Here is a 144,179-nt window from a genome sequence, read left to right on the forward strand (position 1 = left end):
CCATTCTTACCTCCCCAGTTTGTTCCCACTTGCCCACCTTTAGTTGTTTCAGTGCATGGTATATTTATACATGAACAGAGAATCCTTTGTTGAATTATAGCTATTGAAATAGTTGAAACTCCAAGGGGATCACTCATACTTCTGTTCCTCTGATGTCACTTAGTAGTCAGCACAAGTTGAGAGTCTGAAGATTTTTGAAGAATAAGTTGTCTTTGGGAATTTACCTCTACTGCCAAGGTAAATTTGCCTCTGGACAAAAAACATGCTCCTTCCTGTGATAATCCTGCATCCTGGGCCTGAGTTCTGCCTGGGTTCGGAGCCTGGGGGAGGCAAGTTTCAGACATGGGGAGTGAAGCCTGGGTGGACAAATGACTTTTAAACATATAATAAAAATTCCCTTTTTCACTTAAGATAGGAAAAGTAAAACTAAAATGTATTTACCTTTCAGATTGGCAATGAGAAAAGATTTGATAAATCATCACGTTAGTAATGTAACACATTTTTCTGGTATGTAAATTGATTTAAATATTTTATAGTACAGTTTGGCAATGTGTAGCAAAATAAACATGCATAAAACTTTCATCCAGTAATTCTGGTTCCAAGAACTTAATATACAGGTACCCAAAAAAGTATATATTGGTTTATTTTAGCATTGTTTGTAATAGCATATATTCAGAAACAATTTAAATTTTCATCCTTATGCAGACAGTTATATAAATTGTGGTGTAGCCATTAAAGAGAATAAAGTTATATGAACTGAAATGTAATCAACATCAAGACATTTAAACAAAGATCAGCCTAAAATGACACACTAGATCAAATGGATTTAATTGGTATCTTCAGAGCATTTTACTCCAAAACAGCAGAATATACATTATTTTCAAGTGCACATGGAAACATTTTCTCTAAGATAGACAAGATGTTAGGACACAAAATAAGTCTCAATAAATTTCAAAAGATTGAATTCATATCAAGCATCTTCACTGACCATAATCGTATAAAACAAGAAATCAATCACAGGAAAAAAAAACTGAAAAACACACAAGGACATGGAGGCTAAATAACTTGTTACTAAACAATGAATGGGTTAACAGTGAGATAAAGGAAGTAATCAAAAGATACCTTAAAATGAATGAAAATGAGAATACAACAACTCCAAATCTATGGGACACAGCAAAAGCAGACTTAGGAGGGAAAATCATGGTGTTATATTCCTACCTCAAACAAGAAAAATTTCAAATAAACTAACTTTACACTGAAAGGAACTAGAAAAAGAAGAACAAGCAAAGCTCAAAGTAAGGAGAAGGAAGGAAATAATATCAAAGCACAAATAAATGAAATAACATCTAAAAGAAAAAAGAAAAAATCAAAACAAAGGGTCAGTGAAACCAAGAGCTGGTTCTTTGAAAAGATAAACAAGAATGACAAACCTTTAACCAGACTTATCAAGGAAAATAGAGAGATGGCCTAAATAAGTAAAACCAGAAATGAAAGAGAAGTAACAACTGACTCTACAGAAATACAAGGGATTGTAAGAAAATATTATGAAAAACTATATACCAACAAATTGGACAGTCTGGGAGAAATAAATTTCTAGAAACATCCAATCTTCTGAAACTAAATTAGGAAGAATAATGAAATTGAAGCAGTAATTCAAAAAACACCCAACAAACAAAAGTCCTGAACTGGATGCCTACACAGGTGAATTTTGCCAAATAATGAAAGAACTAACACCTGTTCTTCTCACAGTATTCAAAGTAATTCAAGAGGAAGGAAGACTCCCAAGGTCATATTATGGGGTGTGCATTATCCTAATTCCAAAACCAAATAATGACACTACAGAGAAAAAAATTATAGGCCAATATCGCTGACAAACATAGATACTAAAATTCTCAACAAAATATTAGTAAACCAGATCCAGCAGTACATTGAAAAGATCATATACCAATCTAGTGGGCTTTTTTCTGGGGAAGCAAAGTTGGCACAATATATGCAAATCAATAAACATGATACACCACATAAACAAAATGAAGGATAAAAATAACATGATCATATCAATAGGTACAGAAAAAGCATTTGATAAAATCTCTCACCCATTTATGATGTAAACTCTTACCACAGTGGGAATATAGGGAACATATCTCAACATAATAAAGGTCGTGTATGACAAGCCTACAGCCAATGTCTTACTCAATGGGCAATAGCTACAAGTGTTTCTCTTAAGATTAGGCACAAGAAAGAGGTATCCACTTTCACCACTCTTACTCAACATAGTGCTGGAAATTTTAACTACAGAAGAATTAAAACTGTCTTTATTTGCTGATGACATGATACTGTATACAGAGAACTCTAAAAATTCCACCAAAAACCTAAAATTTAAATGAATTCAGTAAAGTAGCAGAATATAAAATAAATATCCAGAAATCAATTACATTTTTATACACCAATAATGAACTGTCAGAAAGAGAAACAAATAAAAATCTCTCTCACAATTGCTTAAAAAAATAAAATACCTGGGAATAAATTTAATCAAGGATGTAAAAGACCTGTACTCAGAAAATTATGAGACACTGAAGAAAGAAATTGAGGAAGATAGAAATAAGTAGAAGCATATATCTTGTTCATGGATAGGAAGAATTAACATCATTAAGTTATACATACTAACCAAAAGCAATCTACAGATTGAATTCAATTCCTAAGAAAATACCAATGGAATATTTCTACAGACTTAGAACAGGTGTTTCAAAAATTTGTATGGAACTACAAAAGACCATGAATAGCAACAGCAATCTTGAGAAAGAAGAACAAGGTTGTAGGAATCACCCTACCTGATATCAAATTATACTCATCAAAACAGCATGGTACTAGCTTAAAAACATACATATAGATCAATAGAATGTAACAGAAAGAAAGCCATACCTTTATAGTCCATTAATATTTGACAAAGAAGGTAGAAACATACAATGGACTGAAAATAATCTATTCAATACATGGTGTTGGAAAATTGGATATATATGTGTAAAAAATGAAACTAGACCACCTTACACCACACACAATAATAAACTCAAAATGGATTAAAGACTTAAATTTTAGACTAGAAACCATAAAAATCCTTTAAGAAAGCATAGGCAGTAAAATCTTGGGCATTTCTCCTAACAATATTTTTTCTGATATATTGCCTCAGGCAAGGGAAACAAAAAAAAAATCAGATTGGACTACATCAAATTAAAGAGTTCTTGCACAGCACAGGAAACCATCAACAAAATGTAAAGACAAACCACTGAATAGAACATATTTGCCAGTGATACATCTGATAAGGGGTTAATATCCAAAATTTATAAAGAACTTATAAAACTCAACACCAAAAAAACATTCAAACCAATTTTAAAAAATGACAAAAGACCTGAATAGACATTTCTCCAAAGAGGACGTACAGATGGTCAATAGATATATTAAAGTTGCTCATCGTCAGTAATCATCAGAGAAATGAAAATTAAAACCATAATGAGATACCACCTCACACCTGTCAGAATGTCTATCATCAATAAATCAACAAACAACAAATGTTGGTGAGATTGTGGAGAAAAGAGAACACTAGTTCACTGCTGGTGGGAATGCAGGTTGGTGCAGCCACTATGGAAAACAGTATGGAGTTAATTAACAAAAAAATTAAAAATTTAACTGCATTTTGACCCAGTGAATACTCTTCTGGGATTTAGCCAAAGAAACCTGAAATACTAAATCAAAAGAAAATATGTACCCCTATGTTCATTGCAGCGTTATTTACAATAGGCAAGACTTGGAAGCAGCCCATGTGTCCATCAGTAGATGAGTGGATAAAAAAGCAGTGGGACCAGCTGAACTAACCTATGAACCAAGAGGCCACGGTTCAATTCCAGGTAAGAGCATATGCCCAGGTGGTGGGCTTGATCCCCAGTGTGGGGTGTTTAGGAGACAGCCGATCAATGATTCTCTCTCATTATTGATGTTTATCTATCTCTCCTCCCTTCCTCTCTGAAATCATTAAAAATATATTTTAAAAACAACCATTATTTAAAAAATAAAAAAGCAATAGTACATTTACACAATGAAATACTACTCTGGTAAAAAAGAAAAATTTAACTTTTGGGGCAGCATGGATGGACCTGGAGAACATTATGCTAAGTGAAATAAGCCAATTAGAGAAAGACAAGTACCATATGATTTCACTCATATGTGGAATATAATGAGCAAACTGAACTACCAAGCAAAATAGAGACAGACTAATAGATAGAGAACAGGCAGACCACTCTGGTCAGGGGAGGTATGCTGGGGATTGGAGGGATTGAGCAAAAAGAAAGATAACGCATGAACAACAGTGTGGTTTTTGTGGGGGTGTAGAAGGATGGGTGGAGGTGGAAGAGGGTATGAGGGTGATAAAAGGTGATGGAAAAAAATAAAAGAAAGGTAAAATATGTGTCAGATCTGATCATTCCACTGCAATTAAACAAATTCCAAACATTTTGCTATGGTCTTTAGGTCTGATCAGACCTCTGCCTTCATTCGTTGTTTTGTTTTTTGTTGTTTATTTCATTCACTATGTTCCAAACATGACTTCTTTCTCTCCCTTGAGTATTCTAAGGTCAGTGGCACACAAGGGCCTTTGTCCTTACTTTTCTGTCTTTCTGGATCTCATCTCCCATATTTTTGGTGTAGTGTCTCCATTCATAGTTCAAATAGTTCAAAGGTCATATTCTGAGAGCGGGTTACCCTGACTCTCATGTTTTTCTTAAACTTTTTACTTCATAACTGAACTATCTAAATTTAATCTTAAATATTTATTGACATACTAGAGGCCTGGTGCACAAAAATTTGTGCACTTTGGGGGGGGGGGTCCCTCAGCCCGGCCTGTGCCCTTTCGCAGTCTGGGACCCCTCAGGGGATGACCACCTGAAGACTTAGGCCTGCTCCCTGGGGGATTGGGCCTAAGATGGCAATCAGACATCCCTCTGGCAGCCCTCAGGGGATGTCCACTTGCCAGCGGGGAGCAGGCCTAAACTGCAGTCGGACATCCTTAGTGCTGCTGAGGAGGCAGGAAATGCTCCCAAACAACCGCTGTACTGGCAGCCATCAGCCTGGCTTGTGGCTGAGCAGAGCTCCCATGTGAAAGCGCCCTGACTACCAGAGGGCAGCTCCTGCATTGAGTGTCTGCCCCCTGGTGGTCAGTGTGTGTCATAGTGACCAGTCATTCCCAGTCCTTCTGCTGTTAGGGTCAGTTTGCATATTATCCTTTTACTATATAGGATAGAGGCCTGGTGCATGGGGGGGGGGTGTGGCTGGTTTGCCCAGAAGGGTGTCCCGGATCAGGGTGGGGGTCCCGCTTGGGTACCAGGCCAGCCTGGGTGAGTGGATGATGGCTGTTTGCAGCTGGTCACACCCCCTTCAGGGTGGGGGTCCCCACTGGGCGCCTGGCCAACCTGGGTGAGGGGCTGAGGGCTGTTTTCAGGTGGCGGGTGACTGAAGCTCCCAACCTCTTTTTTTTTTCTTTTTTTTTTTTTAATTCTGGGATTTATTTACCTTCTATGGCTGTCACTGGAGCTGAGAGCCAGCTTTAGCTCTGAGGCTCAGCTCCAGCTCTGAGACCTCGGCTGCTGAAAGCAGGTATCTGGACTTTGTTTAGCTTCTATAATTGCAACATAGTTGCTTAGAGTGCAGCTCTGAGCTGGGCAGCGGTGGCTGGCGGGGAATCTTGGCTTCCTCCATCACAGGAGCAAGCAAGCCTCCTGTTTGCTTCAGCTGCCTGGCTGCCGGACACCATGTTGGTTGGCAGTTAATTTGCATATCGCCCTGATTAGCCAATGGGAAGCGTGTCGGAGGTACAGTTAATTACCATGTTTGTCTATTATTAGAGAGGATTTTTAAATCTCATTACACTAGAATATAATGTCCAGCAGTGTGTCCATCTGGTTTACTGCTATATTTTCAACATCTATATAATAGTACCTGTTACATAATAGGTGCTCAGTAAACATTTTTGAACTAATGAAGGTATGAGTGAAAGGTAACTGGCGGCTAAAAGAATCACTGAACTTGTTACATGTATTACTAAGTAGTAATAATAAGTATGTTTTTAAAGTATGAAATGTTTTATTTTTCAGGATTAATTGGAATACCTCAAAATGTCAGGTAAGTTTTTGTGAATAAGTTTTAATATGCTTTATTTTCAAATGTGAATTTTGTGATTGCTTTCCTTAAAAATTATAGATTTTGCCCTGGCTATATGGCTCAATGGACAGAGTGTTGGACCTTGGATTGAAGGGCTTCAGGTTTGATTCCGGTCAAAGGCACATACCTTGGTTGCAGGCTTTATTATCCTGACTCCCAGTTGGGGACCACACAGGAGGCAACCAATTGATGTGTCTCTTTCTCCCCTTTTTCCTTCCATTTGCTCTAAAAAAATCAATGGAAAAATATCCTCAAGTGAGAATTAGAAAATATAATAATTTAAAAAATAAAAATGTATCCTCAGTGAAGATTTTTTAAAAATTGTTTGAAGTTTATTTCATTTTGAATTTTTTTATTAAGTATTTGGAGAGTATATATTCATGTACGTATACTTATTTATACATATGAGCATTCCTTTCTATCTTTAACAAAAAAGGGTTAAAAGGGATTTACATTGGCATATATGTGTGGAAAGATCTCTAAAGTATGTGGGGAAATTTGGATAAAGAAAAATACAGGTAGAAAAGTAAGTCTGCAAAGAGAGGTAGTAATAAAAAGCCTGTGACAGCAGCCTGTCTTCATAGAGGAGGGCTCAAAAGTAGCCCCTGCATTTTCAAGCAATGCAAGACATGATATAAGGAGAGAAACACACTGTTTATGGGATTTATGTGTGTGTGTATATGTGTGTGTGTGTGTGATTGTTTTTAGATAAAAGTCAGTTAGTTAAGAGATTCAGAACTTTTCCTTATAGTGAGTGCAATGAAAAGGTTCTCTGATTTCAGCAAGTGGAAAAGTGACTTCAGTACTCCCTTGAAGCAATCAGGGTGACTTAGGTCTTTCAGGATGAATAGGGCAGAGTGTGAATCCCTGGAGATGTTGACTAAACCATCTCTAATTGAACTGCATATGTCACCACTGGCTTTTAAATCATTTAGTATTCATCATGCTCTGTTTTGAATTTACTAAGTATTTATCGTGTTATGTTTTGAATTTATTTAAACAGCCATTTTCCAAAATGGATTTATGAAAAATCCAATTCACTCTATATTTGATTTTACATACTATGAGAAAGAATTTTCGACACTGTGAAAGGAAGTTATGTAGGTAGGAATCACATCAGAACAGCTGAAGCTAGTAGCCTGAAAGTTCCTTGCTTTGATCATAGCACAATGCTTTAATATTTTCATTTTTAATCCATATTCAGCCTGAAAATTTATCGAATACTATAATAGGTTGATGTCTAATATACTTATGAATTATGATTATTGTATGAAATATGAGTGTATTACTTATTGATTATATGCAATGGTGCATGCCAACAAGAAAAAGTGAATGTATTCTGTTATATTATCATTTCCATTGTAAATCATGCGCCCTATCTTTCCCCAAAGGTGTAGTCCCCACAGCCCCTAAGCAACCTACAGATGAAATGGGAAATCAATTAAAGTCACCTGATCCAAGACCTGATGCCCCTCCAGACTATAATTCCCATTTTGTACCAGGTACGTTAAATATTCAGAAAGGATTTTCCTCTCTCCAGACAATTATACTAATATTTAAGATAGCTTTTAAAAATAATTAGGGCAGTGGGTGGAGGTGGAAGCAGCCAAAGAGGGGATAAAGGGTGGTGGAACAAATAAAATAAAAGCACAAATAATGTCTATGAGGCTCTGTGGGTGAGTTTTGACCAGGAGGTCACAGTTCAATTCCGGTTAGGACATATGCTCAGGTTACAGGCTGGGCGAGCATGAGGCAGCTGAACAATGGTTCTCTCTCAGCACTGATGTTTCTCTCTCTCTCTCTCTCTCTCTCTCTCTCTCTCTCTCTCTCTCTCTCTTCCTATCTGAAATCAATGATTCTCTCTCAGCACTGATGTCTCTCTCTCTCTCTCTCTCTCTCTCTCTCTCTCTCTCTCTCTCTCTCTCTTCCTATCTGAAATCAATAAAAATTCATACAAAGAATATCCAAACATTCAAAGAATAACTAAAACCTATCCTCCTCAGGCTATTCCAAAACATGCAAGAGGAAGGCACACTTCCAATGTTTTTCTATAAAGCCAACATTACCCTAATCCCAAAACCAGATAAAAACATTACAAAGAAAGAGAATTATAGGCCAATATCCCTGATGAACATAGATGCTAAAATCTTCAACAAAATTCTAGCAAACTTGATCCAGCATTACATTAGAAAGATCATACACCATGACCAAGTGAGATTTATTCCAGGGATGCAAGGCTGGTACAATATCCGTAAATCAATAAATGTGGTACCTCACATAAACAAATTGAGAGATAAAAGTCAAATAATCATATCAATTAATGCAGAAAAGGCATTTGACAAAATTCAACACCCTTTCCTGATAAAAACTCTCAGCAAAGGGGAATAGAGGGATAATAACTCAACATAATAAAAGCCTTATATGGCAAACCTACAGCCAACATAATACTCAATGGGCAAAAACTAAAACCATTTCCCCTAAGAACAGGAACAAGACAGGGATGCCCACTTTCACCACTCCTTTTTGACAGAGTACTGGCAGTGCTAGCCATAGTGATCAGACAAGAAGAAGAAATAAAAGGCATCCAAATTGGAAAAGAAATAAAACTGTCATTATTCTTGACAAGATATTGTACATAGAAAACCCTAAAGACTCAGTCAAAAAACTACTAGACTTAATAAATGGATTCAGCAATGTAGCAGGATACAAAATTAACACCCAGCATTCTGTGGCTTTTTTATACACCAATAATGAACTGAAAGAAAGAGAAACTAAAAAAAATCCCACTTAACCATTGCAACAAAAAAAATTAAGATACCTATGAATAAGTTTAACCAAAGAGGTAAAGGACCTGTCCTCAGAAAATTACAGGACACTGAAAAAAGATATAGAGGAAGACAAACAAATAGAGGAATATACCACGTTCATGGATTGGTAAAATCAACTTTATTAAAATGTCCTTACTTCCCAAAGCAATCTGTAGATTCAGTGCAATCCCCATTAAAATACCAATGGCATATTTCAAAAACCTAGAACAAACTCTCCAAAAATTCATCTGGAATAAAATAAGACTCCAAATAGCTGTAGCAGTCTTGAGAAAGAAGAACAAAGTTGGACGATCACAAGACCAGATACCCTACAAAGCCACCGTTCTCAAAACTGCCTGGTACTGGTACAAGAACAGACATATAGACCAGTGGAACAGAACAGAGAACCTAGAAATTGACCCAAGCCATTATGCTCATTTAATATTTGACAAAGGAGGCAAGAGCATACAATAGAGTCAAGACAAGTCTTGTTGAGTAACACTCCCTCCACGTTCTGCGTGGAGTAGGGTTCGGTATCTGAAAGAGGAGCCGCACAACAAATGAGAGAAAAAGACACGAGATAATTTTGCAATATTGGGGGACCAGGCGGGCAAGTCCAGAAGGACTTCCACTGATGCTCAGGCCACTCCAATCTTTTATTGATCTGGAGTAGCCCTTAGGGTAAGGATGTTTCAATGACACACAGATCAGCAGACAATTTCCAGGAATAGACAAAGTATCTGATTAGCTCATCAATAGATGATTTTCAGGAATAGGCAGAGTATCTGATCAACAAGAATCAACGAGGATCTACATAAGTATCTAAGGAATTAAGTGAACTAAGGTGGGGATGCTTCAACTATTATTACCTAAATTAACTGGGTGGTTCGTAGTCCTGACCTTTGCTAGGACTTCAAAGGTTACTAGCTTTTGGGGGTCTCTGTCTAAACTCAGCTAGTGAAGACAATGAATGGACTCCGGCAAAGTCTCTTCAATAAAAGATGTTGGACAAATTGGACAGATACATGCAAAAAAATGAAACTTAGACCACCAACTTCCACCATACACAAAAATAAACTCAAAATGGATAAACATAAGATGGGAAACCATGAAAGTTTTAGAAGAATCCGTAGGCAGCAAAATATCAGACATATGTTTTTTCAATATTTTTACCGATTCAGCTCCTAGAGCAATGGAATCTAAGGAGACTACCTCAAAGTAAATAGCTTCTGCACAGTGAAAGAAACCATCAACAAAACAACAAGAAAAGCTCACTTTATGGGAGAACATATTTGCCAATGTTATATCTGATAAGGATTTAATCTCCAAAATTTATAGGGAACTCATACAACTTAACAAAAGGAAGATAAACAATCCAATCAAAAAATGGGCAAAGGACCTATCTAGACACTCTCCAAAAGAGGACATACAGAAGGCCAAGGGCCATATGAAAACATGCTCAAAGTCTAATCATTCAAGAGATGCAAATCAAAACAACAATGAGGTACCATCTCACACCTGTCAGAAGGACTATCATCAACAAATCAACAAACGACAAATGCTGGCCAGGATGTGAAGAAAAAGGAACCCTTGTGCACTGCTGTTGGCAATGCAGACTGATGCAGCCACTGTGGAAAACAGTAAGGCATTTCCTCAAAAAATTAAAAATGGAACTTCCATTTGATCCAATATTCTCACTTCTGGGAATATATCCCAAGAAAATAGAAACACAAATCAGAAAGGATATATGCACCCCTATATTCATAGCAGCACAATTTACAATAGCTAAGATTTGGAAACAGCCTAAGTGCCCATCAGCATATGAGTGTATTAGAAGTGGTACATCTACACAATGGAATACTATGCTGCTGAAAAAAGAAGGAACTCTTACCATTTGCAACAGCATGGATGGAACTAGAGAGCATTGTGCTAGGGAAATAAGCCAGTCAGAGAAAGATAAATATCACATGATCTCACTCATTTGTGGAATATAATGAACAACATAAACTGATGAACAAAAATATAACCAGAGTCATAGAAGCATGGAACAGACTGTCCAACCTATGAGGGAAGGCGGGGTGTGCGGGGGTAAGAGATCAACCTAAGGACTTATATGCATGTATATAAGCATAACCAATGGACAATAGGGGGGTTAGGGCAGGTGCTGGGAGAGGGAGTGGCTGTGGAGAGGTCAATGGGGGAAAAAGGAGACTTATGTGATACTTTAAACAATAAAGAATTAAATATATATATATATATATATATTTACAAACTAAAATCAAAATTAATTAATTGAATGTTTCAATAAATATTGACTGACTACAGGGTGCCAAGTAGTTTACTAGGTGTCAATTAAGAACATATTCTTTTCGTTATTGTTGTTACTTCTCACCTGAGGATATTTTGTCCATATATTTTTATTTTTGTATTTTTTCCATTTTTTTAAAAAATTATTTTTCAGATTATTACAGATGTCCCTCTTTTTCCCCCCCATAGCTTCCCTTTACCTGGTTCCTACCCCACCCCAGGCCCTCGCCACCCTACTGTCTTTGTCTATAGGTACTGCATACATGCATATAAGATCTTTGTCCCATCTCTTCCTGCACCCCTCACATCCCCTTCCCTCGGAGAATTGTCAGTCCACTCCATTTCCATGCCCCTGATTCTATTACATTCACTAGTTTATTCTGTTCATCAGACTTTTTATTCATTTGATTTTTAGATTCACTTGTTGATAGATATGTATTCGTTGTCACTTCGTTGTTCATAATTTTTATCTTTACCTTCTTCTTCTTCTTCCTCTTCTTAAAGAATACCCTTCAGCATTTCATATCATACTGGTTTGGTGGTGATGAACTCCCCTAGGTTTTCTTGTTTGTGAAGCTCTTTATCTGACCTTCAATTCTAAATGATAGCATTGCTCGATAGAGCAATCTTGGTTGCAGGTTCTTGCTATTCATCACTTTGAATATTTCTTGCCACTCCCTTCTGGACTGCATAGTTTCTGTTGAGAAATCAGCTGACAGCTGTATGGGTGCTCCCTTGTAGGTAACTAACTGTTTTTTTCTTGCTGCTTTTAAGATTCTCTCTTTGTCTTTTGCCCTTGGCATTTTAATTATGATGTGTCTTGGTGTGGTCCTCTTTGGATTCCTCTTGTTTGGGGTTCTCTGCACTTCCTGGACTTTAAGTCTATTTTTTTCATCAGGTAGGGGAAGTTTTCTGTCATCATTTCTTCAAATAGGTGTTCAATATCTTGCTCTCTCTCTTCTTCTGGCACTCCCATAATTCGGATGTTGGTACATTGAAGTTGTCCCAGAGGCTCCTTACAGTATCTTCATATTTTTGGATTCTTTTTTCTTTTTGTTCTTCCAGTCAGGTGTTTTCTGCTCCCTTGTATTTCAAATCTTTGACTTGGTTCTTGGGATCCTCTACTCTACTGTTGAATCTCTGTGATTATTCTTTATTTCAGTCAGTGTATGCTTAATTTCTGACTGGTCCTTTTCCATTTTTTTGGCATTCTCATTAAGTTCCTTGAAGGTCTCACTAAGTTTCTCAGAGGTTTTAGAAGATTTTTTAGTAAGTTTATTACTGTGGTTTTGAACTCTATATCCAGTAGTTTGCTTTCTTCATTTCTTTCATTTGTGACACATTTCTTTGTCTCCGCGTTTTGGCTGCTTCCCTGTGTTTGTTTACCTCCAGGCCAATTGGCTGTGAGGACCAGCTGTGTCTACAGTGGAAGAGCTGCTATGCAGGAGATACCCTTATGGGGCAGGACTTGCTTCAGTGGGCTTTGGGGCTCACTGAGTCTGCACCTTGAGTGTGTCACTTATGGATGTGAAGAGTTGTAATCTGGTATGGTCTCACACTGACTAGTGGTTACACTGGTTCTTGGATCTCCAAGGAGGTGCAAAGTCAGCCACTGCCTGAGGCCACCCAGCAGGAGCTACAGAGAGATCTGCAGATTCCTCCTCTTTGTATGGGTTTTGGAAGTGCCCAGATGAGGTCCAGCTGTGAAGCAAGGCAGGCTGCTGCTGTGCTGGCCTTTGTCTTCTTTAGATAGCTTTGGGGATCCCTGACCCAGCTGCAGTTTGACAGGTTTTAGACTGAAAAAGGACAGGCCATTCATATGCAAAAGCCGCTGCGCACAGCTTGGTTAGTGTTGTAAATTGAGTGGTGTGTGGTCTCAGGGAGTGTTCAGGGTGGAGCAAATAGCAATGGCTTCCAGTCAGGCCTGCACTAGAGAAATCTGACCTCTGCTGCACGCACCTCTGTCTGGAAGAAAGCTGCCCCTGTGTTCCTACCCTGATGCCAGACAGTCCAGTTTCTCCCTGTATGTGTCTAGGTCCCCCAAAGTCTTGCCGGCACTGGAACTCAGAGCACGTGGGAGTTTGTATCTCCCTCCATTTAAAAAGCAGCATACCTGGGTGCCAGCCCCTTCCGCACCTCCACGCCTCCGCATCTTCTACCAGTCTCAATGCTCTTTCTTATTTATTTTTCTACTTGTAGTTCTTCCACTCAGCCAGGTTTCTCGTGGTTCTGGATGATAGTTGTTATGTATTTTAGTTGTAATTTTGATATGGTTGTGGGAGGCAGCAAGTACAGGTATTTACCTTTGCCGCCATCTTGGTTCTCCTCTGCCCATATATTTTTAGAGAGAATGGAAGGGACAGGGAGAAGCTGAGAAAGAGGGAGCAAGAGAAACATCCTCCATTGATTGGGGATCGAGCCTGCAACCGATGTACATGACCTTGATCTAAATCCGACACAGGGCTCTTCAGTACTAGGGACAAAGGTTTAACCACTGAGCAAAACCTGCTATGCCAAGAACACAATGTTATCTTTGTAGGCTACTGAGGAATGAAGATGTACAAACATTAATGTCATTCTTTTTTCTTGATCATGGAAATGTCAAGTGAATATTGTAGGGGCATAAACAGATGATAGTAGCTGACTACGAAAGACCTGAGAAAATTCCTAACTGAGGAAGTCTTGCTTTGCTGGCACAATAAAGAGTTTCTAGGCCAAACAAAAAGGAGAAAGGACCGTGGCTGGCCAAAACAACAATATGCACAAAATCACAGGCCATGAAGGTCTGGTATGAAGAATGCATCGGACAAATGGCAAGAGAAATGGAGGTGAAAGGCCATGACTACTACTTAGAAGCTTGTAGTGTTACTAATATGCTAATACGTCTGAATACACACTTGTTGTGACACAGGAAAATGGAGACACATACTGCCAGTGAAAATCTGAGTTATAGTCTTTTTAGAAATTGATTTTGGGACATTAAAAATGGCAGCGGAATAAATGGATGCTGCACTTACACTCTCCCAGGACAGAACTGGAAATACAACCTAAATACAGCCAAATTCCTGAATAATCAAATGAAGACTTACTGGAGAGTCCTGATTACTGAAGATGGAAAGTGGGGACCGCATAAAGACTGGTAGGAGGGGCAGAGTCATGAAAGGGCTGGCTGCACTCCCACAGATAACTGAAGTCCTGAAGAGATATCTCAGCTGTGGGAGGTTGCCACTGTACTCTGGGGTCTAATCCCCAAGTTGCTCTCCCCCACCCCCAGCAAAGAGCACCAGAACTGAGAAGGGTATCTACACATCTGATTGAAAAACAGCAGGGTTGTTATCTGCCAGGAAGAGATAGCTGGAAATGCAGGTGCCCTCTTAAAGGGCCAATGCACAAAATTCCCTGTGGAGCAACTCACCTTGTACTCTGGCTGAGGGAGGGTAGAATTAACTGGAACTGTGTGAGCAGAAACCAGGATCAGCTGCTCTGAAGTTAGAATTCAAAAGGAAGACACCCGTTTCCTGTCATTTCCTTATGTAGTGGAGGTCATCTTCCTCACACAGAAATTTGCTATACACAGGCAGTTTTGCCTGAGGGAAGGACAGTTGACACACTCTATCGGAAAGCATCTTGCCCCACTGTGCAGTTTCTCAAGCCCATTAAGAAACTGAGAATAATAATTAACCTCCAGGGAGAAGCAATTACCCCACACTGTTGAAAAAAAGCCATACCCGTGGGCAATTGCCTTTGGGCTATTCAAGAAGGAATCCTATTAGTTTGTAGGCAGAGGTGGTCTCTAGATACCTTGAATCTTTGCCTGATCTAATTAATCAAAAACAGCATTTGACACTATCATGCACTAGAGATTGAGAGGTATAGCAGATCTACCTAGTACAGTCACAAACCCACATGGACAGTCAAAATGAGGAGACAAAATGACAACCCCCAAGTGAAATAACAAGAGTATTCTCCAGAAGAAGAGATAAATGGAATGGAGATAAGAAATTTATCAGATATAGAGTTCAGATTAATGATGGTAAAGATGCTCAATAGCATAAGAAAAGATAGAGTAAATATGAAAATAGAAATAAAGAATGACATAAAACAAGTAAAGAACACATCGAAAGGAATACATAGCAGATTAGGGGAGGATTGGATTCATGAATTAGAAGACCAGGTTGAAAAAGTCACTCAATCAGAGAACCAAAAAGAAAAATACAACTAAAAAACAGGAGGACAGCTTAAGGGGGCTGTGGGACACCATGAAACATAATAATATTCAAATAGTAGATGTGCCAGAACAGGCAGAAAGTGATAGAGAACCTGACTGAAGAAATATTGGCAGAAAATTTCCCTAACCTGGTAAAGGAAAAAGTCACACAACTTCAGGAGGCACAGAGAACCCCAAGCCAGAAGAACCCAAACAGGCCCACAGCCAGACACATCATAATTAAAATACAAAAAATTAGAGATAAAGAGAGAATCTGAAAGGCAGCAAGAGAAAAGCAAACTTACTTACATAGTAGTTCCCATAAGGCTGCCACCTGATTTCTCATCAGAATCTCTACAGGCCGGAAGGGAATGGCATGAATGGTACTCAAGGTAATGGAACACAAGAATCTGAAACCAAGATTACAATATCGAGCAAGGTTATCTTTTGAAATAATGAAATAAAGAGCTTCCAGACAAAAATAGACTCAAGAAGTTCATCACTGCCAAGCCAGCATTACAAGAAATGCTAAAGGGACTGCTCTAATGAGAAGAAATAGTGAGAGTAACCTAGATATACAGAATTAAATTGGCAATAAACAAGTACCTATCAATAATAACAATGTAAATGGATTAAATGATCCAATCAAAAGATATAGGGAGGAACAAGACAGGGATGTCCACATTCACCACTCTTATTCACCATACTACTGGAAGTCCTAGCAACAGCAATTAGATAAGAAGAAATAAAAGGCATTCAAATTGGGTAGGAGGAAGTAAAACTCATTATTTGCAGATGACATTATATTGTACATAAAAACCCCTAAAGACACCATCAAAACACTACTAGATTTATAAATGAATTTTGCAATGGAATAGAATATAAAATCAACACCCCAAAATCAATGTTTTTTGAATACACCAATAATGAATTCTCAGAAAGAGAAACTAAAAAAACAATCACCCATTTTTCATTGCAACAAAAAAATTAAGATTCTTAGGAATAAACTTAACTTGGGAGTTAAAAGACTTGTACTGAGATAACTAAAGGACATTGGGAAAAGAGATAGAAGATATAAACAAATGTTCATGGATTGGTGGAATCAACATCATTAAAATGTCCATACTACCCAAGGCAATCTACAAGTTCAATGCAATCCCTATTAATATCATTGACCTAGAACAATCATTCCAAAAAAAAAAAAAATAGATGCAGCAATCTTGAGAAAGAAGAACAAAGTTGGAGAAATCACAATACCAGATCAAATTATACTACAAACCCACCATAATCAAAACAGCCTGGTAGTGGCACAAGAACAGGCATAGAGATCAATGGAATAGAACAGAAACCCAAAAAATCTATTCAAAGTGTTACATTCAATGAATATTTGACAAAGGAGGCAAGAACATACAATGCAGTCAAGACAGTTTCTTCAGTAAATGGTGTTGGGAAAATTGGACAGATACATGAAAAAAAATGAAACTAGACTACCAATTTACTCCATTCACAAGAATAAACTCAAAATGAATGAAATACTTAATTGTAAGTAGGGAACCATAAAAATCCTAGAAGAAACCATAGGCAGAAAAATCTCAGACATTTCTTGTACCAATATGTTTATGGAAGATCTCCTAGGCGCAGTGGTTCTCAACCTTCTGGCCCTTTAAATACAGTTCCTCATGTTGTGACCCAACCATAAAATTATTTTCGTTGCTACTTCATAACTGTAATGTTGCTATTATTATGAATTGTAATGTAAATATCTGATATGCAGGATGGTCTTAGGCGACCTCTGTGAAAGGGTCGTTGGACCGCCAAAGGGGTCGCGACCCACAGGTTGAGAACCGCTGTCTAGAACAAAGGAAACTAGGAGAAAAATAAAGAAATGGGACTACATTAAAATAAAAGCTTCTGCACAGCAAAAGAAACCATCAACCAAACGAAGAAGGAGCTGAGTATATAGAAGAACATATTTGTCAATGATACATCTGATAAAGAGTTAATATCCAAAATATATAAGGAACTCATGCAACTTAAAAGAAGAAAAACAATCCAACAAAAATAATGGGCAAAGGACGTAAATAGTCCCTTTTCACAGTGGTCATATAGTTGGCCTAGAGGCATATCAAAAAGTGTTCAAAGTCACTGATCATCACAGAGATGCAAATTAAAATGACAATGAGGTATCTCCTCACATCTGTCAAAATGGCTACCATGACTAAATCAACAAATGACAAGTTCTGGAGAGGCTGTGGAGAAAAGGGAACCCTAGTACACTGCTGGTAGGAAAGCAGACCGGTGTAGTCATTATGGAAAACAGTATGGCGTTTCCTCAAAAAAATTAAAAGTGGAACTTCCATTTCACCCAGTAATCCCACTTCTAGGAATATATCCTAAGAAGCCCAACACACCAGTCAGGAAGAATGTATGCACCTTATGTTCATGCCAGCAGAATTTACAATAGCTAAGATCTGGAAACAGCCCAAGTGCCCATCAGTAGACAAAGTGGGTAAAAAAGCTGTGGTACCTTTACACCATTCATTACTATGTAGAAGAAAAAGAAGAATCTCTTACCCTTTGAGACAGCATGGAGGAACCTGGAGACTGTCATGCTAAGTGACATAAGTCAGTCAGGGAAAGACAAGTATCACATGATCTCACTCATATATGGAATCTAATTAACAAAATTAATTGATGAACAGAGTGGATCCAGAGACATGGAAGCATGGAATAGAGTGTGAAATCTTGGAGGAAAGGAGGAGGAGGGTGGATGTGGGCGAGGTAATCAACCAAAGACCTTTATGCATATATTTATAACTCATGGACGCAGACAGTAGGGTGGAAATGGCCTGCGGGTGGGGTGGAGGTGAGATGTAGGGGGTCAATGGGTGGAAAAGGGGGACATATAATTCTTTCAACAATAATTTTTTTTTCTTTTTTATTGCTTAAAGTATTACAGAGTATTACATAAGTCTCCTTTTTTTCCCCTCGCCCTTGACAGTCCCCTGGCCTCCCCTACCCCCCAGTGTCTTATGTCCATTGGTTATGCTTATATGCATGCATACAAGTCCTTTGGTTGATCTCTTACCCGCCCCCCTCCTGCCCTGCCACCCTCCCCGGCCTTCCTGCTGTTCTTTGACAGTCTGTTCGAGGCAGCTCTGCCTCTGTATCTATTTTTGTTCATAAGTTTATAATGGTCTTTATTATCCAGAAATGAGTGACATCATGTGGTATTTTTCCTTCATTGACTGGCTTATTTCACTTAGCATAATGCTCTCCTGTTCCATCCATGCTGTTGCAAATGGTAAGAGTTCCTTCTTTTTTTATAGCAGCATAGTATTCCATCGTGTAGATGTACCACAGTTTTCTAATCCATTCATCTACTGATGGGCACTTAGGCTGTTTCCAGATCTTAGCTATGATGAATTGTGCTGCTATGAACATAGGGGTGCATATATCCTTTCTGATTGGTGTTTCTGGTTTCCTGGGATATATTCCTAGAAGTGGGATCACAGGGTCAAATGGGAGTTCCATTTTTAGTTTTTTGAGGAAACTCCATACTGTCTTCCATAGTGGCTGCACCAGTCTGCATTCCCACCAGCAGTGCAGAAGGGTTCCTTTTTCTCCACATCCTCTCCAGCACTTGTCGTTTGTTGATTTGTTGATGATAGCCAGTCTGACAGGTGTGAGATGGTACCTCATTGTTGTTTTGATTTGCATCTCTTGGATGATTAGTGACTTTGAGCATGTTTTCATATGTCTCTTGGCTTTCTGAATGTCCTCTTTTGAAAGGTGTCTATTTAGATCCTTTGCCCATTTTTTGATTGGATTGTTAATCTTCCTTTTGTTAAGTTGTATGAGTTCCCTATAAATTTTGGAGATTAGGCCCTTATGAGATATGGCATTGGCAAATATTTTTTCCCACACCGTGGGCTTTCTTGTTGTTTTGTTGATGGTTTCTTTTGCTGTGCAGAAGCTTTTTATTTTGATGTAGTCCCATTTGTTTATTTTCTCTTTAGTTTCCAATGCCCTAGGAGCTGTATCAGTGAAGAAATTGCTTCGGCATATGTCTGAGATTTTGTTGCCTTTGGATTCTTCTAGTATTTGTATGGTTTCCCATCGTATATTTAAGTCCTTTATCCATTTTGAGTTTATTTTTGTGTATGGTGTAAGTTGGTGATCTAGTTTCATTTTCTTGCATGTATCTGTCCAATTTTCCCAACACCATTTATTGAATAAATATTTTTTATAAAAATAAAAGGAAGTGATTTTGCAATGAGTAAAATTTTTTATATTAAAAATATACTTTTAAGGAAACTTTTTCACCAGGATTATTTTCAAACTACAGGCCCGATGCACAAAATTCATGCATGGGGTTTTGTGTCACTCAGCTCTGCCTGTGCCTTTCGCAGTCTAGGAACCCTTGCTCTTAACCAATTGCCTGCTCGCTCCTAATAGCCTGCCTGCTTGCTCCTTACCATCTGCCTGCTTGCTCCTTACTGCCCACCTACTAGAGACCCGGTGCATGAAATTCATGCACGGGGGCGGGGGAGGGTGGTCCCTCAGCCTAATTTCAAACTGATTCATTTTCTAACTCAAAAACCATGGCTATAATCTCAACTGCTATCTGATTTTAATCCTCCTGAGTATTTATATATTTTTTTCTCTTGTCCCTCCCAAAACTAATCCTAGAGTTTTGAGAATCTGGGAACTTGGGCAAAAGAGGAAACAACCAAGAAATCTGAAATCACAGTTCATTACCTCAACCAAAACCAACAGTGCCTTTTTGTTTGTATTGGCCCAACTCAAATGATCAGATCATGTGAATCATAAAGCACAAAGTACAGGTGTTCTTACTGACTGAAATGTCCAAAGTGTAATTAAGTGTGCTTTCTTGGTAGCAGTGTCATTTACTCTACGCTTAAAACTTTGCATTTCCTTAAGCCTCTCTCTTTGTCGTACAGGCACACGCGGTTGCATCATACTCAGATTCGCCAACTGGGACTGGGGAGTGTGTGTTTTTCCTACCGGTTCTCAGTGTTAGCTGTCAGGTGCACTAATCATTGTTTCCTTGTTGCATCTACTGCAGTGGAACACAAGCTCCTGGCAAGAACAGCACCCAGAGAGCATTCCTGACAGATGCGTGGTTTGCTTTAGCCAGGCACTCGGCTGGAAAGTTTCCTCTAACCACGAACACCCACTTTCAATCCTTGAAGCTTGCAGGGCACAGGCTGACTGGGTCCCCGCTAGAAGGGGAAAGGGTTTTAACACTCACTCTGCTAGGCTGCCGGACCTGAGCAACAATCTCTCAGCCAAACTCCTCCAACCCTTGTGGACAGGCTGTCCATAGCTCTCAGGTGCTTAGAGAACGCTGAGGTTCCCTCTCTGCGAAAGGGAGCGTGGGCTCACCCAGCTTTAAATCTGGGCACTGGAGGGAGACTGGAAGTTAGGGGTGCGGGGGTGCAGGAGGGAGCTAAACTCAGGAGGCAAAAGAAGTGCAGAAAGGAACGGAGTGCAGGAGAGAGTGGGGATCTCGGGAGCCGTTAGGGACGTGGGTGAGAGCCAAGACGCCTTAGGGAGCTTGGGGAAATGGGACGCTGGAACCAGCGGGTTCAGAAAGGAGTGTGCTTACATGCACCAGGAGGCACTGGCTTGGAGATCTGCAGAAGACTCCCCAGAGCCTCCAAACTGTGGGTGCGGAGGATGTGAGGAGTTGGGCCAGAGGGTAGGAGGAGACAGCTAGGGACGTGCCTTTGCACGGGTTGGCTGTAGGAGTCTCACGTGAGGCTCCGGAGGTTGGCTTGGAGGAGTGGGAGCGGGGTGGGGTGGGTGTAGGGTGCCTGGGCTGCAGGCTCAGCATGCTGAGAAACATGCTGAGGTGCTGGCGACTGTTCCAGCGGCGGCAGTGGCTCCAGCAGCGGCGGCAGAACAGACAGCGCACAGCTCCATCAGGGAAGGCGCCCAGCACCCATGCCTCTGACTCCATGCTGCAGCTGCCCTGACCTGGCCTTGACCTTCCTCCGTGGACCCAGCTGCCCCGACCTCTGAGGTGTTCCCCAAAAGTGGCCCAACCCTGCCACACCCCTTGCCCCCAGCCTGCACAGCTTGGCATGGGCATGGGGACGCTCACCTTGGGTGCCTCTGAGCCCTGCAACCTGTCTTCGCCCGTGCCTCTCCCCAATGGTGTGGCCACCGTGGCGAGAGTGCTGGTGCCCCCATTGCCACCAGTCTCACTGCTGCCCCTGGCCAGCGAGGGCCCTGCGCCACTGTCGCAGTAGTGGATGGCTGGCATGGGCCTGCTGATGGCACTTATTGTGCTGCTCATCTGCTTGCCTCGTTGCAAGCTTCCTGGCCTGGACGCCACCATCTTTGTCGGATTAATTTGCATATTTCCTCCTTATTGGCTGTGGGCTCTGCCATCTTTATAGTGGAGTTACAGTTAATTTGCATATCACTCTTTTATTAGGTAGGACTAGAAGGCCCGTGCACAAAAATTTGTGCACTGGCAGGGAAGGGGGGGTCCCTCAGTCCAACCTGTTCCCTCTAACGGATCACGCTGCAGCTCGCCCTGCCCGCCCTGCCCGCCTCGCCCACCCTGTCCAAGAAACCACAGGCCCAGATCCCGCCCTGGGGTGAGCGGCCACTCAGATCTGCTGCCCACCCTGCCCAAGACACAGCAGGCCCGGATCCTGTGCTGGGCGGACAGCAGTTCTGATCACTCTACTGCTTGCCCCACCCACCCCTCCCATCCCGCCCAAGACATGGCAGGCCTGGATCCTGGGCTTGGGTGTCCAGCAGCACGGATCATGCTGCCACTCGCTTCGCCTGCCCTGCCCGCAACACGGCAGGCTCGGATCCGCGCTGGGGTGGACAGCAGCTGGGACATGCTGCCGCTCACCCCGCCTGTCCCACCCAAGACACTGCAGGCCTGGATCCTGCGCTGGGGCGAGCGGCCGCTCAGATTCTGCTGCCGTCCGCCCCGCCCACCCTGCCCAAGACACGGCAGGCCCAGATCCGCGCTGAGGCGCACAGCAGCTCGGACATGCTGCTGCTTGCCCCGCCCACCCTGCCCAAGACACTGCAGGCCAGGATCTCGCCTTGGGCAGCACAGCGGGATCTGCCTGCAGTATGCAAATTAGCCGCCATATTTGTTGGTGGTTAACCGCCATCTTAGTTGGCAGTTAATTTGCATATCGCCCTGATTAGCCAATGGGAAGGGTAGTGAAGTTATGGTTAATTACCATGTATATCTATTATTAGATGGGATAGTTACCATGCTCCGAACTTATTCATCTTTCTTTTTACTTTAAGTAATTTTTTATTTTTCCATTACAGCTGACATACAATATTATATTAGTTTCAGGTAAACAACCCAGTGATTACACATTATATAATTTACTAAGTGGTCATCCCAATAAATGTAGTACCCATCTGACACTATACTTAGTTATCACAATATTACTGACTATTAGAGGCCCGGTGCACTTCATGCACTCGGGGTGGGGGTGGTCCCTGAGCCTGGCCTGCGCCCTCTCACAGTCTAGGGGCCCTCAGGGGATGTCCGACTCCCTCGGGGAGCAGGCCTAATTCGTCAGTCAGACATTCTTAACACTGCCCCAGAGGTGGGAGAGGCTTCTGCCACTGCCACTGCGCTTGCCAGCTGTGAGCCCAGCTCCTGGCTGAGCAGCACTCCCCCTCTGGGAGCACATTGACCACCAGAGGGCAGTTCCTGCATTGAGCATCTGCCCCCTGGTGGTCAGTGTGCATCATAGTGACCAGTCATTCTGCTGTTGGGCTGAAACCAGCTCTCTGACTTCCCCCGAGGGGTCCCAGGTTGTGAGAGGGCACAGGCCAGGCTGAGGGACCCCATCAGTGCACAATCGGGGCCAGGAAGGGATGTGGGAAGTTGGCCAGTTGGGGAAGGACTGCAGGAGGGCTCCATGGAGTGTCCAGCCTGTCTTGCTCAGTCATGATCAGCTGGACACCAGCAGCAAGCTAACCTACCGGTTGGAGCGTCTGTCCCCTGGTGGTCAGTGTACGTCATAGCGACTGGTCGACCGGTAGACTTTCTGCCCCCTGGTGGTCAGTGCACATTATACTGGGCGGTTGAGTGGCCTTAGTACATCATTAACATATTACACTTTGGTTGAATGGACGACCGGACACTTAGCATATTAGGCTTTTATTATATAGGCTATTCCTGATGCTGTACTTTACATCTCCATGTAAAGTACACCCCCTATTCTTTAACTACCAATTTTTCCTTTTAATTCTTTCACCTTCTTCATCCATCCCCCCAAGCTTCCTACCTTCCGGCAACTGTCAAAATGTTCTCTGTATCTATGAGACTGTTTCTGTCCTTCTTGTTTATTTTGTTTTTTAGATTTCACATGTAAGTGAAACCGCATGGCATTTGTCTTTATCTGTCTCACTCAGCACAATACTCTACTTCATCCATGCTGTGCAGATAGCAAAATTTCATTCTTTTTTTTTATGACTGTCATGGTCCATTGTATATATGCACCACTTCTTTATCTGTTCATCTATTGACAGACACTTAGGTTGCTTCCATATCTTTGCTACTGTAAATAATGCCATAATGAACATGTGGGTGCATGTGTCATTTTGATTTATGTTGGGCATTTCTTTGAGTAAATACCCACAAGTAGAATTGTTGGGTCCTTCTTTTTCTGTTATTATATACCCTTTGTTTTAAAGTCTGTTTTGTCTGGTATAAGTATCGCGACTTCAGCTTTTATTTTTTGTTTTTGTTTTTCATTTTCATGAAATCTCTTTTTTCATCCCTTTACTTTCAATCTGTGTCTTTCAATCTGAAGTGAATCACTTGTAGACATCATATATAAGGTTATCTACTCAGCTACCTTGTGTCTTTTTATTAGAGCATTTAATGCATTTTCATTTGGTATTGCCATTTTATTATTCATTTTTTTTCTTATTCTTAAAGAAGACCCTTTGACATGTCTTGTAACACTGATTTGGTGGTGATGAACTCCTTTAATTTTTTCTTGTCTGAAAAGCTCTTTTTCTGTCCTTCAATTCTAAATTATAGCTTCTTTCTTTAAATAAGTGTGGGATACTCTACTTATACAAAGTTAAACATGTTTTACTTTGTTTCCCTGCAGAATGAAACAGAACCTTTAATGGCAATTTCAGAGCTCAAAAGGGAGTATAAAATGCCAGTTTTCCACATATAATTTGTCATATTTTTTCTTTATTTCTCATAACCTCTCTGGATAATATATACTTATAACTAAATAATTTGATTATGCAAATTTGTATATAATATTTTTAGACATATAATCTTTATACTGACTAGCCCGTAATCTAAATTGTAATTTTCTTTCTGATGTACTGATCATCAAATTTTATTATATGAGATACTCTATATTAGAATCATTAAGTTAATATCACAATAATTAATCATCAACTCATTAAAATGATATAATAATTAGTATTCTTAAGATAGTTCACATGATTTTTGGTTATTTTTTTGTTTGTTTTTAAGTATATTTTTATTGGTTTCAGAGAGGGAGAGAGATGGGGAGAGAGAAAACATTAAAGATGAGAGAGAATCATCGATTGCAAGCCTCACACTGGGGACCACTTGCAACTGGTATGTTCCCTGCCTGGAAATTAAACCGTGACCTCCTGGTTCATAGGTCCATGCTCAAACACTGAGCCATGCCGGCCAGGCTAGTTATATTGTTTTTAATAACAGTTCTATAAAAGCAAGGAAGGATATTGGATTTCCAATCCAATTTGAGTCCCTTTAAACACAATTCTCAAAGGAATTAAAGACAATTTGTGACCAACTACAACATGTAATTTCTTCATTTTTTTTAAGACTTTAGATCTTTCTTGTTCTTTTTCTCATTTAGTTTCATTTTATATTATTTCTAGTCACTATTATATTTGCCTTTAGTCTCTCCTGAGTCTTAGTCTCTGTCATGAGCTCTGTGTCCTCTACCCTTAAACACTGGTATTCCCTAGAGTTCATTGGTCCCCTCCCTGCCCTTCCCTGCCCTACCCTTTCTCCTTGTTCTGTTCACCCATCTTTTTACACACTCTCCCAAATCATCTTGGAAATACCATAGTTTCATTTGCCTTTAACCACTTATGAGTCCCTTAGCCCCATATCATCTCCTGTGTTCTAAACTCTCATTTCCAGTTGCCTATAGACCATCTCCGCACATGACCCTGGATATCAGACTTAGTGATTCTCAATCCAACTTTGGCATCTTGCTCCCAAACACATCTCCTCTGTTCTTTCTCTGCTCTGGAGGCCTACAGGGACCCAAATCAGAACCTTGAGAATCTGTCCTTGCATCCAGTCTGTTACTAAGACAATACTGTTTTTAAATGTTTATTACTATTTCTTCACTTTTGCTCCCTTCATCACAATCAAACTTCATTGCCTTCCATCTGGACTCCTGCAAGCACCTCCTGCCTAAGCTAACCTTCTCATCTTTAAAGATTCTAAATGTAAAACTATTCACTCCACTTTCCATCATATTGGCATAAAGTTCAAGTTCTTTGCGCAGAGTATAGGTCTTTCATAAATTTCACTCCTTCCCCACCTTCCTTTCTACCTCACTTGCTAAATCTCCATTCATGGCCATTACCCCTGCAGGACCGAGCCTCCTCTGTGCCACTGCTCATCTGCATCTTTTCTCCTTGTAAAACCTTTGCCCACCATGGAGTCGCTGGTGAGGTCTACCAGTAAGTGTCAACACTTACCTCTAAGGTACCTCCTATGCCTAGGTCAGCTCCCCCTCCTCTTTAATCTCAGCACATACTATGCATCTATCTCTGATTATACCAGTCTCTCATGTCATGATGACTATTTGCTTTTCTTACAGATTTATGAATTCTCCACAGCACTGGATGTCCTTAAAGAAAGGTGTGTCTTTGTACACCTTTCTGTTCCTAGCAGCAAGCACAGCAGCTGCTTCTGGAAATGGGCTTGAGGAATGTTTCCAACATAAAGTAATACTGATTTATTTATGGCTTGTTCTCAGATAGTATTAAGAGAAATAGTTTTACAATTCATGACTTTCATGAGTGGGATTTTTATGAGTAACCAAAATCACTCAGACTTCATCAGCTTCAAAAGCTACACTTCCCTTTAATGCCCAATCACTGGAACCTAAGCCTCTGTCCAATTTGCCTTACAGAAATTACCATCTTTGATTTATTTCTTATCCCAAAGTACTTTCATTCCTGGTGATGGCTGGCTTTCTCAGCATTAGCTGACTCCTCACTACTGCTTTGTTTCTATACTGGTCACCCTTTACTGGCTTGAGACCAGCTTTCTGCCATCTAAGCTGTGTTTGTTTGTTTTTTTCTTGCACTGTGGTATTCCATGGGTAGTGGGATGATATGCAGAACCTAAGGATTTAAGGACCTGCTAGCTAGAGTTGCTCTTTCAGTCTGTAGTTCCAGGCCATCCACAGAATCCCATTTTTGGTGTTTGTCTACCTGGCCTCTGATCTAGGGGGAAGCATTGTCATTGTCATGATTTAGTTAATGGTGCCTCTGCAGTCAGAATGCTTGAGTTTTAATTCTAACTCTGCTACATATTAGTTGTTAACAAGTTATTTAACTTTCTTATGCCTCAGTTTCCTTCTTTGTAAATTAAGGATAATAATAGTACCTCCAATATAGTGTTGATATAATGATGAAAAGATTTGATAATTGTAAAGTAGTTATAACAGTACTTGGAACATAATAAGATCTCAGCATGGATGGACCTGGAGAGTATTATGCTAAGCAAAATAAGCCAGTCAGAGAAAGATAAGTATCACATGATCTCATTCATATGTGGAATCTAATCAACAAAAGAAACTGATGCATAAAATAGAACCAGAGACATAGAAGCATGGAATAGACTGACAAATTTCAGAGGGAAGGTGGGGTGAGGGGATAGGGAGAGAGTTATCACCAGGAATTTATATGCATATATGAATTACTCATGGACACAGAAACTAGAGTGGTGAAGGCCTGGGAGGAGTGGTATGGGGTGGAGAGGGTCAATGGGGGAAAAAAAAAAAAAACTATACAAACAAAGGGGACATAAAAAAATAGGAGCTCAGTAAGTGTTACTATTTTATATTTTTTCATAGTTAACATAGCTTCCTTCCAGGTCTACATGGAGTCTAGGACTCATTCCTTTGGGTTCTATGAAAGAGCATAGTCTCCACCTTAGCCTTATCTCTCAAGTCTTCTTCATTCCACAGTAATGACTTTTTAAAAGAACAGCTGCCAATGGAACTGTATATATTTTTCAGGAGATAACAGTCCCTGCCCTACACAGCTGTGTGGCATTGCTTTTTTATTACTAAAAAGATAGAAGATTTGCCCTAGCCAGTTTGCACAGTGGTTAGTGTCAGCCCGCAGACTGAAGGTTCCCAGGTTTGATTCCTGTCAAAGGCACGTACCTCAGTTGCAGGTTTGATTCCTCGGCCCTGGTCAGGCCATGCACGGGAGGCAACCGATTGATGTTTCTCGCAGGGTCAATGTTCTTCTCTCTCTAAAATCAATAAACGTATCCTTGGGTGAGGTTTAAAAAAAAAATTGTTACTAAAGATAAATGACATTTTCTAATAGTGAAAGTATCAATCCATCAAGAATACATAGCACTTATGTACACTTGAAGACAGAACTCCAAAATACATGAAGCAAATATTGAAAGAACTAGAGGGTGGAATAGACAATTCAATAAATAATAGTTGGGAACTGTGATTCCTCACTTACAATAATGGGTAGAACAAGTAATACACAATTAGAAAGGAAATAAAAGCCACAAATAACCTTATAAAACTAGCCAAAACAGACACATATGTATACAACGCTCTACCAAACAATAGCAGATACACATTTTTCTCAAGTGCACATATGACTTTCTGCAGGCTACACCTCCTGGTTAGGCCATAAACAAACCTCAATAAGTTAAAAACAATTGAAATCATGCAAACTATATTCTACCACATGAAATAAAATTAGAAATCAGTAACAATAGAAGGAAATTTGGGAAATCACAAATATTAGGAAATTAAATAGCACAATCCTAATAATCAAAGGAGCCAAAAGAAAATCGCAAGAGAAATTAGAAAACACTTTGAGATGAAAAAACAAAAACACAATATACCAAAGTTTATGGGATGCAGCTACTAGTAAAACAGTACCTAGAGGGAAATTTATAGCTATAAACATCTACAAAAAATAATAAATCTCAGGTAATCCAACTTTCCACCTTAGAAATAAACCAAATCCAAAGCAAGCAGGAGGAAATCTTAAACATTAGAGCAGAAGTAAATGAAATAAAGAAAAAAAAAAAAACAGTACACAAACTCAACAAAACCAAAAATTGGTTCTTTGAAGAGATCAACAACATTGAAAAAACTTAAGCCAAACTGACCAAGAAAATAATACACAAATATTAAAATCAGGAATGAAAATAAGAACATTGCTAACAACTTGACAGAAATTAAAGAAGTAGTACTGTAAGGGAATACTATGAATAATTGTATGCCAACAAATTAGAAAACCTAGAGGAAATAAATTCTTAGGAAGATGCAAACAACTGAAACTGACTCAAGAGGAAATGGAAAACAAGTAAAGAGACTGAATTAATAACTCAAAATTTCTGACAAAGTACAGCTAAGGCCCAGATGGCCTCCTTAGGGAATTCTACCAAATGCTCAATGAAGGTTTTTTTTAAATGTATTTGCTCTTCTTCTTTTTTTTTTTTTTTAAAGTTTTTATTTGATTTTAGAGAGAGAGAGGAAAGGAGAGGGAAAAAGAGATAGAAACATCAATGAGAGAGAAACATCAACTTCTGCCTCCTGCACACCCCCTGCTGGGGATCATGCCCACAACCCAGGCATGTGTCCTGACCAGGAATTGAACTGGTGACCTGTTGGTGCAATGAAGGTTTGAATACTAAACTTTTGCAAACTCTTAAAAAGAAGTAAGAATAGTGACTTCTTTCCCACTCATTCTATGAGGCAAGTATTACCCTATTAGCAAAATCAAACAAAGACATCACAAGAAATGAAAACTACAAACCAATATCCAAAAATGTTTAACAAAATACTAGCCAACCAAATGCAGCAACATATAATAAGGGCTGTACACCATGACCAAGTGGGGTTTATGCCAAGAATGAAAGATTGGTTTGTCATATGAAATTTAATTGATATAAAGCAAAATAAGAACAAGAACCATATGATATCACTCATGTGGCATCTAAAACAAAAAGCAACAAATAAACAAAATAAGTAAACTCATGGACACAGACCAAATTTTGGTGGTTATAAGAGGGGAAAGGGTTGGGGAAGGACGAAGAGGGTAAAGGGGGTCACATATGTGGTGACTAAAGGAGACTAGACTTCGGGCAATGAGCATACAATGGAATACAGAGCTGATGTGTTATATAGTTGTTCACCTAAAACTTATGTTATTGACCTTTGTTACTCCAATAAATTTAATCTTTTTTTAAATTAGAAATCAGTAACAATAGAAGGAAATTTGGGAAATTACAAATATCAGGAAATTAAATAGCACAATCCTAAATAATCAAAGGAGCAAAAAGAAATCGCAAAATGAATTTGAACCCCTATATCACACTACATACAAAAAAAGGAAAATATAGGTATGTATGTGTGTGTGTGTGTGTGTGTATATATATATATATATATATATATATATATATATATATATATTATATAGGACAAAAACCACATGATCACATCAATAGATATAGAAAAGGCATTTGACCAAATGAAACATCCTTCATAATAAAAACATGCAACAAACTAGAATGAGAAGAAACCTTCTGAACCTGAGAAAAGGCATCTATGAAAATCCCACATTATACTTAATAAAAATAGAATATGTTCCCCCTACAATCAAGAACAGAGGATTTCTTCTCATGCCACTTCTATTCAGCATTGTACTAGAGGCTCTAGCCAGGGTAATTAAACAAGAAAAAGAAATAAAAGTCATCTGGATTGGAAATACAGAAGCAAACTATCTATTTGTGGATGATATGATCTTGTATACAGAAAATCCTAAGAAATGCACACAAACATGCATAGATAGCACTAATAAATGAGTTCATTAATGTAGTAGGATACAAGATCAATATACAAAAATCCCCTGCTATTTCTATGCACGAACAATTTGAACAAGCCCAAAGAAAGTAATAGTATAATTCTACATATAATAACATTTTAAAAAGAATAAAATATTTAGGAAATTTGTACACTGAAAATAAACTATTGGTCCTAGCCAGTTTGGCTCATTGGATAGAGCCTCAGCCTGCAGACTGAAGGGTCCTGGGTTCAATTCTGGTTAAGGGTATATGCCCAGGTTGCAGGCTCGATCCCCAGTAGGGGGCATGCAGGAAGCAGCCAATCAGGGATTCTCTCATCATTGATTCTATTTCTCCCTTCCCCTCCCTCTCTGGAATCAATAAAAATATATATATTTTTTAAAAAACTACTGTTGAAAGAAATTAAAGAAGACAAATGGAAAGATATCCCATATAGATTTGAGAAGTAAATATTATTAAATGGCAGTGCTCCCCAAATTGATCTGCAGTTTCAACACAATTCTTAGACAATTTCCCAGCAGGCTTTTTTAAAGAAATTGGCGAGCTAATCTTCAAGTATATATGGAAATAAAAAGCACTCGGAATAACCCGAGCAATCTTGAGGGGGAAAAACAAATTTGGAAGACTGACCTCCCAATTTCCAAACTTACTACAAAGCTACCAAAGTCAAGACCATATAGTACTGGCATAATGATTGGCATGTAGACCAATAGGATAGAATTGAAAGTCCAGAAACAAATCCAATTGATTTTTGACAAAGATACCACAGCAATTCCTTGCAGAAAGAATACTCTTTTCAACAAATAGTACTAAGATAACTGAATATCAATACACAAAAGAATGAATTTGAACCATTATATCACACTATATACAAAAAAGGAAACTAAAATGGATAAAAGACATACATGCAATAGTGATAAGTATAAAACTTTTAGGATAAAATATAGGTATAAGTATTCATAATCTATGACAAAGCAGCAATTTTTTTATTTTTTATTTTTAAATCTTTATTGATCAGATTATTACAGATGTCCCTCTTCCCCCCTCCCCCCGCCATAGCTCCCTTCCACCTGGTTCCCACCCCACCCCATGTCCTTACCCCCCGCCACTGACCTCATCCATAGGTGTAAAATTTTTGTCCAATCTCTTCCCACACCCCTTACACCCCCTTCCCCCCAAGAATTGTCAGTCCACTCCCATTCTATGCCCCTGCTTCTATTATATTCACCAGTTTATTCTGTTCATCAGATTTTTTTTATTGCCTTAATTTTTAGATTCACTTGTTGATAGATATGTATTTGTTGTCACTTTGTTGTTCATAATTTTATCTTTACCTTCTTCTTCTTCTTCCTCTTCTTAAAGAATACCCTTTAGTATTTCATAAAATACTAGTTTGGTGGTGATGAACTCCTTTAGCTTTTTCTTGTCTGTGAAGCTCTTTATCTGACCTTCAATTCTAAATGATAGCTTTGCTCGATAGAGCAATCTTGGTTGTACGTTCTTGCTATTCATCACTTTGAATATTTCTTGCCACTCCCTTCTGGACTGCATGGGTTCTGTTGAGAAATCAGCTGACAGTCATATGGATACTCCCTTGTAGGTAACTAACTGTTTTTTTCTTGCTGCTTTTAAGATTCTCTCTTTGTCTTTTGCCCTTGGCATTTTAATTATGATGTGTCTTGGTGTGGTCCTCTTTGGATTCCTCTTATTTGGGGTTCTCTTTGCTTCCTGGACTTATAAGTCTATTTCTTTCATCAGGTAGGGGAAGTTTTTTGTCATTATTCCTCAGATAGGCTTTCAGTATCTTGCTGTCTCTCTTCTTCTGGCACCCCCATAATTCGGATGTTTGTACATTTGAAGTTGTCCCAGAGGCTCCTTACAGTATCTTCATATTTTTGGATTCTTTTTTCTTTTCAGGATGGGTGTTTTCTGCTTCCTTGTATTTCAAATCTTTGACTTGATTCTTGGGATCCTCTAGTCTGCTGTTGGATCTCTATATATTATTCTTTATTTCAGTCAGTGTCTGCTTAATTTCTGATTGGTCCTTTTCCATTTTTTTATTTTATTTTTTTTAATTATTATTAGTTAAGGTATTACAAATGTGTCCTCATCCCCCCCATTTACCCCCAAGCTCCCCCACACACACACACTCATGCTCCCATCCCCCTGTTGTCCATGTCCATTGGTTTGGCTTATATACATGTATACAAGTCCTTCGGTTGATCTCTTCCCCTTACCCCCGCCCTCCCCTACTTTCCTTCTGGGGATTGATAGCCTGATCACTGTTTCTCAGTCTTTGGGTCTGTCCCTTTTCATCAGTCTATGTTGTTCTCTATAATCCACAAATGAGTGAGATCATGTGGTATTTATCTTTCTCTGACTGGCTTATTTTGCTTAGCATAATGCTCTCCAGTTCCATCCATGCTGTTGCAAAAGGCAAGAGTTCCCTTTTTTTTACTGCAGCATAGTATTCCATTGTGTATATGTACCACAGTTTTCTAATCCACTCATCTGCTGATGGGCACTTAGGCTATTTCCAAATCTTAGCTATGGTGAATTGTGCTGCTATGAACATAGGGGTGCATATATCCTTTCTGATTGGCGTTTCTGGTTTCTTGGGATATATTCCTAGTAGTGGGATCACTGGGTCAAATGGGAGTTCCATATTTAGTCTTCTGAGGTAGCTCCATACTGTTCTCCACATTGGCTGCACCAGTCTGCATTCCCACCAGCAGTGCAGAAGGGTTCCTTTTTCTCCACATCCTCTCCAACACTTGTTATTTGTTGATTTGTTGATGATAGCCATTCTGACAGGTGTGAGATGATAACGCATTGTCGTTTTGATTTGCATCTCTCGTATCATTAGTGACTTTGAGCAGATTTTCATATGTCTTTCGGCCTTCTGTATGTCCTCGTTCAAAAAGTGTCTATCTAGGTCCGTTGCCCATTTTTTTTTATTGGATCGTTTATCTTCCTTTTGTTAAGTTTCATGAGATCCCTGTAAATGTTGGAAATTAAACCCTTATCAGTGGTATCATTGGCAAATATGTTCTCCCATGTAGTGGGTCTTCTTGTTGTTTTGTTGATGGCTTCCTTTGCTGTGCAAAAGCTTTTTATTTTGATGTAGTCCCATTTGTTTATTTTCTCTTTAGTTTCCATTGCCCTAGGAGCATTATCAGAGAAGAAATTTCTTCGGCATATGTTTGCGATTTCGCTGCCTGTGGATTCCTCTAGTATTTTTATGGTTTCCCGTTTTACATTTAAGTCTTTTATCCATTTTGAGTTTATTTTTGTGTATGGTGTGAGTTGGTGGTCTAGTTTCATCCTTTTGCATGTATCTGTCCAATTTTCCCAACACCATTTATTGAAAAGACTGTCTTGACTCCATTGTATGCTCTTGCCTCCTTTGTCGAATATTAATTGGGCATAGTGGTTTGGGTCAATTTCTGGGGTCTCTATTCTATTCCATTGATCTATATGTCTGTTCTTGTGCCAGTACCAAGCTGTTTTAAGAACAGTGGCTTTGTAATACAGCTTGATATCTGGTATTGAGATCCCACCTACTTTGTTCTTTCTCAGGATTGCTGCAGCTATTCGGGGTCTTTTTTTATTCCAGATGAATTTTTGGAAAGTTCGTTCTAGATTTTTGAAATATGCCGTTGGTAATTTAATGGGGATTGCATTGAATCTATAAATTGCTTTGGATAGTATGGACATTTTGATGATGTTGATTCTACCAATCCATGAACACGGTATATTCTTCCATCTGTTTACGTCTTCCTCTATCCCTTTTTAGTGTCTTGTAGTTTTCAGCATATAGGTCTTTTATCTCCTTAGTTAAGTTTATTTCTAGGTATTTTAATTTTTTTGGTGCAATGGTAAATGGGATTGCTTCTGTAGTTTCACTTTCTGTAAGTTCACTATTAGTGTAAAGAAATGCCATGGATTTCTTAGCATTAATTTTGTATCCTGCTACATTGCCGAATTCATTTATTAAGTCTAATAATTTTTTGATGGAGTCTTTAGGGTTCTGTATGTACAGTGTCATGTCATCTGCAAATAAGGACAGTTTTACTTCTTCTTTTCCAATCCGGATGCCTTTTATTTCTTCTTCGTGTCTGATCGCAACGGCTAGTACTTCCAGTACTATGTTGAACAGGAGTGGTGAGAGGGGGCATCCCTGTCTTGTTCCTATTTTTAGGGGGAATGGTTTTAGTTTTTGCCCATTGATTATGATGTTGGCTGTGGGTTTGTCATATATAACTTTTATTATGTTGAGGTATGATTCCTCAATTCCTATCTTGCTGAGAGTTTTTATCAAGAAAGGGTGTTGGATTTTGTCAAATGCTTTTTCCGCATCACTTGATATGACTATGTGTTTTTTTTCTCTCAATTTGTTTATGTGATGTATCACGTTTATTGATTTGCGGATATTGTACCATCCTTGCATCCCTGGGATAAATCCTACTTGGTCATGGTGTATGATCTTTTTGATGTACTGCTGGATCCGATTTGCTAGGATTTTGTTCAGGATTTTGGCATCTATGTTCATGAGGGATATTAGCCTATAATTCTCTTTGATTGTATTGTCTTTATCTGGTTTTGGGATTAGGGTGATGTTGGCTTCATAGAATGAGCTGGGAAGTGTTCCTTCCTCTTGGATCTTTTGACATAGTCTGAGGAGGATAGGTTTTAGGTCTTCCTTGAATGTTTGGTAAAACTCCCCTGTGAAGCCATCTGGCCCTGGGCTTTTGTTTGCTGGAAGCTTTTTGATTACTGCTTCAATTTCCTCCATAGTTATTGGCCTATTGAGATTTTTAGATTCTTCCTGGTTAAGTTTTGGAAGGTTGTATTTTTCTAGGAATATGTCCATTTCGTCCAGGTTGTCTAGTGTGTTGGAGTAGAGTTGTTCATAGTATTTTCTAACAATCCTTTGTATTTCTATGGGGTCTGTTGTTATTTCTCTTCTTTCATTTCTGATTTTGTTTATTTGGGTCCTCTCTCTTTGTTTCTTGGTTAGCCTGGCTAGAGGTTTATCAATCTTGTTTATCCTTTCAAAGAACCAGCTCTTGGATTTGTTGATCTTTTGTATTGTTTTTTTGGTCTCTATGTCGTTTATCTCCGCTCTGATCTTTGTTATTTCCTTCCTTCTGTTTACAGTGGGCTTTTTTGTTGCTCTCTTTCTAAGTTTTCGAGTTGTAGAGTTAGGTCATTTATTCTCATTGTTTCTTGTTTCTTGCAGTAGGCTTGTAGAGCTATGAACTTCCCTCTCAAGACTGCTTTTGCTGTGTCCCATAGGTTTTGGATTGTTGTGTTTTCATTGTCATTTGTTGCCATGATGTTTTTTATTTCTTCTTTGATCTCACTGGTAGCCCAGTCATTGTTTAATAGCATGCTATTTAGTCTCCATGTGTTTGATTTTTTTGGATTGTTTTTGTTGTAGTTGATTTCCAGTTTTATGCCTTTGTGGTCTGAGAAGATGCTTGATATGATTTCAATTTTCTTGAATTTGAAGAGACTTTGTCTGTGACCCAATATATGGTCTATCTTTGAAGATGACAAATGTGCACCTGAGGAGAATGTATATTCTGTGGCTTTAGGGTGAAATGTTCTGAAGATGTCAATTAATTCCATCTGATCTAGTGAGTCATTTAGGATTGATGTTTCTTTGCTGAGTTTCTGTTTAGAGGATTTGTCCAGTGGAGATAATGGGGTGTTAAGGTTCCCTACTATGATTGTATTGCTGTCAATCTCTCCCTTGATCTCCTCCAGAAGATTTCTTACATATTTGGGTGCTCCTATATTGGGTGCATATATATTTACCAGAGCTATTTCTTCTTGTTGGACTGCTCCCTTTAGTATTATGAAGTGGCCTTCTTGATCTCTTTTTATGTCCTTCACTTTGAGATCTAATTTGTCAGATATAAGTATTGCTACCCTGGCTTTTTTTTCACTTCCATTGGCCTGAAAAACCTTTTTCCATCCCTTCACCATCAGTCTGTGTTCGTCTTTTTTCTGAGGTGTGTTTCCTGTAGAAAGCAGATATATGGTTCATGTTTTCTTATCCACTCATTTACCCTATGCCTTTTGACTGGGGAATTTAATCCACTTACATTTAAAGTTATTATTGATAGAAACTTGTTAGTCGCCATTTTTGTTCTTTACCGCTGCGTTCCTTCTTTGTTTCCTGTTTTTTCTATTTACAGCAGACCGTTTAGCATTTCTTGCATTGCTGGTTTGGTTGTAATAAACTCCCGTAGACCGTTTTTGTCTGTGAAGCTCCTGATTTGACCCTCAATTTTGATTGATAGCCTCACTGGGTACAGTATTCTTGGATTCAGACCCTTCCTTTGCATGACTTTGTATATTTCATTCCATTCCCTTCTTGCCTGATGTGTTTCTGTTGAGAAATCAGTCGCTAGTCTGATGGGGGATTCTTTGTAGGTAACTTTCTGTCTCTCTCTGGCTGCTTTTAAGATTCTTGCTTTGTCGTTGGTGTTTGCCAATTTAATTATTATGTGCCTTGGTGTCGGTCTTTTTGGGTTCATTTTGTTTGGGACTCTGTGAGCTTCTTGGATTTGTGTGAGTTTTTTACTCCCTATATCAGGGAAATTTTCTGTTACTATTTTTTCAAACAGGTTTTCTATTCCTTGCTCAGTTTCCTCTTCTTCTGGTACCCCTATTATTCGGATGTTGTTTCGTTTAGCATTGTCCCAGAGTTCTCGTAGGCTCTCCTCCTGCTTTTTAATTTTTTTTTTCTAGAAGATGTTCTGTTTGGGTATTTTTTTCTACCTTGTCTTCTAGCTCGCTGAAGCGGTCCTCTGCTTCTTCTAGTCTACTGTTGATGCTTTCTATTGAGTTCTTTATGGCAGTGATGTCATTTTTCATTTCTTCTTGGTTTCTCTTCATTCCTCTTGGTTCTTCTTCATTTCCTCTTGGTTCCTACACATATTGTTGAATTGGTTTTCCATTCTTTTCATCCACCTTATGGCCATTTCTCTGAATTCTTTCTCTGACAGGTTGCTTGCCTCCATTGCCTCCATTTCGTTTACTTCTTTTTCTGATGATGCCTGTTTTTCTTTCATATTTGGGTTGTTTCTTTGTTTCACCATGATTTCTCTTCTCAAGGTGTTTGGTTATATAGTTCTCTATCTGCTGCGCTGATTCAAAGGCAGAAAATACAACACAGCAAGGCACAACGTACAAGGCACCGAACTAAATGCTTTCACGATATTAATAACCCCAAATAAAGGTGACCCCCCGCGCGAAGAGAATTAGGGGATAAAGAAGAAAAAAGAGAAAAAGATTAAAGAGAAAAATAAAAAACAAAAAAGAGTGCCGAAATTAGATTGGGAAAAGGGAGAGAAGAGAAAAACAAAGAGACAAAAAAAAAAGTACGAGAATGAAATAGAGGTGGGGAAGAGGCTATTTGTATGGGGAGAAAACTCCAAGAGAACCGCAACCAATCTCAATGAACTCCAGCAGCAGATCTCTGGAGACTAATGCAAACTACAAACAACCACCAATATCAAGCGAGGCAAGGGAAAACAGAAGCACAAAAATAACCAGATAAAGAAACAGTAAGCAAAACAGAAAAATGAAAATGAAAAACAAAACAATTTCCCACACAAGCATAAAAAACCCCAATATACTCAAAATCAAGCAAACACTAGCAAAATGACAGAGAGAGAGAGAAAAAAATTGGATAGTGAAGAAAGATAAGAGAAAGGTGTATATGGATTTAGAGCGTGGGATTGGAAATTAGATATATAAGTAGGGTGAAATTTAGACAGTGGGTAGAAAGAAGGAATAGGGAAAATCCAAAGCAGGAATAGGGTATGAGAAACAGGACAACAAAAGTGGAAAAGTGAGGAAGAGAGTTTTGGCTTAAGGGTAAATGTGAGATAGAGAGAAATGATGCTAAAGGAATGATGAAAATAGAGTGTAGAACACTAATCCCAAAATAAAATAAAGAAAAATAAAAAAAATGACACTTGAAAAAATGGTAAAATGATAGCAATAATACTGGTTAAAAAATGTAGTAATTAAAAAGGTAAAATCAAGTGATGAAAAAAATAAAAAATAAAAAAAATAAAATAGGTTTTTAATGAAATGGTGAAAAAAGAATTAAAACACACACACACACACACACACATATATATATATATATATATATATATATATATATATATATATATATATATATATAAATATTCAGAAGTGAAGGTGCTTCAGATCTTCCACTCTTCTGTTTGGCATGCCTTAGTCCTGCCAGGCATTCAGGGGAGTGTTGAACTTCCCTGCGATACACTGTCCCTCCGTGCAGTAAACCACAGCCCTGATTTTAAGGCAGGTTGTATTTGTTTACCAGACTGCCTTTATTTGTGATCACAGAAGAGACAGTTCGTGGCTCTGCCTCTGGGTGGCAGTGTGTCTGGATTGACCTCCGAGGCTATAAGTCCTCTCTATCAGTAGGGTTTTTTTTTTTTTCCTCTATGGTATTTGGAACTGATTTGGGAAAGACCACTGCCCAGAGCTGGTTCTTTGTTACTGCCCGCTGTTTCCCAGGCTCCCCAACAAGAACTTTCCCCTACAGGCTCTGCGAATGACCCCAACTGGGGAATCCCATGCACTGGGTTTAATAATCAAATGCACGGATCTAAGGGGAACTGTAACAAGAGCCTGATACGTTGTGCGAATCCGCAAGCCTCCACCTTCCAGGTCTGCGCACAGTCTCCGCGCGCAGTCTCTGCAAACACACTCGCCCCTGGCACCAAGCAGCCAGCAGATTGGCAAAGTCCAAGGCTGCTTTTTTACATCCAGTCCAGCTATGGGCTTATTTTTAGCGTTCCCTTCTGCCAGCAGCCCTGTGGGGCCCCTTCCCCACTCGGCGGGTCATGCTGGTCCCAACAGCTGTGGACTCTGTGGGGCGCAGATTTTGCCCCGCGCGCACAAGCTTGGTTCTCTCTCCAACCCGAAATGCAAACCGCACCTTTAAGGGATGTCTAACGTTTCCGTGAGAAGAAGCAATGCTCGTCTGAGTTCACGCAGTCATGCTGCTTGCGATCCCTTGTTTCCAGGTTAGTAGCTGGTCTCTGGATGCCGGCAACAACCACCCAAGATGGCGCAGTCTCCTCTGCTTAGCTGGAGCACCATGAGAGGTTTCAGCCGCAGTCTCCAACCGTCCTTTTTTTCCTGGGGGTTCTCGGTCTTTCCTAGCTGCAGACAGTCTCTCAGCTGAAAATCCTCTGCCTATTTGGGCTGTATGTTACCCGTTTCAGCTGCTCACCCTTATCTGCTCCAGGACAAGGCACAGGACACGTCCGTTTATACCGCCGCCATTTTCCCTCCCCTTCCATTTTTTTTTTTTTTTTGGCATTCTCATTAAGATCCTTGAAGGTTTCACTAATTCCTCAGAGGTTTGAAGAAGATTCTTGAGTAACCTTATACCTGTGGTTTTGAACTCTATATCCAGTAGTTTGCTTTCCTCCATTTCTTTCATTTGTGACATGTTTCTTTGTCTCTGCATTTTAGCTGCTTCCCTGTGTTGATAGAGTGTCTTTGTGTGGTAGGTATTCTATTGGGCCCAGTGGCTCAGCCTCCCCAATTACCTGAAGTGGACACTCTTGGTGCACCCCTTTGTGGGCTGGGTGCACAGTCTTGTTGTAGTTAAGCCTTGATTGCTGTTGGTATCCCTGGGAGGAAATGACCTCCAGGCCAATTGACTGCGAGGAGCTGCTGTGTCTAAAGGGGAAGAACTGCTGTGCTGGAGACACCCTTATGGGGCAGGACTTGCTCCAGTGGGGCTTTGGTGCTCACTGAGTCTGCCTCTTGAGTGTGTCACTTATGGATGTGAGGAGTTGAAATCTGGTATCTGACTACTGGGAACACTGACTCCTGGATCTCTAAGGAGGTGCAAAGTCAGCCACTGCATGAGTCCACCCAGTAGGAGCTACAGCGAGACCTGCAGATTTCTCCTCTTTGTTTGGAGTTTGGAAGTTTTGGAGCTCTCTAACCTAGCTGCAGTTTGTTAGGTTAGGCAGTGAAAGGACATGCGATTCATTTGCGCCACTGCACACAGCTTGGGTGGGGTTGTAAATTGGGTTGGGCGGGATCTCAGAGAATCACCAGGGTGGAGCAAACAGTGATGACTGCCCATCAGCCCTCTCTGCATCTCCATTTCTCCTCATCTCGGCGTCCCCAAGTCCCCAAGTCTTCCGCCCCCACAGTAACAATGATCCCTGCGAGCAGCTCTGTGAGAAAGCCACCCTCACTTTTCAACGCGATGCAAGACAGTCCAGTTTCTCCCCGTAGGAGTCTGGGTCCCCAGAGTCTTGCTGGAAACAAGTTTAGTATAGTCGGGAGCTTGTATCTCCCTTCCGATTTTAAAAAACCGTGCACCCAGTTGCAGCCCATTTTGTGCGCCTCCATACCTCTGCTCTTGGCACCTCCACAGCTCCTACCTAGTCTCAATGTGCTTTTTTCTTTCCTTCTAGTTGTAGAACTTCCACTCAGCCAGCTTTCCCATGATTCTGGATGATAGCCGTTTTGTCTTTTAGTTGTTTTAATGTGGTTTTGGGGGGTGGCACGTACAGGTATATACCTTATGCCGCCATCTTGGTTCTCTGCCTAAGCAGCAATTTCTTATATATGAGATCTAAAACACAGTCAACCAAAGAAAAATAGATAAATTGAATTTCATAAAAATTAAAAACTTGTGTGTGTCAAAGAATACTATTAAAGAGAAAAGGCAGTCAACAGAATGAAAAAATATTTATAAATCATTTATCTGGCAAGAGATTTTTAGCCTAAATATGTAAACAATACTTACAATGGAACAACAAAAAGATTAAGAAATTCATTTTTAAAGTGGTTTAAGGAAGGATTTGAATAGACATTTTTCCAAAGAAGATATACAGATGTCCAGTAAGTACATGAAATGGTGCTCATCATCATTAGTCATCAGGAAAATGCAAATCAAAAGCACAATAGGAGCCTGGCTGGTGTGCCTCAATGTTTGAGCATCAACCCATGCACCAAAAGGTCACCTATTCAATTCCCAGTCAGGGCACATGACCAGGTTGCAGGCTCAATCCCCAATAGGGGGCATGCAGGAGGCAACCAATCAATGTTCCTCTCTCATCAATGTTTCTCTCTATATATCTATCTTCCTCTCTCTCTAAAATCAATAAAAATAGATTTTTAAAGAAAACACAATAGATACCACTTTACACTCAGTAAAATAACTAAAATAAAAGATAATAAGTATTGGTGAGGATGTGGACAAATTAGAGCCCTCATACACTTCTAATGGGAGTGTGAAGCCCTTTAGAAAATAGTTTGACAGTTCCTCAAAAAGTTGAACATGGAGTTACCATTTGCCAACTCTAATATATATATATATATATATATATATATATATATATATATATATATATATATATGTGTGTGTGTGTGTGTACACACACGCACACACACGCACACACACACACAGTGGGGCCTTGACTTACGAGTTTAATTCATTCTGAGACTGAGCTCGTTAAGGAGCTCATTAAGGAGCTTGTTAACTCAAATTACTCTATCAACTCAATGCAAAAAAATAGGCCGAGAGACAGCTGGTATCTCAAAAAAACTCCTTAGTCGGGACACTCGTAAGTCAAGGCCCCACTGTGTATATATGTATATATCCTATCTAATAATAGACAACATAGTAATTGACCATACCTCCGCTACACTTCCCATTGGCTAATCAGCAGGATATGCAAATTAACTGCCAACAGAGATGGTGGCTGGCAGCCACGCAGCTGAAGCGAGCAGGAGGCTTGCTCGCTCCAGTGATGGAGGAAGCCAAGGTTCCCCGCTTGCCATGGCCCAGCTCTGAGCTCCTGAAGCAATAATGTTTCAATTATAGAAGCTAAACAAACCCCAGATACCTGCTTTCAGACAGCCATGGCCTCATAGCTGGAGCCAGACCTCAGAGCTGTAGCCAGCTCTCAGCTCAGATGACAGCTATAGAAGGTAAATAAATCCCAGAATAAAAAAAAAAGTGAAAAAGCAGTGGCTGGAGGCTTCAGTTGCCCACCAGCCCGAAAATGGACCTCAGCCCCTCACCCAGGCTGACCAGGCACCCAAGCGGGACCCCCACCATGATCCGGGACACCGTTCAGGGCAAACTAGCTGGCCCCCACCCGTGCACCAGGCCTCTATCTTATATAGTAAAAGGGTAATATGCAAACTGACCCTAACAGCAGAAAGACTGGGAATGACTTGTCACTATGACACACACTGACCACCAGGGGGCAGACACTCAATGCAGGAGCTGCCCTCTGGTGGTCAGTGCGCTCTCACAGGGGGGAGCTCTGCTCAGCGACAAGTCAGGCTGATGGCTGCCAGGACAGCAGTGGTGGTGGGAGCCTTTCCTGCCTCCTCAGCAGCGTTAAGGATGTCTGACTGCAAGCTTAGGTCTGCTCCGCGCTGGCAAATGGACATCCCCTGAGGGCTGCCGGGCTGCCAGATGGATATCTGATTACTATCTTAGGCCCAATCCCCCGGGGAGCAGGCCTAAGCCAGCAAGTGGTCACCCCTGAGGGTTCCCAGACTGTGAGAGGGCACAGGCAGGGCTGAGGGACCTCCTACCCCTGAGTGCACAAATTTTTATGCACCAGGCCTCTAATATATATATACAGATATATATATATATATATATATATATATATATATATATATATATATATAACAGATATATATACAGATATATATATATAGATATATATACATATATCTATATATATATCTGTATTTGTACACCAATGTGCACTGCAGTGTTACTTATAATAATAGCCAGAAAGTAGAAACAATCCAAATGTCCATCAAATGATTACATGATATATAAAATGTGATATATCCATGCAGTGAAATATTAGTTGCCCATAAAAAGTAAAACAAAAAGAATTTTTAAAAAAGGAATGATCTACAAAGGGGTTTGAAGGAAACTTTTGGGGTCCTGGAAATGTTCTGTATCTTGCCTGACTGTGTAAGTTTGAGAAAATTCATTGACTGTACACCAAAAAGGGTGACTTTTACTATATGTAAATTATTTCTCAATAAACATAAAAGAGCATTACAGTAAATTCAAAATTCATGGAATATAAAAAAAGAGTAAGGTAAAAAGAATGCTACAACATAGGTACTAAGTGAAAGAAACCAGACACAAAGGCTGCATATATGATTTCATTTATATGAAATATCTACATTAGGCAAGTCTGTAGAGACAGTTGTTTCCAGGAACTGAGGAGGGGGCCAGGGGATGGAAAAGACTGTTAATAGGGATGGGTTGTGAAGCCTTTCTGGAATTAGATAGCAGTCATTAAAAGTACTCCTTTAAAGTAGACCTTATTATCTTTGTGAGGTTTAACAGAAATTTACTGTACTAATTATGTGCTAGTCTTGTGGTAATCCACTACAGCCTAATGAAGTAGATATATTATTTCTTCAGAGGAGGAACAAACCTAATGCATAGAGAGTTTAACATGTTACTTCATGTTTCAGCCTTATTTCTACACCTTTGAAATAAGAATAATTATCTCATAAAATTTAAGAGGACTAAATAAATTGATATGCAATACCATTAGAACAGTGTTGATACAATAGTGCATAGTCGGAAGTTAGAACATCTTGTTATTTCTAAGTGGATGTTATGGGATTCATAACATCTTAATGTAAAAAGTCATGCTAACTTCCAATATATTGCAGTATTAATGATATCTAATACTTTCATTTATTTTTTAACACAGGACCTCCTGGAGCATCTGTTCTTCTACCTGCAGGCTACCCAAGGGGCGTGCCTATGGGATATTATAATCCACAGCAGCCCAGTGCCTTCCCATACTGCCAGCCAACTGGTGGTACCCATCCTATCCAGTACCAGCCTGGCAACTATCCAGTGCCAAGTCAGTCTGCTCCAATAACATGGATGCCAGGGCCAACTCTTATGCCAGACTGCCCTCCTGGTCTGGAATACTTAACCCAGGTACTTTATACAAGTCCAATTTATATTTTCTAATGAAGTATGACTGGGGATTCAATAAGAGACAAAAGACTAAATTTGAGTGGGTAAAGTAACAAACTAGTAATAACAGATATCTAATTTGTGAGATTAAGAGTGATGGTACTAATTTTAGAAATGTGAAAGGAGGTCAGAGAGAATAGGTGTGGTTTTGGTGGGATGAGTATGGTTTTTCTAAAGGTTATATGTTGAATTTTAAGACATTTATGATGCCCTGTCAAAGGCAGTTTAAAATATAGGAATACGAATATAAGAAAAACTAACAAAGATCCTAATCGGGGTGCCATTTGCAAAGAAGTAGAGTTAACATGAAGAAAAGCAACATAAAAAAAGAACAAAAGAGTATATAGTGAATGAGTTACTGAGTGCCTTAGCCCATTACCTTTTCTCACCACCCGTAGCTTTCATCATCCATGCCTCTTCCCCCAAAAAATACATACAATGTAAATAAAAATAGGGGACCTACCAAAGACATGGCTTCAAGCCAAATTCCAAAGAACCACTTCTCATAGTACAGTGACTCTATAATTTCCACCTATGTGGACATTCTGGAGCTATGGATGTCCAGATCAGAAATGGCAATTTGCCAGGTTGCTGTACTAAATGGTATGTTTCAAAACCCATGTCAAAAACTAAAAAGGATTACTTAATGAAAATAAGATGAAACTAGTTTTGGAAGTCCCTTAGAAACAACTGAGCCATGTTTTACTTTTAGAAAAAGGAAGTGTTGAAAGGAATCACAAGTAAGGAAATTGCCTATTCAATACTTGTCTTCCCACATAGTCATCCAAATACTCCTTTAAGTTGATATCTTTTCTTTTCAGTTTTATATAATGAGAAAGACTTTGATAATCCTTTACATTGAAACCATGGCTACAATGTATTGCAAGTCAGTACTGTTGGATCAGGAAAATTTGGATTTTAACCCTTTGAGTACCAACCAATATCCTAGGAACTATGCTAAAATTGCCAAGGCATTTTTGCTGATTTTACAGCAGTTTAGGAAAAAAATTATGAATCACAAGTAAATGAAGTTACATATTCAAAAACTTAAGGAAACCTTTACTACATTGACATATTTAGCAATATCATCATCAGTAATAAAAGCATACTTAGAACTGGACGCCATTTCGAACCTTTGATAGCGCTCCCGGCACTTTTGGCGAAAGACAGGAGGAGCGCGATCATGCTCCCCAGCACTCGAGGGGTTAAATGAGCCAAAATTCTTATTAAGTTGTTGTTTTGACAAAATAATGACAAAATGCAAAGCCAGTCATTCAGGTAAAGTGCTAGAGTAAACTACCACTGTATTATTTTAGAACCTTATAAAATATGTATAAGTTACTCAATTTTGGAAAGTCTTTTATTATACCAGATAAATAACTCAAATTGTCCTTGGAAACCATAGATCTGGAGTCATTTCTCTTTTGAAAATGTATAGCTTCAATATTGTTCACTTAAATATTAAAAAAAAACAGCCCTGACCGGTTTGGCTCAGTGGATAGAGCGTCGGCCTGCAGACTGAAGGCTCCCGGGTTCGATTCCGGTCAAGGGAATGTACCTTGGTTGCGGGCACATCCCCAATAGGAGGTGTGCAAGAGGCAGCTGATCGATGTTTCTCTCTCATCAATGTTTTTAACTCTCTATCCCTCTCCCTTCCTCTCTGTAAAAAATCAATAAAATATATTTTTTTAAAAAATTAAAAAAACAGTTTCTCCAGCCTAAGTGCCCATCAACAGATGAGTGGATTAGAAAACTGGTACATCTACACAATGGAATACTACGCTGCTGTAAAAAAGGAATTCTTACCATTTGCAACATTATGGATGGAACTGGAGAGCATTATGCTAAGCGAAATAAGTCAGAGAAAGATAAATATCACATGATGTCACTCATATATGGAATATAATGAACAACATAAACTGATGAACAAAAATAGAACCAGAGACATAGAAGCATCGAACAGACTGTCCAACCTATAAGGGAAGGCAGGGTATGAGGGTGTAAGAGATCAACCAAAGGACTTGTATGCATGCATATTAGCATAACCAATGGACAGACACTGGGGGACGGGGGTGAGGGCATGTGCTGGGGGATGGGAGAGGTCAATGGTGGGGGGAAGGAGACTCATGTAATACTTTAAACAAAAAAGAATTTAAATTTTAAAAATACAAAAAACTTTCTCATTTTCTTCTATTACTCTGACTAATGTTACATTATCATATTTCATGAATTCTGTTTTTCCTTTCAGGAATATTTTGAGTTAAAAGAAAAAGAAACAAAACAGGTTTGGAGCCAGACAAACCTGGATTTTAATTCTAGCTCTGCTCCCCCTTTACTCTACAACCTTGAATAGGTTTGTAATGTGCCTAATATTTTTGGCACACAGGGCCCACCCAATGGATGATAGCTGTGTGGATTTATTAGATAAAACACCTTGTATGTGAGCAGAAGACATAGAGCCCTTCATCTTCTTGTTTGTTTGTTTGGTTGGTTTTTGTTTATTTGTTTTGTATTTGTGTTTGTCCCATCATCTTCTTTATCATTTTCTTTATCCTACCCTTTCTGCCATCTCATATGCAGATCACATGAATCTTTATCAGAACTATCAAGATTATAGCATTCACAGTAGCAGGATTATGTTATTTCTAGAATATTGGCTTAGCCCATGACTCCACCAGTTTGTTAGAGAGCTGTTTTTTAACAGCCATACTATCTTATTGGTCAAACTTCTTTCACATTAATGGATGTCCTGTCCTTAGAAAATTTTGTTCAGCAGTGGATGCTTTTAACATACAGTGAATATTTTTACTTAATCCTAGATTTTAACTTTCTAGATTTTTAAAGGGGCCATGACCTGCCTTAGTGGCCACTTTTGATATTTTTAAAGCATGTTTAAACCCCTCACCTGATTTTGTTTTCATACAAGAAAAGTTTTGAATGAAGGAAGGATTATGTTCTCTCTATAACAGTGGTTCCCAACATGGGGCACACACCCTGTAGGGGAGCAATTTGATTTTTAAGGGGGGCAATTCGAGAATGAGTTAATAACAGTGAATTTTTTTGCATTTATGGTTATAGGGGCCTCATATGCAGTATATAAATATATATTGTCACATATTTATGCATTTCAGTTCTCTATTATATGTTTTGAAACTTTATTTGGTATTTTTTCATATCACTTCATATTATTTTTTTTTAACAATTTCTTAGTGATTTCTTCCTCAGTACTTCAGCTGTCCTTTCATTCTTTTATTTTTCTCTTTCATGGATGTCATGTTCTTTGGAAGCTTGTTTAGACCAAGTTAATGGCCTTTTAGGCTTTCTCCACATGAATAGGAGTTCACTTTTTTGAATAATAAGAATTATATGTCACAAGGGGTGCATCAGGATTTTAGAGATGCTTAGGTGGGGCTTGGCTAAAAAAGGTTGGGAACCACTGCTCTATACCCTCCTATAAACAATCACTACAAAACATTCATGTCAAGTTATAATTTTAATTGTTATTTATTAATCACATTGGTGTATTTTTCATTAGTTAATGTATTCAACAAATATTTGGTGAAATGTAGCATTTCAGGCAGTGTTCTGGACTCAGGGATTTGGAGTGGTCTAATGATCTTTATTATCTAAAATTATATTGATATAATCAGTCCATCCTCAAGGAGTTTTTTCTCTTCTGCCAGCATGTTCTCAAGTATAACTGACAATGGGCCCATTAAACTGTCTCTCTTTAGAGTGCTTCCTAAGTGAAATTAGACATTTATTTAATTGTATTCTCAACCTCCCTGTTGAAGGGATCCCATCCCAGAAAGTTTCCTCTCCTTTGCTCTCATCCTGTCCATTCACGTGCTTCCTGTCCTCTCAGACCCTCCCAGAATTAAAGTGTACACCTAGGGAAGGTCTTAGTGTTTAATAGCTCAAGTCAGTGGAAATCAGTTTGTTAATCTCTCAGAAGTTCCTGGGAAATGTTATAAAATTGGACACTCCTGTATGGAGCAGAATCCACCCTGGCTGATTCACTCTCTCTAAGCCACTGAGAACATTTCTTTCTCTATGGCTGGTCTTTGTCAAAAGGTCCTGAAGTTCCTGTGCACCGCCAGTCTGAGGGGCATGCTAGAGAGACCACTGAGTAGGAACTAAGCTAGGGACAACCTGTATCAGCCCAGCTGCTTCTAATTCTGTTATTGTGGTGGGAGGTGATTTTCTGATATTTTAGACAAGTGTACCAGTCTTTTACAGTGGAACTGGAGAAAAGTGTTTTTTCTATCTCCATAGCTCTAGTAACTACCTGGTCAGGGGCACATAAGCTGATTCCACTTGATCAAAATGTTTTTTATTCCATTCTATTTCAAAAATATATTTTGGTATCAATTGATCTATTTTAATACCTATCTCATCAGTTTCTTTTCTAATGCTGATTTGATTTAATAATGTTATTTCTAGCTCTCCTAATTGCTTTTTTTTTTTATCCCAACAGTTGGACAACATACATGTTCTTCAGCATTTTGAACCTCTGGAAAGTATGTATAATTAGTTCAGTAGTGATTGGCAGTATTTGAACCAGGTGGAAATGCGCATTATCCAATGTCTATGTCCTTATTTATATTGACCACTTTTTAGTGATTCAAAGAGAAAATGATATCCTCTTTTCAAGAAAGTAATGAAAGTATTGTATAATTTTATATATGTATGCATCATATGTAAGTTTTAGACTTTGCAAAGATTTACATTTTATCTGGACAACTGCCCTGCCTTTACCCATCCCAGCTCCTCCATGTTAACTCCTCATGGATGAGCAAAATAAGGAACCAGAATCTAAATTAGTCAGGCACATCATAGTTAGCTAATCAGTGGCAGAGCTTCAAATCTGCTAAGTTCTAGCCCAGTGCCTTATTCACTTATATGGTTGTATGATTGTTTTCTGAATTCAAGTACTCTCAGAATATTATTTAAATCTTTGCTTATGTGGGAAAGGTTTAAAAATTATTTTACACTGGACTTCTTAAAATAAGTGTTTCAAATTTTTAAAATTACTTGCTTATAAGGTATACAAATTATTTTAACATTCTAATAAATTATACATATTTTACCTGAAATTTTATCGAAGCTATTCTACTTTAAGCCCCAATAAGGATTTATTTTTTATTAAAGTACTAGGGGCCCAGTGCACAAAATTTGTGCACGGGGGCGGGGGGAGTCCCTTCAGCCCGACATGCACCCTCTATCATGTTCCGGGACCCCAGCTGCTCTGGGCCTAGGCGTGGGCCTACAGGCTAGGGGTGGCCTGGCTCCCAAGGATGCCTGTCCCGGGGACACAAGCCTTTTAGTGCCAGTGCATGTGCAAGTGGCCACAGAGCGAGAACCTCCGTCGGCGCCCACACACGCACTCCAGTGGGGCGGGAGCTTCCCCGGCTTCCACGCATGTCGCCCCAACCCAGGCTCCCTGGTGCCCGTGTGCGTGTGCCAGCCGGGCAGGAGCTTCCACTGCATCTGCATGCACCACCCCGCCCAGGCTCCCCAGCACCAGCGCTTGGGCAGGAACTTCCCCAGCATGGCCGTGGCGACATGGGGGAAGTATCTGCCCCGCCCCTGGCTGCCTGGTGCCTGTGTATGCAAATTAACCCACCATCTTTGTTGGGTTAATTTGCATACCACTCATTGACCAGTGGGCGTGGCTTGTGGGCATAATGGAGGTCAATTTGCATGTTTCTCTTTTATTATATAAGTTAGTTGACATGTAAATTATATTAGTTTCAGTTGTACAGCATAGTGATTCAACATGTATATTCCTTATGATGTGATCACCAGAATAAATTTAGTTATCTTCTGTCACCATACAAAGTTATTACAATATTATTGACTGTTTCCTATACTGTATATTACATCTCCATAACTTTATTTGTTTTTAATAATTGGAGGTTTATATCTCTTCTTCCCCTTTTTGAGAACCACTTAACTACTTCTAATGTAAGATGTTTTCCTCATTTTATTTTTCAGTGATAACACGTTTTGAAACTAATAATAAATATGATATTAAAAACAACCTGGACCAGATGGTGTACATTGTAACCGAAGACACAGACGACTTTACCAGGAATGCTTACCGGACACTAAGGCCCTTTGTCCTCCGGGTCACTGACTTTATGGGCCGAGAAATCATGACAATGCAGAGACCCTTCAGATGCACCTGCTGTTGCTTCTGTTGTCCCTCCACAAGGCAAGAGGTTAGAGAATGGAAGTCTAATCCATTATTTCTTTCTGATCCAGCTATTCACACATGGCTGTGCTCTTTCCAAAACTACACTGGGGGGTTTTCACTGGCCCTGCCAGTCAGAATGCAGCAGGTCAGTGAGAAGGGAGGAAGCCAAATTTTCTCACCTAAGGCAAATCACAAAGGGCTTTTTCTTGGGTTTATGCTCTTTAGTGCTAATGGGTGGGTAAAGCAAAATTATTTATTTAGTGACCAGAATTCTATGAACTGTGTCTACTGAATTAGAAGTTTACCTATCACCTAAAACAGGAGTCACACATTTACCTAAATGTCCCCAGATAAGGTATGCTAAATGTAAACATATCTATATATATAAAAGCTTAAGCGAGCATTACGATTGAATAATCGGAACAACTGGTCAACCAGTCACTATGACGTGTGCTGACCACCAGGGGGCAGATGCTCAACACAGGAGCTTCCCTCTGGTGGTCAGTGCACTCCCATAGCCAACCGCCCATGGCCCCTGCCCCAGGCTAGCCAACCTCCCGCAGCCCCTCTTCCCACCCTCCGGCTGGCCAGCCAACCTCCCACAGTCCCTCCAGCTGGCCAACCTCCTGCGATCCCTCCCCCCTGCCAGCTAGCCCCCCTGATAGGCCTCGATTGCCAGCTAGGCCGAGGGATCCCACCTATGCATGAATTTGTGCACTGGGCCTCTAATACTTTTAGAATTCAAAGGGCCTTTAGATACTTTTACTCTACCCATCACAACCTGTACCTGTTGGTGTGCCTGCTAATGGTGTACATGGTGAGTGGTGGTGCTGGAACTAAAAAGCAGATATTCTGAGTTAATTTGGTTACTGTTATACACTTGTTTACTGTTATACACCTGTTATACACCTGTAGGAAAGTTGTTTGCTACAGGGAAATAAAAGCAGTTTTAGAGAGAGGTCTAAAAGAACTTGAATTTCAGATATACCACCTACTTAAATTTGGACAATTTATTTAACATCTTTGAGCCTCAGTGTTGTACACTGGACAGAGCAATAGCCCCTTAATTACTGCGGTATTTAAATGATAAGTACAGCATTTACTATAGTAATTTATATACTACTAGAGGCCCTGTGCACAAAAATTTGTGCACTCGGGGTCGGGGTCCCTCAGCCCAGCCTGTGCCCTCTCACAGTCTGGGACCCCTTGGGGGATGACCACCTGCTGGTTCAGGCCTGCACTCCGGGGGATTGGGCCTAAGCTGGCAATCAGACATCCCTCTGGCAGCCTGGCAGCCCTTGGAGGATGTCCACTTGCCAGCGGGGAGCACACCTAAGCTGCAGTCGGACATCCTTAGCACTGCTGAGGCAGGAGAGGCTCCCACCACCACTGCTGTCCTGGCAGCCATCAGTCTGGCTTGTCGCTGAGCAGAGCTCCCGCCTGTGAGAGCGCACTGACCATCAGAGGGCAGCTCCTGCATTGAGCGTCTGCCCCCTGGTGGTCAGTGTGTGTCACAGTGACCAGTCATTCCCAGTCTTTCTGTTGTTAGGGTCAATTTGCATATTACCTTTTAACTATATAGGATAGAGGCCTGGTGCACGGGTGGGGGCCTGCTGGTTTGCCGTGAAGGGTGTCCCAGATCAGGGTGGAGGTCCCGCTTGGGTGAGGGTCTGATGGCTGTTTTCAGGCTGGCCACACCCCCTTCAGGGTGGGGGTCCCCACTGGGGTGCCTGGCCAGTCTGGGTGAGGGGCTGAGGGCCATTTTCAGGCTGGCCTGTGACTGAAGCTCCTAGCCTCACCTTTTTTTTTTATTCTGGGATTTATTTACCTTCTATAATTGAAACTCTGTTGCCTTCACTGGTGCTCCCAGCTCTGAGGCTGTGGCTGGCTGAAAGCAGGTATCTGGGGTTTGTTTAGCTTCTATAATTGAAACTTTGTTGCTTTTGGAGGTGTTGCTTTTGGAGCTCAGAGCTGGGCCATGGCAGGCGGGGAACTTTGCTTCCTCCATCACTGGAGCAAGCAAACCTCCTGCTTGCTTCAGCTGCATGGCTGCCGGCCGCCATCTTGGCTGGCAGTTAATTTGCATATCTTGCTGATTAGCCAATGGGAAGCATAGCGGAGGTACGGTTAATTACCCTTTTTGTCTTTTATTAGATAGGACTAGTGGCCCAGTGTACAAAATTTGTGCACGGGGCCGGGGGAAAGGGCGGTGTCCCTCAGCCCGCCTGCCCCCTCTCCAATCTGGGACCCCTCAGGGGATGTCTGACCCCTTGGGGGATGTCCGCCCACACTGACCTTCTCGCCCCCACCTGCCCCCCCCCCTTGCCGGCCTCATCGCCCCCAACTGCCACCCGCTGCCGTCCTGCTTGCCACCAACTGCCCCACTCTGCTGGCCTGATCGCCCCCAACAGTCCCCCCTTGCTGGCCTAATTGCCCACAACTGCCCCCACTGCCAGCCTACTTGCCCACAACTGCCCCCCTTGCCAGCCTGATCACCCCCAACTGCCCTCCCTGGCCAGCCTGCTCACCCCCAACTGTGCCCCCCTGCTGGCCTGCTTGCCCCCAACGCCCCCCCCCCCACTGGCTTAATTGCCGCCAACTGCCCTCCTCTGCTGGCCTGCTCTCCCCCAATTGCCCCCCTTGCCGGCATTATGGTCCCCATTCCCCCCCCCTGCCGGCCTCATGGCCCCCAACTGCCCTCCTGGCTGGCCTGCTTGCCCCCACTGCCCTCCTGGCCAGCCTCATGGCCCCCAACTGCCCCCCCACCAGCCTGATCACCCCCAACTATGACCCCCTACCAGCCTGATTGCCCCCAACTTCCCTCCACTGCCAGCCTACTCACCCCCAACTGCCCTCCCCTCCTGGCCTGATCGCCCCTAACTGCCTCTGCCTCAGCCCCACCACCATGGCTGGAAGAATGTCTGGAAGATCTCCCTGTCTAATTAGCACATTAACCCTTTTATTAGTATAGATAGTCCTTTCTATGCATTCACTTTTAAAATTGAGATATTAATAGCACCTAGCTCATGGGATGATTATTTTGCAGATTAAATAGCAATAAATGTCAATTTCTTACAACAGTGCCTGACAAATATTATAGTGCTCAATGGATATTAACTACTGTTGTCAGATATCTTACTTTTTTATCATTTCTGTCATGTGTGTTTGTGTGTCTGTATATTTGAGTTGAATTTGCATCTCTTATCCTTAATGCTTTTATTTAGTAAGCATTGTTTGTTTGTTTTTGTTTGTTTTTTTATATTTATGAGGTGGGCTTTGTAAATCAAAGCCTATAGGTCAGCGGTTCTCAACCTGTAGGTCGCAACTCCTTTGGCAGTCGAACGACCCTTTTACAGGGCGCCTAAGACCATCCTGAATATCAGATATTTACATTACGATTCATAACAGTAGCAACATTACAGTTATGAAGTAGCAACGAAAATAATTTTATGGTTGGGTCACAACATGAGGAACTGTATTTAAAGGGCCAGAAGGTTGAGAACCACTGCTATAGGTGCAGCCTTCCATGATTATGGTTATCCAGGATAGAGTAAAACAAATCAGTATTACAGCCTTAGTCCAGTATATGGAATTTTTGTCCCACAGCATTATCTAGATTTTTTTCTGATTTCTCCAGTTTGACATGTGCTTATGGGTATGTGTGTGTGGTTTATCAGCTATATAGATTCCTGTATCCACCACCATAATTCAAATACCAAATAGTTTTATTACCATAAAAAACTCCTTTATAACCACACCTACCTCTTCTCTTCTTTTCAGCCCCAACCCCTAACAACCACTAATCTGTTCTCCATCTCTATAACTGTCACTTCAAGAATATCATAGAAATAGAATCATATAGTATGGAACCTTTAAGGACTGGCTTTTATCAACATAAGTTACCTTGAGGTTCATACAAGTTGTGACATGTATCAATAGTTCATTGCTTTTTATGGTTGAATGATATAGATTATTATAAAACTAATTGCATACATTTTTTTTTATCTCAAGACAACTTAGAGCACAGTTCCATGAAGCTATCAAATTTATATGTTTGTATATGTGTGTGATTTTATATATATAAACAATAATATCTTAATTTGACAATTCATGAAGATGTGTGGTCTTGCCCTATGATGAGATGCAGGAGACCCAAAAGTCTTAAGAAAGTATATAAAACACCAGGAAAATCATCAGTAGAACTTTTCCTTTGGTCTTTTAACAAATAATTTAATTTTGTGACTCTTGTTATTATTAAACTAGAGGCCCAGTGCACGAAATTTGTGCATGGAGGGGGGCGGGTTCTCTCAGCCCAGCCTGCACCCTCTCCAATTGGGGACCCCTTGAGGGATGTCTGACTGACAGTTTAGGCCAGAATCTGGAATCGGGCCTAAACCAGAAGTCAGACATCCCTCTCGCAATCTGGGATGCCTGGCTCCTATCTGCTCACCTGCCTGCCAGCCTGATCACCCCTAACTGCCCTCCCCTGCCGGCATGATCTCGCCCCCAACTGCCCTCCTCTGCTGGCCAATTTGGTTCTGGTTGGTTGGTTTCTATGCCAATCAGCATCAAAAGCTCTGCCTCCTAGACAGCCATTGGCTCTTCACAGCACCCAGATTTGGTTCTGATTGCTCATTTCCTATGCCACTCAGCATCTCTGGGCCTATCTCCGGGCCTTATCAGAGAGGCAGGGCAAAACAGCAGCCCCCGCAGAGGCTGCAAGAGAAAGAAAGGCCTGGCTGCTGGTGAAGCCCGGAAAGAAAGAGGGAGAGAAAGAGAGAGGCAATTAATGATCAATAGCTGCCACTGAGGCTGCAGATCAGACCCTGCCTCTCTCTCTGGGTCTCAGCCCTCTGGGCAGTCAGTGCTGGGTAACCAGGCTGCAGTGGGGCAGTCAGTGCTGGGTTGCCGCAACACAGCACTGACTGAAGGACTTCTGGGTTGGTCAGCCTTTGGTCGTGATCGTTCATTACGATCCTGGGCTTTTATATATTAGGATAGTAGAGGCCCGGTGCACAAAATTCGTGCATGGGTGTGTGTGCCTCAGCCCGACCTGCATCCTCTCCAATCTGGGACATCCCTCTCACAATCCAGGACTGCTGGCTCATAACTGCTCACCTGCCTGCCTTCCTGATTACCCCTAAAGGCTTCTGCCTGCCAGTCTGATCGCCCCCTAACCACTCCCCTGCTGGCCTGATTAATGCCTAACCGCTCCCCTGCCAGTCTGATCGCCCCCCAGCTGCCCTCCCCTGCCAGCCCAATTGCCCCAAAACTGCCCTTCTATGCTGGCCTGATGGCCCCAACTGCCCTCCCCTACTGGCCCGGTCGCCCCCAACTGCCTTCCCCTCGAGCCTGGTTGCCCCCAAGTGCCCTCCCCTGCTGGCCTGATTGTCCACAACTGCCCACCCCTGTCGGCCATCTTGTGATGATGTGAGGGTGCCGCGGACCACCTAGGCTTTTATTAGTATAGATGAAGTTCTTAGTTCTTCCCAAAGGAATACTATAAAGATAATTAGCTGAAAGAGAGTATTGGACAACATTAAAACTCCTTTTAAAATGGTTTTATATACCCATAACACATTCTGTTGCTTTCCCAACATACAGGCTTCAGAATGCTTCTTTTCTGGTTTGTTTTCTTCAATAATTATCATGTCTGATATGTAAATCTAAGAAGTTGGTTTGATACTGTTTCTGTGTATTCTGCCATAAGATGTAAGACACCTAGATAAGACACATGATCTTTGTTAAAGCACATAAAGCAGCATGAGCATTAGCATGTTTACGCAAGTCCCCTTGTCTCCAAGTTCTATGAGGTTGACTTGGGGGAGCCCAGAGAGATGCTACATATACAGCTGAGGACACCGAGCTTGGAGAACTGGCCATTATACAGTTAGTAACTTTGTCTCAGAGGGAATCATGACCTCATTTCTCAAGGCTGTTCACTAAAATACAAGCCTAAGAAATAGCCAGGTAAAGTGGAAGACAGTTCAGAGTAACAATTCCCCAGTCCACAAATGGATTAAGGATACATCTGGGTTTTGTGTATGTCTATTTATATGTATATAACATCCTAACCTCTGTCATGCTTCACTTGCAGCTAGAGGTGCAGTGTCCTCCTGGCATCACCATTGGCTTTGTTATGGACCACTGGAACCTGTGCCGGGCGGTGTACAGCATCCAAAATGAGAAGAGAGAAAATGTGCTGAGCATTCGTGGGCCATGCTCAACCTATGGCTGTGGCTCAGATTCTGTGTTTGAGGTAAACAAATATAAAAATAATGTTTCTTCTATTTTTTCTGCGTGTACTAACACACTTCAGAATGATTTGGTTTAGATCATTTTTCATGTGAATCAATAAATTAGTATGAGGAGTTAACTGGTTGACATTATGTGATTTTCAAATTATTGTTACTGGATTGATTAATGTTTTCTAAAATGTAAGATCTTTTAAAATGATTTTAGTGTTTTGTAAAGATAAGAGAAACCATTAAAACATTAATCCTGAGAGTAAGTAGCCTGACATACATCTATTGAATTCTTGGTTGTATTTAATTAACTGTTTTTTACGAAAGATTTCCAGGATCAGAAAATATGTCCTGAGGAATGAAAGTGCCCACCTTCTCACAGAACCTGTGGCCCCCGAGGCTATGCATGTTGCTTATTTGCAGAATAGAAGTTTGTGTCCTCAGGAAACAGGACAATGCTGATAACATAGATAAAACTCATAGCTGTAACATTTTCTCAGGAAAAAGAAAAATCCTTTTGTTTTGCCTTTATGGATACAAAATGATTGCATATAATCCTGTGAATCTGACAAAGGAGATGCCTAGAAATATTTCACGAGCTTCTAGGAATCCTTTCTGAATGCCTTGTAATTCAGCAAGGCTCATCATCTAAAATTGCTCCTTCTAGTATTGCCCATGACACCCAATAACTTCCCTTAGTTCTCAGTTTACTTTACCATGTCATCAAGCATTGCTTATTTTTTAAAAGACCATGTGGAGAAATAGAAAATATAGATAAGCTAGATTTCAGGGTCAGGCTGTGTGGGATCATTCTGATCACTGAAAGTCAGTGTCTGACTGTTTTCCCTCTGGCAAGTGCCAGTGTTCCCCTTATGGAAGCTGAAGTCCTTTGGGATCCTGCCATAATTTAAAAAGATTGATTTGTTTGGCACACATAAGTTTAAGTGTTTATATGGAGTTTGTGAAGTGCACAGAACCATGCCTCATGTGTTTCCGTAGACTAGATTCTAATCCTTAATTCCCACCCTTTGCTATATGGAGAACTTCAAAAAAATCAGTTCAAGTCATACCTCCCTTATAACTCATTTGAAGATGAAGAAAGAGCATTGGCCTGAGAAGTATAAGATATACAATATTAGTTACCATAAAGTCTAATTCTTATCTTCCTAGGTAAAAGCCATCGATGGTGTCTATAACATCGGCAGTATTATTAGAAAGTGGAATGGTTTAATGTCAGCCATGGGCAATGCTGACCACTTTGACATTCACTTCCCATTAGACCTGGATGTGAAGATGAAAGCTATGATTTTTGGAGCTTGCTTCCTCATTGTAAGTCTTTTGCTTTTGAGTTATCTTGAGAGAATTATTCTTTCTGATAAGAAGCAGTGTAGTAGAAAGGCAATAGCTTTGAAACTAGACCAAGTTCTGTCTCTACCACTTATTAGTTACACTAGAGGCCTGTTGCAGGAAGATTCCTGCAAGAATAGGGCTTCCTCGGGCCTATTCCTGCAAGAATAGGGCTTCCTGAGACCGTAGTGAAGCAGAGAAGGGAGCAAAGCCCATCCAGGCGGGCTTCGCTCCCTTCTCTGCTGCCTCGCTCCTTCCCTTCGCCGCTTCACCCTCGGCTCCCTCCCGTCTCCACCGCTTCGCTCCCTCCCTTCTCCACTGCCTTGCTTCCTCCCTTCTCCGCTGCCTCGCTCCCTTCCTTCTCCGCTGCCTCGCTTCCTCCCTTCTCCACTGCCTCGCTCCCTTCCTTCTTCGCTGCCTCACTTCCTCCCTTCTCTGCTGCCTCGCTCCCTTCCTTTTCCACTGCCTCGCTTCCTCCCATGTCCTCCACCTCGGCTCCCTCCCTTCTCCACCACTTTGCTCCCTCCCATGTCTGCTACCTCAGCTCTGCACCTATCTCTGCTACCTCCGATCTGTTCCCTTCTCCGCTTCTTGGTTCCCTTCTGCAGTGCTTGGCTTCCTTCTACACTGTCTTCAGTCTTCGCTGGGCACCTATGTATGCAAATTAACCACCATCTTTGTTGGGTTAATTTGCATATTCTTCTGATTGGCTGGTGGGTGTAGTGAAGGTACAGTCAATTAGCATCTTTGTCTTTTATTAGTGTAGATGTTTTGTAAAGTGTTTATACTTGCAAGCCTCAATCTCCTTGTCTATAAAATGAATATAAAAATACTTCTATTTTCAAGGTTATAAATGTTAACTACCATATGAATAAAGGGGCAAGAGAGTACTTGGAAGGTATTAGGCATGTTATTAATTATTTTTATTACTTAAAAAAAAACCTATCTGCCCTAGCCAGTTTCGCTCAGTGGATAGAGCATCAGCCTGGGGACTAAAGGGTCCCACGTTCGATTCTGGTCAAGGGCACATGCCCAGGTTGCAGGCTAGATCCCTAGTATGGGGCGTGCAGGAAGCAGCTGATCAATGATTCTCTTGCATCATTGATATTTCTATCTCTCTCTCCCTCTCCCTTTCTCACTGAAATCAATAATATATATATATATATATATATATATATATATATATATATATATATACACTAGAGGCCCGACACACAAAATTTGTGCAAGAGTAGGCCTTCCTTCCCTTGGCTGCCGGCACCGGCTTCCCTCTGGCACCCGGAACCCAGGCTCCTCTTGGAACCCCAACTTCCTACAGAAGGTCGTACAGAACGACACTTTTATTATTATAGATAGACGAGTAGCCTAGTGCATGAAATTCGTGCACGGGGGTGGGGTGTCCCTCAGCCCAGCCTGCACCCTCTCCAATCTGGGACCCCTCGGGGGATGTCTGACTCGCAATCCAGGACCACTGGCTTCTAACTGCTTACCTGCCTGACTGCCTGATTACCCCTAACCATTCTGCCTGCTGGCCTGCTTGCTCCCAACTGCCCCCCCTCTGGCCTGCTCGCCCCCAACTGCCCCCCCACTGTCCTGATCACCCCCAACTGCCCTCCCCTCCTGGCCTGATCACCCCTAACTGCCTCTGCCTCAGCCCCACCACCATGGCTTTGTCCGGAAGGTCTCCTGGTCTAATTAGCATATTATCCTTTTATTAGTATAGATATTTTTTAAAGCCTATCCTGTGACTTCTTAACAAAATAAAATAACTCTAAAGCTGATGTCCTTTTTCTCCACCTCACTGTCTCTCTGTCAGTGTACTACTTGGTGTTACACTGTCCTTAGGTTTATTAGGTGCAGTCCCCTTGCTATATTTCTGACTAATTAGTGGTTAATAGTCATGAGTAAAGCATAGAAATAAAATTGATAATATTTACCCAAAATATCTCACTAATATATTGCATTTGGTATATTTAGCATATTTAATATTGATTATCAAGTTTTTTTCCTTTAACAATAAAAATTTAATTAGTATTCCAAATGGAGAACATATTGGCTAACAACAGTTTTAAGTATGTAATTGCTGCTCTTTATATTAAGTCCTCTTTATAAAGATTTATCAGATTTCTTAACTGGTCTGGGAGGATTGCCAGATAAATTATAAAGGATAATATTTTATGCATTACATCAAATTATTTATATATTTTTATATATTATGCTCTCTCTCCCTCTCTCTCTCTCTCCTTTTCCAATTTCAGGACTTCATGTATTTTGAAAGATCACCACAACATTCATCAAGATAGATGGACAAAGAAAATCAGCAGTTAATGGTTTTTTAAAAGTTAGAAAAGTTGGATTGGGCTTACAGTCAACCCTCAATTATTTGCAAATATATTTACCTGCTTTTGCAGATTACTTTATTTCATGTTAGCTCTGACAGGCAGCCTGAGAGTGTAAGAACACAGTCTAATGTGCATTTCAGTTGAGAATCTGTCTCGTTGTCTACTTGTTAAACTAGGAGTTCATCCTGAAAAAGCTTTGACTCATTAACCCAGTAAATGTAGATATGATGAGATGGAAAACACTTGAATATAAGATAGTGGAAAATGAATCCCAGAGTTCTCACATTAATAGCTAATGTTCATCAACATATCCTCTCACCAACGACAAATTTGACTCGAGGTGAAAAGAACAATATTCTTCATCTTTAAAAACAAAAGGCAGGCAGGCAGAAGTATTCTATTTTATTGTACAAGGAACATTTTACCTGTGCACTTGTATCAGCGCCTCATTTTGCGAAATTTATAAAAGTTTCAATGGAAAATTTGATTTCATTATCAAATAAAACTTTTTTATCATAATGTTTATGTTTTCCATGCCTGTCCCCTTGTTCATGGACAGTCAAAGAACTGCCTTATACCAGGTGTACCAGTTAATAATGCAGATTTTTTTCACTAGATGGAGTTACACATATGTTGATATATATATTTATTTATATGCGATTTGATATGTATGTTATTTTGTTGTATTGACAGCAAGCTTCAAAACTTCATGTCAAATTTGCTGAAGGTATTAACATCATAAATATTTTTATGCTTAAAATGTGGAATTTCATGCCAAAAAAAAAGAGCATTTGTGGGAAGTTTTAATTCATTACTTTATTTTGAAGAAAAGTGCCGCTGAAAGTTATCGTATACTTCGGGAAGCTAATGGTGAACATGCTCCATCTCAAGACACTTGTGAACGCTGGTTTAAATGCTTTAAAAGTGATGATTTCCATGTGAAAGACAAAGAACGTCCAGGTCAACTGAAAAAGTTTGAAGACCAACAATTACAAGCATTTTGGATGAAGATGCGTGTCAAACTCAAAAACAACTTGCAGAAAGATTAAACGTTGCTCAGCAAACAATTTCTGATCATTTACAAGCAATGGGAAAGATTTTAAAGGAAGGAAAATAGGTGCCACATCAACTGAACGAAAGACAAATGGAAAATTGAAAAGTCATCAGTAAAATGTTGCTTCAAGGGCATGAAAGAAAGTCTTTTTTGCATTGAATTGTGACTGGTGATGAAAAGTGGATTTATTTTGAGAATCCCAAATGCATAAATTCATGGGTTGACCCTGGTCAACCATCAACATCGACTGCAAGGCCAAATTACTTCAGAAAGAAGACAATGCTCTGTGTTTGGTGGGATAAGGAAGGTGTGTATTGTGAGCTTCTAAAACCAGGTGAAACCATTAATACTGATCGCTACTGACAACAAATAATCAATTTGAACCACGCTTTGATCGTGAAATGACCAGAATGTGCCAGAAGACACGGCAAAGTAATTTTGCATCACGATAACGCACCATCACACACTTCAAAATAAGTTAGAGAAACGTTAAAAGATCTTGCCTGTGAAGTATTAACCCACCTGCTGTATTCACCAGACCTTGCTCCTTCAGATTACACTTGTTTGTATCAATGGCACAAGCACTTTCTGAGCAGCATTTCAAAATGTATGAAGAAGTGGAAAATTGTGTCTCTGAATGGTTTGCCTCAAAACAAGAAAAATTCTATTGGGACAGTATCCACAAATTACCTGAAAGATGGGGGAAATGTGTAGCTAGCTATGGGCATTACTTTGAATAAAGCACTTCTGATGTTTCTCTGAAATTATCATGTTTTCTTTGATTACAAAATTCGCTATTATTAACCAGTACACCTGGTATATGAAGACAAGGTCAGACTATCAGGAAAAAAGGTGACCAGGACCACAGCCACTCTAGATCTCTTAGCAATTTAGAGATATTGGTGCCCTTATAAAAAGCTTGCATTTAATACATTTAACCTCTTTTGGTCACAGATGCCTTTTATATAAAATATTCTCAGCCAAATCTCTAAGATTGCCTGTTGAACGTTTGTATCTCCTTTGATGTAAAAAAGAGGAGATAACTTTTTTCTTTCAAGAAGATCCCTGATAAAAAAAAAAATGTGCTGTTTGTATGGCAAGAGTTGGAGTTTTGTTTTCAAATTTTAAAATGTGACAATGTGAGTAGCACTTTGTAAAAGCAAGAACTATAAATTTTGACACTGCTTACTATTGCTTTGCTGCTTTTTTAAGTAATAGATAAATTTGTATCTATGCAAAGATAATAAAACAAACTTTCTACAGATTATATAGGATGAGTACAGATTATATAAGATCAATTTAGTTAAAGTATAAATTGTACTTGTTTGTATTAACTAATTAACAACATACTATATCAATGACTATACTGTGACAAATCCGCTTGCTTTTATTGCACTTTAGCAGCCTATCTGGACATGGACTGTGTGTCTTTTTAACACAACCAGTGTTAAAAACCAGTACATTGAATGGAACGTGTTCTTCTGCTTCTTATTAAAAAATAATAATAATAAGCTGAGTGCTCTTAGGTTTGGTAATTCTGAGATGAGGGCATTTACCCACACTTCTTATTGAAGTGAAAGAAAGCTGCCTCAGTTTTTAATTATATTCATCTTTTCATGGCAAAAATTGTCTACTCAGTTTCTTGTAATGTTCATTTTTATGCATGACTGCTAGCTTTAAAAAAATGGAAAAACTGCTGCTTTCTAAAATACTAATTACCTTGTATTTGAAAATGTAGTTGTACTCTTACACATATATATTATTCCTTATAATAATGTCTAACATTTTCTATAGAAAATAAAATTATATTCAGAAAATTTATATAAACTTTCATTTTTATTTGCTTATACCCCATTTCAGGATCTGCTGTATAATACTAAAAAAAAATTATTTTTATCATATGACATTTTAAATTTTTGTTCAAAGTTTTTGTGGTATTAACTTGTATCTTACAGTTATGATAATTCCTCTTTCTTTAAGGAAGAATGTCATATTTTATACTACAGTTCATATTTTTATGAATTAATTACCCCAATGTGATGGTATTTGGAGGTAGGCACTTTGGGGGAGGAATAGGCCAGCACCTTGCTCTTGGGCTTACTAGCCTCCAGAACTGTGAGAAATAAAAGTTTGTTGTTTAAGCCACCAGTCTACAGTATTTTTGTAACAGCACCCCAAATGGATTAAGATAGGAGTTTGGTACTGAGAAGGTGAAGCAGGGGATCCCTCAGGGGTGAGGACGACGGGGCCCCAACGCGTTAGGGCGTCTGCATGCACGACCCCGGGGACCAGGTTCATTGACACAGATCCGTTTTATTGAGGAACTACAGGGGTATATATAGCATGAGGGGACCAATCAGAGGGAGACACGTTGCTATAGGCGACCAATCAGAGGGAGACACATTGCTATAGGCGACCAATCAGAGGGAGACACGTTGCTATAGGTGACCAATCAGAGGGAGACACATTGCTATAGGCGACCAATCAGAGGGAGACACGTTGCTGTAGGCGACCAATGGCTGAGAGGCTGGGGTACTATGCATGTGGCTCTAGGAGTTAGTTCAGGCGGGCATTGCTACTTCCTGGTGTGCCGAGGAAGCATGTCATGGTGGAGTGTGCTCACACCATTGCAACAGCCACAGCGCTGAGACATACTTCCTGAGCTCTACATCTCCCCCCTCCTTTCTAATTAGCGCCAAAGCAAAGGAGTTGTCACTACTCAGAAGGAGATAGAAGGGTGGCCTTAGAGACGGGTAAAAGGAATAGCAGAGGCACGTGCCACTGGAAACTGGGAACACCAACTGGCATGAGAACACCAGGGTGAGGTATCACAGTCCACAGTCCTTATCTGTGTGCACCCGTGCTATTAGCGGTGATGATAGCACACATTAATAAGAATAACGTTCCTGCCGATGGGTTCCCCTCTGGCGCCATGCGCGCGGCTTGGTCTTGTAGAGCCTTGATGTCACCCCAGGTGATGGGGTGAGCCCGTCGGTGTCTAGGTCGTCTCCGCCGTCGGGGCTGGTTCTCTTCTATGGTCAGGTCCTCCATTTCCTCCACGGGGGGAGATGGTGGCGATCTACGGCTCATCGCTGGTGGTGTAGGGTTTGACGTCATGAGCAGGCATCCACACGGGACTTTTGTCGCCTTCTGGAAAAATACAAGCAAACCCTCTCCCCTAGGTTAAGAGCGGGTCGGGGCCTTTCCAGGCTCCGGTGAGTGGGTCTCTCCACCGGACCAAAGGAAGAGGTGTTGGTATGTCCCGGAGTCCTCCCCAATGTTTATGCATAGGGGTTAATCCATGCTCATCAAAATGAAAATAATTGAGGGTAGTTAAGGCTTGGGCTGTAGGGTAAGAACTAGTTTGTCTGCTTCTGCGTTGCCTAGGGAAAGTGGGCCTGGTAGGCCAGTATGAGACCGTAAGTGTTGGATATACCAGGGCTGTTTACGGTTCTCTAGGATGTCCTTTAAGAGTTTGAGGCTCTGATCTAGCGGGGTATCTTTAGCTCTTAAGGTGGAATACCCTATATTTTTTACCGTATGCACTGCGTAAGCACTATCTGAGAATAAATTGACTGGACTATTTTAACAGTAGAGAAGGGCGTATATTATAGCTCTGAGTTCTCCTACTTGTGCTGAGCCTTGATAAGTATATCTAAGGTAAGTGGGGTTTATGGAAGTTTTAGGAGACTTTATTATTGCTGCACAGTAATGCTTCCCCGCGTCAGTGAAGGCACTGGGTGCCCTTTAAGGGAGCCTTTGACAGTTGGAGGTGGAATGGAGGAGTTGGTGGTGCCTTTTGCAAATCCCACCGACAGTAACAAAACCATGAAGGTTTGGGAGCTGAGCCCAGGGTGGAGGGAGGGATGGAGACACGGCTTCCGGGCGACGGGGCCGGAATGTCAGAGAAGGGGGTAACGGTTTTTCCTCATGGACCTCAGTGGGTCGAATCCTTTTCAAGACCTTCTCCCAAGTGGAGGGGTCCCAAATGGGGGCCTCGATTAACCACAGATTGGACTGTAATAGATATTCCCAATGAGTTTGGAGTTCCTTTTCAGAACCTTAACTTGCCTGCTCTGCAGTAAGGCGTGGAGCGCGCATGCTTGTGGCGCTCTTGCCGAAGGGGGAAAGTTTCCCATTTTACTGTAGAGGGTCGCTCACCCGTCCAGCCATTCCGTGGGCCCCACATTCGGGTGCCAGATGAAGCAGGGGATCCCTCGGGGGTGAGGACGACGGGGCCCCAACGCGCTAGGGCGTCTGCATGCACTACCCCGGGGACCAGGTTCATTGACGCAGATCCGTTTTATTGAGGAACTACAGGGGTATATATAGCATGAGGGGACCAATCAGAGGGAGACACATTGCTATAGGTGACCAATCAGAGGGAGACACATTGCTATAGGCGACCAATGGCTGAAAGGCTTGGGTACTGTGCATGTGGCTCTAGGAGTTAGTTCAGGCGGGCATTGCTACTTCCTGGTGTGCCGAGGAAGCATGTCATGGTGGAGTGTGCTCACACCATTGCAATAGCCACAGCGCTGAGACATACTTCCTGAGCTCTACTACAAGAAGGGAGGTGATGCTATAAAAAATACCCACAGGAAGATGATACGTGGTAGAAAGTTTTATTTGCATGGAATTATATCCCTTGATTTTCAAAGTCCCATTTCCTTTAAATCAAATCTGGAAAACGTGCAGCTGGGGATTCAGCAGAGCTAAAAGTAAAGCCAGTGTCCAGAATTTCCATTCTGTGGTGGAGTTGGGTCCAGCAGGGCATCAGACTAATTTTAGTTCATCGGTTTCTTGTATGTGGGGTCCATATGGCTGTGGGCCATGTGGGTGAATGCAGGGGAGCACACCACCTACAACAAGAGAGCCAGGAGCACAAGAGGGCCAACAGAGGGAATTCCCTTTCTTTAGGAGTTTATGTATCTCAGATTTCCCACCCTTGCAGTGGCCAAGCCTATTCTGGCCAATGACCTGCTCCCACTGGGCATGCATCTATTCTTCCTTTGTTCAGTCCCTTCCCCTGGGATCTGTGGCAAACAGACCTGTAAAGTGTCAAATGCTTTCTAGCACAAATGGCATGCCTATATTATATGGCATTTTCTTTGCTCCTTTTCTGTTATTTGATTAATAACTGAATTAATTACAATGGTGTCAATTTTACCCTCCTCTCCACTATTTCCCCTTATCAATAATTATTTTATTGAGCATCCATTAATTCATTGCTGAACTATTGGCCTGGAGGTCAATTCCTCCCAGTGACACCAACAGTAATCAAGGCTCAGCTATAATGAGACTGTGTACGCAGCCCACAAAGGAGCATACCTAGAGTACCCAGCTCAGGTTACTGGGAGGCTGAGCCACTGGGCCCTACAGAATACTACTACACAAGGCCACTCTACTAATTCCAGGAGACATAGCAGCTCTACCACAGGTTGAGAACCGCTGCTCTAGCATACAGGAGACCCTTTATCCCCTGACCCTTGCTGGCTATACTTCTCAAGTGCCTTTGTTTCCTCATCTTTAAAGTGGGAAATAAATGATCCATCTTGATATTGTGAGGATTAAATAAGTTAACAGGAACAAAGCACTTAGCACAGTACCTGGCCCACAGGACCACACTCAGTACGATGGAAACAGAGGTCCAAGAGAGAGAAGATTGAAGAAGCTGTGCTGCTGGCTTTAAAGAAGGAGGAAGGGGCCATGAGCCAAGGAATATATCCAATCTCCAAAATCAGGGAAGGACAAGGAGTCTTCAGATATAACGTAGATAGATTTTAGCCTTGTAAAACCCAATTTCAGACTTCTAACCCCCAAAACTGTAACAATGGAATTTGTGGTCATTTGTTACAACACCAAGGAAACTGATATAAATGCTATTTTACTGCCTGATACAGAGCAGAAGCTAAATAAATTTGAGAAATTATTCTTACTCCTAATCAGGCCCTGGAAGGCCATGTACCCAGGGCCTTTGCATATGCTATCCCTCCACTTTGAAAACGCTTCCTTCTTTTTTCTGTCTGGCAAGATATTTCTTACTATTTTTATAACACTATTCTCTAATATCTCTGAGCTTTTAAGTTTTCTCCCAGCCCTGAGAGTAAAGTTCATTGTCTCTTCACAGATTGTATTTATTTTGGTGATTTTTTTTTCTCAACTCCATCACTGGACTGTGAGGTTGTTTGTAGCTCAGGTTAAATGCATCCACTGCAGGATGCTCAGGCAGTGATTCTGCTTGGATGAGTAAATGAATGAGAGAATGAGTGCGTGATTGAGGCCGTGAAGGATTGGTGGGATTTGGACAGCCAGTGGTGTTGGCATTTCCAAAGCCAGAAATGGGTTGAGATGATGACACAAATTTCACAAAGCCATTCATTTCCTTACTGTGATTCAGCATTGCATACTGAACTATGGGGTTGAGAACTAGAGACAGTTTGCACTACAGAGAACACCAATATAAAAGGTTAAAAAGCCAATAAAAATATTTTTAAGGAACTTCTACTTTAGAATAGTTTGGGAGTTACAGAAAGTTGCAAAGATAGTAAACAGAGTTACCCCTACTGTCAATGTCTCACATTAGTACATTTGTCACAACTAATGATTCATATTCTTCATATCTTAATATGCTATTTTTAAGTAAACAAAATATTTTATATAGACTTTCTTGGTATTCCCCAGATGCCCTTTTTCTGTTTCAAGACCCCATTCAGAACACCACATCACATCTAGCATTTGGTTCTCTGGACTGTGAGTTTCTTAGACTTTCTTTGTTTTGTATGACCTTGATATTTGAGGAGTACTCCTCAGGCATTTTGTAGGACGACCTTCAGCTTGGGTTTTTCTGAAGTTTTTCCTATAATTAGATTGTGGGCTTTTGAGGGGAAAATACCACAGAGGTGAAGTGCCCTTCTGATCACAATCCTAGCAAGATCCGTGCTCTCAATGTGACATACTGTTTGCCAGGTCTCTCCTTAGAAAGTTGTTATTTTTCTACTTTCCATATTGTACTCTTTGGAAGGAAGTCACTGAGCATTGTCCTCCCTTAAGGGGAGTTATATACCACTCTTTAATGAGGAATAGCTAAGATAAATTATTTAGAATTATTAAAAAAAAAAGTGTGGTGGGAATGCAGACTGGTGCAGCCATTGTGGAAAACAGTATGGAGTTTCCTCAAAAAATTAAAAACGGAACTCCCATTTGACCCAGTAATTCCACTCCTACAAATATATTCCAAGAAATCAGAAACACCAACTAGAAAGAATATATGCACCCCTATGTTCATAGCAGCACAATTTACAATAGCTAAGATTTGGAAACACCCTAAGTGCCCATCAGCAGGTGAGTGGATAAAAAAAAAAAACTGTGGTTCATTTACACAGTGGAATATCATGCTGCTGTAAGAAAGAAATAACTCTTACCATTTGCTACAGCATGGATGGACCTGGAGAGTATTATGCTAAGCAGAATAAGCCAGTTGGAGAAAGATATAAGTATCACATGATCTTACTCATTTGTAGAATATAATAAACAACATAAACTGATGAGCAAAAATAGATCCAGAGACAGAGAAGCGTGGAACAGACCATCAAACCTCAGAGGAAAGGCAAGGGCAGGATGGGAAGGGTGTGCAGCAGTAAGAGATCAACCAAAAGACTTGTATGCATGCCTATAAGCATAATCAATAGACACAGACAATTGAGTAGGGGGCTGGCCTGTGCTGGGAGGTAGGAGAGGGTTTGGAGAGGTCAATGGGGGGAAAAGGAGATATATGTAATACTAGAGGTCTGGTTCATGAATTCTTGCATGGGTGGGGTCCCTCGGCCTGGGCAGCAATTGGAGCTAATAGGGGCCATGGGAGGCTGGCCAGGGAGAGGGGCTGCAGGTTGGCCAGTGGGGGGAGGGGCCACGAGAAGTTGGCTAGCAGGGGCCAGGGGCCACAGGAGGTTCTGATTGGGGCCATCTAGGCCAGCCAGCTGTGGGGAGGGGCCATGGCAAGTTGGCCAGCTGACACTATCGGGGCAGATCAGGGCCGGCCAGTTGGGGGGAGGGACCACAGGAGGTTGGTCGGCCATGGGAGGTTGGCTGTGGGAGCACACTGATCACCAGGGGGCAGCTCCTGTGTTGATCATCTGCCCCCTGGTGGTCAGTGCACATCATAGCGACCAGTTGTTCAGTCATTCGGTCACCTAGGCTTTTATGTATATAGATTTTTAACAGTAAGTACATTAAAAATAAATAAATAAATAAAACTAGCAGATTGAACTTGAAAAAAAAGTGTGGTGAAGGCCTGGGGTGAGGCAGGGCTGGGAGGAGCGGGTCAAAGGAGGGGAAACTAGGGGGCATCTTTACAAAATACTTTCAACAATAAAATAAAAAAGCAGTAATAGTAAGAAGTAGATGTAGTGCTAAGGAATCTTTTCCTCCTTCTGTAATTGTGATGAAGAAAAACAAAGATTAGATAAAAGGTGAGAAATATGAAAGCTCTTGGAAAAGGAAGGATAGAACAAAGTTTCCCAGTCACATGGTTTCACCTGGAATCTGGTCAGGCAGCCTACTGTTCTAAGTCCATGTTCCTAGTTGTTCAGAATGAGTTTTTGGTGAGTATTCACTGGTATGTGTGTTGGAGGTGGGGTAGGTGCTACGGTTGCGGTGATGGTGATGGCTCTGCACATAATATCTAAACAAAAAGTAAATAGCAAATTCTAAAAACATTCAGTAATTAGCCTAATGGTTGTCCACTAGATTTTCTTGTAATTATTAGTTCTGCTGCTTCTCAACAAAGGAGCCAGTCGTATGAAATCATAAATTTTGAGATGTGTAATTGCTAAGTTTGCCTCAAGAGTTGATTCCAAGCTAGATGGATATGCATCTGAGCATGTATGGAGAAAAAGTAACCTAATCATGATATAGGTGATATAATGTGACTAACTACCTATATAACAGCAATGGTGATGATACCAGCTACCTCTCTAGTTCTTCCTATAAAATAGACACCATTCCCATTAAGACATTTCCATATGTTAATTCATTCAATTATCACAACCCAGTGAGATAGACTACTATAATACTTGCCATTTTACAGATGAGAAATAGAGATTTAGGTATCCAGCTTGTGCCCATACCACCATTATTTTCAGCTGGCTCCAGGGGCTACACCTTAAACCACTACGCTCTGTGCTTCTGTGTTGTCAGAGCCAGCAGCAAGAGCACCTCACAGCTCTGCTGGTCTGACTGGCTGTGAGTCCATGTATTCTTCTAAATTCTCCTATCTGACTATGCCAGGGCTGGTTCTTCTCGAACTCTGCCCACTGTACTAACTGTTTGGAACTTAGTCGAAGTTCCTCCTTTATTCTCAGCTCACTAGTAACAGGTGTTGGGTCCAAGCCCCTCCGCCTGGGGATGGACCTCCTAGGATGCCGGGTCTTAGATGGAGAAGCCATTAGAGGTTGTGGGTATATATGAGTCTTTATTGCAGAAGCCAGTGGCCATATAGCCATCAGACAAGACAGTCCTTTCACAGCAAAGTCCATACAGGCAGGCAGCCGAATACCAGCTGGTAAACATATCTTTCCCATAAAGCAACACCAGTATCTGTACTCACAGCTATTATCTGAACAGCTACACGCTGCCTCCTAGACTCAACACCTCACATCATAGCAGTATCTGAGCTCTCCGGTTCAGCAGCTTCTCCTATCTCTCCTACCCATCTGCTCTCTCTAGCAGACTTCACACACTTCATCCTAGCTGCTCTCTCTCCATTCTCCAACAGACTTCTCACTCCCGCCTCAGCCAACTACACTGGTCAGTAACCTACTTTTATACCATTTAGACAAAGAAGGCTTCATGCCAATAGTTACATCAATCATATTGGCTACTGAAGGGCACAGTGTACTGTGTGTCCTTGCACCTACTCATGGTATCAGCCTGATTAGGATTCCCAGGCTCAGAGTCCTTGAACATCCTATTTAGGCACATACCCAGAGCAGCCTTTAGCCATTCTGGTGTATTGATAACAACGTCTCTGTGCTCCCACCAGCCTTGACTATCCAGGGACCTGGCATGGTTCCCACATGTGTGATATGTGATTTCCTTGTGTGTTAACAGGGAAATATGGAGAGCCAGCAATAGAGTAAAATAGTAGTGTGTTACCCCTTGTGTTCTCAAGTTCAGGATTATGGCTTGGAAGCCTGTGAGGCTCTGAGGTGGTCTTATCTGAGTGTGTGCTTTCTCTAAGAGGCTTTCTTTTGCTTCTATGGGTGTCCCAGGCTCAGATAAGTTTATTTTGGGAGATTATAGAAACAAAACTTTCCTTGAACTGTTTTAAAAACATGTTTACTCAAATTGTCTTAGCTAAAAATCATCCTATATAATAAAAGCCTAATATGCAAATTGACTAAACAGTAGAATGACTGGTGCAATGACCAATCACTATGATGCACACTGACCACCAGGGGGCATATGCTCAATGCTGGAGCTGCCCCCAGCCCGCAGGCACCAGGCCAGCCAAGGGGGTGCCCTCCCCGATCACCCTGCTGGTAGACCCAACAGATTGGCCCTGATCATCAGTGAGGCCTAGGAACCCTACCCATACACGGATTTCGTGCACTGGGCCTCTAGTTAAATATAATTTGAGTTTTAATATTTTCATTTTAACAGATAAAAATAGACAGCTAGAAATTAGACAATGTTTTAAAACTCTGGGTTTTGCAGAAATAAGCATGTAGAGGACAGCCCAAGATAGTAATTAGAATGACAAAATGTTCTAGTTTTGTAGCACCACCCACATTCCACTGTACTATAGGGGGCAGCACTAGCTCATGGATGTTTTTAGAAACCTATGCTCATTTTTTTCAGCCAAGAATATATTGGTACTAATCTACAAGTTTTAAGGAATGAAATTAAAGGATTTTAGAGTTGGAAGGGGCATTAAGAACTATCTGCTCTACATTCTAATGTATAAATGATGAAATTAAAGAGAGACTCAGATCATGTATTCAAAGTTATATGGAATCAGTAGTAGAACCCGAAGTAAGAGTACAGGTCTCCCATTTCTTACTCCAATTTCCTACCACCACACCAAAAATTTAACAATGACTTAAACGATTTTGTGCATCATCTTGCATAACACTGAAATTTTAAGCAATTAAAAAAAACTAAAAACCCAGTTTCAAATTTTTTTAAATGTTCTAAATAATTTGTAAGCTTATGCTTATAGAATCTACCTCAGTGAACCAAACTAATTTCAGAGATCTTCTAGTTATAAAAAAGAAACTAAGTTACTATGTGACAAAAACAACAGAAATATTTTAAATGTTTGTGTCATGGGGAACATAGGGGTGTATTTTATTTCTTCATCCCTTGATACAGTGATATCCATAGTTACCACTCACATCTGAATTCAACTTTTTTTTTATTAAATATGTATATTTAGGGTTGTTGTTGTTGTTGTTTGGGGTGTTTTTGTTTTTGTTTTTTTGTGGGGTTTTTTTTGGTAAAAATGCTATGCATTGTTGATAGATTTTCCTTCTTCGAAGAATTATAATTGTTGCCCTGGCTGGGCAGCTCAGTTGGTTAGAGAGTCATCCTGACACACCAAGGTTGCAGGTTCAATCCCAGGTCAGGCCACATACAAGAATCAACCAATGAATGCATAAATAAGAGAAACAACAAATCTCTCTCTCTCTCTCTCTCTCTCTCTCTCTCTCTCTCTCTCTCTCCTTTCCTCTTTCTCTAAAATTAATAAATAAATTTTTTTACAAAGAAATGTAATTGTTGGCTCAACAAGGAAACAGTTGAACAAAGACACATTCATACCATTACCCTGAGTAGAGGAAGGAAAATATAGCTAATGGACAATTGAAAACAACTCCTGCATAGATATGACTTAGTCTGCCTGTTGGCCCAACAGATGACAGAAACAGATGACATGGCTGGGGATGTGGGATTATTTTATTCAGGGATCTAGTAGATGAGAGTCAACTATGAGAATTATTCCTGGCAATGTTCAGTGTCTATTTTATCCCCTTGAGTTGCTTTGCTATTAATATTTTTTCTACTAGTTAGGGGGCATTTCTAGTTTTCTCTGTGTTTCTGTTTATGATATGTTCATGCCACTTGTCTGAGATATGGCCACAGGACCTGCCTGGACATGGGAATCAGGGAAGTTGATGCTAATTTCTTCACTGAGAGCTCTGTAACTTCCAAAGGGAAACTATGTTTATATTGCTGGTGTTTTAACAGAGTACTTTGTGAATGAAATCAGGAAGAAAACATAAATTATTTTTATAATGATTGAAGCTGTTTTAAGAATATGCAGTGTTCCTTGACAACAAGGGGTTTACAGAATAATGTAGAATCAGAGTTTCCCTCCTTATCTCAAGGCAGAGCTGGAAAACTGGAGGGTTCCCTGGTGCAGGCTGGACCCTATAAAACTGATGCCAGGGAGCAGCTATGAATGTGTGTTCCCTGCAAACAGGCTGCCTCTCCAAAGAGATAAAAAGAAGGAACTGAACTACTTATGTCCAGTTCCTTCTCTCAAACTCACTACATGGGTAAATAACCCTTGCCCCTGAAGCAAATAAATGAGAGGATAGAGATTGGCCAGGATTGTGTCCAATGCCACTGCCATTACAAGGGAATGTCAGGAGTGCAGTATGACTGTGGTAGAGGTTGTTTTGTCCACTCATGTCTCTCTCACATTCTTCCCTTATATTAGTATAGCTTCTGATTTCACCGACTCACAGTGAAGCCTGAAATAGACACATTCCCTTGGATAGTGACTTGGTAAAGTTCTGATCCATTAAAAGCGAAGTGTGGCAATTGCTTTTTTTAAAAAAAAAAATGCTCTTATTGATTTTAGAGAGGAAGGGAGAAAGGGATAGAGATAGAAACATCAGCACACACCCCACTAGGGATCAAGCCCATAACCCTGGCATGTGTCCTGACCAGGAATCGAACTGTGGCCTCTTGGTTCATAGGTCTACTGCTCAAACACTGAGTCATGCCAGCCCGGAACATGTGGCAACTTCTTTAAAAGATAACTGATATATCTGTCCTGGCCGGTGTGGCTCAGCTGTTTGGGCATTCTCCCATGCACCGAAAGGTTGCTGGTTTGATTCTAGGTCAGGGCTTAGGCCCAGGTTTCAGCCTCAGTCCCTGGTAGGGGTCCTGCAGGCGGCAGCAGATCAATATTTTGCTTTCACATGTATGTTTCTCTCTCTCCCTCGCCTTTCCTCTTTCTAAAAATCAATTTTAAAAATCTTTAAAAAAAGATAACTGACACATCATTTACCTCTCATTGATTCTTCCTCCCTGGATGCTTGCCATGCATGAGAAGACAGATCAAGGTTTTAACAGGGAACAATGAATACCTCTAAAAAGAAGAATTAGGGAAGTTCATCTTTTTTATTATTTTATTGATTTTTAGAGAGAGGAGGGGAGAAAAAAAACATCAATTTGTTTTTCCACTTATTTATGCATTCATTTGATGATTCTTGTATGTGCCCTTGCCAGAGCCTGAATCCTCAACCTTGGCATATCGGGACAACATTTTAACCTACTGAGCTACCTGGCCAGGACCCTTTATTCATCTTTATTTTACATGCTTCTTAATTGCTTGAATTCATTATAATAAATATTAACTTTATATTTTAAAAATTAATGGTAATTTTTTTAAAGTTTCCTATAACTGGTGCTCCCTAGGATGTCAAAGTTTTTACTATAATTTATGACTTCCTAATCTTGAAGGAATATTACAACTTATTAAGAGCTTTTCCTTAATTGCCATGGAGGAGGACTACACTTAGATACTGATTTAATTGTTCTGGGGTAGGATCAGGCTATGGGCACTTGTATTTTATTTGTAGTGCAGGATGAGAGCTACCGGACTCCAGTTCCCAGCATCTCTCTGTTACATATTAGTGTTACCTTGAATGATTTATAAAGTACCACATCACGGCTGCATCCCAAAGCTGCACCAGAATTCGGAGTTCCTCTGGTGATTCTAACATGCAGCCAAGTTTGGAAACAGTGGCTACTACCCTGAAACCCCCAATAAACTTTCCTCCAATTTGCATTAAAGCCAATAAAACAGATGTTCTTGCTTTTATACATGTCTTAGCCAAGTGAAATAGAACATACCTGGTTAAATTTAAATTGCAGATTTCAATTTATAGTAAAAGATTGTTCCATGTTATATTTGAGACTTGCACACAAAGAAAGTATTTATTGCTTATATAAAAATACATTTAACTGGGTTTCTTGTCTTTTTATTTGTGAAATCTGGCAACCCTACAAACTAAACATACATAGTTCTTCAAAATTCACTGAAGAGTAATGTAGATCTGTGTATGAAAGGGAACTTTAGGAGACTGAATACTTGAGGAGGAGGCAAAAAGAGATTAACATACTAATGTCTGTAAAATGACCTAAAAGTCGTCTTTATTTATCTCTCTTCCCTAATAGTCCTGGGCTTTATATCAACTGACTCAATTTCTTGGCTTAATTCCTCCACCCAACCCAACAAATAAGCAAATAACTGCCAAAGTCTGCTCCTGTCACTCCCACCACCTCAACCCTTCCTCCTTTCAACCAGCTAACCAACCTACTTTCAGATTTTGCTAATCTTATTTTTCTGTACCACACAGGAAAGGTCGCAGTGGTTCTCAACCTTCCTAATGCGGTGACCCTTTAATACAGTTCCTTATGTTGTGGTGACCCCCAACCATAAAATTATTTTCTTTGCTACTTGATAACTTTAATTTTGCTATTGTTATGAATCGTAATGTAAATATCTGATATGCTATATGTGTTTTACGATGGTCGCGACCCACAGGTTGAGAACCGCTGGGAAGAAAATGCACATATGGATTTGGTCAGTGTGCGAGTGTGTGTGTGTGAGAGAGAGAGTATGTGTGAGTGTGTGTATGTGCATGCATGAAGGACCATGAGAACCATTCCTTCATATATTAATATTTCTGCTTGCTTTCATTCATATGGAAATGTAAGCCTCAGGGTATAGCCTGTCAGTGTTAAACCAGGAATTAGGTAAATTTATCTCCTAACTGCTGCTTTCAGTATCAGTTTCAAACATAAACCACTATCTCAGTAAATGGTGTATCGAAGAGAAAGAAGGACTATTATCTCTGCCAATGTGTAAACTCTTCCTCTAGACTTCTCCATTAACCACACCAATCACAACTATATGTAACACATGGATCAGAGAACAAAGAAGGCTTACACTGCAACAGCTCTAATATGCAATTGGGGTGGGGAGGTGTGTAGCAGTAAGTATTGAATGTTTAGTGCAGACATGTGATCTAGTAGAGTGCACCATACTTCCTGGGTCCCACACTTTGCTTTGAGCCCAGCAGTCTCCCTTACTAATTAAGTGACATCAGGCTAGAAATGAAGCTCCCTGATCCTCTGCTCTGTTTCTATAAAATTAAACCATAATGCCTGACTTGTTTTGATAACAATGTTATTGTGAGAATTCCAATGAGATAATTTATGTTTTTACTGGGTATAAGAAAAGAAGGAAGAGTAGCAGAAACAGGGCTTGTTTTGCTCTGTACAAAGAAGCTGAGCCAGGCTCTTGTGTAAGCTAGCAAAGCAAACAGACCCAGAAATGCCCTCAGTGGATTAAAATAATACCAATTAGCAGACCAACTGTAAGCACTGCTTTTTATTTTATTTTTTTTAAGGAAAAAAAGAGAACATGAAAAGTGCCAAGTCACAGGACTAGCCCCCTTAGAGGTTTCTGGCTCCCTAAGTGGAGATCATGGATTTGTTGAATAATCATGTTCCCTTCCCTTGGTTAGATTAAGTCATTGACCTGAGGATGAGTCATAGACAAATTTACAGGAAGACCCCCCCCCAAGCCTGAGTGGTAAAGTAAATGAAATGGAAAAAGTGTACATAGATGCCATGTTTCCATATGTCTAGATAGATGAGCTAATTTAAGTTCCCTTTATGAGCCAAAACCCATTTCTGGTTTTAGAGTTCAAGGAGACTGCATTACATCAGGCTCCCTGAAGTTTCAATTATGTGATTATTCAGTCAGGCTCTAGACTCAAGTGTATTATTACAGTTTCCATGAAGAATTTTTAAAAAATCAAACAGTATATATAACCCTCCCAATAAGAAGAAAAAAAAACAATGTAAGTAACCATATCATCTACCTACATATAATTTATATGTTCAATGCTTAGACACACTAAATTCTTTACAAACTTAACGGCCTTCATATATGCATCTATTGTTAACAAGATATTTACTCATCATAAAGACTTAGCTTGGGTGAGGCCAGTGTGGGGAACCTCTTAAGGTCGCTGTTGCTAAAACAATTTGGGAAACCATATTTCAAAAATGACTCAGCCAGCCTTAGCCAGTTTGGTTCAGTGGATAGAGCTTCAGCCTGAGGACTGAAGGGTCCCAGATTTGATTCCAGTCAAGGGCACATGCCTTGGTTGCAGTCTCGATCCCCAGTCCCCATTAGGGCACATGCGAGAGGCAACCAATCTATGTGCCATCAATGTTTCTCTCTCTCTGTCTGTTCCACCCCTTCCACTCACTCTAAAAATTAATGGAAAATATTCTCAGGTGAGGATTAACAAAAATAAAAATGGCTCCCCAAATTATAAAACTCAGTTTATACCATAAACTCCATGACTCAGTTGAATCACTTCACTACATTTACCCACTTATCTCAAATCCACTCTCTTAACCTAATTAAGTTGCTCAGTTCTAAAAATGATCTGATAGCTGTCCATTCACCTGTATGTCTTAACACAAACTTTGCTTCTTTTCAGGGCCCTAAAGCATTCTTCCCAGATCTTAAAGTAGCTTACTCCCTTCCTCACAGTTCACCTCCTCAGAAGGTCATGCCTAACTTCCTCAACCTAAAGAATTTTCAGTCCCCCAAATTACTCTCTTCTTCTTGTCAGCACTTGGCACCATCAGAAATATTTGTTTTCTTGTTTATTTGTAACTAGAGGCCTGTTGCACGAAGAGATTCGTGCAATAGGCCTTCCTTCCCCTGGCTGCCAGAACCGGTTTTCCTCTGGCACCTGGGACCCAGGCCTTTGGTCCGGCCACAGCGGAGAACCCAAGCCTTGAGGCTTGGCTTCACCACTGCGGCCACAGCAAGGCTTGGCTTCTCCACTGCAGCTGGAGGGGAGAGCCCGGCCTGTGCCCTCTCCCAGTCTGGGACCCCTGCTGGCTTAGGCCTGCTCCCAGGTGGCAGAGGGCAGGCCCAATCCCTAGGTGCAGCCCCTGGTCGGGCTCAGGGTAGGGCCAATTGGGGGGTTGGGGCACCGCCCCCTGTCACACTCAAGGCAGGGTCGATGGGGAGGTTGCGGCGCCACCCCCTGTCACGCACAGAGCAGGGCCAATCAGGGGGTTGGGGCGCTGCCCCCTGTCACGCACAGAGCAGGGCGGATCAGGGGGTTGGGGCGCCGTCCTCTGTCACCCACAGAGCAGGGCCAATCAGGGGGTTGGAGCGCCGCCACTGTCACACTCAGGGCAGGGCCAATGGGGAGGTTATGGCTCTACCGGGTCACACACAGAGCAGGGCCCTTGGGGTGGGGGGGTTTGGGTGCCACACCCTGTCACACACAGAGCTGCAGGGCGATCAGGAGGTTGGGGAGCTCCCCCCTATCAGGCACAGAGCAGGGCCGATCAGGGGGTTGGGGCACCTCCCCCTGTCAGTAACAGAGCAGGGTGGATAGGAAGGTTGTGGCCCTGCCCCCTGTCACACACAAAGCCACAGGGCGATCAGGGGGTTTGGGCACTGCCCCCTGTCATGCTGATCCTGGTGCCGGGATACCTCGTGGCTCCGCTGATCCTGGTGCTGGGAGGCATATTACCCTTTTACTATATAGAATAGAGGCCTGGTGCATGGGTGGGGGCTGGCTGGTTTGCCCTGAAGGGTGACCCGGATCAGGGTGGGGGTCCCCACTGGGGTGCCTGGCCAGCCTGGATGAGGGGATGATGGCTGTTTGCAGCTGGTCACACATGCTTCAGGGTGGGGGTCCCCACTGGGGTGCCTGGCCAGTCTGGGTGAGGGGCTGAGGGCTGTTTTCAGGCTGGGACTGAAGCTCCCAATTGCTCCTTTTATTCTTCTTCTTTTTTTTTTTTTTATTCTGAGCCAGCTTTAGCTCTGAGGCTCCAGCTCTTAGGCCTCTGCTCCTAAAAGCAGGTATCTGGTTTGTTTAGGTTCTACAATCGAAACTCTGTATCAACTCCACGTCTGAGCTCCCGGCTAGCTGAAAGCTGGTTTCTGGGGTTTTGTTTAGCTTCTATTTTTGTAACTATGTTTCAAACTGCCAGCTCAGAGGCCTGCAGTGGCAGGCAGGGAACGTTGGAGTCCTCCGTCACTGAAGCAAGCAAGCCTCATGTTAGTTTCAAGCTGCCTGACTGCCGGCCGCCATCTTGGCTGGTAGTTAATTTGCATATCTCCCTGATAAGCCAATGGGAAGGGTAGCAGTCGTATGCCAATTACCATGTTTCTCTTGTATTAGATAGGATATATATATATATATATATATATATATATATATATATAGTTTTTTTCTTTATTGATTTTTTTACAGAGAGGAAGGGAGAGGAATAGAGTGTTAGAAACATCAATGAGAGAGAAACATTGATCAGCTGCCTCCTACACACCCCCTACTGGGGATGTGCCACAACCAAGGTACATGCCCTTGACCGGAATTGAACCTGGGACCCTTCAGTCCACAGGCCGATGCTCTATCCACTGAGCCAAACCAGTTAGGGCACCTCTTCAGTCTTCAGTCTTCAGTCTTCAGTCTTCACTCCATATGCAAATTAACAGTCATCTTTCTTGGGTTAATTTGCATTCCCATCCGATTGACTGGTGGGCATAGTGGAGTGACACCAATTTGCATGTTTCTCTTATATTAGTGTAGATAATTTCTGAAAAGGCAGGAATTTTGTGTGTCATGTTTACCACTATATCCTCACTGCCTATATCAGTGACTAAAATGAAGCAGAAACTAAATAAATGTCATTGAATATAGGCAAAATAATATGGAATTTCAATCCTTAGAATAATTGTGTTCCTACCCATGATGTCTACTTTGAAGAAGTTTTTAAAAATACAACATATTGGCGCTGGGCAAGAGGCTCAGTTGGTTAGAGCATCATCCCAGTGTACTAAACTTGCAGGTTCTATTCTTGGTCGGGGAACATACAAAAACCAACCAATGAATGCATAGATAAGTGGAACAAAAGGCCGATGTTTCTTTCTCTCCTTTCCTCTCTCTCTAAAGTCAATTAATTTAGGGGGGTGAATGGGTTGGGGAGAGATTAACATTAATGCATACATGCAGAGTCCATGGACACAGACAATAGTGTGGTGAAGGCCTGGGAGGGATGGGGACAGGGTGGAGGGCGTCAATGGGGAAAAAAGGAAGAGGCATCTGTGATACTTTCAACAGTAAAGATGCATTTTTAAAAAGTCAATTAAAAGTACAGCACATCTATATCTACTTATATAAAAACTCTGGATGTAACATCACTGCCAGAATCACGACCAAGCGGAAGGAAGTCAGTCCTGTAGGATTTGTCTTGGAAACAGCTTCGCCTTCCCCAAAGCTGTTTCCTGTAAGGGCGGGGTTAGAGGGAGGAACTCGCCCTCAGAGTGTAGAGGCATATCTTTATATAAAGTGTGCTGCTCTAGCACGGCCAAGGGTGAACCTGAGTGGGAGCAGCTGAAAGGCTTAGAAAAGAAAGACAAGAGCATGATATCTGGGTCTCGGTGGGATGCTGCTTCTCTGAGAGACAGCGACCATGCCCACAGCCGTGTCTTTATTTTATAGCAGATGCCAGGAGGCAAAGAAAGCGCGGGACCACATTGTTTACAACATTCTCCTGGGTTTCAATCCTACTCAATTACATGCACCTGAACTCTATCAAGCCTACATCACTCAGGCACATGGGGCCACGTGTTTGGACCATAGGTTGAAGCTTACAACTATAGCTGTTGGCTATAATTGTGCTGGGAGGGCCCTGCCCTCCAAGCTGGGACTTGCACATGGCAATGAGTGGACTGTACCCTCTCATCAGTCCAAGGCTTGAACCTGTCCAAAACACTGTAGCGGCTTCTCACAATAAAGTTTTAATACATTATATTAGAGGTTGTGGTGGTACTGTTTTACCCACAGCGTCTACAGGAATTGCTGCAAATTTACTTCTCGGTGGAAGAACCTTTAATTCCCAATATAAATGACCAATTCCACTAAATGAAACTACAATTTCTAGACTCGATATAAACAGTGAAGTTGCTAAAACTATTAAAAAGGCCCAACTTCTCATTATTGATGAATGCATCATGGCATCCAGTCATGCTATAAACGCCATAGACAGATATATGAATGTAGGGAGAACCAAGATGGCGGCATAGGTTAACGCCGGAGTTTGCTGCTTTGAACAACTACTTCAAAAGTGAAACCAGAAAACAGAAGCGACATCACCCAGAACCACAGGAACGCTGGCTGAGTGGCGGTCCTACAGCTAGGAGGAAAGAGAAACGCATACGGACACTCAGAGGAGGCGCAGTGCTGAAGTCAAATTCTGAGGTGCGGAGTGCGCGCACGGAGTGCACGGAGCGGGCTGGCGGCAGAGGGTGCGGTTGGCGTTTTCAATCCGGAGGGAGTCGCAGACTCTGAGCTCCAGATACAGGCGAGTCTTTAGGGACCCAGACTCAAACGGGAGAAGCGGGACTGTCTGGCTTCGGTCAGAGCGAGTGCAGCTTTCTCTCCGAGGTTTGCAGCCGTTGCTGGGACTCAGAGAGGCAGAGCCCCTGGGGACAGGACTGAGAGCCGCCATAACTGCTCTCTCCGGCCCACCCTATTGATCCTGTGCGACCCGCCCCGCCCAAGCCCTGCACAGAGGCATTTGCTGGATAGCCTCAGGCAAAGGCTAGATTAGCACCTCCCTAGAGGACAGAAGTTCTCTCACTGCAGACACAGCTGATTCTCATAGCCACTTGGCCTGGAGGTCAAACCCTCCCTGGTATTAGCTACAACAATCAAGGTTTATAAGACTGCGAACAAAGACCACTAGGGGGTGCACCAAGGAAGCATAACAAAATGCGGAGACAAAGAAACAGGACAAAATTGTCAATGGAAGATATAGAGTTCAGAACCACACTTTTAAGGTCTCTCAAGAACTGTTTAGAAGCCGCCGATAGACTTAATGAGATCTACAAGAAAACTAATGAGACCCTCGATCTTATATTGGGGAACCACCTAGAAATTAAGCATACACGGACTGAAATAACGAATATTATACAGACTCCCGACAGCAGACCAGAGGAGCGTAAGAATCAAGTCAATGATTTGAAATGCGAGGAAGCAAAAAACACCCAACCGGAAAAGCAAAATGAAAAAAGAATCCAAAAATGCAAGGATAGTGTAAGGAGCCTCTGGGACAGCTTCAAGCGTACCAACATCAGAATTATAGGGGTGCCAGAAGATGAGAGAGAGCAAGATATTGAAAACCTATTTGAAGAAATAATGACAGAAAACTTCCCCTACCTGGTGAAAGAAATGGACTTACAGGTCCAAGAAGCGCAGAGAACCCCAAACAAAAGGAATCCAAAGAGGACCACACCAAGACACATCATAATTAAAATGCCAAGAGCAAAAGATAAAGAGAGAATCTTAAAAACAGCAAGAGAAAGAAACTCAGTTACCTACAAGGGAATACCCATACGACTGTCAGCTGATTTCTCAACAGAAACTTTGCAGGCCAGAAGGGAGTGGCAAGAAATATTCAAAGTGATGAATACCAAGAACCTACAACCAAGATTACTTTATCCAGCAAAGCTATCATTCAGAATTGAAGGTCAGATAAAGTGCTTCACAGATAAGGAAAAGCTAAAGGAGTTCATCACCACCAAACCAGGATTACATGAAATGCTGAAAGGTATCCTTTAAGAAGAGGAAGAGGAAGAAAAAGGTAAAGATACAAATTATGAACAACAAATATGCATCTATCAACAAGTGAATCTAAGAATCAAGTGAATAAATAATCTGATGAACAGAATGAACTGTTGATTATAATAGAATCAGGGACATAGAAAGGGGATGGACTGACTATTCTTGGGGGAGAAAGGGGTGTGGGAGATGCGGGAAGAGACTGGACAAAAATCGTGCACCTATGGATGAGGACAGTGGGTGGGGAGTGAGGGCGGAGGGTGGGGCGGGAACTGGGAGGAGGGGAGTTATGGGGGGGGGGGGGGAAGAGGTACAAATGTAATAATCTGAACAATAAAGATTTAATTAAAAGAAAAAAAGTAAACGCCATAGACAGATTACTAAGAGAAATTATGAATTCGAATGTTGTATTTGGAGGGAAAGTTCTCCTTCTTGGAGAGGATTTTCAACAATATCTCAGTATTGTACCGCATGCTATGGGATTGGCCATAGTACAAACGAGTTAAAAGTACTGTAATGTTTGGGGATGTTTCAATAAATTGTCTCTTAAAACAAATATGAGATCAGAGGATTCTGCTTATAGTGAATAGTTAGTGAAACTTGAGATGGCGAACTTGATAGCAGTTTTCATTTAGGAATGGATATTATTGAAATCCCCTGTGAAATGATTTGTCATTGATCTATTATTGAAGCTACCTTTGAAATAATATATCTATAGATAATATTAAAAATATATCTAAACATGAAATTCTTTGTTCAAAAAAATGAGCACGTTCAAAAATTAAATGAAGAAATTTTGGATATACTGAATGGAGATTTTCACACATATTTGAGTGGTGATTCCATTGATTCAACAGATGATGCTGAAAAGGAAAATTTTGCCATCAAATTTCTTAATTTTATTAGTCCTTCAGGAATGCTGTGTCATAAATTAAGATTGAAAGTGGTGCAATCATCATGCTATTGAGAAATCTTAATAGTAAATGGGGTCTTTGTAATGGTACCAGATTTATTATCAAAAGATTATGACCTAACATTATAGAAGCTAAAGTATTAGCAGGATCTGCAGAGGGAGAGGTTGTTCTGATTTCAAGAATTGATTTGTCCCCATCTGACACTGGCCTCCCATTTAAATTAATTCGATGACAGTTTCCCGTGATGCCAGCATTTACAATGATTATTAATAAATCACAAGGACAAACTCTAGACAGAGTAGGTATATTCCTACCTGAACCCGTTTTTACACATGGTCAGTTATATGTTGCTTTCTCTTGAGTTTGAAGAGCATGTGACGTTACAGTTAAAGTTCTAAATACTTCATCACAAGGGAAATTAGTCAAGCACTCTGAAAGTGTTTTCACTCTTAATGTGGTGTACAGGGAGATATTAGAATAAGTTTAATCACTTTATCAGTTATTGTTTGCATCACCGTTGCTTTTATATCATGTTTTTGTTGTTTTCATATCATGTTTTTGTTGTTTTCATATCATGTTTTTGTCGTTTTTATATTATATATCTGTTGTTGTTATATCCTTTTGTTACTGTTTATTTACTAATAAATTTATATATTATTTTCATATACATTTTACTAATTTCCTTTCATCTCTCACACTTCTATTATAGAGAAAGGACAAATAGCAATATTAAAACATCCCCGCTAATTAATTCCCTTTTTTAAAAAAATATATATTTTATTGATTTTTTACCGAGAGGAAGGGAGAGGGATAGAGAGTTAGAAACATCAATGAGAGAGAAACATCGATCAGCTGCCTCCTGCACACTCCCCACTGGGGATGTGCCCGCAACCAAGGTACATGCCCTTGACCAGAATCGAACCCAAGACCCTTGAGTCCATAGGCCGATGCTCTATCCACTGAGCCAAACCAGTTAGGGCAATTAATTCCCTTGTAATGTGCACGAATTTCATGCACCAGGCTACTAGTATATATATATAGACAGGTGCTGTCACATCTGAAACAACCGAACGGATGACTGAACAGGCTGAGTGGGGTGACCAGGCCAGCAGGGGGGTTAGTGAGGAATGACCAAACAACTGAACAGTAGGTGTGTTGAGTGACCAGGCTGGCAGGGGGGGAAGTTAGGGGCAACTAGGCTGGCGGGGGGTAGTTGGGGGTGACTAGGCAGGCAGGGGGGCCAGTGAGGGACGACCAGGCTGGAAGGGGGAACAGTTAGGGGTGATCAGGTTGGCAGGCAGAGGCAGTTAGGGGTGATCAGGCCAGCAGGCAGGTGAGCAGTTAGGAGCCAGCTGTCCTGGATTGTGAGAGGGATGTCCGACTGCTGGTTTAGGCCTGAATCAGGGCAGTTGGACATCCCCTAAGGGGTCCCGTATTGGAGAGGGTGCAGGCTGAGCTGAGTGGACCTCCCCATTGTGCACAAATTTCATGCAATGGGCCTCTAGTCCTATATAATAAAAGCCCAGCGACTGAAATGATGGAATGACCAGAATGACCAGAGAATAGAACAACTACCACACCTTGCCCTATCCCCTAGTGGAGACCCCCACACCGATTTGGCACATGGCTGGCCTGCAAACCCCTTGCCTGGACCGGCCCTGCAACCCAGCATGGACCCCCAACCTGATAGGGGGGGTGGCCTGCCTGCAAACCACCCAGCGGCCCCTTGCCCCAGCTGGCCCTGCCCCCAGTGGTGACCCCCCACCCACATTGTGGTCATGGCCAACCTGCAAACCACCCATGGCCCCTCACCCCAGCCAACCCTGTTTCCCTGCAGAGACCCCACCCCAATCTGGGGTCCCCATCAGGGCAAGCGGGCTGGCCCCCACCCATGCACCAGGCCGCCCCCCCCCCCTCCATGCACCAGGCCTCTATCCTATATAATAAAAGGGTAATATGCAATTTTACCCTAATGGTGGAATGACCAGATAGACTACTCTACCAGTCACTATGAGGCGCATTGACCACCTCCTGGTCTCTTTACCTGGTTGGCAGGCTCCAATCACCCAGTGGTGAACAGGGAACCGGGGGTTTGTGGTGGGGGATGGGGATGGCACCAGGCCAAGGCTCCTGTCCTGCCAGTCGCCCCACACACAGAGGGCAACCTACAGCAGTGGTGGGGCTGCTGAGTGGGTGGAACAGCCAACCTCTCGAATCCTCCCTCTGGCCAGCAGGCTCTGATCATGCAATGGTGAATGGGGAACTTGGGGTGGGTGGCAGCGGGGCCGGGGCCAGCTGCGGGCAGCTGGGGAAGATGGCCTTGATCACAGGCCAGGCCTAGGGACTGTACCCAAGCATGAATTTCATGCACTGGGCCTCTAGTTGAAAACATAACACTTAAATTTTTTAAAAATGTACTTAATTCCAGGAAAAGCAAGAAGCATAGAAGAAGGGCAATGAAACCATAGTAAATATGTTGGCCACCAACCATTTATTCACTTCCTAATGGAAGGTAATTTAAAAAAAAAATTGATTTCAGAAAGAAAGCAGGGGGAGAGAGAGAGAGAGAGAGAGAGAGAGAGAGAGAGAGAGAGAGATCAATTTGTTGTTCCACTTATTTATTAAGCATTCATTGCTTGATTCTCTTTTTTCATGTTTTTCAATTTTATAAATGTATCCTTATTGTTGAAAGCCCCCCTCCCCCAATTAGCCCCCTTACCCTATCTCCTGTCCCCTCCCTAGACCTTCACTGCACTATTTTCTGTGCATTGGTTGATTCTTGTATGTGCCCTGACAGGGGATCAAACCTGCAACCTTGACATAGTTGGAAGATGTTCTAACCCACCGAACAACCAACCAGGGCAGAACCTCAATGTTGTTTACTTTCTAAAACAGACTCCTTCCTTGCCATGTGACTCAGAGAAAGCTGACTCTATGCATGGCTCTAGGGAAAGAGTCTGACTAGCTACCTATGAGTGGTAATTGCTTTCCCCACCCCTATTGGTGTAGGAATGACCATGTGACCTAAATATGGCCAATGACATGAGGGGAAGTCTTTTAACATTTCAAGCAGCTTCTGGGCAAAGACATGTAAAAAGGCAGTTCCTCTCCCCACTCCTCCAGCCCCCAATATCTTCTATTAAAATAATGCCTAGAAATATTGCACACTTGTTAATACCTATCCAAAAACTTTGCAGGATAGGAAAAGTCAAGAGCATCAGAAAGAAACAGAACCAGACAGATACACCAAGTCTGGAATCTCCCACTTCTGGACACCTTCAGATGTGCAACAGTAAATTTCATAGAATCTTAGCTGGTGCAAGAAGTTAAGAGACCAGGCCAAAGACTCACAGTTATTAAGTGGTAGAATTAGGACTGGAATCCAGGTTGGCTTGAGTGAAAGAGTTGGGACAAACATAATGCCATAGTAGAGGCCTGGTGCATGAAATTCGTGCATGGGTACAGTCCATAGGCCTGGCCTGTGATTAGGGCCATCTTCCCCAGCTGCCAGCAGCTGGCCCTGCTCCTTGCTGCCACCCACCCCTGGATCCCCATTCACCATTGGGTAATCAGTGCCTGATGACCAGGGGAAGGGACTGAGAAGTTGGCTGTTCCTGCTTGCTCGCTGGCCCCGCCCTGCTGCAAGTGATCAGAGCCTGCTGGCCAGGGAAAGGGACTGAGAGTTGGTCAGTACACCACATAGTAACTGGTCCAGGGTTGTTCTGGTTGTTCCACCATTAGGGTCAATTTGCATATTACCCTTTTATTATTTAGGATAGAGGCCTCGTGCACAGGTGAGGGCCATCTGGTCTGCCCTGATGGGGGCCCCAGATCGGGGTGTGGGTCCTTGCTGAGGAGTGGGGCCAGCCAGGCTGAGGGGCTGCAGGTGGTTTATAGGCTGGGCACACCCCCGATCAGGGTGGGGGTCCCTGCTGGGGGGCAGAGCTGGACTGAGTGAGGGGCTGTGGGGGGTTTTCAGGCTGGCCACACCCCTTATTGGGGTGGGGGTCCCCACTGGGGGAGCGAGGGGTCATGGTCCTTCTGGTCGTTCTACCATTTCGGTCACTGGGCTTTTATTATATAAGACTAGTGGCCCGGTGCACGAAATTCGTGCATGGGGAGGGGGTCCCTTCAGCTCAGCCTACACCCTCTCTAATCGGGGAACCCTTGGGGGATGTCCGACTGCTGGTTTAGGCTCGATCCCTGGGATCCCCCTAACTGGCAGCCGGACATCCCTCTTGCAATCTGGGACCACTGGCTCCTAACTGCTCACCTGCCTGCCGACCTGATCTCCCTAACTGCTCTCCCTGCTGGCCTGACCCCTCTAACTGCTCTCCCCTGCCGGCCTGATCGCCCCTAACCACCTCTGCCTCGGCCCCGCCACCATGGCTTTGTCCAAAAGGACATCCAGAAAGTTGTCTGGAAGTTGTTTGTTCTAATTAGCACATTACCCTTTTATTAGTATAGATTGATTTCAGAGAGGGAGGGAGATAGAAACATCAGTGATGAGAATCATTGACTGACTGCCTCCTGCATGCCCCACACTGGGGATCAAACTCATAACCCAGGCATGTGCCCTGACCAGGAATTGAACTCTGGGCCCTTCAGTCCTCAGGCAGAGGCTCTATACATTGAGCAACACTGGCCATGGATACACTTTCCCTTTCCACTGGGACGTGTTCTGTTTGCTGGAGCTGAAATACTGAAGCTGTCTCACTGGGGCAGAGTGGGGTGCAGTGGGTTGGAGTAGGTGAAGCCCCCTGAAAGCTGGAGAGGGGCCTTGTTTAACAGCCAGACTGTTTCATGGCTGTGCTGCCTCGCAGTTGAATGGCCACACTGTTGGGCTGTGCTACTATCAGTGGGAGTTTACACAACTGAACTGTCTGCACGGATAGCTTCCTCCTCACCACACCCCCAACCTGGGGCTTCCTCTTAGGGTTGAAGTGACACCGACCACCCTTGGTTGGTAGCCCAATTGGCCACTTTGGAAAGAGAAGTGGGGAATCCTGATTTTACGTGAATACTCCAATTTCTTAAGTTGGCAACTAATGCGAACTTCAGATGTTTGGGCCAAACCAGAGAGATGGTCAGGGCTGGTGTCCAGGCCACTTGGCGGCACTGGGCTCAGCCCAGCTATAAAGGGACCCTAGGCGTCTGGGCAGGTGAAGGGGTTGGGGGTACGCTTGGGTAATTCCGATGTCACCCCACTTGGTTTTTTGTTTTTTCTCCCCACTGATCACAATTTATTATAATCTGTTGGCAGCATAGATAGATATTAGTTACCAGAACTATGTCTTCATAGAAGTGGAGAGTATGTAGCCATTCTATGGGGAACTGTGTGCACTTAAGCATCAGCATGATCTTTCAGTTTGTTTTTTTGTTGTTGTTGTTGTTAATGAAAATAAGCTTTATTACATCAAGTAATAAATACATACAAAGATGGAAACACTATTAGTCACTGTCTTCCAGATGTTTGGATCCACTGATGGGAAAGGCGGAACTGAAATGTACATACATCCTTAGGGGAAATTTCAGGGGTCCTTGTCAGGGGAGGTTCAATAAATTGCTCTTTCTTCTGTATTTATAACTTGTACATTTTAAAGATTGACTTCAAAGTACTAATAGTCATGCAAATGCTTAAGCAAAAAAAAAAAAAGTTACATTGAAAAGAATTTATACTGTGTGGTGAATGGGCACTGGCTACTAAAGCACTGCCTCAGGACTCACTGAAACAAACCCTCAGAGTTGGATCAGCTCAGAAGAGAAACATAAAGAACCATGTGAGTAACAGAAATGTATCCAGAAAAGAAACACGTATCTGGGAGGCCAACTACAGTTTGCTGTGATAGGTAACTGACATGCATCATGTAAATCAATGCTTAAAAAAACACACACAAAATGCCCTGGGTAGTTCCTAACTAATATGTAAATCTAATAACTGCAAAAATCTCTTCTCCATCTCAGCGATGGGAGGTTCAGAGCCTGATGAACCACGGGAGGAGCACGGGGAGGAGAAACCAAGCTGTTACCATTTTGAAACCAAGTTTCATCTGAAGGAGGTGCAAGCATGAGCTGTCACTTCTTGGAAGAAGAGGGAAAGCCATTCATGCTGACTTAGGGGCTAGCTAGGACCTGGTGTTCTGCTCCATCTCGTCCAAGCACTCCTGAACCAGCACTGTCGTGTGGATGATGCCTTGTTTCACTCTCTCCATCGCGCTCTTGCTGCCCGCTTATGTGAGTCAGATCTCTTTCCCTAGTTCTTCAATGATGACCAGCAGCTCAGCATATTTGCTCTGGGGCACCTGGCTGTTCTCTGTTCCCTGCGTGTTAGAGATGGTGGTCCTAGTCACTCAGCAGCTGGCGGTACTGGGAAGACGTTGCCATGCTGGTGGAAGGCGGGTGAACGCTCCCAGAGGCCTTGATGGAGGTGGAGGGCATGTGCATGGTCAAGTTCGGTTTGTAAGACATCCCCCCACCTCGACCCCCGCCTCCCGCTGCGGGGCGCAGGCCCCATGAGATGGCATCGGCAGCGTTGGTGGTGACGCCAGGCGGTGGCGAGGTGGGCCTGGGGTCTGTGTGCCTGTCTGTGTGCCTGCCAGGCTCCCGTACACTTTCTGTTGTTGACAGCTCCAGCGCACTGACAAATATGGCTGTCCCCTCACCCTGACACTGCCGCAGTATCATGATCTTTCAGTTTATTGATGTTCTGCTTGTGCTGCTCAATTTCTTTCTGCAGACGCTCAATCTCCTTTTTATGATGAGTGATCTCTACTTCATGTTGTTTCTTCAAGGATGCCAGCTGTTCTTTAATCCGCTCTGGGAAGTATCCTTCCTCTTCAGCCTTCTCCTTTTTTGTGAAGGTCCCCATGGCTTCCCTGATTGCGCCTGCCTTGGAGCTGAAATTATCTGACCATTGCAGCCAAAGCCTTTGGCTTACATGGCCCTCACCCCCCACATTTCAAGCCGCAGATGTGCCACTGACGCAGAGACTGCCCTGGTTGTCAGTGCCACGCAGTTCTGGACCACCTCACTTAGTTTTAAATGCAAACCTTCCTTGGACAGGCCTTGAAGGTCTTTTTTCCATGGCGATCATGGGGTAGCAGGCCAGCCGGCACCCACGCCTGGGAGGGTCCGGGGGTGCCGGCTGGCCTGCGCATTGGCTCTCTCTGCCTCCGATCGCCGTGGCAATCACGGGGTAGCAGGCCAGCCGGCACCCACAGCCCAGGGGGTCTGGAGGTGCTGGCTGGCCTGGCCGGGGCTCTCTCTGCCCCCAATGCCATGGCGATCACAGGGAAGCAGCTCTCTCTGCCTCCAATCCACAATGCAATCACTGATCACCGGCAGTCTTTGCCCGCCCCCCACCTCTTGCCTGCTGGCTGGGTTTCCCATCCCTTTCGCCTCCCAGCATTGCGGCTATGTATGCAAATTAACTGCCATCTTTGTTGGTGGTTAACTGCCATCTTGGCTGGCAGTTAATTTGCATATCACCCTGATTAGCCAATGGGAAGGGTAGCGGTCGTACGCTAATTACCATGTTTCTCTTTTATTAGATAGGATTGCCATTTCTAAATTATCTTCAAAGTATACTTTAAAAAAGAAATAAATTTTGTGACAGAGAGGAAATGTAAGGCATGTGGAAGTTAGGTGACATGACCTATTGGTGAAGGGTAAAGATCACATTAAACTCTAATAGCCTACCTTTCATTGTTTTATTTTTTAAAATAAAAATAAAAGAAACTGAGAGAGAGAAACATCAGTCAGTTACCTTCTGTATGTGCCTGACCAGGGATCAAATCCATAACCTAGAGAGACTGGAAGGGAGAGATTAAAAATGGCAGTGGAGTAAGTGGATGCTGCATGAACACACTCCTAGGACCAAACAGGAATTACAACTGAAATACAGAAAAACTTCACGAATAATCAATGGAAGAATTGCTGGAGAGAAACCTGAGATCTGAGAACTGAAAGTGGAGACTTCAGAGAGACTGGTAGGAGGGGAGGAGGCACATAGGGCTGGCCAGGCTCCCACAGATAGCAATGGAAGTTCTGGAGAGCTATGTCAGCTATGTGGGATTGCCACTGAGAACTCTGGGATCTAATCCTCAAGCTGGGTGACTGAGCAGAGAGCAACAAAAGTGAGAAGGTTATCCACATAACATCAGACTGTGAAATGCAGCAAGATTTGGTCTGCCAGGGAGAGATAGCTGGAAATGCAGGCAACCTCTTAAAGGCCAACACAAAATACCCTGTTGAGCCACTCACCTTGTGCTCTGGCAGAGAGATGGAAGAGTGGACTGGAGCTGTATGAGCAGAATCCAGGATTAGGGGCTCTAGGGTTAGAGCTCAGAAGGCAGAAACCCCAGTTTCCTATGCTGAAGTCATCTTTCTCAAACAGACATTTGCTATACAGGTGGCCTTGCCTAGGGGGAAGACAGTTAACCCACATTACTGGAAAACACCTTGCACCACTGTGCAGAGTTTCTGAGGCCCATTAAGAGACTGAGAATAACAATTAGCCTCCAGCAAAAGCAATTTCCCCACCCTGTTGAAAAAAATTTCACCACACCTGTGCACAATTGCCTGATGGCTATTCAAGACTGAATCCTATCAGGCTGTAGGCAGAGGTTGTCTCTGGACACTTTGAGTCTTTGCCTGATCTAATTAGTGAGAAACAGCATTTGACACTGCCCTGCAATAGACATCAAGGGGCATAGGCAGATCTACCTACTACATAGTCACAAACCCAAACAAGCAGTGAAAATGAGAAGAGAAAGAAGCAACCCATAAATTAAAGAACAAGAGAATTCTCCAAAAAAAGAGATAAATAAAATGGAGATAAGAAATTTATCTGATACAGAGTGAAGAATAATGATGGTAAAGATGCTCAACAGCATGAGAAAAGATATAGTAATTATGAAAACAGAAATAAAGAATGACAGCAAAAATAAAGAACACATTAGATGGAATACACAGAAGATTCGTGGAAGCTGAGGATCATATCACTGAATAGAAGACAGGGTTGAAAAAAATCATTCAATCAGAGAATCAAAAAGAAAAAAAAAACAATTAAAAAACAGGAGAAGAGCTTAAGGGAGCTGTGGGGCAACAGAAAACATTACAATATTCGAATATCAGGTGTGCCAGAAGAAACAGAAATGGAGAAAGGGATAGAGAACGTGTTTGAGGAAATAATGGCAGAAAAATTCCCTAACTTGGTAAAGGAAAAAGTCACACTGATTCAGGAGGCACAGAAAACCCCAAGCAAGAAGAACCCAAACAGGCTGACACCCAGACACATCATAATTAAAATCCAAAAATTAAAGATAAAGGGAATCATAAAGGCAGCAAGATTAAAGTAAACTGTTACCTACAAAGAGCTCCAATAAGACTGACACCTGATTACTCAGCAGAAACTCTGCAGGCCAGAAGGGAATGGTAATAAGTACTCAACATAATGGAAAGCAAGGATCTGAAGCCAAAGTTACTATACCCAGCAAGGCTATCATTCAAAATAGATGGTCAAATAAAGAGCTTCCCAGACAAAAAAAAAAAGGTTAAAGGAGTACATCACCATGAAGGCAACATTACAAGAAATGCTAAAGGGACAGTTGTAATGACAAGAAGAAAGAGAGAGAAACCTAGGCATACAGAATTAAAATGGCAATAAATAAGTACCAATCAATAATAACTTTAAATGTAAATGGAATAAAAACTCCAGTAAAAAGACATGGGATAGCTAAATAGATACAAAAATATGACCCAACTATGTGTTTCTAAAAGAAACCCACCTCAGAACAAAAGACATACACATGATGAGAGTGAAGGGATGGGAAAAAAATTTCCATGCAAATGAAAAAGAATAAAAAGCTGGGATAGCAATACTCATATCTGAAAAAATAGACTTCAAAATGAAGGCCATAACAAGAGACAACAAATGACACTACATAATACTAAAGGGATCCATCCAACAAGAGGATATAACCCTGGTAAATATATGCACCCAATATAGGATCACCTAAATATATAAAAAATTCTAGAGGACTTTAAGGGAGATATTGACAACAATACTGTCATAGTATGAGACTTTAACACCCCATTGACTTCACTGTTTTGACCTTCCAGACAAAAACTTAACAAGGATACAGTGATTCTAAAGGACACACTGGATCAGATGGATTTAATTGACATTTATAGAACATTTCACCCCAAAGCAGCAGAATATACATTCTTCTCAAGTGCACATAGGTCATTCACAAAGATAGATGACAGGTTAGGAAAGAAAACAAGTCTCTACAAGTTCAAAAAGATTGAAACAATGTCAAGCATCTTCTCAGATCACAGTGGAATGAAATTAGAAATCAACTATAATAAAAACACCCCAAAACATTCAAACTCATGGAAGTTAAATAGCATGTTATTAAACGATGAATGGGCTACCAATGATATGGAGAAAGAAATAAAATACTTTCTAGAAACAAATGAAAATGAACATACAACAACTGCAAATCTCTGGGGTACAGCAAAAGCAGTCCTGAGAGGGAAGTTTATAGCACTACAGGCCTACTTCAAAAAAACAAGGAAAGTCAACAATAAATTATTTAACCCTACAACTTAAAGAACTAGAAAAAGAATAACAAGAAAAGCCTAGAGTAAGTAAAAGGAAGGAAATAAAAAAGATTAGAGCAGTAATAAATGACATAGATACTAAAAAAAAAAAAAATAATACAAAAAATCAATAAAGCCAAGTGCTGGTTCTTTGAAAGATAAACAAGACGGATGAACCATTAGCTAGACTCATCAAGAAACAAAGAGAGAGGATCCAAATAAATAAAATCAGAAATGAAAGTGGTGAAGTAACCACTGACACCACAGAAATGCAAAGGTAGTAAGAAAATGCAATGAACACAGTAGCCAGAAAATGAGGATGAAATGGACCAATTCTTAGAAAAATATAATCTTCTAAAATTGAATCAGGAAAAAGCAGAAAACCTGATAGGCCAATAAAAACTGATGAAATAGAAGCAGTAATAATAATAAAAAAAACCTCCCAGCTAACAAAAGCCTGGGTAAAACACAAAGCATACTCAGAGGCCAGACAGCAAGGAAAATACTTTTACTCCTGCAGAAGGGTGTGCACACACATGGTCTAAGAACAAATGCACACTGAGCTGTGTTCCACTCAGCTTTTTATTCCTAACACATGTAATCTGTCCCTCACTCTTGATTGGAAGATCTTAGGCTCACACTCTTGCATGATTGGCTATTTTAAAGCAAGGGGTTGGCCTTTGTTATTTCAAAATGGTGGCCTGCAGGGGAGCTGCAAGTCATGTAAGCCAAAATGATGGCTGCCTAAACTCCCTTCTTTGACAGAAAAGATTATTTGTTTGTTCTCACAACCCCACACCCTTTTCTTTATTTAAACTCTTGGCTTTAAACGTGGCTAACATTCATTGACTTTCATGCTCTGCACTGTCTAGGACAGGGGTCCTCAAACTTTTTAAACAGGGGGCCAGTTCACCGTCCCTCAGACCATTGGAGGGCTGGACTATAGTTTAAAAAAAAACTATGAACAAATTCCTATGCACACTGCACATATCTTATTTTGAAGTAAAAAAACAAAACTTCAAAAAAAAGGCTCTCCTAACTTCAAAAAAAAGGCCCTACTAACTGCAAAATTAAAAAAAAAATAGACCTCCTTACTTCAAAAAAATAAATAAATAAATCTTAACTTGTTCTTACCTCGGTCCTCAGGCAGCAGCAGGCTCTGCACAGGCAAGCTCGTGACTCATCCGATCACACCTGAGACTGAGAGGAGGAGTCGAGAAACAGAGAGAAGGAGGGGAGTCGGAGAGTGCGGCACACATTCCACACATGCGCACTGTGGGCCCGGGACGAGTCGGCTGCTATGCAACAGGCAGCAGCGGCAAAAACACCTGGCGGGCCAGATAAATGTTTTCGGTGGGCTGCATGTGGCCCGCGGGCCGGAGTTTGAGAACCCCTGGTCTAGGACTAGGAGAAGATTATTTTGCTGCTTGGTCAATGCAGTTTCAATTAACCTTTATTTTTTATTTTTTTTAAAATTTATTTTATTGATTCTTTACAGAGAGGAAGGGAGAGAGATAGAGAGTTAGAAACATCGATGAGAGAGAAACATCGATCAGCTGCCTCCTGCACATCTCCTACTGGGGATATGCCCGCAACCCAGGTACATGCCCTTGACTGGAATCGAACCTGGGACCCTTCAGTCCGCAGGCCAACGCTCTATCCACTGAGCCAAACCGGTTTCAGCTCAATTAACCTTTAAATAAGACCTCTTATACATCACTGTAATTCATAATCAAAGAGATGAATATGTATCCCATCATTCCCTTCCACTTTCAGTACCTCTGCTTAATCAGAGAAAGAATACTCAATTTCAGGATTCCCAGCTGACTCATTAACTAGAGTTGTTAATCCCTGTGATGCCTCAGTGATGGTTCTGTCTGGCTGTGTTGTCAGAGATGAATGTACCACACTGGCCCCCCAACATTACATATACTCCTCCTTTTCTGCCAGAATCATATCCAAGGCCAACCTATTCTTTCATGTCATCCTGCTGGTGGCATGTAGTTGTTTAGCTATTCCTTTAACTGCATCATGAGTATATTTAACAATCCTTTGCTGGTTATAGTAGACTAGAGGCCTGGTGCATAACATTTGTGCATGGGAGAATGGGTCACTCAGCTTGGCCTGCACACTCTCACAATCCAGGACATCCCTCTTGCAATTTGGGACCATTGACTCTTAACCGCTCAACTGCCTGCCTGCATGCCCAATTGCCCCTAATCACTCTGCCTGCCTGCCTCATCACCCCTAACTGCTTGTCTGCCTGCCTGATTACTCCTAACCGTTTCTACCTCAGCCCCTGCCACCATGGCTTTGTCTGGAAGGAGGTCTGGAATGACGACTGGAAGGTCATTTTGCTGTCCAGTCTAATTAGTATATTATGCTTTTATTATTATAGATACTAGAGGCCCGGTGCACAGATTCATTCACTGGTGGGGTCCCTTGGCCTGGTCCATGGGGATCGGACCATAATCAGCAGTTCAACATCCCCTGACAGGTCCAGGAGTGCAAGAGGGACTCTGCAAAGTTGCTGTCGCTCGGCAGCTCCTGCATTGAGTATCTGCCCCCTGGTGGTAAGTGTACATCATAGCTACTGGCCGATTGGCTGATCAGCCAGTCATTTAGGCTTTTATATATATAGATAATTAATCCAATCCACATTCTCATTTACAGTGAGCCACCAGAACAGGACATATTCAAATTCTGCAGCAATCTGATCTCTAGCTCTAAGATCATTTGGCACCCCTCCTGGAACCCCAATGTAATCTGTGTAAATATGAGGATTGAAGGAACTCCCTGAACTCTCTCTCTCTTCTTCCTTTTGTCTGCCATTAAAAAAGATTTATGATATGCCAAAGTGAAAGGGATAGCCAATTGTATCAGAGCACAAGTTCTTCTCCAACTCCTGGGCAAGGGCACAAGTAATGGTTCCTGAAAATATCAACAGACATCAGCACAAGGTATCGACAGTGCAGAATGATTAACTTCTGAGGATACTTGGCCATTTATGTATCCAGATAAATTTCTTATAAACTCCAAATACTGTTCCTCCCCTTGAGAGGCAAGAGGTATAGTTTATGTCAGAGGACGGGGACTGGATCATTTTGGGGGATCTTTGCTCTTTACCTCTGTTGGATGGAAAAAATAGGGAGAGAGTCTTACAGGAAGCATTTCCTCAGTTGGTTTCCTCCTGGTACAGGGCAAGCACACATTCCATCTCGTTACTATCTGAGGTCCATCCAAATAGAAATGGAACCACTTGGGCCTCTAGCTTTCCAGTTGCTTTTATTTAGGGCACAAACAGAATATTTAATCAATTCCAGCCTTATATCTTACTAGTGGCCCGGTGCATGAAATTCATGCACATTAAAAGAGAATTGATTAGAGGAAATATTTTAAAATTGCTATTTGCCCTTTCTCTATAATAGAAGTGTCAGAGATTAAAGAAAATGTATATGAAAATCTTTCTCCTGTCAGAGTCTGGGGCACATCGTGGGACCCAGAGTCAAGTCCCCACCCATCCACGTGCACCTCAAAATTGCACAAGACCCAGATCCGGCCGACCCCACCTCCATTGGGTGAGATCCAGACCCGGCTGGCCCCACCCCCATTAAGCCCTGCTGGGTGTGGGGCACAGCCTCAGGTCCCACAGTGCACCCTCAGGTCCCCTGGCCAGGTGCTGGGGTGGGGACGTGGCCTGAGGTCCTCCAGCCTGGCAACGGGGCAAGGGATGTGGCCTCAGGCCCCCGGCCTGGGGTGGGGGGCATGGACTGAGGTCTCCTGTCAAGCACCACTGGATGGGGGTGCGCAGCCTCAGGTATCCTGCCCCGGCTTGGCATCACACAGCCTCAGGTCCCTGCTGATAGCTTGTTACGGCTCATTATGGGAACCCCGCCTCCACTGTGGGCGCAGTCATCTTGTGATGGTATTATGGTGTGAGGGTCAATTTGCATATTACCTCTTTATTATATAGGATATTCTATTTGCATGTGGTAGCAGTGGCCTAGGGGATCTTTCTCTGTGACATCTATTCCTAAATCTAGTCCTAGCCAATCTTTTTGGCCTAAAGGCTGAAGTATCCAAATCATTCAAGTTACCTATAATCAATAATTTAACTGGGTAAGCATGATCTGGATTTTACACATTTCCCCATTCCACATGTAAGCCCCTGCAATTTGTCAGAGCCTTAAAGCAAATAGACTGCTTAGTTTCTTTAGTGTTAATTTCAAGGAGATATGTCCTGGTATGGCTGTCCAAGTTGAGGTGTCTCCACCTGGAGAAGCTGGTGGTCCATCCTTAATCCAGGTGTGATGGGTCTACCCCAATATTCAGTCCAAACAACAGCCTCAGTGGTAAGCAAAACAAGGTAGGGTCCTTCCCAGGAGGGTTCCAACTTGTTTCCCTTCCAAGTCTTGATTAATGAACATAGTCTCCTGGTCAATGGTGATGAACCAGAAACTCAAGAGGAGGGCCTTGGGTCAGGAGGCTTTCTAACCTGAGAGAGATTAAAATAGAAGAGATACCCAATAAATAATTCTTAAAAATTGGTCCCTATTCTTTATTGTAGGAAGATCTCAAGGCATTGGAATAACCTAAAGCCAATTCTAGGTAAAAATAGTTTAACTTCATTCGTCCTTGGGTGTGGCCAGCAAATGACACTAATTGGATTTCTGTTATCTGTCTCCCTGAGTATGTTGATATAAGCTATTTGTCCTCTTGTTAGGGAGGCAAAATGCAAATTTTTTATTCTTAAGTGTCCATGGTTTAGGGAAGATGCTCCAAATTGCTGTTTAACTAGCTCAGTTTCCCTATTCTACTTATTCTGGCTTACTTGCATGTATCATTTATATAACTTCCTTTCAACATTTCTCTTTACAAACATTATCCTTCTTCACAAACCTTACAACTTTCATAACCCACTTTATTTTTCCTTCAAATGACACCAAAACCAACATTTCTTTCCAATTAGAATTGTTAGCCCTTAGAAACCTTAATTTTTTAAGTGACGATGTAAGTAATTAACATTCATCAGATTAGCAATGTATTCACATTTTAAAAAACAAAATACAAGACTTATTCAGTAACAGATTCAAACCCATCCTCCAGATTCTCTATAGGAGGCAAAATCAGATTAATAATTTTTACCATTTAACCCAGAAAACTCAAAGTTTTAAGTTACATGCCACAGGGAACTGGGGGGTCAAACTTGGATTCTCATTCAAGAACTGCCCATCATCATGGAAACATTAAACTTGTTGCCCAAACAATGGAGCCCCACGCTAACCTGAATTGCTTACTTCCCCATGCCTGTAATCCCTACTTCCCCATGCCAAACTCAGTGCCCCCCAAAATAGAAAGCAAGCAAAGTCAATCAGTAACCAAAATTACATTACAGACACATAGACAAAAATCTCACTAGTTAAGAGTTTCTGGCAGCTGACTCCCTGAGAGGGAAAGCAGGAAGAGTCCCCAAGATTAAGAATTCTTGGCAGCTGCTGAGATGTTCCTGCCTTCTCTGCCATGTGTTTAGCCTTGCAACACATAACTGGGATTCCCCAAAGTGGGACATGCCCCATCTTTAAACAAATTAAACCAAACAACAAAGAGACACAAAACATCAACAGAAACAGTCTTATACAAGTGCATATGACCCACAGAACACCACAGAATGCCCTCCATAAAAACACCACTGAAGCAGAGCAATGTCTACTGTGCCCAGAACCTCTGCATTCTCCCAATGGACTATTTGGGGAATGTATTTCCTAGGCCTAGAATTTTTGTTTCACATCCTCAGAAAGTCCTTTGTGATTATGTACTCAGCCTCCCATATTGGAGATTTCTCCACTGTGCTCAATCCCCCATATTTGAGATTTCTCGCACTCCCCAAGATCCACTTCATCCCTCTCTGGCTGTTTCCTTCTCAGGAAAACAGAACCACAGATCAGAACTCCACACTTGCTTTATGTCCAAGACACATCCCACTTACATACACCTCTGAGGATACCCAATCACCAAAGTACTACTCAGTCCAATTTCCCACCTTGGCTCATACATGAGGTTACCTGATTACTGTGGTTCTTGCTTGCTTGGGCCATTTCTGTGTTATTGGCTGCCTCTCGATCCTGAGCTCATAGTTGGATGAAGGTGGGGGGAGGTAATGGCTGAGGCCACCATAACTTGGCAGTGCGGTTTGCCTCTTCAGGAGAGGGGTCCAATTGCCCCCCATAGGGACAAATGGAATCCCAGACAAGCCCCCAAATTGTTAGATATAAGGTGAGGCCCCCAAACCAGGGGTCCTGGTAAAACGCAAAACATACATAGGAGCCAGAGAGCAAGGAAAATATCTTTACTACTGCAGAAGGTGTGCACACACATGGTGTGGAAGGAACACACACACTGAGCTGTGGTCCGCTTGGCTTTTTATTCCTGACACATATGATCTGTCCCTCACTCTTTATTGGAAGAGCTTAGACTCACACTCTTGCATGATTGGCTAATTTAAAGAAAGGGGTTGACTTTTGCTATTGAAAATGGTGGCCCACAAGGGAGAGCTGCAAGTCATGTAAGCCAAAATAGTGGCTGCCTAAACTCCCTTCTTTAACAGAAAAGATTATTTGTTTATTCTCACCTGGGTCTGTACAGCTTCACAGGGGAGTTTAACCAAACATTCCAAGATGAACTAACTCCTAAAACTATTCGAAAAAATCTAAGAGGAAGGAACACTTCCAAACTATTTTTAGGAAGCCAACATTAACCTAATTCCAAAACCAGATAAGGACACTACAAAGAAAGAGAATTACAGGCCAATATCCCTGATGAACATAGATTACTAAAATCCTCAACAAAATTCTAGCAAATTGGATTCAGCATTACATTAGAAATATCATAGAGCATGACCAAGTGGAATCCCTTCCAGGGATGCAAGGCTGGCACAATATTCACAAATCAATAAATGTGATACATCACATACCAGGTGTACCGGTTAATAATAGCGAATTTTGTAATCAAAGAAAACAGGATGATTTCAAGAGAAACATCAAAAGTGCTTTATTCAAAGTAATGTCCATTGCTAGCTACACATTTCCCCCATCTTTCAGGTAATTTGTGCATACCGTCCCAATAAAACTTTTCTTGTTTTGAGGCAAACCACTCAGAGACACAATTTTCTACTTCTTCATACGTTTTGAAGTGCTGCTCAGAAAGTGTGTGTGCCATTGATCAGAACAAGTGGTAATCTGAAGGAGCAAGGTCTGGAGATATGGTGGGTGGGTTAATACTCCACAGGCAAGATCTTTTAATGTGTCTTTAACTGATTTTGAAGTGTGTGATGGTGCGTCATCATGAAGCAGCATTACTTTGCTGTGTCTTCTGGAACATTCTGGTCATTGCATTATCAAAGCATGGTTCAAATTGATTATTTGTTTTCAGTAACAATCAGTTTCACCTGGTTTTAGAAGCTCATACTACACCATACCTTCCTGATCCCATCAAACACAGAGCATTGTCTTCTTTCCGAAGTGATTTGGCTTTGTAGTCGATGTTGATGGTTGACTTGAGTCAACCCATGAATTTATGCATTTGGGATTCTCACAATAAATCCACTTTTCATCACCAGTCACAATTCGACGCAAAAAAAACTTTCTTTCATGCCATTGAAGCAACATTTTACTGATGACTTTTCAATTTTCCATTTGTCTTTCATTCAGTTGATGTGGCACCCATTTTCCTTCTTTTAAAATCTTTCCCATTACTTTTAAACTATCAGAAATTATTTGCTGAGCAACGTTTAATCTTTCTGCAAGTTGTTTTTGAGTTTGACATGCATCTTCATCCAATAATGCTTGTAATTGCTGGTCTTCAACTTTTTCGGTTGACCTGGACGTTCTTTGTCATTCACATTGAAACCATCATTCGTAAAGCATTTAAAGCAGCATTCACAAGTATCTTGAGATGGAGCATGTTCACTATAAGCTTCCCAAAGTATACGATAACTTTTAGCAGCACTTTTCTTCAAAATAAAGTAATGAATTAAAACTTCCCACAAATGCTGTTTTTTTGGCACGAAATTCGACATTTTTAAGCATAAAAATATCTATGATATTAACACCTTCATAAATTTCACATATGAAGTTTTGAAGCTAGCTATCAATACAACAAAATAGTATACATATCAAATCGCATATAAATCAACATATGTGTAATTCCATCTATTGAAAGAAATTCACATTATTAACCAGTACACCTGGTAAACAAATTCAAAGACAAAAATCAAATATTTATATCAATAGATGCAGAAAAAGTATTCGACAATATTCAACACCAATTTTTGATAAAAAAAAACTCTCAGCAAAGTGATAAAAGCCTCATATGAGAAACCTATAGCCAACATCATACTCAATGGGTGAAAACTAAAACCATTTCTCCTAAGAACAGGAACAGGCCAAGGATGTCCACTTTCACCATTCTTATTCAACATACTACTTGAAGGTCTAGCCACAACGATCAGACAAAAAGAAGAAATAAAAGGCATCCAGATTGGAAAGGAGTAAGTAAAACTCTCATTATTCATAGATGACATAATATTTTACATAGACTCCATCAAGAAACTACTAGATTTAATAAATGAATTTGGTAATGTAGCAGGATACAAAAATCAACACCCAAAAATGGACAGCTTTTTATACACCAATAACGAATTCTTAGAAAAACAATCCCAAATTAAATAAACAATCCCAAATTAAATAAACATTGCAACAAAATATTAAGATATTAGAAATAAACTTAACCAAGGAGGAAAAAGACCTGTACTTGGAAAACTACAGAACTCTGAAAAAAGAGATAGATGAAGATATAAACAAGTGGAAGAACATATTATGTTCACAGATTGGTAGAATCAACATCATTAAAATGTCCATACTACCCAAGGCAATATACAGATTCAATGCAATCTCTATTAAAATACCAATGGCATATTTCATAGAGCTAGAAAAATATTCTAAAAATGTATATGGAACCAAAAAAAGACCTCGAATAGCTGCAGCAATCTTGGAAAAGAAAAACAAAGTTAGAAGAATCAGATTTCAAGTTATACTGCAAAGCCACCGTAATCAAAAAAACCTGGTACTGGCACAAGAACGAGCATAAAGATCAATAGAACAGAACAGAGAACCCAGAAATTGATCCAAGTCATTATGTCCAATTAATATTTGACAAAGGAGGCAAGAGCATGCAATGGAATCAAGACAATCTCTTCCATAAATGGTGTTGGGAAAATTGGACAGATACATAAAAAAAAAAAAAAAAAAGAATGAAAAAAGAAAAAGAAAAGAAATTAGACCACCAACTTACACCATACACAAAAATAAATGCAAGATGGATAAAAGGCTTAAATGTAAGTAGGGAAACCATAAAAATCTTAGAAGAGTTTTAAAGTTGGCTGCCAATGGGACTGCAGGTTGCTAGTTAGTGTGAGAGTGAGAGAGGGAAAGGAGAGTGCGTGCACGTGCGGGGAGTGTCAGTATTTGTGAGTGAGGGACAGCTATACTTCAAGGGACTGTTGGGGACTGGCGGATCAGCTCCTGTGACTCAGCAGACTCTACTGTGGCTGAAATCTCTCCTGGAGCCGCCGGCTCTGCCACAGAGTCTGCGCTATCTTGAAGGGGAGACAGTTGTGATTGGAGACTGACTGTGATCAGAACTCCAGCCTTACCTTCAACTGGTGAGATCTCAGATGCCTCCTGGGACCTTACAACCACAACGCCCAGGGACCAATTACCTCAGCTGCGAATTCACAAACACCTGAACTCCAAACTCCCTGACCACAGGCGCCTGGGAAGTCTGGTCAGGGGGAGACAAATTCGGGCATGGGCCCTACGCCTTCTCAAGAGCAGAAGGAACAGCTGAATTAAAGAGCACCCACCTGGAACTGGCAATTTAAACACAGCTGGCATTGCCTAATGCAGTGGTTCTCAATCTTCCTAGTGCCGAGACCCTTTAATACAGTTACTCATGTTGTGGTGACCCCCAGCCATAAAATTATTTTCGTTGTTAGTTCATAACTGTAATTTTGCTATTGTTATGAATTGTAATGTAAATATCTGATATGCTATATGTGTTTACCGATGGTCGCGACCCACAGGTTGAGAACTGCTGGAGAAAGGTGAGATTTGGGATCCAGGTTAGAGGGAGAAATGCACTCAGTGGGAACTAGAGAAAGACTGCCCCCCCCCCCACACACACAAAATTCGCACCTGTTGGGATCTGTGTAGCCCCGAATGTGGAAAGAAGTCCACAGGGCTGCTGGCAGAAGGGGATTCTAGATATTAACCCACAGCTGGACTGGACCCAGAAAGGTAGCCTGAAGTAGTGTACCAGCTGCTCAGAGTCGCACACAGAGTCATGCACAGAATTGTGCGCAGAGTCAGAGTAGAGAGGCCTATTAGCCCAGGATATTAAGACAGAAACACTGCAACCCAGGGGCTGTAGCAGAAATTGACTCTTGTGTGTAAATACAGCTAAAAACGGTCTGAGAACCAAAGAGAGCAGAGAGATTCTGCCTGCTTGAAAATAGGGTTGCAGCTTATGATACCAGAGAACTTCAACATTGTGCTGACTACCTGTAAGGAAAAAGACATGCCAAGCAGAAGAGTGGAGGAAGTGAACGAACTTCACTACTTCACATTTTTATTTTTGATCTTTTACTTAAGAAATTAATTTTTTTCTTTCACTCTATTTTACCTTATTTGTATTGTATTTTTATTTTTAACTATTTGTATTAATACTATTTTACCTTTTTTAAAAAGTTTTATTTTACGTTATTTTTTCTTTATTTTATTTTATTTTATTTTATGATTAGTGTTATACATTTTATTTTGATTTTCCTTTTAGCATTATTTTACTGTATCTCAGTCTTTCCATTACGACAACACCCTCTTCATCACTTTTCCCCTTTTTTGTCCTGTTTCTCTTACCCTGTTCCTGCTTTAGTTTTTCTCTACCCTTTCATTTTACTTCCTGTTAAAAATTGATTTTACTCATAAATCTAATTTCCTCTCCCCTGCTAAAAACCCATACACACTTCTCTCTTCACTTTCTTCACTATGAAAATTCTTTTTCTTTTCTCTTTTTGCATTTTTTTCTTTCTGTCTTGTTGTTTGTTTGATTATTGGTTAGCATTTTTTTGTTTTGTTTGCTTCTGTTTTTCCTCTCCTCACTTGTTCTCTTCTTCTACTAATAGCTTAACTAATTCCAATCACCAACTCAGGCCTATCTACTCTCTATCCTCCTTTTCCAATAGTAAATAAATACATAGATAGATAGATTAAAGAAGGAGGATATATATATATATATATATATATATATATATATATATATATATAGTATTTAGTTTTTTACTTTTCTTCTTATACACCCAATCTATTTATACCTCCTGTAAATTGAATTATGGCTATTTACCCATTCATTCAATTCCTTGACCTTACCTGCTGGAAATAAGCTCTGCCACCTCAGATTCATCTGGGTGTTTGTTGTTTGGAGGTTTGTTGCTTGCATTTTTTGGATTAGTTGTTCTTTGTAGTTTGCATTCATCTCTGGGTGATTGTTGTTTGCATTTGTTGGATTAGTTGTTGTTTTATTGGAGTTTTCTTCCCATATACATATTTTTTCCCCATCTTTTTTTTCTTCTCTCTTTTTTCTATCTTATATTTTTTCCTATTCTCAATGTCATTTTTGCACTCATTTATCTTCCCTAATTCTATTTTCTCTGGTGGTAACTTTTATTTAGTGGTATTGCATTAATTTCTCTCCCCAAAATCTCTTCTCTCTAAAGGTCACCTTTATTTAGGGGTATTAGTATTCACAATATACAGTTGTGTTTCGTGTCCTGTGCATTGTATCTTGTTGTGTTGTATTTTGTGCCTTTAAGTCAATGCAGGAGAGAAAGAGCTACATAACCAGAAACCCTGAGAAGAGCAATTGTGGGAAGACAAAGAAACAGCACACATGAAAGAAAAGGAGGCATCTCAAGAAAAGGAAGTAAATGAAACAGAGGCAAGCAATATGACAGAAAAATAATTCAGAGCAATGGTCATAAGGGTGCTGAAAAGGATGGAAGAAAAATTCAACAATATTTGTAAGAACCAAGAGGAAATGAAGAACCAAGAAGAAATGCAAAATGACATTGTTGCAATAAAGAACTCAATAGAAAGCATCAACAATAGACTAGAAGAAGTAGAGGACCACATCAGTGAGCTAGAAGACAAGGTAGGAAAAAAATACCCAAGCAGAATATCATCTAGGAAAAAATCTTAAAAACAGGAGGAGAGCCTAAGGGAACTTTGGGACAACAACAAAATGAAACAACATCCGCATAATTGGGGTACCAAAAAGAGAAGAAACTGAGCAAAGAATAGAAAACCCGTTTGAATAAATAATGACGGAAAACTTCCTTGATGTTGGGAATAAAAAACTCACACAAGTCTAGGAAGCTCACATAGTCCCAAACAAGATGAACCCCAAAAGATTGACACCAAGAAACATTATAATTACATTGGCAAACACCAACGACAAAGTAAGAATCTTAAAGACTACCAGAGAGAGACAAAAATTTACCTACAAAGGATCTCCCATCAGACTATCGACTGATTTTCCAACAGAAACACATTAGGCCAGAAGGGAATAGAGTAAAATATCCAAAGTAATGCGAAGCAAAGATCTGAATCCAAGAATACTGTACCCAGCAATGGTATCAATAAAAATTCAGGGTGAAATCAGGAGCTTCACAGACAAAAAAAGGACTAAGGGAGTTTATTACCACCAAACCAGGAATGCAAGAAAGGCTAAAGGGTCTGCTATAAAAAGAAGAAATAGAAAGGGAAGAAGGAACACAGGCATAAAAAATAAAAATGGCGAAAAACAAGTACCTATCAATAATAATTTTAAATGTAAATTGATTAAGTGCCCCAATCAAAAGATTTAGTGTAGCTTAGTGGATAAGAAAACATGTCTCATATATATTCTGTCTACAGGAGACCCATCTTAGAACAAAGGACTCACACAGACTGATGGTGAAAGAATGGAAAAAGTTTTTTAGGTGAATAGAAATGAAAAAAAAAAAAAAAGCTGGGGTAGCAGTACTTATATCTGAAAAATTAGACCTCAAAGTGAAGGCCATAATAAGAGATAAGGAAGGACACTTCATAATACTAAAGTGAGCAACTCAAGAAGAAGATATAACTCTGGTAAACATATATGCACCCAATGCAGGAGCACCCAGATACATAAAAAAAAAAAAATCTTCTGGAGGATATCAAGGGAGAGATTGACAGCACTACAGTCATAGTAGGAAACTTTAATACCCCACTAACACCTCTGGATAAATCCTATAAACAAAAAATCAGCAAAGAAACAGTAATCCTAAATGACTCACTAGATTAGATGGAATTAATTGACATCTTCAGAACATTCCACCCCAAAGCCACAGAATATACATTCTTCTCAAGTACACATGGGTCATTTTCAAAGATAGACCATATATTGGGGCACAGGCAAAGTCTCTTCAGATTCAAGAAGATAGAAATCATATTAAGCATTTTATCATATCACAATGGCATAAAACTAGAAATCAACTACAATAAAAACCATTAAAAAATCAAACACCTGGAGGCTAAATAGCATGCTTTTAAACAATGATTGGGTTACCAAAGAGATCAAAGAAAATGAAAAGCATCATGGCAACAAATGACAATGAAAACACAGCAATCCAAAATCTATAGGACACAGTGAAAGCAGTCTTGAGTGGGAAGTTCATAGCTCTGCAGGTCTATCTCAAAAAATAAGAAAAGATGATAATAAATTATCTAACCCTACAACTCAAAGAGTTAGAAAGACAGCAACAAGAAAAGCCCAGCATAAGCAGAAGGAAGGAAATAATAAAGATCAGAGCAGAGATAAATGATATAGAGACAAAAAAAACAAAAACAAAAACAAAAAAAACAAAACCACAATACAAAGGATCAACAAAACCAAGAGCTGGTTCTTTGTAAGGATAAACAAGATCGATGAACCTCCAGCTAAGCTCACCAAGTAGCAAAGAGAGAGTACCCAAATAAAAAAAAAAAAGTCAGAAATGAGAGAGGCAAAGTAATAACCGATCCCACACAAATACAAATGATTATCTAAAAATACTATGAACAACTCTATTCCAACAAAATGGACAACCTAGATGAAAAGAACATATTCTTAGAATAATACTAGCTCCCCAAACTTAATCAAGAAGAATCAATAAACCTGAATAGGCTGATAACTACAGAAGAAATTGAAACAGCAATCAAAAATCTTCCAGCAAACAAAAGCCCTGGTCTGGACAGCTTTACAGGGGAGTTCTACCAAGCATTCAAAGAAGAACTAAAACCTATTCTCCTCTGACTATTTCAAAAAATTCAAGAGGAAGGCACACTTCCAAGCTCTTCCTATGAAGCCAGCATTAAAATAATCCCAAAACCAGATAAAGACACCACACACTAAAAAAAGAGGACTACAGGCCAATATCCTTGATGAACATGGATGCTAAAATCCTTAACAAAATTCTAGCAAATTGAATTCAGCATTATATTAGAAAGATCATACACCATGACCAAGTGTGATTTATTCTGAAGATTCAAGGATGGTACAATATATGCAAATTAATAAATGTGATACATCACATAAACAAACTGAGAGACAAAAATCACACAATTATATCAATTGACACAGAAAAAGCATTTGACAAAATCCAACGCCCTTCTTGATAAAAACTCTCAGCAAAGGGGGAATAGAGGAATCACACCTCAACATAATAAAAGCCTTACAGAACAAACCTACAGCCAACATCATACTCAATGGGGAAAAACTAAATTCATTTCCCCTAAGAACGAGCACAAACCAGGATGCCCACTGTCACCATTCCTGTTGGATATAGTACTGGAAGTGCTAGCCATAGCGATCAGACAAGAAGAAGAAATATAAGGCATCCAAAGGGAAAAGAAGTAAAACTGTCCTTATGTGCAGATGACATGATACTATATATAGAAAACCCCAAAGACTCCATCAAACACTAGTGGACCTAATAAGTGAACTTGGCAAAGTGGGAGGATACAAAATTAACACCCAGAAATCTATGGTCTTTTTATATACTAACTAAGGGCCCGGTGCATGAAATTCGTGCACTGGGTGTGTGTGTGGGGAGGAGTGTCCCTCAGCCCAGCCTGCCCCCTCTCACATACTGGGAGCCCTCAGGCGTTGACCCCCATCACCCTCCGATCGCCTGATCAGCCTCTTTCCCAGGCCTGATGCCTCCGCCAGAGGTGTCAGGCTTGGACAGGGGACCCCCATCTCCCCCCGATCACTGGCTCTGGCCCCCGCCCAGGCCTGAGGCCTCTGGCCCAGGAATCATGCCTGGGCAGGGGACCCCCATCTCCCTCTGATCGCTTGCTCCACCCCCCGCCCAAGCCTGACGCCTCTGACCCAGGCTTCAGGCCTGGGCAAGGGGACCATCATATCCCCCCAATCCCCGGCTCCGCCCCCCACCCAGGCCTGATGCCTTGGCCAGAGGAGTTGACCCTCATCACCCTCGGATCACCAATCACCGGATCGGCCCCTTGACCAGGCCTGAGGCCTCCAGCAGTGGTGTCAGGCCTGGGCAGGGGACCCCCAGCTCCCCGTGATTGCAAGCTCTGCCCCTGCCTGGGCCTAACGCCTCTGGCCTAGGCTTCTGGCCTGGGCAGCAGGGACCTGCAGTGGCAGCGGGGGGTGCTGCGATCGTGGGCTTTGCTTTAGGCCCAGGCAAGGGACCCCTAGCTCCTGGGACTGCCCGCTTCGACCGTGCCCAGCTCCCATCGCTGGCTCCACCCCTACTTCCTGCTATCACTGGCCAGGGCGGCAAAGGCGCCTGATTCTCCGATCATGGCTCGGGGGCAGGGGAAAGGCGGCCCCAGGGCCGCCTTTGCCCTGCCCCCCAGCTCTTAGCTCCCCCCTGGGTTTCCAATCACTGTCAGTGGCAGGGGGCTTCTTCCTGCTTTCCCTTTCGCCTCCCTGCATTGTGCCTACATATGCAAATTAGCCGCCATCTTGTTGGCAGTTAACTGCCAATCTTAGTTGGCAGTTAACTGCCAATCTTAGTTGGCAGTTAATTTGCATATAGCCCTGATTAGCCAATGAAAAACGTATCGCCGTACGCCAATTACCATTTTTCTCTTTTATTAGTGTAGATAATGAACTCACAGAAAGAGAAGGGGAAAAAAACCAAAAAACAACAATCCCATTTACCATTGCACCCAAAAAAATTAAGATATCTAGAAATAAACTTAAGTAAGGACATAAAAGACCTGTACTTGGAAAACTACAGGATATTGAAAAAAGAGATAGAGGAAGACATGAACAAATCGAAGAATATCCCATGTTCAGAGATTGGTAGAATCAACATCATAAAAATGTCCATACTACCCAAAGGAATCTATAGATTCAACGAAATCCCCATTAAAATACCCAGGGCATATTTCAAAGACCTAGAACAAGCTCTCCAAAAACTCATCTGGAATAAAAAGAGACCCTGAATAGCTGCAGCAATCTTCAGAAAGAAGAACAATGTAGTAGGGATCACAATACCAGTTATCAGCTATAATACGAAGCCACTGTTCTCAAAACCGTCTGGTGATGGAACCAGAACAGACTTAGAGAATAGTAGAACAAAACAGAGAGCCCAGAAATCAACACAAGCCAGTATGCTTAATTAATATTTGACAAAGGAGGCAAGAGCATACAATGGAGATAAGACAGTCTCTTCAATAAATGGTGATGGGAAAACTGGACAGATACTTGCAAAAAAATGAAACTAGACTACCAATTTATACCTTACACAAAAAGAAACTCAAAATGGATAAAGGACTTAAATGTAAGATGGGAAACCATAAAAATCTCAGAAGAAGCCATAGGCAGCAAAATAGCAGACATTTGTCATAGCAATTTCTTTACCAATACAGCTCCTAGGTCAATCGAAACTAAAGAGAAAATGAACAAATGGGACTACATCAAAATGAAAAGCTTCTGCACAGCAAAAGAAACCATCAACAAAACAATGACAAAACCCACTGTGTGGGAAAACATATTTCCCAATGTCATATCTGATAAGGGCCTAATCTCCAAAATTTATAGGGAAGTCATACAACTTAACAAAACGAAGATAAACAATCTGATCAAAAAATAGGCAAAGGAACTGAATAGACACTTTTCAGGAAGCCAAGAGACATATGAAAACATGCTCAAAGTCACTAATCATTTGAGATATGAAAATCAAAACAAAAATGAGGCACCATCTAACACCTGTCAGAATGGCTATCATCAACAAATAAACAAATGACAAGTGCTGGTGAGGATGTGGAGAAAAAGGAACCCTCGTGCACTGCTGGTGGGAATGCAGACTGGTGCAGCCACTGTGGAAGACAGTATGGAGTTTCCTCAAAAAGTTAAAAATGGAACTCCCATTTGACCCAGTAATCCCACTTCTAGGACTATATCCCAAGAAACCAGAAACACCAATCAGAAAGGATATATGCACCCCTATGTTCATAGCAGTGCAATTTACCATAGCTAAGATTTGGAAACAGCTTTAATGCCCATCAGCAGATGAATGGATTAGAAAACTGGTACAGCTACACAATGGAATACTACACTGCTGTAAAAAAGAAGGAATTCTTACCATTTGCAACAGCAGGGATGGAACTGGAGAGCATTATGCTAAGTGAAATAAGCCAGGCAATGAAAGAAAAATACCACATGAGCTCACTCATTTATGGATAGTAAAGAACATTCTAAACTGATTGACAAAAACAAATACAGAGGCAGAGCAGCATTGAACAGACTGTGAAACTACAGCAGGAAGGCTGGGCAGGGTCGCGGGGGGGGCAGGTAAGAGATCAACTGAGGGAGATGTATGCATGCATATAAGCATAACCAATGAACGCAAGATACTGGGGTGGGGGGTAGGGGAGACTGGGAGAAGGTCAATGGGGAACAAAAAGGAGACATATGTACTACTCTTTGTAAGACTTTAAGCAATAAAATAAAAAAATTAGAAGAACCCATAGGCAGAAAATTATCAGACATGTCGTGACAATATCTTTACTGATACAGCTCATAGGACAATGGAAACTAAAGAGAAAATAAATGGGACCTCATTAAAATAAAAAGCTTCTGCACAGCAAAATAAACCATCAACAAAACAATAAGAAAGCCCACTGCATGGGGAACGTATTTGCCAATGTTATGTCTGATAAGGTTTTAATCTCCAAAATTTATAGGAAACTCATACATCTTAACAAAGGAAAGATGAACAATCCAATAAAAAAATAGGCAAAAGACCCAAATATACATTTTTCAAAAGTGGACATACAGAAGGCCAAGAAACATATGAAAAAATGCTCACAGTCACTGATCATCAGTGAGATGATAATTAAAACATATATGAAGTGCCACAACCTTTTGCAGTGAGGATTCAGGATCCGGAGAAGGGGCTGCACATAAATGGATACACTAGACAAGAAATATAAATTTAGAAGGCATACGGGGAGCCAAGTGGAGACCTTACTTTCTAGCAGAGAGGTTCTCAGAATGCCCAGACCCACTGGCTTTTATTTACTAGAATACACATTTGCCCTTTAGCAAAGCAAATAGACATATCAATAGTAAGGTTTGGTAAAAAGTAAAAGATTACCAGGTTAAGGGATTGCCTTGAGCCACCATTGTCTTGAAAGAACAATTGGTGCATAGCTTTTAGCCCTTGCTAAAGCCCAAGGTCCATCAGCCTTCTGTGTTCCCTGCTGCACTTTCATGATAGTGTAGACAGTGGGTAGCTTCCAGCAATGAGGTATCACCTCACACATTTCAGAATGACTACCATCCCTCAAAGTCACTAATCATCCAAGAGATGCTAATCAAAACAACAATGAGATACCATCTCACACCTGTCAGAATGGCTATCATCAACAAATCAACAAATGACAAGTGCTGGAGAGGATGTGGAGAAAAAGGAACCCTCGTGCACTGCTGGTGGGAATGCAGACTGGTGCAGCCACTGTGGAAGACAGAATGGAGTTTCCTCAAAAAGTTAAAAATGGAACTCCCATTTGACCCAGTAATCCCACTTCTAGGACTATATCCCAAGAAACCAGAAACACCAATCAGAAAGGATATATGCACCCCTATGTTCATAGCAGCACAATTTACCATAGCTAAGATTTGGAAACAGCCTAAGTGCCCATCAGCAGATGAGTGGATTAAAAAACGGTGGCACATCTACACAATGGAATACTATGCTGCTGTAAAAAAGAAAGAACTTTTACCATTTGTAACAACATTGATGGAAGTGGAGAGCATTATGCTCAGTGAAATAAGCCAGTCAGAGAAAGATAATATCACATGATCTCACTTATATGTGGGTTATAATGATCAACAGAATTTGATGAACAAAAATAGATCAAAATAGAGACAAATGTTTGGGGGGGGGGGGTAGAGAACAACCAAAGGACTTATATGCATGCATATTAGCATAACCAATGGGCATAGACTCTGGGGCAGTGAGGGCTTGCCAGGCGTGGGAATGGCTGGGGGGTGGGGGTCAATTGGGGAAAAAGGAGACATATGTAAAACTTTAGACAATAAAAAGAAGAATGACTACCATCAACAAATCAACAAATGACAAATGCTGGCGAGGATTTGGAGAAAAGGGAACCCTAGTATATTGCTCATGGGAAGGCAGACTGGAGCAACCATTATGGAAAACAGTATGGAATTTCCTCAAAAAAATTAAATATGGAACTGCCATTTCACCCACTGATCCCACCTCTAGGGATATATCCCAAGAAACCCGAAACACAAACAGCAAGAATGTATGCACCCTTTATAATAGCTAAGATTTGGAAACAGCTCAAGTCCCCATCAGTAGATGAGTGTATAAGAAATCTCTGGTACATTTATATAGGGTGTCCCAAAATTCACGCAAGAAGTAATTTTGATAGAAACACAAGTTTTTAATTAAAAATTATAAATTTTTTATTGATTCATAAAGTATATAGTGTACAGTTATGTATGGATTAGCATATCGGGTAAATGGCCTCCACAGCTTTGCTGGCACATACACAAAGCCGTCCTTGGCCATAATTGGTATTTGGGACTGTTTATCAAATTGAAGGGATTGAAATCCAAGGGCAATGGATATTAGAATCTGATTCAATAAACCAAGTAAAATTAGGCTTTTATTTTTTGTTGTTGTTAATGCTCACGCAAAATTCAAATCTTGCATGAATTTTGGGACACTCTACCATGGAATACTATGCAGCAATATAAAAGAAGAACCTCTTACCCTTTGAGACAGCAAGGATAGACCTGGAGATTTTAATGCTAAAGGAAATAAGTCAGTTAGAGAAAGACAAGTATCACATGAGCTCACTCATATTTGGAATCTAAGTAACAAAATAAACTGATGAAGGGAATGGATCCAGAGACAAGAAAGCATAGAACAGAGTGGCGAATCTTGGAGGGAAGTTGGGAGAAGTTGAATTGGTGGGAGGGAATCAACCAAGGACCTTATATGCATACTAGGGGCCCAGTGCACAAAATTCGTGCAGGGGGGTGTCCCTCAGCCCAGCCTGCCCCCTCTCACATATTGGGAGCTCCCAGGGGATGTCCTACTGATGGTTTAGGCCCCCTTCCTGCTCCCCTTGGGGAGCGGGCCTAAGCTACAGTCTGTCCTCTCTTTGTGGAAGGCGACTAGTCTGGTCAGGGGAAGGCACAAGCCCATCACCCCGCTGCTTCAGCCACTGCCAGTCACCTCAACCACCAAGGTGTTTTCATCAACATGGACTGTAGTCCCTTCACCATGAAAAAATGACAACTTTCCTTAGGCATTTTCAAGATGTGTCTTTCATAGGATATGACACTTCTTTATTTTTTTCTTCTTTTATTTATTTATTTAGGTTTTTTTTTTATTGCTTAAAGTATTACAAAGGGTATTGCGTATGTGTCCTTTTTTCCCCCCCAGCCCTTGACAGTCCCCTAGCTTCCCCCTATCCCCCAGTGTCTTATGTCCATTGGTTATGCTTATATGCATGCATACAAGTCCTTTGGTTGATCTCTTATCCCCGCCCTCCTGCCCCCCAACCTTCCCTGGCCTTCCCGCTGCAGTTTGGCAATCAGTTTGAGGCAGCTCTGCCTCTGTATCTATTATTGTTCAAAAGTTTATAATGGTCTCTATTATCCATGAATGAGTGAGATCATGTGGTATTTTTCCTTCATTGACTGGCTTATTTCACTTAGCATAATGTTCTCCAGTTCTATCCATGCCATTGCAAATGGTAAGAGTTCCTTCATTTTTACAGCAGCATAGTATTCAATTGTGAAGATGTACCACAGTTTTCTAATCCATTCATCTGCTGATGGGCACTTAGGCTGTTTCCAGGTCTTCGCTATGGTAAATTGCACTGCTATGAACATAGCATTATATCCTTTCTGACTGTTGTTTCTGGTTTCTTGGGATATATTCCTAGAAGTGGGATCAATGGGTCAAATGGGACTTCCATTCTTAACTTTTGAGGAAACTCCATACTATCTTCCATAGTGGCTGCACCAATCTGCATTCCCACCAGCAGTGCACAAATGTTCCTTTTTCTCCGCATCCTCTCCAGCAGTTGTCGTTTGTTGATTTGTTTACGATAGCCATTCTGACAGGTGTGAGCTGGTACCTCACTGTTGTTTTGATTTGCATCTCTCAGATGATTACTGATGTTGAGCATGTTTTCATATGTCTCTTCGCTTTCTGAATGTCCTCTTTTGAATGGTGTCTATTTAGGTCCTTTGCCCATTTTTTGATTGGATTGCTTATCTTCCTGTTGTTAGGTTGTATGACTTCCCTATAAATTTTGGAGATTAGGCCCTTATCAGATATAACAATGGCAAATATGTTTTCCCACACAGTGGGTTTTCTCATTGTTTTGTTGATGGTTTCTTTTGCTGTGCAGAAGCTTTTTATTTTGATGTAGTCATATTTGTTCATTTTCTCTTTAGTTTCAAGTGCCCTAGGAATTGTATCAGTGAAGAAGTTGCTTCGGCATATGTCTGAGATTGTGTTGCCTTTGGATTCTTCTAGAATTTTTATGATTTCCTGTCGTACATTTAAGTCCCTTATACATTTTGAGTTTATTTTTGTGTATGGTGTAAGTTGGTGGTCTAGTTTCATTTTCTTGCATATATCTGTCCAATTTTCCCAACACCATTTATTGAAGAGACTATGTTGGCTCCATTGTATGTTCTTGCCTCCTTTGTCAAATATTAATTGAGCATATTGGTTCAGGTCGATTTCTGGGGTCTCTATTCTATTCCATTGATCTATATGTCTGTTCTTGTGCCAGTACCAGGCAGTTTTGAGAACAGTGGCTTTGAAATACAGCTTGATATCTGGTATTGAGATCCCACCTACTTTGTTCTTTCTCAGGATTGCGGCAGCTATTCGGGGTCTTTTTTTATTCCAGATGAATTTTTGGAGAGTTCGTTCTAGATCTGTGAAGTATGCCATTGGTATTTCAATGGGAAGTGAGTTGAATTTATAGATTGCTTTGGGTAGTATGGACATTTTAATGATGTTGATTCTACCAATCCATGAACACGGTATGTTCTTCCATCTGTTTATGTCTTCCTCTATATCTTTTTTCAGCGTCCTGTAGTTTTCTGAGTAGAGATCTTTTACCTCTTTAGTTAAGTTTATTTCTAGGTACCTTAATTTTTTTGGTGCGATGGTAAATGGGATTGTTTTTATAATCTCTCTTTCTGAAAGAGAGATTTCTACACTATTGGAGTATAGATATGCCTCAGATTTCTTGGGGTTGATTTTGTATCCTGCTACATTGCCAAATTCATGTATTAAGTCTAGTAGGTTTTTGATGGAGTCTCTAGGGTTTTGTATGTATAATATCATGTTGTCTGCAAATAAGGACAGTTTTACTTCCTCTTTTCCAATTTGGATGCCTTTTATTTCTTCTTCTTGTCTAATTGCAATGGCTAACACTTCCAGTACTATGTTGAACAGGAGTGGTGAGAGGGGCCATCTCTGTGTTGTTCCTGTTCTTAGGGGAAATGGTGTTAGTTTTTGTCCATTGAGTATGATGTTGGCTGTGGGCCTGTTATACATGGCTTTTATTTTGTTGAGGTATGATCCTTCTACTGCCGAATTACTGAGAGTTTATATCAAAAATGGGTGTTGAATTTTGTCAAATGCTTTTTCTGCATCAATTGATATGACCAAGTGGTTTTTTTCTTTCAGTTTGTTTATGTGATGTATCACATTTATTTATTTGTGGATATTGTACCATCCTTGCATCCCTGGGATAAATCCTACTTGGTCATGTTGTATGATCTTTCTGATGTACTGCTGGATTCGATTTGCTAAGATTGTGTTGAGGATTTTGGCATCTATGTTCATGAGGGATATTGGCCTGTAATTCTCTTTCATTGTGTTGTCTTTACCTGGTTTTGGTATTAGGGTGATGCTGGCTTCATAGAATGAGTTTGGAAATGTTCCTTCCTCTTGAATTTTTCGTAGTGGTCTGAGGAGGATAGGTTTTAGTTCTTCCTTGAATGTTTAGTAAAACTCACCTGTGAAGCCGTCTGGTCCTGGGCTTTTGATTGCTGGAAGCTTTTTGATGACTGGTTCAATTTCTTCCATACTTATTGGACTGTTGAGATTATTTGATTCTTCCTGATTGAGTTTTGGAATGTTGTATTTTTCTAGGAATTTGTCCATTTCCTCCAGGTTGTCTAGTTTGTTGGAGTAGAGCTGTCCATAGTATTTTTTAACAATCATTTGTATTTCTGTGGGGTCTGTTGTTATTTCGCCTCTATCGTTTCTGATTTTGTTTATTTGGATCCTCTCTCTTTGCTTCTTGGTGAGTCTGGCTAGAGGTTTGTCAATCTTGTTTATCCTTTCAAAGAATCAGCTCTTGGTTTCATAGATTTTCTGTATTGTTTTGTTGGTCTCTATGTCATTTATTTCTGCTCTAATCTTTATTATCTCCTTCCTTCTGCTCACTCTGGGGTTTTCTTGTTGCTCTCTTTCTAATTCTTTGAGTTGTAGAGTTAGATGATTTACTACCATTTTTTCTTGTTTTTTGAGATAGACCTGTAGAGCTATAGACGTCCCTCTCAGGACTGCTTTCATTGTGTCCCATAGTTTTGGATTGTTGTGTTTTCATTGTCATTAGTTTCCAAGATGTTTTTAATTTCTTCTTTGATCTCATTGGTAACCCAATCAATATTTAATAACATGCTATTCAGCTTCCAGGTGTTTGAGTATTTTGGGTTGTTTTTATTGTAGTTTATTTCTAATATTATGCCATCGTGGTCTGAGAAGATGCTTTTTATGATTTCAATCTTCTTGAATTTGGGGATACTTTGCTTGTGACCCAATATATGGTCTATTTTTCAATATGTCTTATGAGCACTTGAGTAGAATGTATATTCTATGACTTTGGGGTGAAGTGTTCTGAAGATGTCTCTTTAGTCCATCTGATCTAGTGAGTCATTTAGGATTGCTGTATCTTTGCTGATTGTTTGTCTAGAGGACTTATCCAGTGCTGTCAGTGGTGTATTAAAATCCCCTACTATGATTGTATTGTTGTCGATCTCTCCCCTGATATCGTCTAGGTGTTTTCTTATGTATGTGGGTTCTCCTGCATTGGGTGCATATATGTTTACCAGTGTTATATCTTCTTGTTGTATTGATCCCTTTAGTATTATGAAGTGACCTTCCTTATCTCTTGTTATGGCCTTTACTTTGATGTCTATTTTGTCCAATATAAGTATGGCTACCCCAGCTTTCGTTTCCTTTCCATTTGCCTGAAAGATATTTTTCCATCCTTTCACTTTCAGTCTGTGTGAGTCGCTTCTAATGAGGTAGGTCTCTTGTAGATAGCAGATGTATGGGTCATGTTTTTTTTATCCATTCAGCCACTTGATGTCATTTGGTTGGAGCATTTAGTCTGTTTAAGTTTAAAGTTATTATTGAAAGGTACTTGTTTGTAGCCATTTCTTTTTGTGTGGGGCTGTTTTCTTTCTGAGCTTTTTATTTCTTCTTTTTATACCAGTCCCTTTAACATTCCTTGCATTGCTGGCTTGGTGGTGATAAACTCCCTTAGCCTTTTTTTTGTCTGTGAAGTTTCTTATTTCCCCTTCAAGTTTGAATAATAGCCTTGCTGGATAGAGTATTCTTGGATTCAGTCCTTTGCTTTGCATCACTTTGTAAATTTCTGTCCATTCTTTTCTGGCCTGATGTGTTTCTGTTGAGAAATCATTTGATAATCTAATGGGAGATCCCTTGTATGTAACTTTCCGTCTCTCTCTTGCAGCCTGTAAGATTCTCTCTTTGTCCTGAACACTTGCCATGGTTACTATGATGTGTCTTGGTGTGTGTCTTTTTGGGTTCACCTTGTTTGGTACTCTCTGGGCTTGTGTGACTTTTTTCTTCCCCACCTCAGGGAATTTTTCTGATATTATTTCTTCTAATAGGTTTTCTAATCCTTGTTCATCCTTCTGTTGTTCTGGTACCCCTATTATTCGTATGTTGTTTCGTTTCATGTTGTCCCAAAGCTCCCTTAGGCTCTCCTCCTGTCTTTTAATTTTTTTCTCCAATTGCAGTACATTTTGGGTGTGTTTTGCTTCCTTGCCTTCTAATTCACTAATTCGGTCCTCCGCTTCTCCTAGTCTACTGTTGATACTTTCAATGGTGTTTTTTATTGCAGCTATATCACTCTTCATTTCTTCTTGGGTCTTACTTAAGTTGTTGATTTTTTCATCTGATTCTTCTAGCTTCTTCCATATGTTATTGATTTTTTCATCTGTTTCTTCTTGCTTCTTACATAAGTAGTTGATTTTTTCATCTGTTTATTCTAGCTTCTTGCAGAGGTTGTTGATTTTTTCCTCCATCCAGTTTATGCACTCTAGGACCCTTATTCTGAATTCTTTTCTGTCATGTTGTATGCCTCTGTATTACATAGCTCCTTTTCTGGAGAGTCCTCCCTCTCTTTCCTTTGGGGGTTTCTTTTTCTACCCATGTTTGATCTCACTGACATATCTAGATGTTGAGTCGTTCAGTGGCTGCTCTCTGGGTGGCAGTGGCTCCTTCGGCTGTGGTTGCTCCTCGGGCGGTTGCGGTAACAGCTGCTCCTCAGTTGGCAGCAGCTCCTCTGGTGGGTGCTGTTCACATCTGTGGTGGCTCTTCTGGCTGGTGGGGGGAGGCTTCACCTACAGCTGCTATTCCTCAGACAGAGGGTTTGGTGCTCAGGAGGCTGCTGTTGCTTGAATCTGCTGCGTTGATTTAAAGGCACAAAATACAACACAACAAGGCACCACGTACCAGGCACTAAACACAAATATATTCACGATATTAATAACCCCAAATAAAGGTGACCACCCGAATTAAGAGAATTAGGGGATAAGGAAGAAATAAGAGAAAAAGATAAAAGAGAAAAAAGGAATAAAAGAAAAGTAGGGAAGAAAAAAAAGTAGTGCAAAAATGAAATTGGGAAAAAGGAGGGGGAAAGAGAAGAGAAAAAAAAAGAGCGAAAAGAGAGAATGAAGTAGAAGCGGGGAAGAGACTATGTATATGAGGAGAACACTCATATGGAACAGCCACTAATCCCAACAAATTCCAGCTACAGCTCCCTGGAGATGAATGCAAACTAGAAACAACCAATAATATCAAGAGAGGAAAAGGAAAAGAGAAGCACAAAAATAACTGGGAGTGGGGGAACGGTGGAGGGAGGGGAAAAACCAGCAGAAAAAAAGAAAAAGAATAAGCAAAACAGCCTCACAACCAATCCTAAAAACACACACACACACACACAGACCCAAAAAAAACAAACAACAACAACAAAAACAATATACTCAACAATCAAGCAAGCAGCAACAAAACAATAGAAAGATAAAAGAAGAAAAAACAATTTGAATAGTGAAGAAAGATAAGGGATATGTGCATAAGGATTTAGAGCAGTGGATTGGAAATAGGATATAGAGGTAGTGTAAAATTTTGACAGGAGATAAACAGAAGGAATAGGGAAAATCTAAAGCAGGAATAGGATAGGAGAAACAGGACGACAAAAGGGGAAAAGTGAGGGAGAGGGTTTTAGCATAGAGGTAAAATATAGATAGGGAAAATTGCTGCTAAAGGAACAATGAAAATAGAATGGAGAACACTAATCCCAAAATAATATAAAGAGAAAGTAAAATGTCACTTTAAAAAATGGTAAAATGGTAGCAGTAATAATACTGGTTAAAAATAAAAATGTAGTAATTAAAAGGGTAACATCAGGTGATGGAAAAAAAAAAGAAAAAAATTGGTTTCTTAGTTAAAAGGTGAAAAAAGGAAAAAGAAAAAAAAATTTGCATTAGTGCAGGTCCTTTGGTTTTTCTACCCATCAGTCTGGCTCGCTTTAGTCCTGTCAGGTATTCAGGAGGGTGTTGAATTTCCCTGTGATACAATGTTCCTCCGTGTTGTAAACCACAGTCCTCATTTTAAAGCAGGCCGTATTTGTGTCCCAGACTGCCTTAATTTGTATTTAGCTAAGAGTCAGTTTGTGGCTCAGCCTCTGGGTGGCAGTGTTTTTGGGTTGGCCTCTGAGGCTATAGGGCCTCTCTGTCCAGTAACTTGGGTTTATCGTCTTTATTGCACTTAAAACTGGTTTGGGGAAGTCCACTGCCCAGAGCTGGTTCCTTAATAGTTACCCGCTCTGTGTTGTTGCTTGGATTGAACTTCTTTATTATTATTTTTTTAATCCTCACCTGAGGATATATTTCCATTGATTTTTAGAGAATGTGGAAGAGAAAGGGAGAGAGAAACATCAAAGTGAGAGGAACACTTTGATTGGTTGCCTCCTGCATGAGCCTTGACAAGGGCCCTGCCCAGGGAGAAACCTGCAGCTTAGGTACATGCCTTTGGTCAGAATTGAACCCAGACCCTGCAGTCAGCAGGCTGAGGCATTATCCACTGAGCCAAACCAGCAAGGGCAGGATATGACATTTCTTAGCCCTCCAGCAGCAGACCTTCGTTTCTTTTTCTCCAGGAGTGTGGTGGAAAAACACTAGATCACCTTTTTGGATTCTTATTACCCAAGTTACTAAGAATATTACCAGTGGCATACAGGGAGCTTAGCCAATGAGCTGTAAGAAAAGGTGTTTCCTCTGTAGTTCACTCCAATTGCCAGCTCCGCCCCTGCCCAGGCCTATAGCCTCTGCTGCAGGCCTGGGTAGGGGACGCTCAGGCCCCTCCTATCACCAGCTCCACCCCTGCCCCACTGAAGCCTCTGGCCAAGGCTGCAGGCCTGGGCAGGGGACCCCTAGACCCCTGCAATCATCAGCTCCACCCCTGACCAGGCTCCTGCAATTGCCTGCTCCGCCCTCCTCCTGCCTCCCCCGCCACCTGCCTGGCCAACAGGCCTGGACACTTCAACAGCGGGGCTGAAGGGACTGGGCGCTGCCATCTTATGGCTATGGGGGTTGCCATCTTTGTGACAGAGTGATGACTAATTTGTATATTACTCTTTCATTAGATAGGATATGAATAGCTCATGGACACAGACAATGGGGGGGGTGAGGGCCTGGGGGTGGGGATGGGGGCAGGCTGGAGAGGGTCAATGGGGAAAAAAGGGCACATATCTAATACTCTCAACAATAAAGAATTATTTAAATAAATAATAAAATAAAAATAAAGGCATATTTGGTCATTGTTAATTTTTTTAAGATAAAAATTTCCTGCCCTGGTTGGTGTGGTTCAGTTGTTTGGAGTGTCATCCTATATACAGAAAGGTCTCAGGTTTGATTCTGCGCCATGGCATATACCTAGGTTGCAGGTTTGGTCCCCCATTGGGGCATCTAGGAGAAGCAAACAATTTCTCTCTCTCTCTCTCCCTTCCTCTCTCCAAAATCAATAAACATATCATTGGGTGAAAATTAAAAATTTTCTTCCTTGGTCTGCATTATAGTTTTCAAAAAGGCTGATAGAAAAAAATTGGCATTGGCATAGACAAAAGAAAAAAGAGAGAGAGAGCTGAAAGCACATAATATTTCATGTTCCTATTATTTAAGTATATGTCAAAATTGAGATACCTTATCCTTATAGAGCAACAAATGAAATAAAACATTATCTTGAGAGGATAATTCAAATTATTTTATCTGGGATGTTAAGATATATCCAAAATAATTTTATATCCAACATTTAGAACATTGATTTTTCTTTAACAAATTTTCACTTATATACATTGTAGTCTAAAGAAATACACAGGATTTAGTTTATTACTTAGAAGAATAATTTATACATACATGGAGGTATTCAAAGAGAGAGAAGTATCTGATTTATCTTGAAATCTTGAAGACAAAATGGTATCTGAAACATGGTGGCTGCACATTAATTATTTGTTGATTGAGTGAATAAACAATTGTGCACCCACTTTAAAGAAACCGTGGGTAGTATAAAGAGAAAAATGGATTTTTCTACCTTTGTTATTGATTCAGGGCAATTTTGCTATGTGGATACTAATGACATTTGTTTTGATTTAGGCAATAAATTACAGTTATTGAAAATCTGAACAATTCAAAGGGAGATATTAGAGTGTGAATGGAAAAAGGGGTTCTATGCAAAGTAACCCCACAAGGTTATCTGATCATAAATTCCTAACTGGGTAGGTCAAGGTGGGTAGTCATACCCCAGGCATAGAACTTCCTCAGTGAAATGTTTTTAATCAAACTCTGTTCATTGTTTCTGTGCATCTAGGTTAACACACCTTTGGAATAAATAGTAACTACCCTCAAGAGAGGACATAATCTGCTTGGCCAGTTGAGCATTCACCCATGAACCTGGAGTTCATGGTTCAATTCCTGGTCAGGGCACATTCCCGGATATGCAGGCTCAATCCCCAGTGAGGGGTGGTGGTGGTGGGGAGTGAGGTGCAGGGGTCAATGATTTTCTCTCATCATTGATGTTTCTATCTCCCTCTCCCTTCCTCTCTGAAATCAATAAAATATATATTTTAAAATAGGAAAGCACATAATCTTACTAACTATCCTGTAATACAGTCCCTCTTTGCTTTCTCCAACCTCCATGTAATCTTATGTTCCTTCCTTAATCTCAAACATATAAAAGAAATTGCTTAACTGTTTTTATCCAGAGCATTTATCTCAGGCTGTTGAGATCATGCTTCAGGTGTATCTTCTTTTTGCCTTAAATAAATTTTTATAAAATTCTCTACAGGGTCTTATAACGACAAGAGTAGTTGATTTGATAATATTTCTCATTTTGAGAGATTTTTAAAATTTTTAAGGGAAAGAGAACAATTGTTTAAAAACTTTTTAAAAAATGATTATTTGCCTTTTATAGTCTACACCTAAAACATATTTTTAGAAATAGTCATAATCCTTTGCTCCTAAATAGTGTTTTTACTTTTGGACAAGATTAGTGTTAATTATCTCTGATTGTGATTTTTAAGAATCAGATTAACTGGAAAAAAATAAGAAGGCCACACATCAACAAAGTAACACTAGAACAGTAATTAAGAAAAACACTGTGATTAAAGTTAAAGAAATTAGAGGGCATTCACCAAATGGCTACCTTCAAATACCAGAGTGGTCTTATGATGTCAGGAAACTCTGCAAAATACGATGCCTACAGGAAGTTCACTGCACATTTTCTGCCTGATTCAAAGAGCCTTGCAAGCAGTCAGCAAATGGGCTACATAGTCATTATGGCTAGCTTCAAAAAGGATAAAGAAGCTCTGTGCATTGTGATGTGTCCAAAGTACAGAAAATTATATCTGATGCAAACCATCCCTTTTGGAAACCTGTACTGGGAAATGCTCTGAAGAAGACAACACTTATAATTCTGGGTGCTGAATGCAGACTAGGCATGCCATGGCACCTTGGCAATGCCACCCTTTAAAGTAAATTCTCCCTCCTTTCAGTTATATTGTAAAAATATTTCCTTCAGTGTATGTTACAGAATTTATTTTCCAGATTTGAAGAATGTTGACTTAAAAAATGTACTACCTATAAAAAAATAGTACTAGTACCTATGATGGCATGTATCTAAATAATATCCATTTCTCTCAGGCTAAAGCTTTAGAATTTTCTATTATTTTACCCTCCCAGTTTTTGGGTTATTTTTTAATTTATTGGGGGGACATCCTATGTAATAAAAGGCTAATATGCAAATTGTTCCCTTGGGAGTTTGACCACTGCTATGGCATGCACTGACCACCAGGGGGTGGCACAGAATGAAGGAAGGCCCAAACCAGCAACCAGGAGGCCTTGATTGGCCCTGATTGCTGGCCAGGTTTAGGGACCCTACCTGTGCACGAATTTCGTGCACTGGGCCTCTAGTTGGTTAATAAAGTTATATAGGTTTCGGGTACACCATTATATAATACATCATCTGTATATTATGCACGCACAAAATTTGTGCATGGGTATGGTCCCTAGGCCTGGCAGGTGATTAGGGCCATCTTCCCCAGCTGCCCGCAGCCGGCCCCACCCCCTGCCACCACCCACTCCCAGTTCCCCATTCGCCATTGGGTGATCGGTGCTTGACAGCCGGGGGAAGGGACTGAGAGGTCGGCTGTTCCTGCCTGCTCACTGGCCCTACCCCCACAGCAGGTGGCCATCAGGTGATCAGAGCCTGCTGGCCAGGGAAAGGGACAAAGAGGTGGTCAGTGCACCTCATAGTGACTGGTCCAGCGGTCGTTCTGGTCATTCTGGTTGTTCTCCTGTCAGGGTCAATTTGCATCTTACCCTTTATTATATAGGATTGTGTGTTCACCACCCCAAGCCAAGTCTCTTTCCATCACTATTATCCCCACTTCACTCCCTTCTACTTCTTCCGACCCTCTTTTCCCTCTGGTAATCAGCATACTGCTGTTTGAATCTATGAGGTGTTTTTTTTTTGCCTTGTGTTTTTTTGTTTGTTTGTTGTTGTTTTTTCTCAACCCTTTCATCTTTTTCATACAGCCTCTGATAGTTGTCAGTCTGTTCTCTATCTATGAGTCTCTTTCTATTTTGTTTGTTAGATTATTTTGTTCATTTAATTCCACATACGAGTGAAATATATGGTACTTGTATTTCCCCGACTGGCTTATTTCACTTATCATAATGCTCTCCAGGTCCATCCATACTGTTGGAAAGGGTAACATTTACTTTTTTTATGGCCCAGTAGTATTCCATTGTGTAAATGTACCACTGCTTTTTTATCTGCTCATCTACTGATAGACATTTGGGCTACTTCCAACTCTTGACTATTGTAAATAATGCTGCAATGAACATAGGGGTGCATGTATTATTTCAAATTAGTGATTCAGGATCTTCAGATATATTCCCAGAAGTAGGATGGCTGATTCATAAGGCAGTTCCATTTTTAATTCTTGAAATAACTCCATACTGCTTTCTACTGTGGCTGCACCAATCTGCATTCCCACCAACAGTGCATGAGGGTTCCTTTTTCTCCACATCCTCGCCAATACTTGTAGTTTGTTGATTTATTGATGATACCCATTCTGACAGGTGTGAGGTGTTATCTCATTGTCTGTTTTTTGTTGTTGTTAAATATATGTTTTTATTGTTTTCAGAGAGAAAGGGAGAGGGAGATAGGAACATCAATGAGAGAGAATCATTGATTGGCTACCTCCCACATGCTCCCCACTGGGGATCAAGCCCACAACCCAGGCATGTGCCCTGACTGGGAATTGACCTCATGGTTCACAGGTTGATGATCAACCACTGAGCCGTGCCATTCAGATTCATTGTGGTTTGAATTTGCATTTCTCTGATAATTAGTGATATTGAGCATCTTCTCATATGTCTATTTCCCTTCTGTATGCCCTCTTTGGACATAAAGGTTTACTCAGATTCTTTATCCATTTTGTAATTGGGTTGTTTGTCTTCTTGGTGATGAGTTTTATAAGTTCCTTATAATTTTTGGATATTACCCCCTTATCAGATGTATCATTGGTGAATATATTCTCTCATTCAGAGGATTTTTTTTTTTTCATTTTGCTGGTAATTTCCTCTGCTGTGCAAAAACTCTTTAGTTTGATGTAGTTCCATTTGATCATCTTTTCTTTTGTTTTCCATGCCCAACGGGATATATCAGAAAAAATTTTGCTACAGGAAATGTCCAAGATTTTACTGCCTATGTTTTCTTCTATAATTTTTATGGTTTTGAGTCTAACATTTCAGTTATTAATTCATTTTTTATTCTTGTGTATGGTGTAAGAAAATGGTCTAGTTTTATTTTTTTTGCACCAATCTGTCCAATATTCCCAACACCATTTATTGAATAGACTAACTTTGCCATTGTATATTTTTGCCTTCTTTGTCAAATATTAATTGACCATAAAGGCATGGTTTTATTTCTGGGCTGTCTGTTCTGTTCCTTTTAATACTGTTGTTATTAACCTAGTTACTAATAACAGAAAAGGAGCAAAGGGAAGACCAAATATTATAAGCATGTCATTTGAGCAGCTTCACTAGGAAGCTAAAGCTTTATACTCCGCAGGGAGCCACTGGTCTATTCCCGCAGATTGCTGGGGGAAGATACTGGACAAGATGAAGAATAGATGCATGCCCAGTAAAGTTGGGGTGATGTAGGGAAGGTACTTTGCTGTCAGTCACACCTGGGAACATGTCATTGGCTAGAATGTGCACTGCCACTACAAGGTTGCAAAATTTGGGATATTTAATGCCCTAAACTAAGGAGTTCATGCTCTTGGTTCATTTTATGCTTTTAAGATTCGTTGCTCCGGTCACTTTCTCCTCTATTAGTCCAAACACAATGGACTAATAGACTGCTGCTAGCCTGATGCTAAACTGGACCTGGTTCCAACATGGAAAGAAAACTCTGGACACTGTCTTTGCTTCCAGCTTTACTGAAACTCCAGCTATACTTCTTCTATAACTGGACTAAGGAAAATGGGACTTTGGAAACCCAGAAATGTAATTTCATAGAAATAAAGCTTTCTAACCATATCTCATCGTCCTGTGGGGGCATCCGGAAATGGTTTTTTCAATGGTATCCCTATAACCCTACTCCCATTCTCAATGGGGAGACTACTCATACTTTTCTCTGATAACACTTTGATCTGTATGTCTGTTTTATGCCAGTTCCATGCTGTTTTGATTACTATGGCCTTGTAGTATATTTTGATACCCAGTAGCCTTCAACTTTGTTCTGTCTCAAGATTGCTGAAGTAAGAATACCGTTGTTGGAATCTATAATCAGTGTTGACTCAGGAAGGTCCAACTAAGCCCAGGAATTGTTGATTATAGACTCCTTATATTCTCAATACTTATGGAAAGGATTGGGCCTAGATTTTAGGGGTAGGACAAGGAGCAAATTAAGGTTTAATGGGGCCTAAAGTTTATATTATATTAAAGATTCTTTAAAAAATATATATTTTTATTGATTTAAGAGAGGAAGGGAGAGGGAGAGAGAGATAGAAACATCAATGATTAGAGAAATCATTGATTGGCCACCTCCTGCACGCCCCCCACCCCTGCATCAAGGATCGAGCCCACAACCCAAGCATGTGGCCCTGATCAGAATTGAACCTGGGACCCTTAAGTCTATCCACTGAGCCAAAATAAACAAGGACTATTAAGGATTCCTTAAGAAAAAAAAAAAAGAACCCTGGCAGGCATTGCTCAGTGGTTAGGGTGTCAGCCCTTGGACCAAAGGGTCATGGGTTGGATTCCCTGTCAAAGGCACATACCTGGGTTACAGGTTTTATCCCTGCCCCTGGGCTGGTCCGGGCATGTGTGGGAGGCAACCAATCTCTGTGTCTTTCTCATCCATGTTTCTCTTTCTCCTCACTCCCCTTCCACTCTCACTAAAAATCAATAGAAAAAATATACTCACTCCTTGGGTGAGGATTAAAAAAAAAAAGACTGGAGTTACCAATATAAAACAAAAAAGTGAGTATTTCTGTAGAATAAGAGAATAAATCAACAATTTACTGTATTTTTTTAAATTCCCAGGACATTTTCTGAGAGAGAGAGAGAAAGATCAATGTGAAACAGACACATTGATTGGCTGCCTCCCACACATGGGAACCTACAACTGAGGTACATGCCCTTGATGGGGAATCACACCCATGACCCTTTGGTCCCTAACCACTGACAAAACTGGCCAGGGCTCAGTAATTGTTCTTGATTGCAACCTGGCTTTCTTTCCAACCTCAGATATAGTACAATTCCCAGCTACTCTCAACATTCACAAAGCCCCTTCCAAGTGAGGGGAAATGACAAATTTTCTCAGCATCAGGGCAACTCTGCTTCTGGGCAGAGATGATTCCAGATAAAGAAGTTAATACTCCTCAGAAGTAGAAGAATGAAGGATCATAATGACAGAGAGCCATTAAAAATCATTAGGAATTGCTCTATGAAGCAATTGTAATAATAATAATAAAAAAGGCTGGTACTGGCACAGGTATATAGATCCATTGAACAGAATAGAGACCCCAGAAATTGACCCAAGCCATTATGTTATATATATATTTTTATTAATTCTCACCTGAGGATATTTTTTTCCATTGCTTTTCAGAGAGAGTGGAAGGGGAGGGGGAGAGAGAGATGAGAGAGAAACATCAATGTGAGAGACACATCCACTGGTTGCTTCCGACACACACCCAAACCTGGGGGCTAGGAGTGAACTGGCAACCCAGGTACTTGACCCAGAATTGAACCAGCCCCCCTTCGATGCACAGGCTGACTTTCTAACCAGTGAGCCACACAGGCCAGGGCTATGCTCAATTAATATTTGACAAAAATCATTAGAAATTACTGTTGAACAAAACATTTTTAATACTATATTGTGGTTAATCATAATTACTGTCATACTGGTGTCCCCTATGCCGACAAATATATCATAACTTGGAATTCCAGTAAAATATGTTTGGAAACTAAATGCAGAAACCACAAATTTCTGCTGCCAACCTTTTAGGGTGACTCATGGCCTAGACAGCTCTGGCCAAATTAGTGCAACTAGTCATAAAACATCTGTTAGGATCATCTTTGGAATACTGTGTGCACTCTGGCTCTCCTTACAATCCTGGCCTGCTCTTCTGACTTTGAATGTGACTGAATTTAGTTTTACAACTGACATAATTTTTTGCTTTGTATAAGGATTTCACAATTCAGATCTTCCTGGGGAGTGTGGATGACAAAGGGCTTCTTGTGCTCATTTTAGCAGTAGACATATTAAAGTTGGAATGAAACAGAGAAGATTAGCATGGCCCCTGCACAAGGATGATATGAAAATTTGTGAAGTGGTCCATAGTTTTAAAAAAGAAAAAGCCGAAACCGGTTTGGCTCAGTGGATAGAGCGTCGGCCTGCGGACTGAAAGGTCCCGGGTTCGATTCCGGTCAAGGGCATGTACCTGGGTTGCGGGCACTTCCCCAGAGGGGGATGTGCAGGAGGCAGCTGATCGATGTTTCTCTCTCATCGATGTTTCTAACTCTCTATCTCTCTCTCTTCCTCTCTGTAAAAAATCAATAAAATATATTTTTAAAAAAAAAGAAAAAAAAAAGGAAAAAAAAGGGGGTGGTATGGAAAATAACCTCACAATGTGATCTGATCATAAATTCCTAACTGGGCAGATCACTGTGGGTAGTCACTCCCCAGATACATAACTTCTTTCTTTTTTTTTCTTTTTTCTTTTCTTCTTTTCAGGCATATGAAGTCCCCTATTCAATCTTGGCCCCCACAAAGACAGACAGACAGACAACATCAGATTGTTCAAAGTCTGTCAGTGGATGCAAATAACTTTAGTAGAAGGTTTATCTTTGCATTAAGCAAGCCCTGTCCATTGTTTCTGTGCATCTGTGTTAGCAAACCTTTGAAATAAGCCATAAACACCCTCAAGAGAGCACATAATCTTAACCAGTCTATAATCCATTCCCCACATAGCTTTTTGCCTTCCTTACATCTTCCTTTCATCCCCTCCTTAATACTAAATGCACAAAAGAAGCTGAAAATATCATTCTAGGGAGAATTTGACATCTAGTTCCCCAGCATATGTTGTCAGTTTGGCTCAAATAATCTCATAAAAATTCTTTACAGGTTTGGAAGTTACTTATGTCGACAGGAGGATTCTGTACAGTCATGCTCAGAATCAGGAGGATTCTGTACAGTCATGTTTAGTCAAAACATACAATGGAGGTTAATAAAATGGTACTTTGGCTGGAAGTGCTGCATGGGAACCAGAGTTTGTAAATAAAGAATTCTTATGTTTTCCTGAAGACAATAGAAATCAGAGGAGTAAAAAACTTCAGAAGTGCCTGGTTTGGCTCAGTGGATAGAGCGTCTGCCAGAGGACTGAAGGGTCTGAGGTTTGATGCTGGTCAAGGTCACTTACTTGGGTCGATCTCTGGCCCTGGTCCCTAGTCCAGGTTTGTGCGAGGAAACCAATCAATGTGTTTCTCTCACATCTATGTTTGTTTCTCTCTGTCTCTCCCCCTCTCTTCCACTCTCTCTAAAAGTCAATGGAACAATATCCTCCGGTGAGGATTAACAACAACAAAAAAGTGGCTCTCTCTCGCTCATTGTGATAAGAACAATTTTTTAAGTGTTGTTGATACAGTATTGTTATTTAAAGACACAATGCTGTACAGCAGATCTAGTACATATTCAACTGGCGTAACGTAAATATTATACCATTATACAGGCTGGTTAGTAACTCCCTCTCCCTCCCCCCCCCCCCCCCCCGCCACAAGCAACCACTATTTTATTCTTTGTTTTTATGAGTTTGACAACTTTAATTTAAAAAAAAAAGATTTTAGAGAGAGAAAGGGAGAGAGGTGGGGGAGAAGAGAGAGAGATATAGATGTGAGAGAGAAACATAGATTGATTGCCTTCTGCATGTGCCACTACCTGGATCAAACCCACAACCTGGGTATGTGCCCTGACTGGGAATCGAACCTGCCACCTTCTGGTGCATGGACAATGCTCCAACTAACTGCACCACACTGGCCAGAGCAAGTTGGACTATTTTAGATATAAGTGGAATCATGCAGTATTTGTCCTTCTGTGACTGGCTTATTTCACTTAGCCTAATGTTCTCACGGCTAGAGATGTAACCAGGCTCTACTCTAATCACACTTTCTGCTGTATACACTTCCCCTCCTTTTACCACTCAGGCTTCATCTCCTGCTAATTTCATAGCCACTGGACTCCTGCTAATTGTCCCCTTGCCCAACTCCAACACTCTAGATATATTCTGGCCCCAGAAACCACTTCTTTCCCACCACTGCTTTCAGGTGATGCATAAGCATTGCCTTAGTGTGGACTTTTAAAGTTTCAGCATATCCTCTCCTTCTTGGTTCTTTCTAGTTAATGTTTCTGACTTATTTTCTCTCTATCACTTCCATTATTATATTTTTACTAGAGACCCTGCCGAGTAAGACTCCCTCCATGTTCTGCGTGGAGTAGGGTTCGGTATCTGAAAGAGGAGCCACACAACAAATGAGAGAAAAAGACATGAGATAATTTGGAAATATTGGGGGACCAGGCGGCCAAGTCCCGAAGGACTTCCTCCGTGCCCAGGCCTCACCAAGCTTTTATTGATCTGGGATGCACCAGTAGCATAGCCCTTAGGCAGGTGACCCCCTAGTAACAAGCAGACTAGCCCATCAGCAAGGATTTACATAATAATAAATGGGGGAGTAGTTTCAGCTACCACTGTCTGGACAAACAGCTGTGGCACCTAGCTCCGACCTTTGCTAGGGCTTCAAAGGCACCCAGCCTTCAGGGGGTTCTCTGTCTATGCTTATCAGATAGTGAAGGCAATAAACAGTTTCCCACAGACCTGGTGCACAAAATTCGTGCATGGGTGAGGTCCCTCTGGGTGGCCTGCAGGGATCGAGCTAAAACCTGCAGTCCAACGCTGCCTGCAGCTCCAAACTGTCTCTCCCGCTCATCCTGGCCCCACTGTACCTGCCATGGGCTTGCGCCCAATCAGTCCCTATCAGGAGAGGCTCACGCTGCTGTAGCAGCGGCTCACCATCCATGAGCCCTGCATCTGGCGCCCTCCCAAGGGGAGTGGCCTGCTGGATTGGGCTGAAACTGGCTCTCTGACATCCTTGAGGGGTCCCAGATTGCAAGAAGGTGCAAGCCAGGTTGAGGGACCCCACTAGTGCACAATCGAGAGACCTCAGAAGGGCTCCAGGGTGTGTCTGGCCCATCTAGCTCAGTCCCAATCAGCTGGACCCCAGCAGCAAGCTAACTTACTGGTTGGAGCATCTGGCCCCTGGTGGTCAGTGCATGCCATAGCGAGTGGTTGAGCAGCCTTAGCATCTCATTAGCATGCTGAGATTGGTTGTTCTGGCATTTGGTCTATTTGCATATTACCCTTTTATTATAGGATCTCTTTATTTATTTTATTTTATTTATTTAAAATTTTTTTTTCTTTATTGAATAAGGTATTACATATGTGTCCTTATCTCTCCATTGCCTCCCCTTCCCCCCACTCATGCCCTCACCCCCCTGGTGTCTGTGTCCATTGGTTATGCTTATATGCATGCATACAAGTCCTTTGGTTGATCTCTCCCCTTTACCTCCTCCCTCCCCTACCTTCCCTCTGAGGTTTGAGCATCTGATCAATGCTTCTCTGTCTCTGGATCTGTTCTTGTTCATCAGTTTATGTTGTTCATTATATTCCATAAATGAGTGAGATCATGTAATATTTATCTTTCTCTGACTGGCTTATTTTGCTTAGCATAATGCTCTCCAGTTCCATCCATGCTGTTGCAAATGGTAAGAATGCTTTCTTTTTTACTGCAGTGTAGTATTCCATTGTGTAGATGTACCACAGTTTTTTAATTCACTCATCTGCTGATAGGCACTTAGGCTGTTTCCAAATCTTAGCTATGATGAATTGTGTTGCTATGAACATAGGGGTGCATATATCCTTTCTGATTGGTGTTTCTGGTTTCTTGGGATATATTCCTAGAAGTGGGATCACTGGGTCAAATGGGAGTTCCATTTTTAGTTTTTTGAGGAAACTCCATACTGTTCTCCATAGTGGCTGCACCAGCCTGCATTCCCACCACAGTGCACGAGAGTTCCTTTTTCTCTGCATCCTTGCCAGCACTTGTTATTTTAATTATACAAGAGCAAAATCTCTATAAAAACAGGGATTTAAAAAAGTATATATTTTTGTTTTACCAGCATCTAGAACAATGAGATATAGTAGGCATGCAGGTACACTATGTTTTTTAATCAGTGAATGAATACATGCTATTATGTGCCAGTTATATAGTATACAGTGTTGAAAAAAATTGAATCCCGCCCTCTGCCAATAAACAAGTAAAAATATGTCAAACATGAGAGATGTTTGTTTAAAGAGTAAGCATGGAACAGGGGGTAGGGTGAGGTACTCAAGTTGGGCTTCCTGTAGGAGGTGGCATCTGAGTCTGAGGAAGTTAGCCTAATGATGGGAGGAGGAGAATTTTAGGGAAGAGCTTTTTATTATTTATTTATGTATTTATTTATTTATTTATTTATTTTGATATTTTATTGATTTTTTTACAGAGAGGGAAGGGAGAGGGATAGAGAGTTAGAAACATCGATGAGAGAGAAACATCAATCAGCTGCCTCCTGCACACCTCCCACTGGGGATGTGCCCGCAACCAAGGTACATGTCCTTGACCGGAATCGAACCTGGGACCCCTCAGTCCACAGGCAAACGCTCTATCCACTGAGCCAAACCAGCCAGGGCTAGAGAAGAGCTTTTTAGATAGATAATATGAACACAAGCAAGCTCTAGTCACCTGTCTTAGATTTAATAATGCACCCATTACTGGCTAACTTCCCTTTTCTGTATCACTTTATCTTCAACTACCCCTTTTCCTTAAAACTCTCAACAAACTGGTGGTTTTTAAATCTTGGTTCAGGGTTGGCCTCTGGAAGAACCCAAATGAAGACAGTGATTCTTACCCAAACTCTAGAGGAAAAAAAAAAAAAAAAAAAGACAAAGTCTTTGGGAGATAATAAAGCAAACCAGATTGGCTGGATATAGGATCTGAGGTGATTAGGTTTGATAGCAAAGGAACTTGAATGCTAGGTTAAGGGATTTGGATTGTTTCCAAATTCTTTATGAAATCCTTGAGTTTGGGAATGAGGTAATCAAAAGGATATCTGTGTCTGATGAATCTAGCTGTGGCATCTAATGGTATAATATTGGAAGCAAGAAGAATCTACAGGGAAGAAACAATTCCAACAGCATAGTTAGGATATATTCAGAAATGCATTACTGAGGTGGCAGTGAGCATGGAAAAGAACAGATGAAGAGAAAATGTGAAAGAAAAAAAAATGCAAGATTAGTTGTCAAGCTGTGTGTACTGCAGGGCTGTTTGTGTTGCAGGTCCATGTATGTTAGAGAGCAGAAGTGTCATTAATAGAGATGAGGAAACTGTGAGTGGGATCTGGATTTGATGAATTAAAGACATTTGCACTTTGTGCCAGTGGAATGTTCAAGTAGAGATGTTCAGTAGACAGCTGGAAATACAAGAAGGCAGGAAGGATTTTGTTTCTGAATTGGGGCTCTTTCAGATGGTGATACACGTGTTCGGCTGTTTTGAAAATCCCAAAGAAACACTTGCTTTATACAATTCTTACAGTCCTCACCTTGTGACTCTCAATAGAGAAGGGTGAATGTCATGGTAACCTGCAATGCTTGGCAGACTTTGTAATAGAAGCACGCACGTACTGTGATGTGGAGAGACTGTAATTGTGCATGAGAGTATGAGGGCATGAGGGAAGGCAAAAAGCTAGGTTTTAACCATGCAAGTTCTTGAAGAAACTGGACAAAAGGAAAGCAAGAAATCAAGTTCAAGGAGTTTGACAGAGTCTGACCCATTACACAAGTTAGGAGGCTGAGATTTGGCCAAAAGACCAGCCATTCGTAGCAGAGAATTCAGACTCAGAGGATTAATGCTATTTGCTTTCTGCCTAGTTTTTTAAAAATGTTTTTATTGACTTCAGAAAGAGGAAGGGTGAAGGATGAATAGAAACATCAATGATGAGAATCATTGATCTGTTGCTTCCTGCATGCCCCAAACAGGAGATCAAGCCTGCAACCCCACCATGTGCCCTGACTGGGAATTGAACCGTGACCTCCTGGTTCATAGATTGATGCTCAACCACTGATCCACACCAGTCAGGGTTTGCCTAGTTTTATAGAGTGGCGCTGGCTACACACTGAAGGTTATTAAGGAATCCATCTCTTAGCTTTTTCTCCTTTGCTCTAAATAAACCTAATTTGATTCTCACAGGTCATACTTTCCATTTAATTACTTGTTACTCTTCTCTGAACTTTCTCCAATTTTCCTTTGAAAAAACTGAGACCAAACCTTCAAAACACTGTAACAACTGGCTTAGTTCTGGGCACAGGAAATTATTCTTTTCTAAAATGTCACACCCCAGGCAACATTTCTTTGAAGGTTTTTCCACCTGTTTTTATTTGATTGATGAGAGAGAGAGAGAGAGAGAGAGAGAGAGAGAGAGAGAGAGATTGATTGAGATTTGTTGTTCCACTTATTTATGCATTCATTGGTTGATTCTTGACCTGAATCGAACCTGCGATCTTGGTGTATTGGGATGACACTAACTGAGCTACCCGGCTTGGGCTTCCACCTTTTTTATTTTTATTCTGCTAATTTTATTTTTTTCATCACCATTTATGCACTCTATGCCCTCTTCCACATTCACCCACCCCTCCCCCATATCATACTAGTTTTAGACAAAATGTGATCAAATTGGGACATATCTTTTTCAATAATTTGTTTTTAACTTCAAAGGTTCAGTTGGAAAGGGTATTGGCTCAAATCAGGCTTCCCCACCTTTTTTTTAGGAAGATAGAGGTAGAATACTGCCATACTGCCAGTCTGAGTTTTTTTTGTCCCTTTAAACAGCTCATGTCACGAAATATATGAGGCAACATCTTCACGCTTTCTCCTTTATTTGTGTTTTTGCCCCTGCTCATCCCAGCAGAATAAACACTGGATTAGCTAAAATGTTGAGAAGTAATACAGAAAAAAGAAATTTGCTTAGAGATGAATAAAAACTGGAAGCAGGAGAGGACGTGCCAAGTTGCCGAGAGCTGGCTCGGAGATCTCTGGGAGCAATTTTCCAGGTGGACTGAAGGATGATCTTGTAAGGCATAGCTCCAGGTTGCACCTCTGGCCTCCAATTAAGCAGGATTTACAAGCCACTATCTATGGCTCTCCTGGCACTGGAGGAGAAGAAATGTTCACCGGACAGTAAAAACTTTCGGTTTACATAACAATCAAAACAGGGCCTTCCTTTTCCAGGGAGAAAAAACTTGACCCCTGAATTTAACGGGAGGGGTCATTTCTGTGCTAGCATCTGGCGAGATGCCTTCCTCCAAGATTTCTGAGGATTTATAGTCATTTCTGACAAGGTTAGTATCCAAATGCAGGGAAGAGCCAATTCTCACCCTTAGAGGCTGACGGAAAGAAAGCGTCTGGTGCTGGGGCAGCAGAGGCAGGAGGGGAACGCCGCCCACCCGCCCGCGGCTCCTCCCCGCGCTCGAAGGCCCACTCCCAAACTAAGCACACACTTCCCGGTTCCAGCCAGAAGCTCTGCGTGCGCCTCTACACGTAGCCGCAGACGGTCCCGAAATAGGTCTGCGTGGAGCAAACAGTCCCCCGACGTGGGGCCGGAAACCGGCCTCACGGGCCGCAGGCAGCGGCGCAGCGGCTCAGCGGCGGCCAATAGCCAGGGCGCGGCCCGCCCCATCGCCTCCCGCTGGGGAAGCCTATAAATTCCCTGCCGCGCCCGGGGCGCCTCCGCGAAGGACCGATCCTGGCTTCCCTCCGGCTGCCCGCACTTGGCTCGCTCGCTCCGGCCCTAGTCGCCGTGGTTGTCGGCCGGGGAGGACCTGGACTCTCCGCGCTCTCGCGAGAAGTTCGCCGCCGCCGGGAGGTGGGGGTGCCCGAGCACGCGCGGGCCTTCGAGAGGCCGAAGATGGGGGGTTGCGCTGTGAAGTGTCAGCTGCTGCTGCTGGCCCTCCTCCTTCAGCCCTGGAGTCCCTGCTTAGGTGCAGACTCGGAGAAGCCCTCCAGCATCCCCACAGGTGAGCACTCCCGCGGTCAGCACCCGTCTGGTGAGGTTCGCTTGGGGCAGTCCATTCATCCTTCAGCTCTTGATGCTGGCCTTGCCAGGTGAGTAGGTGGGTAGCCCGTCCCTCCCCAGCACCGCAGGGGTCAGTGGATACTCTGTGCTCCCCATGCCCTCCAAGGTGAGTGAGACGGACTGCTCCTCCGCCTCAGACCGCGTAGGACCCCTCCAGAACCGTTCTCCGCGTTGCTGGTCCCTGGGGCAGAGTGGGGGTGCCCGCCCTCGCTGCTCCTGGAGTTCCCAGTAACCTGAGCGCAAGAATTTTTATACTGCAAGTCGGGATTTCCTTTTGGTCTTGCAGGTCCCTAGGCACCAACACCTTTCCTACAACTCTCCTCTTCCTCCTTTCCTGGAGGTGCATGATTTATCCGTGTTGGACGAGGCAGTACTCCTTCCCTGACTTAAACAGTGTACTTTCTGATTGATGGTGACACATTCCTTCCAAGCGCCCCAGGAAGAAGCCGGTAGCACATAACCTCTTGCCAAAAACAACGCTCAAAACTGGTTGTTTTCAGTAGGGCTGCCTAGCTACTCAATACCTTTAAGCAGCAGCTTTCCTCCTTGGGGATTTGAAGGGGCAGCTGTGGACACAGATTCTCCCCTTAGCCGCCCTTTTCCTAAACCTGGTGCCGGTTCTTATTTTCAGAAGCTGGAATTGCAGTGAATAGTCAAGTTCATGTAAAACAACACTTTTTACATTTAGCTAGATTAAAGACAGTCTCACCACATGTTTGTTTAAACATAACTTTGCTGCCATTTGTCACACATGAGGTATCCTTGCAGTTTTCCACTTTTGTGCTTTAACTCTAGGATCAATTATCTGAAATTAGATCTTGCATGTAAATGTCCTGCTATACTTTATTTTTTTTTTTTAATTAGGATCATTTTGGCACTTTTGTTTTCTTTCTCTTTTTTTTGGTAAGTACATAGGCCACTTTTCTGCTCGAATTTTGCTTTTGTTGTGGAGCGCTAGCGACAGAATGACCAGAACTCCAGACTGAAATTTAGAGAGCCTTTATTGACTGGCCAGTGCCCGCTCCTCCACTTGGGAAGCCCAAGAGAGAAGCGGCCCCAACCATCTGCAGAGTCCAATATTTAAAGGGGACAACTACATTTGTGTTCAGGTTCCCATAGCAAGCAAAGCCAAGTTACAAAAGCTAATTGCGTAGTTTTAGCCAAGCTATTCATCATCCTCCTGTTATTCATTTCTGGGTAACTTACAGGTCAGGACTATTCTTAATTTTGATCTGTTTGTTCTTTGTGGGCCGTTGCTCAGGTGTGTGAGCTCAGTTCCTAGAAACTTTGTACAGGCTGTCAAGCTGCTGAGGTGGCTAGGTAATTAAGCAGGCCTAAAAATTTTCCTACTCTGTAACACTTTCAGGCTTAAACTCAGAAGTAATAGTTTTGTCTTTATCTTTAAAATTCTCACCTGAGGGGATATATACATATATATAATTTTTTATATTTGGAGAGAAAGGAAGGGGGAGAGAAAGAAACAGCAATGTGAGAGAGAAATATCGGTTGCCTTCCTTATATTTCCAACCACTTATGGAACCCACAAACTAGGTGTGTACACTGACCAGTAATCAAACCTGCACCCTTTTGGTGCACAGGAGGAGGATCCAAACAACTGAGCCACCTGGCCAGGGCCTATCTTCATCTTTAAGTGTTTAAGAAGATTTCAATGGGTAAACATGTTTCTACATTCCTGCTTTGTTAGCTTGAGAAACTTCACATTCAGATGGGTTTCTGTCTGATAATACAATGCTTTTCTTTCTCTCAGATATATCTGATGGTTTCAAAATGGATTTCTAAACCCTGTGTGATTCCTTTAAATTTGAACTGAATTTTTTCATAACTTAAACTTTTTCTTTTAGAGTAACAGCTAGAAAATAAATAGGCAAGTAAATGTCTTTAGCATACTTGGAAATTCACCAGAAAAATGACTTTCTTTGTGAAACACCCAAGGAATCTTACTGGGAAATAAAATAACCTTTGCTACTTTTATAGGGACCATTTCAGCCTTTGTCTATTTTATTTCATTTAATCACCAACACCCTTTACTTTTTATAGAAGACATTTTTTTGTTGTTGTTGCTGCCTTTAAGTTTACAGTCCAAATCACCTTCCTTTCCCATTCTGGCTTTTAAATTTCATGGAGCCGGACAGTAAAGTTTTAATGGACTATAACATCAGAGAAAGGGAATTTCAGATATGAATGTTTTCCTGAGAAAATGACCATATAAAACCCACTGCTGGAATCTGAGGACTGGTTGCTTTTGGTGGGTGGTCATGGGAAATTCAGTTAACTCCTAAATACAGAAAAATATTAATTTATAATACATAGAGCCAGCAGTAGCCAGTTTGGTTATGAACTTTTTTAAGGTAGATGTTATAAGCTAATAGATATAGATGGCACACTGATTGATACTATGGCTAGAATTCTGGGCTCCATTTTCTCCCTAAAATACTTCAAGTGAAAATTACTTAATTGGAAACTTCTATTTGTCTATGTAAATATCAAGTAAACTCCAGAACTCTACCTTGTGTAGCTTCATAGGAGGTCTGTAAGAAGAGTACTTATCTCTAACTCCCTGTATTTGTCACCATGTCCCAGCTAGCTATGAAGAAATAGTGTTTCTTGGCCCTATTGATATTTTGAGCCAGATAATTATATATTGTAGGTGCTGTCCTGTCATTGTACTTGGTTTAGCAGCTACCTTGGCCTCTACCTACTAGATGCCAAGAGTACACTTTTCCAAGTGTAAGAACGAAAAAGGTCTCAAAATTAAAATTGGCCAAATGTCTCCAGAAGGGTTGAAAACCACTGGATTAGACAAATGTGTATGTGAGGCAATGTTGCATTATAGTGTTATTGGAATGATAATAGCAACTCTTTTTTTTATTAATCTTTATTGTTCAGATTATTACAGTTGTTCCTCTTTTTTCCCCCCATAGCTCCCCTCCACCCGGTTCCCACCCTGCCCCATGCCCTTACTCCCCCCCACTGTCCTCGTCCATAGGTATATGATTTTTGTCCAGTCTCTTCCCACACCCCCCACAACCCCTTCCCCTTGAGAATTGTCAGTCCACTCCCTTTCTATGCCCATGATTTTATTATATTCACTGGTTTATTCTGTTCATCAGATTTTTTTAGTCACTTGATTTTTAGATTCACTTATTGATAGATATGTATTTGTTCAAAATTTTTATCTTTACCTTTTTCTTCTTCTTACGCTTCTTAAAGAATACCCTTCAGCTTTTCATATAATACTGGTTTGGTGGTGATAAGTTCCTTTAGCTTTTTCTTCTCTGTGAAGCTCTTTATCTGACCTTCAATTCTAAATGATAGCTTTGCTGGGTAAAGTAATCTTGGTTGTAGGTTCTTGGCATTCATCACTTTGAATATTTCTTGCCACTCCCTTCTGGCCTGCATAGTTTCTGTTGAGAAATCAGCTGACAGTCATATGGGTACCCCCTTGTAGGTAACTAACTGTTTTTCTCTTGCTGCTTTTAAGATTCTCTCTTTGTCTTTTGCCCTTGGCATTTTAATTATGATGTGTCTTGGTGTGGTCCTCTTTGGATTCCTCTTGTTTGGTGTTTCCTGTGCTTCCTGGACTTGTAAGTCTATTTCTTTCATCAAGTAGGGGAAGTTTTCTGTCATTATTTCTTCAAATAGGTTTTCAATATCTTGCTCTCTCTCTTCTTCTGGCACCCCCATAATTCGGATATTGGTACACTTGAAGTTGTCCCAGAGGCTCCTTACACTATCTTCATATTTTTGGATTCTTTTTTTCTTTTTTCTTTTCCAGTTGGGTGTTTTTTGCTTCTTCGTATTTCAAATCTTTGACCTGATTCTTGGGGTCCTCTAGTCTGCTGTTGTACCTCTGTATATTATTCTTTATTTCAGTCAGTGTAGGCTTAATTTCTAGTTGCTCCTTTTTCATATCCTTGAGGGTGTCACTAAATTTTTCGGAGATTTTTAGAAGATTCTTGGGTAACCTTATAACCGTGGTTTTGAACTCTATATCCAGTAGTTTGCTTGCCTCCATTTCTTTCATTTTTGACATGTTTCTTTGTCTCTGCATTTTGGCTGCTTCACTGTGTTGATAGAGTGGCTTTGTGTGCTAGGTGTCCTATAGGGCCTAGTGGCTCAGCCTCCCTAATTACCTGAGGTTGACACTCTTGGTGCACCCCTTTGTGGGCTGTGTGCACAGTCTTATAGTTAAGTCTTGATTGCTGTTGGTATCACTGGGAGGAATTCACCTCCAGGCCAATTTGCTGTGGGTACTAGCTGTGTCTAAAATGGGAGAACTTCTGTGCTGGAGACAGCCTTATGGAGCAGGACTTGCTTCAGTGGGGCTTTGGTGCTCACTGAGTCTGCCCCTTGAGTGTGTCTTTTATGGATGTGAAGAATTGTAGTCTGGTATCGTCTCACTCTATCCACTGGGTACACTGGCTCTTGGATCTCCAAGGAGGTGCAAAGTCAGCCACCCAGCAGGAGCTACAGAGAGATCTTCAGATTCCTCCTC

The 144,179-nt window shown here is 41.3% G+C and overlaps 2 protein-coding genes across 2 annotated transcripts in view; both read left to right on the forward strand.

The window, feature by feature from the left end:
• Window positions 1-3,791: 3,791 nt before the first annotated feature.
• Window positions 3,792-62,671, forward strand: PLSCR4 (phospholipid scramblase 4). Its single transcript, XM_081086139.1, is given in 10 exon segments — window positions 3,792-3,899; window positions 6,138-6,165; window positions 7,596-7,706; window positions 44,455-44,690; window positions 49,207-49,249; window positions 50,727-50,953; window positions 57,026-57,187; window positions 58,344-58,502; window positions 60,779-60,798; window positions 60,800-62,671. Coding segments are annotated over 9 exon segments (1,014 nt in total). The 5' UTR covers window positions 3,792-3,899; window positions 6,138-6,158; the 3' UTR covers window positions 60,849-62,671.
• A 63,397-nt stretch (window positions 62,672-126,068) lies between these two features.
• Window positions 126,069-144,179, forward strand: part of PLOD2 (procollagen-lysine,2-oxoglutarate 5-dioxygenase 2) — a gene marked incomplete at its 5' end in the record, with an annotated part of 326,945 nt that continues 308,834 nt past the window's right edge. The window contains one exon of the mRNA XM_081086033.1: window positions 126,069-126,262. Within this exon, the coding sequence (XP_080942159.1) occupies window positions 126,069-126,262 (194 nt within the window). The remainder of the gene's footprint in view (window positions 126,263-144,179) is intronic.

The sequence above is a fragment of the Myotis nattereri genome (assembly GCF_964212035.1).
Source record: "Myotis nattereri genome assembly, chromosome: 3".
Lineage (NCBI taxonomy): Eukaryota > Metazoa > Chordata > Mammalia > Chiroptera > Vespertilionidae > Myotis > Myotis nattereri.